The sequence below is a fragment of the Euleptes europaea genome, chromosome 17, assembly GCF_029931775.1.
Source record: "Euleptes europaea isolate rEulEur1 chromosome 17, rEulEur1.hap1, whole genome shotgun sequence".
NCBI lineage: Eukaryota > Metazoa > Chordata > Lepidosauria > Squamata > Sphaerodactylidae > Euleptes > Euleptes europaea.
Window position 1 is genome coordinate 49,879,065 of NC_079328.1, and position 117,016 is coordinate 49,996,080.

Genomic DNA, 117,016 nt, shown 5'->3' on the forward strand with positions numbered 1-117,016 from the left:
CACAGCCAATCAGGAGCTCCACCTGGCCCTGCTCACTTCCTAAAAGCACTTGGCAGGTGCCAGGGAAGGTGTTGGTAGACTCTGTGGTGTGCCCAGGCACCACGGTAGGGACCCTTGCTAAACCATTCCACCACACTGGCTGGCGTAGTGGTTAAGAGCGGTGCTTTGGAGCAGTGGACTCTGATTTGGAGAACCGGGTTTGATTCCCCACTCCTCCACATGAGTGGCGGAGGCTAATCTGGTGAACCGGGTTGGTTTCCCCTCTCCTACACATGGAGCCAGCTGGGTGACCTTGGGCTAGTCACAGCTCTCTTAGAGCTCTCTCGGTCTCACCTACCTCCCAGGGTGTCTGTTGTGGGGAGGGGAAGGGAAGGTGATTGTAAGCCGGTTTGATTCTGCCTTAAGTGGAAGAGAAAGTCGGCATATAAGAAACCAACTCTTCTTGTTCTTCTTCACAAGGAGCATCCAGCCCAGTGGAGAAAGGTCTTCCTTCCAGAAGCAGCTTCCTTTCCTGATTCTCCCCCACTCCCCGTGCAAAAAGACTTTGAGCTGCAGGCCCGCAGAGGTCCGCTTTGAGGGAAGAGCGGAGGACCCCCGTGTCAATCCGGGCTGCCATTCTGCAAGGGAACGGAGGGCTCCATCCAGCCCAGCGCAGAAAACAAACAGAGGCCGCTTGCCAAGAGTTACACGCAGCAGGGGAAAGCCAACGACCTGACCTCTCCGATGGAAAGAACTCTGCCCAAACACAGACTTCACGGGGGCCGCCGTTGCCCAGGGTGGAATGTTTATACAAACGGAGGAGGATGGAAAAAAGAAAGAGGGGAGACCCCAAACAGAAACCATTTTTTAAAAAAAGATTCCTGCTCTGCAACTCAGATGATCAGAAACCATGGGCAAACATGGGGCGTGCACAAAGGGCGGGCTCTCAGTCGAGCTCATCAGGTGACCTGCGGAGGAAAACTGAAGGAAGGTGGTCTCCTGGACAGAGCTCTTCCATGGAGAAGAGTGGGCTTCGATGGTCAGCCAGGAAAGTAGAGAGAAAAATTTAGGATGCAGAGGCGCATGCGGTCAAAACAAACAAATGCACACTTCCCCCTTGTTCCCTTCTCCAAACCCCATCAGATTTTTTTTTTAAATCTGTTTTCTGTTCCATCACAACTTTCCAAGGAAGGATTTGGTACTGCATAGTTTCCGGCTTCTTCCTGCAGCCTTGAAAAGTGACTTTTCTTTGCCTAAGAACTGTGTACAAACAGAGCCTTGGGGGCCATGAAAAGGCACCTAAATCATTCAGACCACTGAATGCAAAAAAGAGAAGTCCATAAAAAGGAGGGGCCTTGGCTCAGGGGTAGAGCCTCTGCTTGACATGCAGAAGGTCCCAGGTTCAATTCCTGGCAGCATCTCCAGTTAAAGGGACTAGGCAAGTAGGTGATGTGAAAGACCCCCTGCCTGAGACCCTGGAGAGCTGCTGCCCGTCTGAGTAGACAGTACTGACTTTGATGGACCGAGGGTCTGATTCAGTAGAAGGCAGCTTCATGTGTTCAAAATGAGATGGGCCTTGGCCAGCTAATGCAGGAGATGAAAGCAGAATGAGCCGGGGGCTCATCTGAACAGAGACAGAGCAAATCGGGACAATCCTCACGGCGTACCCATTTATAAAACAACTGGATGGCTCTGGGGACCTGAACACTCCCTCTGTCCTTTCCCCCATGAATTCAGCTACCACTGGGAACAAACCAGAGGCAAGAAACTTCCTCTTGATTGACTGAATACCTCCCTTGGCAACATAACCCTTTGCAGCACAGACTCTGCCCCCGACAACAACAGCAGCAAATACAGATTTACTCTGATGTAGAGCCCATCTAGGGTTGCCAACCTCCAGGTACTAGCTGGAGATCTCCTGCTATTAAAACTGATCTCCAGCTGATAGAGATCAGTTCCCCTGGAGAAAATGGCAGCTTTGGGAATTGGACTCTATTGCGCTGAAGTCCCTCTCCTCCTCAAACCCCGCCCTCCTCAGGCTCCACCCCAAATAGCTCCAGGTATTTCCCAACCTGGAGCTGGCAACCCTAAGCCCATCCTGTCCCAAGGGCTCAAGGCTGTTTTCTAGGATTAGACACAAACTGCTTGCCAGACTGAACCAGGCAAGCAAATACTTCAGGGATTTGTTCCCGTCTGTATCAAAGAGCACCAGAAATGGCTCTTAGGGGAGCATCCAGTGAGTAAAGCTTCTTGTGGTCAATGGTGGCCCTGACCTGGATGGCCTGATCTCATCAGTAAGCTGGGTTGGCTCTGGTTAGCACTTGGATGGGAAGTCCAAGGTTGCTCCGCAGAGGCAGGCAATGGCAAACCCCCTCTGTACACCTTGCCTTGAAAACCTTACGGGGTGCCATAAGTAGGCTGCAACTGGGCGGCACTTCCTGCCACCATCACCACCAGTCAGTGATGCCCTGACATTTCTGGCCCAGGAGCTTCTGTTCTGGGTCACGTAACTCAATCCACGCCAAGAACCCTTCCTAGGACCCACCCTGCAGGAGTCAACCAGGACTTTCCACAAGACAATTTCCCCAGCACACGCGAAGGGCTGGAAGGGGCAGAACAAGAAAACTAAGTGGAACCATGTGAATGAAGCTGGGAGAAGCAAAAAGAAACAAAAGTCCCGTGACATTTTACATTTATTTCAATAGGAGCTTGCGTGATAGACTAACCCCTCTGGGAGTAGCAAGTCCCAGCCAGCTGCCATTTTTAAAAGGAATCATAGAGTTGGAAGGGACCACCAGGGTCATCTAGTCCAACCCCCTGCACAATGCAGGAAATTCACAACTACCTCCCCCCCCACACACACACCCAGTGACCCCTACTCCATGCCCAGAAGATGGCCAAGATGCCCTCCTTCTCATGATCTGCCTAAGGTCATAGAATCAGCATTGCTGACAGGTGGCCATCTAATCTCTTCTTTAAAACCTCCAGGGAAGGAGAGCTCACCACCTCCCGAGGAAGCCTGTTCCACTGAGGAGCTCCATTAAAAATATTGATAGCAATGTGCATCTTGCACACGTCCGACGGCATGCGCTCTCCTTCTCTGGACAGGCTCACCTAGTCAGGCAAAAAGGGGTGGAGAAGGAGGGTAATCAGCTCGGCTTAAGGGACCACCCATCTGCCCCTGCTCGAACTGCAGACAGCCCCACTGAAGGTGTTAGGCACCCCCCCCCATTCCGTCTGACCAGTCCAGACCTTCCTTCTGGGAAGGAATGAGATTGGTCTCCGGTTACATTAAAAAGTAATGCAACAATCGCAGCCACGGACATCCTCCTGTGAGGACAGAAGAGTTAATTCTCCAGTCACTTTTGGAGTCTGGTTACACACCGGACAAATATAGATACATATATTAGGACTCCTCTGCAGAATTAGAAATGGGTGCAACTATGATTCTAACTGGAAGGAGCGCATCCACTTACAGAGTAATGCCACTTGGCAGCTGGAAAGAACAACAAAACGAATCAGAGAGAAGATTTTTGCCTAAGAATTCTCACGCCTGCATAATCTGAATCCAAAACAGCCTCATGCAAGCCAGAGACACAGAAGACCTCATTGGGGGTGGGGTGGGGAGACGCACGCTGGCTGGATCCTCATTGCTCAGCACCAGTTTTTTAAACAATAATGAGCCATGCTCTCCTTATTAGGGGCTGGCACCATTGAAAGTCCAAGGACACATCTGGATACTTTTGCTTGGCCTGTCGATGAGCAGAGAGTAAATTGAAGGGGGGCTGTTTGTTTTATGAACTGGATGCAGAGCATGTGTTCTGCCCCCAGAAAGAGGATTGGACCCACAAGGGTGTGTATCAGGAAGAACAACAAGAAGAAGAACAATGAGGAGGAGGTCTTCCACATCACCTCCTACTACCTGATCCTTTGAACAAGAGATGTTGGGGATTGAACCTGGGACCTTCTGCATGCCAAGCAGACGCTCTACCGCTGTGCCACATCCCCTCCCTTGCATTTGTGTACCGAGAAGACTGCCTCAATATTTGAAACAAAGAGTTAAGTCTTGGGAAAGGAGTCCTGCCCCACACCCACCATAACATTTTAATATCTGAGGCACCCATGGGGGTGTGTCAGCACCCCGGAAGACAGAGGCTGCAATGTCATAGAATCATAGAGTTGGAAGGGACCACCAGGGACATCTAGTCCAACCCCCTGCACAATGCAGTAAAGTCACAACTACCTCCCCCCCACATCAGTTCTCTATGATGTTTTGAGTAACCGTGAATTTCATCCCTTTCTTCCATAAATTTCCCCAATTTTCCAGTGGACTATTTTCTTCAAAAATTTCCATCCACTTGATTACACAAGTTTTTATCTGTTCTGCTTCTGTGTTGTATTTTAGAAGTAGTTTGTATATTTTACCCAACAGGTGCTCTTCGGATTTTATTATTATTTTCTCAAATTCTGTTTCTTCTTTCCACTTCCCTGCTATCATGCAATCACTTTTAAGTCTTGATATCAGTTGGTAATGAGAAAACCAGCTAAGTTTAGGATTTAATATTGCTACCTCTTGCCATGTTTTTATCTTTCCATTTTTGTGCAATAAATCTTGGTACCTGATATGCCCAAATTCTTTTCTTTCATTGTTATTTCCATAAGCATTGTAAGGAGCCATTAATAAAGGAGTGGGACTGAGTCTGTGTTTGTTCTTATTCCATATCCGATTTAAGCTTTCACCAATAGGATGTGGAAGATAGTGTTTCATTTCCTTTGTTACATTTTAAATCCATAATAACCGACGGAGTCCACAATTAAGCTCAGCTTGTTCCACTTTCAGATTCCTAGTATCTGGGGTTACAATCCAATCCCTGATCCAGACAAACCCTGCTGCATAACAGTAAAGTTTTAAAGTCGGGACTGCCAGTCCTCCTCTGTTTTTTTCATCCTGCATGCATTTGAATTTTATTCTTGGTTTTTTTCCTGCCCATATGTATTTGTTGATTTTTTGCTGCCAGGGTTCCTGTTGTCTTATCACTAATAGTAATAGGTATAGTTTGGAAAAGAAAGTTTATTCTGGGGAGCACGTTCATTTTAACTGTTGCTATCCTCCCCATCCAAGATGTTTGTAGTTTGGACCATCTTTGTAAATCTTTAGAAATATTTTGCCAGACTTTCTCGTAATTTAAATCAAAGGTTCCCATTTTTTCTAGGGATATATATTCCAAGGTATCTAATTGGGTCTTTGGTTATTTTACATCCTGATTTGTTTTCTACTTCTACCTCCTCGGGAGAAAGAGATTCCAGAGATATCTTCGTTTTTATTTTATTGATTCTATATCCTGACATTGATCCATAGTTCAATATCTCTTCCATTAGATATCCTAATCGTTTATGTGGCTCAAAGATTGTTAACAGTACATCGTCTGCACAACTTCGCATTTTGAACTCTTCTTCTCCTATGATCAAACCTTTAATTTTAGGGTTTTTCTGTATTTTATTAGCTAAGATTTCAAGAGCTAGATTAAAAAGTAGAGGAGAAAGAAGACACCCCTGCCTTGTACCTTTCTCGATTGTTATGTTTTCTGTTATTCTTCCATTTATTAATAATTTTGCTGTCTGGCTACTACAGATGCTAGATACCCATTTGGTAAAGTTTCCATTTCCAATAAAACTTTGGAGGACCTGAGCCATGAATTCCCATGAAATATTGTCGAACGCCTTTTCGGCATCAACAAAGATGAATGCAAATTTTTCAGCCTGGTGCCAGACCACCTCTCTTGCATTAAGTATGAATCTTATGTTCTCTCTCATGTTTCTTTTTGGCATGAAGCCGGTTTGGTCTTCATGAATCAAATTAGCTGCACAGTATTTTAGTCTATTGGTAAGGATTGAGGTGAATATTTTATAGTCTGTGTTGAAATCGGCCTGTAGGAAGATGGCAAGGTCAAATCGTTACCTTCCTTCGGGATAAGTGTAATAAATGCTTCTTGCCAGGAATCTGGGATGATTTTTAGTGGTTAGTATTTTATTCATTATTGTTTGTAATGGTGATGTAACCTGTTCTATGAAGCATTTGTAATATTTAGCTGTGATACCGTCGGGACCAGGTGCCTTCCCCGGTTTTAAATTCTTTATCGCCTGGATCACTTCTTCTTGTGTAATCTCTTGATTTAGAACATTTTCTTCATCTTCTGAGAGTTTATTTAAGTGACTTCTTTGTATATATTCTCTTATTTTACTTCTGCGTCTCTCCTGCCCCTTGGTTTTGTATAGTTTTCCAAAGTAGTCATGAAAGCACTCTAATACTTCGGATTCTTTATAGGTTAATTTTCCGTTTATTTTAGCCTTTGGGATTATTCCCTGTTGAGTTTCTTTTTTAAGTATATGAGCAAGAAATTTACCCGGTTTGTTTGCATGTTGGAAAAAATGTTGTCTTGCGAATATCAGTGTTTTTTTCCATTTCTTCTATCTGGAGCTGCTCTATTTCCTTACGAATTAGTTATTTGATGTTGTTTCTCTGATTCTCAGTTTCTGTTGAAATGCTGTCATTTTCCTTTGTTTTTTTTTTATACTTGCATTAAGGGCTATAAAAACTCCCCGCATATATGCTTTACTGCAGTCCCAAACCATTGTATTGCTTACTTCAGGTGTCTGATTTACACAAAAAATTCTTTAAGCTCTTTACGACATTTTTCAATATCCGATTGTTTATACAAAATATTTTCATTTAATCTCCATCGAAATAGACCAGTTCTTGCCCATTTCCATTTAATTTTGACTGGGTTATGATCGGCATATGTTTTTGCCAGAATCTTAATGTGTTCTAAGTTTTTATTTGAAGTTGAGGAGATCCAGCATGGATCAATCTGAGAATACGTTTTATGCCGATCTGAGTAGAAGGTATAATCTTTAACAGTAGGATTTTTAGTCCTCCATACATCTTGCAGATCCAGGTCTTTCATGAAACAATATACATTTCTAGGGAGCCTTCCCCCCTTATAGTTCTTTGAACTGTCCAATTTGGGGTCAAAGACCCCATTCATATCTCCCATAATTACGATTTCATATTCTTGAAATTCTTCTAAAACTGAGAAAAAGGAATTTAAAAATTTCTCCTTGGCATTATTAGGTGCATATATAGATGCAAGTATCACATGTGCCCCCGTTCACAATTGTATTTTAAGTATTAGGAATCTACCCTCTACGTCTGCCTGTTTTTCAACCACGATAATGTTGGGGTCCTTGATATAGATTGCAATACCTTTTGTTTTGTGACCGCTGATGACGTGTACACCTGACCAAGTTTTTTCTCTCTTAACAAATATGTATGTTTCTTTTATGGGTTTTAAATATTGGTTTCTTGAATACAAACGATATTGGCATCGTTTTTCTTAATATTATGAGAAGTCTTCTTTCTTTCCTTTACTGTGTTTAAACCATTTATATTAATTGAGATTCTTTTCAGACTGTCCATTTCTTTTCTTTTCTTTTCTTTAAAGACCAGCAGCCCCTCCTAATTTGTCTTCTTCTATACTGGGGGTAGATTGTTCAGTTGAGTTATCTTCTCCATTTTTATTTCGATCTTTAAATTCTTTAAATTCTTGTGACAATATTTTCCCCCCGAGGATTACCGCTTCTTCGATACACCTAATAATTTTTCTTCCTATAGGTAATTGTATATTGAGAATGTACGGACCACTCCACCTATAACTAATTCCTCTTTCACGTAGTAACTTTCTAAGTGAGTCATAGTCTTTTCTCTTTTTTTTCACCATAGGTGGTAGGTCTGGAAATATTGAAATCTCTTTCTCTTTGTACTTTAATGGTTTTTGCCTGGTTTGCAAAGACACGCACAGAGATGGAAACTCTTCTGATTTAATTTTAACCCGTTGGTTCTGGTCCGACCTTCTGGGGCAGGGCGCTGGTAACAATTTTGCTGCTAAACAAGCTGGGACGGAGCCAAAGCCTCTCCCTTGGCCACACAGGACAACGGGAGGTCAAGCATGTTTGTCCTGTAACACAGCAGTTCCGCTCGTGTGTTGCTGGGTGCAGCTCCTGCCCGCCAGGAAGGCCTCTTATAGCCCAACCCCCAGAGGGCAGCTGCAGTTCAAAATAGACTCTGGCCAGCTCAGTCGGGAGTCCTGCCAGGGGCTGCTAAAGACGCCGGCCTCCCCACAGGCATTCACACCGACCGGTTCCTCCCTGGGGAGCTCTGCTAGCTGCCACTGCTCTTTTACCCATCGGCTATTGGCAGGGCAACACTAAGGACACTTTCCTGGGAGTAAGAACCAGCGGATGGGCCTGAGTAGGATTCTGAGTGGATCAGCTCAGGACGGCTCCCTTGGCCACAGAGCTGGAAGCCAAAGGGCAGAGATTTGGGGTGCTGACCCACCCCACAAGCAATGTCATCCTGTCGGCCGTGGGATTTTGCTTGTCTGCTTTGATTTTTCTGCTCTCCATTCTAATCGTTAATTTCCCAAGCCAAATTGTCAGGATTGAGGAACAGGAGCCTCAAGAGGGTTAGATGGGAAACAAATTTTAAAAACTTAGAATCATAGAATCATAGAGTTGGAAGGGACCACCAGGGTCATCTCGTCCAACCTCCTGCCCAATGCAGGAAATTCACAACTACTTCTCCCACACACACACAGTGACCCCCTACTCCATGACCAGAAGATGGCCAAGATGCCCTCCCTCCCTCTCATCATCTGCCTAAAGTCCCGGGGAATCCTGGCTGCCTGCTTCCAGCACGCCAGTGTGATACGTTTTTTAAGAATCATAGAATCATAAAGTTGGAAGGGACCACCAGGGGCATCTAGTCCAACCCCCTGCACAATGCAGGAAATTCACAACTACCTCCCCCCACGCACACCCAGTGGCCCATACTTCATGCCCAGAAGATGGCCAAGGTGCCCTCCCTCTCATCATCTGCCTAAGGTCATGGATCAGCATTGCTGACAGATGGCCATCTAGCCTCTGCTTAAAAACCTCCAGGGAAGGAGAGCCCTCCACCTCCCAAGGAAGCCTGTTCCACAGAGGAACCGCTCTGTCAAAAAAATCTTCCTAATATCTAGACAGAAAGTCTTTTGATTTAATTTCAACTTAATTGGACCGGAAAGAGTTACGTCATTTTGCCCAGCTGTCCAGGAGAACTGACTAGCAGCAAAGGGTTTGGCCCAAGATTTCAGAGCCAACCCAGAGACCCATTATTTTGGGGTGGGGGAGAAGAAGGCCGGGCCTCCCAGGACAATTTGCCAGGCTTCCTCCCCACGGTGGCCGCCTTCTCACCGCAAGAACCCCAGAAGTTGCCAACCAGGTCTACCTCAAACTCTGCCCCCCTCCCCACCCATCTGCAACAAAACCCCATTGTAATGCAGAGCAGGGAAATTGGCTGCAGGGCAGAACGCAGCCATGGGATGCTTCCAATGGAGCAGACGCTGGAGGTTATCTGCCCCCTTGCCAGCCATTCAGTACCAAACCACAACACACACACACACCAGCCTTTGTGGGACTCTTGTGATTCTGACATGAACGCATGAAGTTGCCTTATAGTGAATCAGACCCTCCGACCATCAAGGTCAGTATTGTTTACTCAGACTGGCAGCGGCTCTCCAAGGTCTCAGGCAGAAGCCTTTCACATCACCTACCTGCCTAGTCCCTTTAACTGGAGATGCCGGGGACTGAACCTGGGACCTTCTGCATGCCAAGCAGATGCTCTCCCACTGAGCCACGGCCCCTCCCCAACCTTCTCAACAGAGTGCCTTTCTGTAGCACCGCAGAACTGCCCCATCGGGCAGATCTGTGGGAGGTTCCCCCTCTCCATCCAGGCCGGGTTCCTGAGCGCCACCAGACACAAGGACAGAACCAGAAAAACAGCACATTGCTGAAGCAAGAGGCGCACATGTGGAGATGGGGTGTGGGGTGGTGGTGAGGGAAAAGCTGTCACCGAAATCTGCGTTTGATCTTGTGGCAGGCCGGGCCCCACAGCTCCACTCAAGGCACAACTCAGGCAGCCACCTGTTGTGCAAGAAACCTGCCCCATGACAACCATGCTCGACATGACCTCTGTTTCGGCCGCTGGACAGTTGCCAGACCCTGAAAATCTTGAGACAGTCTGACCCCTCTTAATCCCCTTCGGTGCAAAGAGCACAACCACGGCCTCTCCCTCAGCATTGCCCAATCCAGCCAAGTCAGAGAGATGTCAAAAACCCAAGTTTAGCTGTGCAAAGACCAGCCTGTACAAATCTGGCACACTTGGGAAGCGAGGGGGCGTCAGGGAAGTCGTATTTTAACCGCAGCAAACTTGGTCCCGAATCCCGGACAATAAAAACAAGCTGGTGCTTGTTACGACGGCTCCCAAGGATGTGAGCTACACTAGAGTTGTTTCAGCAACTCCGAGCAGCCCATCCGCCTGCAGAGAAGCAGAAATTCTTTCTCCAGGTCCTGCCTCAACATCTCCACCCCCAGCCACACGACCATCCCGGTGCTGCCGAATTACACAGTGCCCCGCGCAGGTTTGTCAAGGGCAGCATGGCAGGCAGGGCACAGCAGGGGAACCACCATGGTCACGTCCATGCCAAAGAGAGCCAGCGTGGTGTAGTGGTTAAGAGCGGTGGTTTGGCGTGGTGGACTCTGATCTGGAGAACCGGGTTCGATTCCCCACTCCTCCACATGAGCAGCAGAGGCTAATCTGGTGAACTGGATTTGTTTCCCCACTCCTGCACACGAAGCCAGCTGGGTGACCTTGGGCTAGTCACACTCTCTCAGCCCCACGTATCTCACAGGGTGTCTGTTGTGGGGAGGGGAGAGTGATTGTAAGCTGGTTTGAGTCTCCCTTAAGTGGTAGAGAAAGTCGGCATATAAAAACCAACTCCTACTCCTCCTTCCTTGCCCTGGTGGAAGTTTTAATCTCCAAAGATGAACACAAATTCAAGATGGTCCTCCATCACCTCGGCCTGGAGGATCATGGCTTGATGTTATTTCTGACAAGGACTGATGACCCACATTCTCCGCTCAAGGTGGCTCAGTTTAGACAATCCTGCCAGCCACAGCTTGCCACGGCATCCGAAGCAGCAAACCACAGCGGGCGCGTGCCCTCCACGGCCACAACCTGAAACCTCCATTTGTTGAAGTGGAGCTGCAGACTGGAGGGGAGGAGGGAAAGTGGGAGTCCCAGAGCTCAGTCAGGATCCCCCAACTACCTTTTGGACAATTGTCTGAATGGAGCAAACCACAACTAAAGTCAAGGGCCATAGACTCAACCGGAAGCCGCAGCTCCAACACACGAAGCTGCGTTATTTTGAATCAGACCATCAGTACACCAAGGTCAGACTTGTCTACTCAGACTAGCAACGGCTCTCCAGGGTCTCAGGCAGAGGTCTTTCCCATCACCTACTGCCTGGTCCTTTACACTGGAGATGCTGGGGATTGCACGCCAACCAGATGCTCAATCACTGAGCCACGGCCCTTCCGGTTTGCTTGCTCCAGTGCAGGTATCCGCTGGAGTGCAAATGCACCTTGCTCCCAGAGCCTAAAAAACAAACAAACTGCTTTCTTGGAGCACTGACTGTACTGGCAAAGCAATTAAACAACCTAGAACTAAGGATCCGGGCTCAGAACACCCGGATTTGCCCTGCCGCTGAACTTTTGCACCTTCCCTCCTCGTGACGGGGCCCAACCTGGTGCTCACTGCTGCAGACAAACCAGCTGGAGGAAGCTGGAGTCAGGATTCCTTTCTTGTGCAACCACACTGCAGCCTCCGTGGATGGAGGGCCCAAATTAAACTTCACCCCTCCCCTGTCCCCTTCCCCACCCAAGCAGAAGACAGCCCTGGGCCATCGTTTCACATTGCCACACTGCTCAGAAAAAGACAGAGACACTAGCCCTGGTCGCACGTTACCATGAACTCATCCCGCATGCAGGTTTGTACATCTGTTTGTAAGAAAGAGCCAATGCACACTCGTTGTATAAAGAAAACCGAGGACCAGTTCCAGGATAAGGTAAAAGGTAAAGGTCCCCTGTGCAAGCACCGGGTCATTCCTGACCCATGAGGTGACGTCACATCCCGACGTTTACTAGGCAGACTTGGTTTACGGGGTGGTTTGCCAGTGCCTTCCCCAGTCATCTTCCCTTTACCCCCAGCAGGCTGGGTGCTCATTTTGCCGACCTTGGATGGATGGAAGGCTGAGTCAAACTTGAGCCGGCTACCTGAAACCGACTTCCGTCGGGATCGAACTCAGGTTGTGAGCAGAGCTTGGACTGCAGTACTGCAGCTTACCACTCTGCGCCATGGGGCTCCAGGATAAACATGGGGTTTAAAGCACACATTCAGGTGTACGTGTGTTAAATGTAACGTGAGAATTACTCAACACATGGATAAAGAAAAATGAAGCGCACACAGATTTGTACATGTAATCGCTGTAACTTGTAAAGTGAAGTTGGTCAGGTGGACGGGAATTCTCAGGCAGAAAGGGGACAAGTTCCCTTCTTCTTTGTGGTGGCCCCTTGGCTACAGAATGCCCTCCTCAGGATCCTTTCTCGGGATCCCAACTTACTGTCCTTCCAATGTCAAATTAAGGCCTTTTCAAATTGCTGAGCATTATTGTTCAAAGCATTTGAGTGAGGCCTTTATTCACTGGGCTCATTTATATTTTTTTAAGCTGCTATTTTTAATCATTTTTACTGCTGGTTTTCAGATTGGCTTTTACATACTGCAGTCTTAGTCCTACTTTTAGACTGTTTGCTTTTAAGGTTTTGTACTTTATTGTATTCAGCTCTTCAGGGTTTTTTTTAAATCCAGAATGCAGAAATATAAACATTTTAAACAAACAAAGATGGGCTGCTTCAGAGACACAGGATGTTAGTCGGTGTGGAGGCGCATGCCAGAATGCCCCCCTTGAGACCGATTACGCGGATCTTGTTCTCAAAAATGGCAACGGAGACGGCAAATTGGTGTCTGGGCGGCACCATCTCAGACTGCCAGTGGGGAATTGCCCCTTCATTAAAACAAAACAAAACAAAAGTTCTTCTAGAGAACTAGCACATCAGGAAGAAGGTGAGGCTACAATCTCTATCCCTGATGAATTAGACTTCTAAGTGCAGAGAAAGCGGTGGTTGTACTGAGCAACTCTCCAACACGTGTGCTCTCACATGCAGTATGAAGGGCTCCATGCTGACTCCCTCACCTGCCAGGGAGCCAGCTCTCAGGGGATCCAGGGCTTCAAGGGGCAACCTCGGGGCCTGAGGAAGCTGGCCCTTTGATCTGGTTCAGACCTACAAGATGGTAGAAACAGCTGTGCCTCATCAGGCCGTAGGGGAGGGCCTGTAGTTTGGAAGGCTCTCCTGTGTGGACGACTCCCCGCATGCAGAAAACCAGCATAGCAAGCAAAGAGAAGTAGTGGACGAAGCTTTCTCCCTGCTGTGCTAACTTTCCATTCACAGGGAGCTTTCGTGCAAAGAAGCATCCAAAACTGGAACTCACCACCTGCAGTTTATACCACCACCTGCTTTTCCTGGATACATGAACCAGGCAGATATAAGGCGGCAGTCGATCCCACGAGGCTTTTTTGGCCTCCAAATCAGAGAATCTATCACCTATGGAAGCTCACCAGATTCAGGCTCTTGGCTTTCTAAGAGGGCTTTTAAAGACTTGCTTGTTTAATCACGTTCTTTTATTAAACATTGCTATTTGCTTTTATGGCATGCTGTAAAATTTGCTTTTTCTGCTTATTGTCCCCTTCAGATATTTTGGGCTGATGTTCAAAGTTGCATCTTGGCTTCATTTTTGCTCTCTGAAAGACAGGACATTCATTCTCTAAATAAATAAACCACAGGGAGCAGCTGAAGGCCAACGGGATGAGCGGTGGCAAGAGGATGCCCTGGCCTGTTCTCTGTCATGAACTCATGAGGTGGCTGGAGGCAAGCCCCTGACGCCCCGCTGCTCCCTCCAAGCTGTAACTATGAGACTTATAACACTGTCCTACTCTGCAGGGCTGTTGCAAGAATTACCACAACAAAATGCCTGAAGCTTTCTGAACGCTGTAAGCACTACACAAATGTTAAGTATTATTATTATTTCCTATTAATGAGAGGAAGCTGGACTTCCAGTCTTGCCAGCTGGGGCAGAAAATGCCACATCTCTAAATCTGGGCTGCAGAGCCCCTGGGCAGGGGCAGACACAGCCGCTGGTGGTCTCGGCCCAATCCTGAGATGCATCAGAAAGAACGCAAGGCCACAGAGCGGGGTGGGGGTTAAAAACCACCGCTTGGGACCAGCGGTTGGAAGCGAAAGCTGGTTGATAAATTCTGCTTCAGACTTCTCAAACTGGTGTCTTCTTCTCAGATTTCCTTGTTGAAACAGGAGAAGAGAAAAGGAGAAGCCACCCAAGGGCTGTGGACTGGCTTGGCTTCAAACCACACAGCCGACTTCACTCAGCTGTTCACGAATTCCAGGCTGATCCCCGGTGCTGTTCTCCAGGAGGCCGCATGATGAGGGAAAGCCGTGCCCTAAAGGCAGACAGGGGCTTCTCCTTTGAGCGGACTGAGCAGAGAGACGGGGCAATGCCACCTCTGGTCCTGATGATCAAGGAGGAAAGAGTAAAAGTGTGATGGGCAGGAGAGCAATCCTACTGAGAAAGACCTTTTACTCTCTCTTCACATAAACACATGAAGTTGCCTTATACTGAATCAGACCCGTGGTCCATCAAAGTCAGTATTGTCTACTCAGACCGGCAGTGGCTCTCCAGGGTCTCAGGCAAGGGTCTTTCACATCACCTACTTGCCTAGTCCCTATAACTGGAAATGCCGGCGACTGAACCTGGGACCTTCTGCATGCCAAGCAGATGCTCTACAAACTGAGCCACAGCCGACCCCAGATTGTCATGCTCGAATGCAGACACACGGCTGCACTACAGGGTTGGTTCCAGGTTTGGGGTTTTTTATGGGAACACGCCGTCCTCCTGCAGGGCTGGCTGAGACACAGCGAAGGCACGGAAGGGTCCAGACTCACCACCCAGAGAGAAACGGCAGGCGACAGCCTCCAACGCAGAATCTCCCTCGTGGGTACATCAGAGTTGCAACTCCCATTTTTCAACAAGGAAATCTGAGAAGGTGTGTGAGAAGCCTGAAGCAGAATTTATCAACCAGCTTGACTGTACTAGGTTTGGCCTCATCTGGGACAAGAGACTCCTCTCCCAGGACAAGTACTAAATTACTTCAGCAAATCTACCCTGATGGTGTTTTCACCACTTGCTGTTTTGACTGGTCACGCACTTACATTGAACTTGCCACAGAGATGGCGTGCGCTTTACTGCCTCCCCCCTACCACAGCCCCCAGGGCTACACATAATACATTGGCATTTTAAGGTAACATTTGATTCATCTGATGCACAAAACCTGCAGCCACACTGAAGTGTGGCTTCCAGGATGTTTTGGCTTCCATGACAGGACCATGTTAAGGCAGGGCCTGGCCCCCTTCACCGTCCTCCTGACAAGCAAGGACCAGCCCTTCTCAAATGGGCCTTCGCCCGCAGTGTGAGCAGTCCACTCCATGGGCCAGGACAAGGGGGTGAAGTCCAGCCTTCTCCTCTTCCGCCTCCCCCAAAAGCGTGCGCCACAGAGCATTTTGCTTGCGACCACGGGACACGTCTTTCAGCCCTGCTGCTGCCTGCTTCCCTGCCATCCCCTGACCGAGAAATCTGTTTGGAGGCAGCAATGATCCAGATGAAAAACCAATTTGGTGCTAATTAAAAGAAGGAGGGAGAGCTCTGCAAAAAAAAAACCTATCCGCCCCCCCCCCCATGCCATGCCAAGCAATGTTATTAGGGAGAAGAAAGGGAAAAGGCCACTGCCTAGATTTCCGTTTACTGGGGGGGGGGGAATAATAATCACAAAGGCCATTTCACCCAGGGCATCCTGTTTTTATGGAAAATTAATTGGATTTTTGAGTTGCAGGCATCCCTTCATAGTCCCAGGGGATGAGGGAGGACTAAGAGACCCCAGAACAGGCAGGAGCCGAGGCCAGGGCCACGGGATTTTAAAGCTGAGCTGCTTGCAAAACAGGGCTGGCCACAGGAAAGCCGGCACGGCCCAGCCTGCCTCAGCAGCAGCAACAAAAAGCTCTTTCCTCTGAGGTGGAGCGGCTGCTACTATGGGGAGAAAGTGCAAAGGGGTGGAGAAGCCCAGGTGGAAGAGAGAGGCTGCATGGCCCAGTGGGTAAAGCATCAGCAGGGACTTTTAGGGGAGGGGCTGTGGCTCAGTGGTAGAGCATCTGCTTGGCATGCAGAAGGTCCCAGGTTCAATCGCCGGCATCTCCAATTAAAGGTACTAGGCAAGTAGGTGATGTGAAAGACCTCCGCCTGAGACCCTGGAGAGCCGCTGCCGGTCTGAGTAGAAAACACTGACTTTGATGGACCATTGGTTTGATTCAGTATAAGGCAGCTTCAAGTGTTCATGTGACCCAAGCAAGATTTGGAGCTTCTGGCTTGGGGTTAACTGCTGTGCCACATTAACTCTTGTTACACTAAGTTGCTTTTTGGCTCTAGAATAGCTAGCTTCATAAGCAAATGTCCCAAAAGTACAGTCACCTATGGTGTCCAAGCAGAGAAGAAAGCAATGAATGATGCTCCCCTGGCTAAGGGCCCCTTCCTTCTACCAGGGAAATGAGTCATGAACGGTCAAGAGGCAACAGAAAGGATTCAGCCATTGGGTGCAGCAGAAGAAGTCCACCAGGCAAAGAAATGCAGAATCCCGCTTAGGGGATCTTCCCCTTGTGACCCCGATCCCTTGGCTTCCGCCACTTCCTGCCCAGCCAGCCAGCGCATAGAGTAGATGTTTGCCATGCGCAGAATGTGGGGGATGGTGCAGTCCCGAAAAAAAATCTCTCTCTCGATATCATCTGCTTGCTTTTGTTTTGCTTTGTTGAGGCATCCAAGCAATAGCAGAGAAGCTGCAAAATCTGGACAAACGGAAACCCAGAAGTTGCCGCCGTCCCCACCAGAGATCACCCTGATAGATGGAATCTCAAGAGGCTGAGCAGCGAATTCACAGAAATCAGCACAGGATATAGCGAAAGTACATCCTTCGCAGTGGAAATACAAGCACCCTGCAGGCGGCCTCAAGAAGAATGCAGATCTCGAAAGCTGGCCTCGTGGGCATTTGGGATAACTTAAGCAGCCATCCTCTTGCTTGCAGTGCATTGAGGAATCACCTCTATGCTCCTCAGCTCGACAGCCGCCTCATCTGGAATGACAGAGGTGCTCTTCTTGGGGGGGGGGGAGAATACAGAAGAGGACCACGGTGTGCCAAGATTCACCCACAATGCTCAGCACAGAACACAGAGGAACAGGACACAATGCGGCAACCGCAGCCAAGGAATAAAGGTGCAGGTTAGCACTTTGATCAGCGAGCTGAGAAGGTCACACCTGGTACTGCTGGTCAGGATTTAACCCCTGGCTCGAGGATCTCTTCCCCATCTCACTAGAGAAAGCCTTGAAGCACCCGAACCATCGTTCAGGCTGCAAGTTCTAATGGGCAGATTGACCTAGGAAAGCCTTAACAGTGGGAGTAATATCCTTGCCCCTTTCTCCCAGTTATTCACTGGAGCTGAGAAAACAAAGGAAAAATCCACCGTCGCCCACTTCTCGGAATCAAGAGCCGTTTGTTCTTCTCATCTTGGAGATAATTTTGCCTTTCATGTTCAAACGGCCTCATCTTTCCCTCCAAGACTGAAGGACACAGCAGTTAACTGTCAATGGCAGCAGCATAAGAACATAAGAAAGGCCATGCTGGATCAGGCCAAGGTGCATCGAGTCCAGCAGTCTGTTCACACAGTGGCCAACCAGGGGCCTCTGGGAAGCCCACAAACAAGACGACTGCAGCAGCATCCTCCTGTCTGTGTTCCACAGCCCCTAATATATTTGGCATGCTCCTATGATCCTGGAGAAAATAGGTGTGCATCATGACTAGTAGCCATGAATAGCCCTATCCTCCATAAGAACGTAAGAAAAGCCCTGCTGGATCAGACCCAGGCCCATCAAGTCCAGCAGTCTGTTCACACAGCGGCCAACCAGGTGCCTCGAGGAAGCCACAAACAAGATGACTGCAGCAGCTTTGTCCTGCCTGTGTTCCACAGCACCTAAGATAATAGGCATGCTCCTCTGATCCTGGAGAGAATAGGGATGCATCATGACTAGTATCCATCTTTTGTACCAGGGTTCAGGACAGTACTGATGCGTCCTGAATTTGCTGGTGTTGAAAGATATTTCAGATCTGGTGCAGCAGAGACTGTTTTACCTTCCATATCTTCAAATATAATTAAAAGAAGGAAATGTCTCCTCCAAGCAATGCACGATAGCTTCTTTGCTCAATGTTGTGTTCACGCTTATAAAAAAGACTCCTCCCCCTTTTCCCTTCAGGCAGGTGAAAAAGACAGCATTTACCTACACGTGTACTTACAAACACATTTTGCCATGTTGTGCAAAAAGACCTAGGCTCAATCCCTGGCACCCCCAGTGTAAAGATTTCAGGGAGTTGGCAAAGAGCTCTGAGCAGCTGGCCAGCAGAGACTACCCTGAGCTAGAGGGACTGGTGGTCTCACTCAGCAGAGGTCCGGGGCGCTCTTAAGCCAGCTGAAGGAGATCTCCGGCACAAATCCAGCAGCAGGAGGGGTTTGAGAAAGCAGGAAGTGAAAACCCAAAACACCAGCTTTGCAGGCCAGACGTGTTGCAAGAGAGAGATAGCGAGGAAGGCAGAGGTGAGGCCTGCCCTAGAGCAATGGGGAAGGCAGGGGTGCCACCAGGCAGACGCGCGCACACACCCAGCCTGTCTGTCTCACACGCCCACGTGGATACACCCCTCCTTACAAGGTCGGAAAGTTAACTTGGACCAGGCTTGCCAGAGCTCAACTCTGGGACCTGAATCGAATGCCGTGGCTCAGGTCTCCTAAAGTCAGAGGAGACATTTTCTTGCACATGTACTCAGAGCGGCTCAACCTTTTGTCAGTCCTCGCTGCCAGCCTCCACGGCATCTCGATTTAGGGAGCAGAGAGAGGGTGAGCGCAGGCTTGCGTTCCCAGGGAAGCTGGAGGGCTGGCACCCCTCTCTTTAGAGGTTAACAGTGGCAAAAAGCGAACAAAACAAAAATACACCCACGGGGATGTGGGGAAAGATTTGAGCCACATTCACCTCTCCATTTAGGGGTCCCAGGAAGCAAGTTTAGAGGGCCAGAAACACAGCTCATTCCCTTTCACTGTGGCAGCCGTGAAAATGTGAGCACAAAGTCACTGGCCCACGGGCACACCATTTGTAGCCCATCAAGGGCCTTAAAATGACAAACCATTTTCTGCTTCAATTTACCAGGGATCCTCTGCCTGGTCTACTGGGGAGGGGAGAAGAGGAATGCTCACCTTGCCACAGGTGAGTAGGTATTTGCAACTCTGGTGTGTGAGTCACATGCCACATTGGCATGAGAGTTTGTTCCCTAGTCAAAGCCTGCAGAATTACTTAAGGGCAGATTTGAGGGGGGGGGGAAATAAGACTGGAAATTACAACATCCAGGCCCCCTGCACACCACAGCTTTGTGCTCTGAGGAGGGGCTGCAAACCCAGAGGCTGAGAAGCTGCCAGGCTGTGCAAGGTTCAAACCTAACCCGGTGGCAAGTGGTGCTTGGCACTGGCTCCGTCCCTGTTCCCGGCACCATTGTCCTTTCAATACCAGAAAAGTGGGGTGCGAACCTGAAGGAACGGCAACCCTCAGAGGCACAGTTATAATTAAACTTCTCACATCCTGCAGTGAGTCACCACGGGAAAGAGACGTGCACAAATCCGGACAAAGAAACTCAGTGCTGAGTTAAGCAAGAGGCGGCGGGGGGGGGGGGGGAATCCCTGTTTTGGCAGTCAAGGAATTAGTCTCGGGGAGGCAGTCTCTGAACCGCAGAAAAAGTCCCTCCCTGCTCACTTGCAATGTGCAAGATCTTTGCCCTAACCTAGAGGTCTACTGTGACCACAAATGCAACCACGTCACTGCCGTGAAGTCAGCTCAGGAAGCCGAACCGGCTAGAAGGGGGCAGGGAAGGAAACGGGCCCATTTGACAAGCTCCCTCATCGCGCCTGGGCAGCCAAGGAGCCCCGTGTCGGCACCAGAAGATGCTGGCCACGCGGGCAGCTCTGTCCCCAGGGTGCCGCTTGGCCACACAAACCACACTGCCTGGAGAGGCGCACAGCCACACCTCTGGCTGCTACGGCTTGTAGGCCTTCCCCTGGGAGACCGCAGAGGCCTGGCAGCTCAGGATTCCCCCTGCACACACACACACACACACACACACACACACACACACCAACGTGGCCTGACAAGACACTAGCAGACTGTCAGCCCCGGGGCCTCTGCAAACACGCCGGAGAACACAACCGGCGTCCTCACAGCTCTCGCTCAGGAGTCAAACAGGCCATCGGCTGCCAAGGGGAAGCCTTCACAAGAGCTGAGGCGCCCAAAAGAAGAAGGAGGGTTGGTTTTTATATGCCGACTTTCTCTGCCACTGAAGGAAGAATCAAACTGGCTTACAGCATGGTGTAGTGGTGAAGAACGGTGGTTTGGAGCGGTGGACTCTGATCTGGAGAACCTGGTTTGATTCCCCCACTCCTCCCCCACATGAGCAGCGGAGGCTAATTTGGTGAACTGGATGCATGAAGCCAGCTGGGTGACCTTGGGCTAGTCACACTCTCTCGGCCCCACCTACCTCACAGAGTGTCTGTTGTGGGGAGGGGAAGGTGACTGTAAGCCGGTTTGATTCTGCCTTAAGTGGTAAAGAAAGTCGGCATATAAAAACCAACTCTTCCTCTTCTTCCTCTTCCTCTTCTTCTATCACCTTCCCTTCCCCTCCTCACAACAGACACCATGTGAGGTAGGTAGGGCTGAGAGAGCTCTAGGAGAACTGTGACTAGCCCAAGGTCACCCAGCTGGCTTCATGTGTAGGAGTGGGGAAACCAACCCGGTTCACCAGATTAGCCTCCGCCGCTCATGTGGAGGAGGAGTGGGGACTCGAACCCGGTTCTCCAGATTAGAGTCCCCTGCTCCAAACCACCACTCTTAACTGCAACAACGACGCTGGCGGGTGAGGATGTGCTGTAGCTGCCCTGGCACCCGGGGGGCTTTGCCAGTCTCCTCCTGAAGCCATCCTCAAACATCTCCCTCAAAAATGCCACCCCCTCCAGGAAGCTGCTTTATCCATTTAGCCTTGCTGGAATTCAAACGCTGCGGCCAAGAGGGATTTTCAGCAGCACGGGGGCCTGACCGATGACCACATGCATATGTGGGGGGGGACCATCAACCTCCTTTTACAGACTACGCCAGAGAACACCAACTGGCAGCCCCCCTTGCCACTTCACCCAGCGCCTGGTGGCTCTAGTAGGCAGAGAGATGTCACCCTTGGGCGTCACACGCAGGCTGCGCTCTGTAAGATGCATGTGTTGGGATGTCACATGATGCTTGAGCGCACATCCGTCTTAACTGTGACACTCTCACTGGCAGGGGGGGCTAAACATATCTGGGGACTCCCAGCCCTCTTCTGGGGGTGGTACCTAGAGTGGGCATGCCCACTCTCAGCTTACGCTGACTCTCCTCTCCCCCGCAAGGCTGTACCCAGATGCCAGCCACGGGCCTCTTAGGCCTGTTTGGACACACCTGAAGCCCATTCACACACACACACACACACACAGTACCAAACTAGCTTGCTCCAGACCAGACACGCAGGGTGAGAAAACCGTCTTTGTGAACCAGCAGGGGGTCAACAAAGTGCTATCCCCTCCTACGACTTACAGGGGACAAACACGTCTCCCCCAGTAACCAGCCTGCAAGGGAGGGCAGAAAGAAAAGTGCTGTTTTCAACTCAAGCATTCAGCTAATAGCAGACCACTCAGGAAAGGCCGGGGAATCCTGGCTGCCTGGTTCCAGCATGCCAGTGTAACACATTTTTAAAGAATCATAGAATCATAAAGTTGGAAGGGACCACCAGGGTCATCTAGTCCAACCCCCTGCACAATGCAGGAAATTCACAACTACCTCCCCCCACACACACCCAGTGGCCCATACATGCCCAGAAGATGGCCAAGGTGCCCTCCCTCTCATCATCTGCCTAAGGTCATAGGATCAGCATTGCTGACAGATGGCCATCTAGCCTCTGCTTAAAAACCTCCAGGGAAAGAGAGCCCAACACCTCCCGAGGAACCCTGTTCCACTGAGGAACCGCTCTGTTAGAAAATTCTTCCTAATGTCTAGACGGAAACTCTTTTGATTTAATTTCAACCCGTTGGTTCTGGTTTCCTTGGTACAAACCAGAAAAACGCTTCCTGTGGCCACAACAAATTGGACTACCCAAAAAATCCAGAGCAAATTAACAAGACGTTCGGCGATGTCTGCCAGCAGCTGCCCCCATCTCTCCATTCTCTGCAAAGCTCCTTCATTGGTAGGACAATTTGAGAAGGACACAGACCCTCCCTTCGCCTCTCCTGACAACACCCGCCTCTCTCTTCCCCCAACGGCTGGCCATAGGAACCAAAGGCTGTGGAACAGTTTACCTTCACAACCGTCCAGGACGGGCTTGGGTTTTGCTTGTTCGTTAAATATTTGTGTAAAACTAGCCAGCTTGGTGTATACACGGAGTTTCAAACGCAGACTTCTGGGGTGAGGCAGGAGGAGGGATAACAACAGGATCTCTGGGCAAAAACTGCCTGACAGCCCCACTGATGCAAGCGGAGCCAGAACAACCCATGCAAGAAGGGGCCAGAAAGAACCCCCTTGGAACTGGTCAAACTGCAGATGATCCATGCCAAAGAACTCTGAATCAAGAAGCAGCCGAAGAAAACGTGCTCCACACCAGAAAGAATAAACCAGAGGCATAAAACATGTGCTCTTAAAACCAGCCTCTGTGGCACAGCACCAGGCCCCGATTCTTCAAGTACTCCAATGCAAAGTGCTCTCAGTGTGGCTACCCACAAAATTCAACCCTTGTTTAGTTGACCAACAAGTAGTGACAGCCAGTGTGGTGTAGTGGTTAGAACAGGGGTGTTGAACTCAATTGTTACGAGGGCCGGATATGACATAAAGGTCACTTGGTCAGCCAGCCCAGATCGACAGTGGAGGGGAGGGGCTGCCTCGGCTGCCTCGTGAGCCGGATAGGAGCTCTCAAGGGGCTGGATCTGGCCTCTGGGCCTTGTGTTTGACACCCCTGGGTTAGAATGTTGGTCTAGGGTCTGGAGGACCTGGGTGACCGGGGGCCAGCCACGACTCTCAGTCTTGCCTACCTCACTGGGTTGTTGGGAGGATAAAATGGAGGAGAGAAAAAGGATGTAAGCCTCTCTGGGTCCCCTCTGGGGAGAAAGGCAGAGTATAAATGAAGTTTTTAAAAATATCAGTTTCCACTTGAAATAGTCCAGCAGAACTTAATTCCATAAGGGAAACTCATAACGGACTTTTTATACTGCAAAATATCAGGCATAATTTTTAAAAAGTCAAAGGCTGCAACCTTAAAGAGTTTTTCCTGGGTTCAAGCCACATTTAATAACATTTAATAACTTACTTCTGAGTAGACCACATTAGGCTTTCTCACAAAAGTGTCCCCCCCCCTCTGAAGTCTGTATTGAGTGAGTCAATATTTGCATAGCACCCTCCGCGATGCCTTGGATTTCGCAAAAGAACATACACAATCTAGCTGGAGAGTAACGGAGGACGCTAACGCACCAGGCAAACTGTTGTGCAAGGGGCTGCGGTTGTACCACAAAAGCAAGACCGAAAAGGACGGCTGCACCAAACTCATCATCTGCTCATGCCTTTCTGGTTGAAAGAGAGACCCGCCCTAAGTCAAGGCTGGAAAATCTTGCAAGCTCCTACAAACCTTTTTTATTTGGGTAGGTGTCAGTGACACAGAGGGCAGATTCTTTCAAGGTTGCCCAGAGCCAGCATCAGACAACGGGGGACTGAGAAACACGCATCCCTGCTTTTTCTCTCTCTCACTGGATTCTGGGACAAGAAAGTTATTTCCCTCCTTAGGAGGCTGCCGGCTTCTACTCCGCAGGGTGGGGAATGCAAAGTCGCAACATGCTGGGTGAAGGTTGCTGGCATAATGGTGACTGTGTTCCAGCCACGCTCTCTCACACGCGCACTCAAGCCGGCCAGCAGCACAGTTCCACGTGGTTGTTATCAGACAATCTGGGATGACAGAAGCAACAGACTGAAAAATGGGTGGCATGAAGAGGCGGGGGTGGGTGGTGGGGGTGGGTGGTTGGGACAGCCCTGGGAGGAATCCGGAAGGGCTTGGCTGAAGGGAGGGGGGCTGGTGGAGATGGAGGGAAGCCCATCCCAGTGCAGGCGAACTGGCTTTTCCTCCATGCGGTACCTGGCCAAAGCAGAACAATTCCCAGGCAGTGAAAGGGCAGAAGGAGCCCAAAGGGAGCTAAGAGGCCAACCTCTGCTTAAGATGCTACCTATTCCCTCTCTCCCAAGCCTGGCTCCTTTTCGGTGGCTATTAAGGCAGCCCCCTGGCTAGCAGGACAGGTTTCCCAGGTGCTGCCAGAACTGCAGGGGTGTGTGTGTCACATGAACATCGGAAGCTGCCTTGTACCGAAATTAGCTGGAGATGCCGGAGGTTGAACCCGGGACCTTCTGCACGCCAAGCAGATGTCCTACTACTGAGCCACGACCTCTGGGTGGAGCGCCTTCTCCTAAAGTGACTCGCAGCCCCGTTCCCACGTGGGGCCCCCGTCAGTCCCGAGTGAGGGGTCGGCAGCGGTCCCCGACGCGGAGAAACCACATACAATACAAGAAAACCCCTGACAACCACCAGCACGGGGAGACCGACGGACCAGGCGCGACGCGCGGATCAGCAGGAGGGCGCCCCAGAGATCATCTAGCCCACCCCCCGTCAGACACGCCGCTGGGAGCCCCGGCGGCCCGTCGGCGTCGTCGTCTCCCCCCCTCCCCCCGCCCGCGGGACCCCTCCCAGCCGGCCGGCGGGGCGGCACTCACCGGCCAGGAGGGCGAGCGGCAGCAGCAGCCAGAAGACCCCGCACAGCACGCGGCGCTCCATGGCGGCGCTCAGGCGCAGGTGGCCCAGCCGGCCAGGGGCGTCTCCGCCGCGCTCATCGCCGCCGCCCCCCGACGGCTCGCGGACGCTCCGCGGGCGGGCGGGCGGGCGAGTGAGGCTGGCCGGCCTGCGGGGCGAGGCTGGGCGCGGCCGGCCACTCCCCGGCGGGACTGTCTTGCGCCTCCTCCGTCCCTCCCGTCGGGGAGGGGCCGAAGCCCGGCAGCGGCCGGCTGCTCTCCAGGGCCGGCCTCCGGGCGCCGCCTCCCGGCCCACCCGGCCCTGGGGGGGAAGGACCGCCCCGCCCCGCCCCAGGGGCTGCCCCGCCCGCCCTCGCCGCCCCCCGACGGCCGCTCCGCTCCGGTCCGCGCCGCACGTGCCTGCCTGCCTGCGCTCCTCCGGCTCCCCGCCGCTCCGCAGTGCCGCCCGGGCCCCTTCCCCGCGCAGGCAGCACCCCCTAGCGCCGCCCCGGCCCCACCACAGCCGCAGCGCGCCCCGCCCGGCCAGAGGCCCGCTGCCCACTCCTCTGCCCCCGTGCAGAGAGCCACAGCCAGCTCGCAGAGGCGCCGGGGACGGGCTGGGGAGAGCCGTCCGCTCAGCTCCTGGCGCTCAGGCCACGTTGCGCCAGAGGCTCACCTGAGCCCACTTTTCAGCCTCGCCTTCGGGGCCCCAGCCTGGCACCCACCGCCTGTTTGGTGGGTGACTATGCAGTGGTCTTCTCCTGCTTATGGAACTCCCTGCCACAAGATGTTGCGGTGGTGGCTACCTGAGAAATCTTTTAAAATGGGCGGACACATGCCTGCAGGAGGAGAGGTTTGTCAATGGCCACTGGCCATGGAGACTAAATGGAATCTCCATGTTCAGAGGCAATGCACCCGTGAATATCAGTTGCACGGGGGAAGAAGAAGAAGAGTTGGCTTTTATATGCCAACTTTCTCTGCCGCTTAAGGAAGACTCAGACTTCCCCTCCCCTACAACAGACACCCTGGGAGGTAGGTGGGGCTGAGAGAGCTCTAAGAGAGCTGCGACTAGCCCAAGGTCACCCAGCTGGCTTCTGTGGAGGAGTGGGGAAACAATTCCAGTTCACCAGATTAGAGTCCACCGCTCCAGACCACCGCTCTTAGCCACCACACCAGGACTGTGACAGCGAGAGGTTTGGCCAACGTCTCCTGCTTGCAGGACTTCTAAAGACATCTGGTCGGCCACTACGAGAGACACAGTGCTGAACTAGACGGACCTTCCCTCTAATCCAGCAGGGCTCTTACGTTCTCACCGGCCTACGAATACAACCTGGTGCTTCCTGTGGGCGCTTGGGGTACTGATCCAACATGTGCATTGGAAGAGGAAGAGGCACAGGGCATCCCTGACCCCTGGTGCAGGGAATCATCTTGGGAACCAAACAGCAGCTGTTTGGTTGGGTGGTGGAAAAAGAGGAATTGGCACAAATCCTGGCTCTGTCTTACAAACAGCTGTATACGTGCAGTTCAGTGTAACATGTGAACGCATGTACGCCCTACCTGTACTACGTGTGTACAGCTGTTTGTAAGAAAGAGCCAATGCACATTCGCTTAAGGAATGAAGCCCTGGTCGAGCGTGGGGTTTATATCACACCATCACCTGTGCATGAGTTGGCTGTAACATGAGAATTACTCAACTAACATACAGAGAACAACCAAGCGTACACTGTACATAAGTTCACTGTAACTCATGCATAGGGCATCTGCCAGGGGATGTTCAGCCCATCCAGGTCTTGGGTGGACGGGGAGGAAGGCACCACCCTCTGTTGCTCACTGGAACTTTAAGACCCTCCCCCCCCCCCCCCGGCTCTGCACCCACAGTTGGAGAGGGATGCTTTTAACAGGAAACAGGAAGCTTTGAAAATTCTTCAAATTCCTTGGCAGGAGGGCTGGGGCTCGCATCCTGAATAGGCTGAAACGTCATTCCGTTGTCTCCATGGATTGCATATTTCCATAGAGTCAACTCGGCTTTTTCTTTGTACAGAAAATAACAGCAGCAACAGCTAGTGGGAGGACTGGTTCCCAAACAGCCCACTGTTCTCTTCCTTCCAGAATGACAGACCGGGAGGGTTTTTGCCTAGAGGGGAGCTTTCGCACAGACGACAAACGGCCTGGCCCTCTACCGCTTCTGGGCTGCCTCCTTAAAACTGCTTTCAACATGATGCATTACCTGCGTAATAAATATTGACCTCTCCAAGAATGCACTGGCAACCTGGAATATGGGGCAATTAATTATTACGACTATTCATTATTTATACAGCAGGATCAGTGCATGTGCTGCCTTCCCCAGTCAGAGATGAAAATAAACTGCTCCCTGCCCCTAAGAAGCGTCCAATGTAAAGTATCCAGTGAGAAAAACAACAGAGAGGCCCAAAGCAGCTTACTTTGTTCTCTACGCCTCTATTTTATCCTCACAACCACCTTGTGAGGGAGGCTAGGCTGACTGGCTCAAGGTAACCCAGCAAGCTTCCATGGCATAGTAAGGATTTGAACCTGGGTCCCTAGGCTGACAATTCTAACCACTATACCACACTGGCATACACGTAGTGGAATGGCAGAGGTTTATAAAATCATGCATGGTGTGGAACGAGAACTTTTCCTCCTTCCACAACCCTAGAACACAGGGGCAACCAATTAAGTTAAAGGGCAGATGATTCAGGACAGACAGAAATGCTTCACACAGGCCGTAATTACTTTATGGAACCCAGTGCTATAAGATGTAGTGGTAGCTGCTGGCTTTAAAAACGGACTAAACACACTTTAGGTCTATCAAAAGCTACACCGAAACTCATGTTCAGAAATGATGCTCTCCTGAATAATGAAGAAGAGTTGGTTTTTATATGCCGACTTTCTCTACCACTTAAGGCAGAATCAAACTGGCTTACAATCACCTCTCCAGATCAGAGTCCACTGTTCTTAACCACTACACCATGCTGGCGGGGGTATTGCCTCTGCACAGGCTTCCTGGAGGCAACTAATTGTGATGGGAAACAGGATTTGTAAAACATTCCTGCAGTTTGTGCCAACTGTGTGTGTGTGTGTGTGGGGGTGATTTGCATGCTGCCCCAGAAAGACGTCTTTCGAAAGCTCCCCCCACTCCATGCAAACAAGCCACGCCCCCCTTGCGGCCACCCCGACAGCCACCAGCCGGCAAGTCTCGCCCCCCAGCCCCAAGAGATGCAGCCAGAGTTCATCTCAATCTTATCAGCAGGAGCAATCTCCTTTACCCACACCGGCCTGCCCGTCTTCTGGCTGAGAGTCAGGCTCAATAAGAGCATCTGTCACGATTTGGACAGGCATCGATCTCAGAAATTAATTCCAGCGGATTCATTATAACACCCCCCTGGCTTGTGGGAGTCTTCCCCTGGCAATTCTGGGCTGCTCATTTCAGAGACCGGGGGCAGAGCTGCAACTGGCATGGTGCCACCCTACAGTGGCTGAGTGGCAGTGCCAGTGTAAACCAGACACAACATGTGATGGAACGTTTCCCCACATGAAGCTGCCTTATACTGAACCAGTATAATACAGAATACTTTGGTCCATCAAAGTCAGCATTGTCTACTAAGACCGGCAGCGGCTCTCCAGGGTCTCAGGCAGAGGTCTTACGCATCACCTACTTGCCTGGCTCCTTTAGCTGGAGATGCCGGGGATTGAACCTGGGACCTTCTGCATGCCAACCAGATGCTCTACCACTGAGCCCCAGCCCCTCTCCATGGCTCTCCAGGGTCTCAGGCAGAGGTCTTTCACATCACCTACTTGCCTGGTCCCGGTAACTGGAGATGCCTAGTCCCTCATTTGCCCAAAGCAACCATGGAAGCCCAGTGGTACTGGGGGGGGGGGTCCCACACCTGTTTCTGCCACAACTTTCCTTGGGGGCCTTTGGGAAAGCTCCTTTCTTTCAGCCTCCCAGCTGCAGTATGGGGTTAATCCAGGTCCACCTTGCAGGGCTGGCGCAGCGTCAGTAGTAAGCCTTTGGAAGGGGGATGCAGGCACCCACTAATCTCTCCTTGCGGGGTGGCGGGGGGGGTGCAACTTACCACAAGAACAGGAGAAGAGGTGGTTCAGCCAAACGGCCCATCTCGTCCAGCATCTTGCCTCACGCAGGGGCCAAGCAGTTCCCTTGAAGGGTCCGCAAACAGGGCGTAGAGGCCGAGGCCTGCTCTGATGCTGCTTCCTAGCACTGGTGAGGTGGACTGCCTCTGGACATGGAGGTTCCCTTTAACGACCATGGCTGAAGCCACTTCCCCTCTTGGGCTTCTAGTGCAACCTCACCGTACCTGGCCTGAAGGCGGCGACGGGTCCCCCCGGGTCGGCGAGTGCAAATCCCGGGCTGCCTGCGGCCCCTTCCTCCCTCCAGCCCTTTTCTCCCGGCCTGCCCCCTTTGGAGGCTCCCCCTAGACGCCTCTCTCTGCAGCCGGCTGCTCGGGGCAGGGGAGCCGCTGCAGGCTTCTGTCCAGCGAGGCTGCCGGCGCGCGAGGGGCTCTCCCCCCCGACGGCTCCCGGCGGGCTGCGAGGTCGCGGCGCCTTTAAGGAGGCGGGGCCGGCGCCGCGGCCCTCCTCGAGAAGGGGGCGGGGCCCGAGCGGTTCCCGCGAAAGCTGGATACATTCCGCGCCGGATGGAACGTTGAGTGGCGGCGGCGGCCTTTGAAGTGGGGGGCGGTCCGCGCGGCGCCACGAGGTCGCTCCGGGCCGGCCATGGCGCAGCTGCGGGTGACCGACTTCTTCGCCCGGAGCAAGAAGGGGCCGGCGGGCGGCAAGCGCAGGAAAGTCCGCGGCGCCCCGGCAGAGGCCCAGGAGGCCTCGGCCAGGCCCAGCCCCGAGCCGCAGCGGCCGGCCTGGCTGGCCTCCCCCCGCACGCCGGCCGGGCCCGGCGGCCCGCAGAGCCCGGCCACGCCCGGCAGCAGGAAGAGGCGCCGGTCGAGCTCCGGGCTGGAGCGGGAGGCGGAGCGGGAGCCCTCGGGCCTCGTCCCCGCGCGGCGCGGCCACAAGGGGACGGCCCGGAAGAAGCTGGCGATGCCCCGGGAGGCGGTGAGTGGAGCTGGGCGTCCCCCGGAGAGCGAGGCCGCGGCCCCTGACGCCGGGTCAGGAGCCAGGGGTAACACTGGCTGCTCAGGGAGGCGCCCCGTTTTCTCACGACAGCCCTGCGAGGTAGGCTGGGTTGATCGAGCAGCTGCCCGAGGGGCATTCGAACCCTGCTCTCCTTGGTCGCCGGCCGGCCGGCCTTCTTTATGTGGAGAGGGGCTGGTCGGGCCGCCCACCGGGAGAGAAGCAGCCCCGAGATTATCAGGATCTTACTAGATATGGCCAGCCCGGTTAGAGGCTTCTGGGAAACTCCCCCTCCTCGTTTAGCCTCTAGTATTTTGGAAGCCAGAGGCAGACTTCCTCTGAATGTGGAGGATCCACTGAAGTATTTTGATTTAATGGTTTTTGATAGCCTCTTTTCCTTCTCTGTGAATGTGTCTACATTCTCCCCCCCCCAAAAAAAACCCCATGCTTTGTGCAAACCCAACCAAGCCTGGTCTTGACCCTAACCAAGGTGGGCTGCAGACTAAGGCAGTGCTTCCCTTGCAGGTCCCGGGCCCCTCTTCCCCCACCCCCTCCAGCCTGGACAAGAAGGTGAAGGATCTGGTGAACGTGAGCCTCTCGCCAGGCCAGAAGCAGGAGACTGGGGAGCAGACCAGCCTGGCCACGCCAGAGGAGAAGGTAAACAGTGCCAGGGCAGGAAGCCCTGTTGCCCGTGCCACCACCCTGCTATGGTTCAGGCCAAAACATGCTGGAGGTGCCACAGGACCCTGGGTGCCAGGGCTTGTTTAATGCCAGCGCCTCCTCAAAGCGGAGAGAAGGGGCAGAGGAGAATGCCTGGCCCTAGAATTCTTCCCAGCTTTGGGTTTCTCGACTCACTGGAGATGGGCCTGGTGCAGCTTTCCATGCTAAGGTTTTCTGCCCTCCTTTCAAGCTGCGTTCCTCCTGGTTTTCTGAAATGGGGCACTGTTGATCGCCTGACTAGCAGACGGCAGCGGCGTTCCTTGCTGGAGCTGCATGGCTATCTTCCACCTTTCTTTTGCTGAACAGGATTTGGCCAGAGACACACTTGCACAGCTGAGATGCCGGCTGGAGAAAGTTCAGGCGCTGACCCAGAAAGGCCGAGTGCCGGCCGGTGCCTCCGAAGCCAAAGGAGATGTAAAGAGCACGTTGCAGCGGGCACGGCAGCTGGAGTCCAAGATCCGTGCAAGGAAAACAGCCAAGGAGGAAAAGGAAAGTCTCTCCCGGCTCCAGTTGGCCACACGGGATCCCAAGCCGGAAGCAGAAGAAAGGTGAGAAAATCATCTTTGTGGAGAACTGACCAGCTGGTGAAATGGGTGGCTTGTGGGCTTTCTAGGTGGACACCTGTTGACTAGCAGGATCCGATGCAGAAGAAGAGCAGGTTTTTATATGCCAACTTTCTCTACCATTTAAGGAAGTCTCAAACAGGCTTACAATCCCCTTCCCCTCCCCACAACAGGCACCTTGTGGGGTAGGTGGGGCTGAGAGAGCTGTGACTAGCCCAAGGTAACCCAGCTGGGTTCATGTGGAGTGGGGAATCAAACCCGGTTCTCCAGGTCAGAGACCACCGCTCTTAACCACTACACTATGCTGGCTCTCTGTGCAGGGCTGGGAATATCTCCAGGTCTACCAGGTTTCCTGGCGAGTGCCTGTGAATGCATATTTATATATGCATATTGATCATGTTGATTATTTTGAGATAACAAAAAAGGCTTTTACTGGGCATAGAATGAGTTACTCTTGACCGCACATTTCCATAGAGGTGTTTTGCCAATATTTGCTCACCTTCCCACTGAACCCCGTTCCTGATCTTCCTGCCCGCCTGCGTGCTTTTCCAGTGAAAAAACGCCAGCCTACCAGCGATTCCACACCCTCGCCCGGGATGTGCCCCCCGGGCTCACGCTACCCTACAAGTACAGGCTGCTGGCCGAGATGTTCCGCAGCATGGACACCATCGTTGGGATGCTTTTCAACCGCTCGGAGGTGGTGACCTTCTCCAAGGTCAAGCAGGGCGTCCAGGACATGATGCGCAGGTGAGTTTGTCTCTTTGTTGTGGGCAAAGGTCTGTCCGCTGTCAGGCTCTTGAGAGCAGGACTGGGGGGGGACCCAGATTCAAATTCTTATCCAGCATGAAAGTCAGTAGGTGACCTTGGGCCAGTTAGTATCTTGGGGAGGGGCTGTAGCTCTCTGGAAGAGCATCTGCTTGGCATACAGAAGGTCACTTCTGTGAGGGTCGTTCTTGGACTAAAGCATCTTCCTCTCTTCTCCTTCAGGCAGTTTGAAGAACAGAATGTGGGCCAGATCAAGGCGGTGTACCCAGCCGCCTACACGTTGCGCCAGGAGAAGAACATCCCCACCTTCAGCAGCGGAGGCCTGAAGCGAAGCGACTACCACCTTACCATTGAACCTGTGGTGGGAGGAGGTGTGTCCCTGCCACCCTCCTTGTAGCAGTGCCCCCAGAGACGCCGTTGGGAGGGTGGGCTTAGATGAACTTGTGAATGGTGCGCTTCTTCCAGCCAAGAGGGTTGGAGTGCACCTAGATCTCATGGAGGTCTCTGGATGGTAAGAAACAAACCCCTCTTCTTGGTTGCAGGAGAGAAGCTGTCGGCATCACGTCTGCTGGAACGCCAAAAAGTGTTCCACAGGAACCTGGTGAACATTGTCAAAGAGCATCACAAGGTGAGTCTTTCTGCCCTGTCAGAATCTCTTTAGCAGCTATTTATTTGCTTCATTTATCCCCCACCTTTCTCCCCAGTGGGAACCCAAAGCAGCTTACATTGTTCTCCTCTCCTCCATTTTATCTTCACAACAACCCTATGAGGCAAGTTGGGGAGGGACTGTGGCTCAGTGGTCGAGCCTCTGCTTGGCATGCAGAAGGTCCCAGGTTCAATCCCCGGCATCTCCAGTTAAAGGGACTAGGCGAGCAGGTGATATGAAAGACCTCTGCCTGAGACCCTGGAGAGCTGCTGCTGTTCTTCTGAGTAGGCAGTACTGACTTTGATGGACCGTGGGGGGTCTGATTCAGTATAAGGCAGCTTCATGTGTTCAGGTTAGGCGGAGAATGCCACAGGCCCAAAGTCACTCAGTAAGGTTCCATGGCAGAAGCGGGGATTTAAACCTGGGAAGGTGTCTTTCCTTGCTGGGAAACTCCCTTAGACCAAAGGTTGCTGGGGGGGGGGGAGGCACCCTTATAACTGGCTTATCACTGACTTAGGGTTCTCCTGAGGACATCTAAACTGACCCGTTGACTGTTGAGCTAGTAGAGATTGGGATAGCCCTTATTTGCTGCTGCAGTTCAGGGGTGGCTGGAGGTGGGGTGTGCTTAGCAACAGGCAGGGCCCTCATTCTAACATCCTGTGTCTCCCTGCAGGCTTTCCTGGCATCCCTCAACCCTCCAATGATGGTCCCGGATGACAAGCTTGCCAGATGGCACCCTCGGTTCAAGGTCGACGAAGTGCCCAACATTGTGCCAGATGAGCTGCCTAAGCCCCCCCAGGTGGATAAGCTCACCACAGCCCAGGAAGTGCTGGCGAAGGCGCGCACCATGCTGACCCCCAAGGTGAGGGTGTTCGGCTCGCTTCGAGACACACGGATGCTGTCTTGCAGTCTTCTTCCTCCCTGCCGCAAGATGCGGGAGCCCTTCTGGCTGCAGAGGAAGAGTGAGGTGGCTGCCGCAAAGCTGACTCTGCTTTGCTGTGTTCCCAGTCTCTGGCAACACACCTCCTCTTCAGGGAAACAGGCTTTTGGGTGCCAAGGTTGGAAACCTGCTGGTGAAAAGAGGCCCATGCTGCTCCAGTAGCCTGCCAGAGATGAGCAGCCACCATGTGCCATGGAGAAACTGTGCCGCGCTAAAGTGGCTGCGTGACTCTGCCTTCTGGCAGCTGGATGCCAAATGGCAGTAACAGCTGTGATGGGGAGGGGGGCAGGAAGCCTTTCTAAGCAGCGCAAGAGTCCTCTTTGTTTGTACTGACTGCAAGATGCTTCCTCTGCAAACAGATGGAGAAGGCGTTGGCCAATCTGGCCCTGAAGACGGCCGAAGCCAGCCCCTCCGCGCCGGAGACCCCGAGGCCTGCCCCGCTCTCTCCTGCTACCACCCCCAGCAGCCTGAAGGGGGTATCACAGTCCCTGTTGGAGCGGGTGAGTAGCTTACCCTGCTTCAGAGGGGCTGCAGGGGCAACAGAGGATATGGGGGGCTGCTGGCAGCAGCAGCCTGGCTGTGTAAATGGGCAGGTGTGCTGTAGTGTGACTGTCCTAAGGAAGATGGAGCTCCCCTTGAGCGCTTTTGGGGGGCTCCTGAAAGAGGCCAACCATAGCAAATAAGCTTCCTTGAAAGGAAGCAACAGGTGAGGCAAGATAGCCTGCCCAAGAAGAGTTGGTTTTTATATGCCAACTTTCTCTGCCACTTAAGGGAGACTCAGACCAGCTTACAACCGCCTTCCCTTCCCCTCCCAACAGACACCCTGTGAGGTAGGTGGGGCTGAGAGAGCTCTAAGAGAACTGTGACTAGCGCAAGGTCACCCACCAGGCTTCATGTGGAGGAGTGGGGAAACCAACCCCGTTCACATGGGGAATCATACCCTGTTCTCCAGATCAGAGTCCACTGCTCTTAACCACTACCCACGCTGGCTCTCAACAATCTGGTCTTGCCTCCCAGAACCAGCCCTGGTCTCCCCTGCAGCTCGCAGGCATTCCCCTTGCAGAGAAGGACCCTTGAAAGATCTGAGGACCTCCAGGAGAGAAGGGCAGGCACCACAGCACGGGAGGGGACTGGGTGGGTGGCCAGGGGAGGAGGAGCAGGGCCGGGCTTCTGCTCTTTCACGTTGCCTACCTGCCGGCCCCTCCCCAGGTCAGAGCCAAGGAAGCTCAGAAGCTGCAGGCCCTGATGACGAGAGACCCCCTGCAAGAGCAGCGCCTGGACAGGCTGGGGCGGCTGCCCGAGATGGCGCGGGTCCTGCGCAACGTGTTTGTGGCCGAGAAGAAGCAAGCCCTCCCCATGGAGGTGGTGTGCCAGCGGATGACGGAGAGCTACCGGGGCCTCCTGATGCCTGGTAAGAGGGGGAGAGAGAAGGAAGGGCGCTGCTGTTTTATCAGACAAAACGCCCACCAGGAATGGGCAGCTGCCTCTGCTGTGATAACAGCTGCTTATTGTGGGTGTTGAACCTGGACTCATGCTGCTCTTCCAGAGTCACTCTGTCAGGTTCCTCTTTTCTCCTTCCCTCTGCAATAAAACCCACTGCACTCCTCTTGCTTCTGAATTTTCCTGAGTGGGAAGATAATGTATTTTCCAGTAAAATACAAAATCTAGAAACATAGCCACTTATCACAGTAAATGACCGTTTCAGTTCAGCCTGAGCTGCTGCTTGGCCAGAGAAACTGCCTCCGATCATTTCTCTCTGGGGTGACTTACTGCAGATGAACCACCAGCCCCACCACGGGCCCTGCCTAGGAATTAAGACCAATACAGGGAGAGGCCCTCCTGCCTGTCCTGTCAATCAAAGAAGCTGGCTTTGGTGGATACATGAGAGAGGGTCTTTTTGGTGGCAGCCTCACAATTATGGAATAGCCTCCCCAGGGAGGTACACCTGGCCCCCCCTCACTGTTGATCTTCAGGAGGCCACTGAAGACAGTTGATTTAGGACTTCATTTGATTAAAGGAGTCCTAAATTGTGACCTTAAAATTTTGGTTTTTTGTTTCTCTATATTGTAATCCACTTTGAGCTCTGTAAAGAAGAAAGGTGGTTACTAAGTATTTTAAATAAATAAAATGCGGAGCTGTTGAAGACTGCCCTCTCTTGTGGAGGTGTAGGGTTGCTGGTGTTTGCCGTAGCCAAGCAGGATTGATGGCTGTCGAGTAGGGTGATACGGCAGGCCCAGCGGCCGGTCGTTCAAGCCAGAATCTTTGTCCTTGCAGGAGAGATGGAGAAGCACCTTCGCCTCTTCTCGGAGCTGCTGCCGGACTGGCTGAGCGTCCTGCCCGTTCGGACCGAGACCTACATCAAGCTGGACAAAAGCCTCGACCTCAACGTCATCACGGAGCGCCTGATCGCCCGGGCCAAGGAAGAGGAGAAGCTCTGACCCGTCTTGCTGGCCAGAGATGTTCACAAGGACTCCCACGAACTCTGCCTGGGCACAAGGACGTCAGCAGAGGGATTTCAGGCAGTGACCTCTGCTTCTCTTGGTCCCTTGCAGAAGACTGAAACTATACATTCAAGCAACATCTGTAGTATAGAAGCCCCCCCCCCCCATATTCTGTTTCCAAGTTGCAAATTCCAGGGAAGGCACTTCTCGAGCTTGCTTGCTTCAGCAAGGCCAGGACCACTGGATGGATCACAGTAACTTTGAAAGTGCCATGCTTTATTCTCTTGTAAGCTTGGAGTAAGACCACATAATCCTTTTTATGATGCAAAAGTTTCCATTGACCGAGCCATGGGAGCAGGGCTGGGCTGCTCTTTCCACTGGAAGGCCTAGTAACCACTGCCTCTTGTTTTTAAAATGTTTGCTAGTTAAGGGGGAAAGTACTTTTCCTCAACTGGTTCTGCCTTTTTGGACTGAAAGTTGCAGTCAGACTTTAGTATTAAACTTGAACCGAGTGGCAAGAGCTAAAATGACTTTTTTTCAGGGAGATAAATCTAAGCCAGTTATTTCTCTTTTGGGTGCAAAAGATCCTAGGCGAACTGTATGAAAATAAAAAGTGCTCACCTCACCCTCCTGTGTGTGCCAAGCAGTTGTGGCTTCCAGTAGAGGCTAATTTAAAGCTGGAAACGCGGGGTTTGGGGGTACCTCTCCTGCTACTGCTGGAGTCAGAGCTTACATACAAGGCTTTTTAGTGGGAGGGGGGATATTCTTTCTGGATTCACATCTACTCTGCTTCTCTCTTATGGCTTAGCTGGGATTTTATTTCAACATCTGCCAGAATTCAAAATAATCTTCATATGCACACGGGGTGCAGAGTACCAGCTGTCTGTGTTTTCAAAACGGTGTGTGTGTTAAGTGCCGTCAAGTCGCTTCCGACTCATGGCGACCCTATGAATCAAAGTCCTCCAAAATGTCCTATCTTTGACAGCCTTGCTCAGATCTTGCAAACTGAGGGCTGTGGCTTCCTTTATTGAGTCCATCCATCTCTTGTTGGGTCTTCCTCTTTTTCTGCTGCCCTCAACTTTTCCTAGCACACAACATCACTAGGGACTTCATTAGCCCTCCGTTTTAGCTGATTTTTCAGGCCTTGGCCCCAAATCCAGGAAGCAAAAAAAAGTCAGGTACATAGCAAGTCTGTATAATGTATTCTAATTGCAGGTGGGGGCGGATTACATAACATTGATACAGATGAAACATTTCCTCTTGGTATGACCGTTGGGCTGGCAGGAAGGGCTGTCACACACAACACCAATTTTTTTTTTAAGAAAACCTTCCCTGCAAGGCCAGTGTGTGATCAGCCAGTAACCACTTCCAGTTACAGGCAAGCACTTCCTGAGCAAGGCAGCCCCTCGCCCCAAGTTCTGAAATCGGATGTCTCTCAAAAAGCTGCTGATAGTGTCCAAATAGAGGAATCCCTAGCTTGTCACAAGATGTTACCAATCGTGTGTGTGTGGGGGGGGGGGCTCACCATAATTAACGCAACAGCTTAAGTTGCAAAATAAAAAGGTGTGTGTCTGTGAGCAGGGCACCTAAATCAAAACCACAGCAAACCCCCCCCCCCCCGGAAACTATGGAGGCGGCTGCAGCTCAGAGTGCCTCCCACTACGCCTCAGTCGTACTGCAGCACTGAATGCAGCGGGAAGAGCTTGAGCACGTCTGCCCCTTTGAGGAATTTTAGCTCTATGAGCACCACACAGTCCAGGATCTCGGCCTTCAGCTTGGACATCAGTTCGCAGGCCGCTCGCATCGTCCCTGGGCAAAAGAAGAGAGCGTGGATCAGGCAGCTGCAACGCAAGTGCAAAACATTCCAGGCAGGCTGCTGCTGTTGCTCTCAAGAGACCGGGCTCTGGGGCTTGGTTAGCTGTGCAGAATTTTCTGTCCTGAGAAAGTACACTGAAGAATAAAAAGTTCACTGGAACCTCTGCCCACCCCCCTTTGAGCTTGGAAATGTGTGCAATGTCTGGCGAAAGCAGAGGAGCACCAGAAAAGGTGACTATCACGCAGCAGAATCATAGAGTTGAAAGGGACCACCAGGGTCATCTAGTCCAACCCCCTACACAATGCAGGAAATTCACAACTACCTCCAGCCCTCCTACACTCCCAGTGACCCATACTTCATGCCCAGAAGATGGCCAAGATGCCCTCCCTCTCATCATCTGCCTAAGGACATAGAATCAGCATTGCTGACAGATGGCCATCTAACCTCTGCTTAAAAACCTCCAGGGAAGGAGAGCTCACCACCTCCCAAGGAAGCCTGTTCCACTGAGGAACAGCTCTGACTGTTAGAAAATTCTTCCTAATGTCTAGATGGAAACTTTTTTGATTCAATTTCAACCCATTGGTTCTGGTCCGACCTCTTGGGGCACCAGAAAAGAGTTTCTGTCTAGACATTAGAAAGAAGGAGGGGGCCATCTCTTTATCTGCGTTGGGCGTTAAGCTTGCAGCTTGTTTATTCGTTCTTTTAGGGGAATTGGGGGGGGGTTTCAACACCCTGCCACCCACACGCTGGCAACCTTTTTCACCACAAAAGAAGAAGAGTGGATTTTTATATGCTGACTTTCTCTACCATTTAAGGAAGAATTAAACCGGCTTACAATCACTTTCCTTCCTCTACCCAAAACAGACACCTTGAGAGGTAGGTGGGGCTGAGAGAACTCTAGAGAGAGCTGTGACTAGCCCAAGTTCACCCAGCTGGCTTCATGTGGAGGAGGGAAGAAACCAACCCGGTTCACCAGATCAGTATCCGCCGCTCATTCGGAGGAGTGGGGAATCAAACCCAGAAAGGGCTTACGGAAATCAAAGTAAGTTGAACCTCTCAGGGTGATGTGGATTTCTAAGCAAGATACAGCCGTGGAGTCATAAAAGCACAAGCCAGGGACAGCTAATTCTTACAACGCCAGCCAGCCATTCTCACCTCCTGTGGCAAGCAAGTCGTCGATTAAGATTATTTTCTGGCCCGGGTTCACCGCGTCGCTCTGAACTTCGAGCTCTGCCTGCAGGTTAGGAAATGAGGCTTGCTTAATTGTGCTCCTCCTGGATCAGGTAAATAACAGCTGGCCAAGTGGGGGAGGGGAGACCCACAAGCCCAGCCAACCCGAGCTCACCAAACCACAGGAGGTGTCTCCGCCAGAACTGGGCCAGATGCCGTGTCTGAGCGCTGCTGGGGCCTGCAAAATAAACCCATTACCTTGCCATATTCAAGAGTGTAGGAGACAGACTCCGTACGGCCCGGGAGCTTCCCCTTTTTGCGGATCGGCACAAACCCGACGCCCAGTCGCTGAGCCAGAACTGGTCCAAAGAGGAAGCCTCGCGAATCCAGACCTGCCAAAAGCGGAAGTGGAGTGAAGAAGGAGCAGTATACTTCACCAGCTCTCTCGGTTAGCTCGTGACTCTGCCATCAGAGGGGGCAGCGGCAGGGTAGAGACCAGACCACCGGCGGGAAACGCTCCCCCATATGAAACGAAAAACCCCTCCCGGTACAGAACTACCATGTTGGAGAAGGCTGGGCTAGCACCCTTCTCCCTTCCAGATGCAAAGAATTTCTGCAGGTGGCACCTTCAGCCAGGTGAGACTCCTGTGCAGATTTACATTTGCACCAACGTTTCTCCTCCTGCGTGGGTTGGCTCCCAACTCACCTGCAATGAAATCCACCTGGGAATGCTTGCCCTTCACGTGAGCTTCCAGGATATCGATTGCAGTCCTGAACGCCTCTGGGTCCTTCAGCAGTGGGCTGATATCCCTAGAGGAAAGAGAGGGACACCGTCCCCATGGTAGGGAGTTCCTGAGGCCTGCAGCAGGCTTGCCAGCCTCCAGGTGGGGCCTGGAGATCTGGAATTTCCAGTGATCTCTGACGACAAATGTCAGTTCCCCTGAAGAAAAGGCTGTTTGGAGGGTGGACTCTATGGCATTATACCCCACTGAGGTCCCTGCTCTCCCCAGGCTCCACTCCAGAATCTCCTGCCATTTCCCAGCCTGGAGTTGGCAACCCCACTCTGAAGGCAGAGGAACTCTTCACACACACTGCAATATCCTGTTTCTCTGTGGGGTAACCACGCCAAGGTTTTTGTGCTCACGGGGCAAATCCCACAGAAAATCACCCCGGCAAAAGCTACACTTGAGGAGCAGAACGGCACCCGTGCTTCCAGTATCTGAATCCCAGCCATCCGCAGTGCAGCTCCCGGTAGTGCTCACAGCCCCCTCCCCCAGGAACGACGCTGTGGGGTAGGCAAGGCTAAGCGATAGCGAGGGTCTTTTGTAGGTTTCCACGAAAGGCAGTGGGACAAGAATGAAGGACTTTGCACCTGTGTTCGGATACAAATCAGGAAGTCCTGGGCTCAAATGTCACTTTCCTCGCACACTTGCCAGGCGCTGAAGCAAGCCATTCTCAGCCCCTCTTCTGCACTACGGGGAGGGGAAATTGCTGCTCTACCTTACAGGGTTATAGAATAATAGAATCATAGAGTTGGAAGGGACCACCAGGGTCATCTAGTCCAACCCCTGGTAAGGGTTGCGGAGGGCGTGGGGCATTCCACGGTGCTACTTTATCCTCGTTGTCTTTTTTTAAACGGTGCTTTACACAGATCTCCATTTTCAGCTATTGCCCTAATTTGGGGAAAAGACAGCAAGTGCACTAAGTCAGCGCGCCTCTGCGCCCTCCTCTTTGCACTCCGGACCCGCCTCGGCCGCAGGCGCGCCCAGAGCCGCGGTTTCGCCCAGAGAAAAACGTCATCGCCAAGAGCACCTCTGACCATGCACAAACTACACCCGCCCCAGTCGGCAATCAGCCCCCCCCCCCGTCCCCTGAAGAGCCGGCTCCGGTGCACGCGCCCTTCCGCCCAGCCTTCTCGCCCGAATTGCAAAGGCCCTCTGCACATGCACAGAGGCGCCCTCTTCGTCGCCCTGGAGCACGTGGCCCCGCTTACCGGAACAGCACCCCCGCCGCGGGGAAGTCCGGGAAATCCCGGATCCGCTCCCGCAACAGCCGCAGCTGCTCCGCGCTCATTGTCCCAACGCCGGCCGGTTGCCGGAGCAGCGCGCACGCGCGAGCGCGGATTCGGCACAGACCATCGAGGCTGGAGAAGGGGAGGGATAAAAGGTAGGGAAGGAACCATTCTGCAGCAGCGGGGGGGGAGAGGCTCTCGAGGAGCGCGCGTGCGCACGAGCAGGTGGTTCCAAAGGGTGGGTGCTTGGCCGGGGGACAGCGGAGCGCTAGCAATGCATCTATGGACTGCGTTGATACCCCATCGGGGATCCCACAGCTGCTGCCTACGTGACGGGCCCAAGGCCATCCAGCCAGTTTCCATGGCAGGGTGGGGGATCTGAACCTGGGTCTCCCAGATCCGACACTGTCATTCCTGCTCCAGGCTGGCTCTCAAAAAGCCTCCCAACAAGGTTAGGATGTTGTATCTACTACTAGGGGGATTTCCCAGGTAGGCAGAAAGAAACTTTGTAAATTAACCAAAAGACAGCCCCCCCCCCCCAAAAAAAAAGTTAAAGGGGGAAATTTAGGGAGATGGGGAAACTGGTCTGTTCAAACCCTTGAATTTGGGTGGTTGAAATTTACAAACTGGATTTTGTTTCCCTCTCCCCCTATGATTCCTCACCTTGTTTCCATCTGAACTCACAACCATTAAAGGGTTTCATGCCTGCAGCCTCTCCTGCCCCATCAGCTCTTTGGACAACCCTAACAATAATAGTGCGGCCAAGTCACCACCCACTTATGGTGACTCCTCAGGGGGCTTTCAAGGCAAGAGATCAGCAGAGGGGCTTTGCCATTGCCTGCCTCTGCACAGCCACACACCCTCCCCCCCGTCTTTCTTGGCGCAGTCTCCCATCCAAGGGCAAACTGCAGGGCCAGCCCTGCTTAGTTTCCAAGCCCAAACAAGCTTGGGCTGGCCTGGGCTATTCAGACTGCTGCAGACAACTGCAACCTTTCCCTTTCCACAGATTAAAGCAATAGTTTAGGTGATCTGCAAAACTGCTTTACCCTCTTCACTAGATTTGTTTTCATGACAATGCTGTGAGGTAGGCCACTCTTTGTACAGAGTGTGGGTGAGTTGTTCCGAAGCCACGTCATGAATACCCAGCAGAGGACGGTCTTTGACCACGCAGGTCCTGTCCCAGCTTCAGCCAGACCTTTTGGGTCCACCCCCACTGGCTAGACAGGTGTCAGAGCAGTGGCTGTCCCTGGCCTTTCCCAGCTTCTCTAGTGTTAAAAATTCTGCACTCCTGAGCCTGCTTTTAAAACAGTCTCTTCCACAGTCCCACTCCACAAACAATCCTGGAAAATGAACACAGCCCATAAAGATCAAATGCTGTATTAGTCTTCATTCCTTACAATCATCAACAGTATAAAGTTACCAATCTGACGCACATATTTCTTGAAAGTCGGCATTCTAACAAAGATACAAAATGAGACCACGGTCACACAGCCCGGATAGCCTACAAGAAACGACGAATGACAATACAGAATGAGGTTGCATGAGCCACAATCATGGGAATTTTTTTTAAAAGTAGAAGGTCCTTCATATTAATCTTTGGTACTTCATAAACACAATTGGAACCCAAGTCCTGAAAGGAATGCCTGTAATGGCAGTGGGCTGTTGTTTGAGCAGCATAAGAACCCAAACAGTTCTTCCCAGTGAGAGATTCCTTTTTCCAGCCTGGTGCCCTTGGAAAACCCACAAGCAGAAAATGCAGCAACAGCCCTCCCCACCAGCAACTAGTGCTTCAGCGGTATACTGCCCCTAAACATGGAGGTTCCAATTAACAAGTAATAGCTATGGGCAGCCCTGTCCTCCATGACAGAGCCACAAGCACTGCATACAGCAAGCCTCTGCAAACTTCCAAACACTGTGAATTCAGCAACTCTACACAGACAGGCACCGCTTAATACTGGCCGTGTGAGCCCAAAGAGGCTCTCTTTCATCAGACTGGCAAGGGCTGAAGCCTATCTCTTCGAAGACAGAGAGGCCCCATTTACAAGCCCCCCTCCCCAATTACTGCCATAATAACCCTGAGAAAGGAAATACAAGGGAGGCCTTCCGGCCCTCTTTCTGGACACAAAAGATCAGAAGCAACCACGTCTCCAGCAGGCCGAGCATGCAGACAGGCAGAGGATCAGTGGGGCCAGAAGCACTTCTGTGGGTCTGAAGGGGGAGTCTTCAAGCACTTTCCCAGCTTCTCACAGCCTGGAGGGGCCCAGTTCTGTTGCAAGAGAAAGAGAACCAGTCACCTCTGAGCAGTTCCAAGCACTTCACCATTGGGGGGGGGGGGCTGGAGAAAGACCCGTGTGCCCTCAAAGTGCCAGCCAGCCGGCCTGCAAAGGGCCAGAATGAAGGTTGGGAACAATGGAAATGTATTAATTCATTTACAGTCTGCCTTTCTCGTTGCTACTAGAGGTGGATTACAGAAAAGGAGCCCACGGGAACTTTAAAAAAGCTTGTTTCTTCTTCCAATAAAAAGTTGACCAAGCCTCTCTTCCCGCGCTTACTGATTAGTTGCCATAGTTATGGCTTGTCAGAGCCCAGGGGAAGAAGACCCTCCTTGCCAAGGGGCACAGAGGCAGTCATGTGCTGGCAGAACATGGCCTTCTGCCACCTGATGCCTTGAGGGGTCCTTGGCTTGGCCAGTGTAGGAGGCTTTGAGAAGACTCCGCCAGCTCTTCTGATGCAAGTAGGTGATGTGAAAGACCTCTGCCTGAGACCCTGGAGAGCAGCTGCCAGTCTGAATAGACAATATTGATTTTGATGGACCAGGGGTCTGATTCAGTATAAGGCAGCTTCATGTGTTCATGTGTCCACTTCTGGAATAACCTCTCAATAACGCAACGTTGTCCTTGTGGCTAGTTGCTTTATTCCTTGCCCTGGACAAAACCCAGGAGTATTCAGAACCTTGGGGCCCAATGCAAGTATGGACACATCATCGGGCCACCTTCCACCCTATAGTGCACATGTGCGTTCCGTTTCTGTGGGTACATGATAGGAACATGGGGCTTCATGAGGACACTGGGAAGAAGGCAAAAATGGAGAGCCGCAGCCATTGGGGGCAGCAGGCAGAAGAGTTGGTTTTTATATGCCGACTTTCTCTACCACTTAAGGAAGAATCAAAGTGACTTACAATCACCTTCCCCTCCATACAACAGACACCCTGTGAGGTAGGTGGGGCTGAGTGTGACTAGCCCAAGGTCACCCAGCTGCCTTCACGTGGAGGAGTGAGGAAACCAACCCAGTTCACCAGCTTAGCTTCCGCCGCTCATGTGGAGGAGTGGGGAATCAAACCCGGTTTTCCAGATCAAAGCCCACCGCTCCAAACCACCGCTCTTCACCACTACACCACAGTGGAGATGAAGATGGAGAAATTCACACTGTCCATGCTTGGAAGCCTTCAATAAAGGCACAAGGCTCTAGAGCAGGGGTGCCAAACGTAAGGCTCGGGGGCTGGATATGGCCCCTTGAGAGCGCTTATCCAGCCCGCAAGCCAACCGAGGCAGCCCCCCCACACACACACCCAGCTCCCGAGACGTCAATTATCAAAGACTGTTAAATGAAAGAAAATATTGTAAGGGTATTATTGTTTTAAGAATGTTTGTATTTTAAGTAAAACTAATATCATTAATTGGCTTTGCCTGTGTCTTCTATCAAGTTTGTATCTCAGGTACCTAGCATTAAATTTTACAGTACACATGGCCCGGCCAAGTGACATTTATGTTATATCCGGCCCTCGTAACTCTAGAGGGAGGGCGGGGTCCTATCCCTCTCCCCCCTCCCAAAGCTATTACAGAATTTAAAGCCCCATTATCACTTGGCTTCATTACATATTTCTGTTAGAAGAGGCGCCAAGAACCAAGCGGCCAAATTCTCATGCCAGCAGCCCGGGCAGCCCTGTCTTCTTGGCAACAGGGTTGCTCTTCGCCCGCCCTCCCCCGGCATGCCACCGTTCCTGGATTGTCTGGATTCCTCCTTCTGGCATCGTGATAAGTGAGCAAACCTTTGTGTCGCTGACAGGAAGAAAGAACCAGTCCGAGACTCTGAAAGGCTCTATAATTATTTTGCACAGACGTATTTGCAGAGATTACCCAAAGAGCTCAGGAGAAGGCGACCATCTCCGAAGGCCAAGGGTGAGACAGATAAGAACGTTTGCGTTTTAATGAGCAGTTTGATGGATTAGCCTGCCAAGTGATGGATTAGGAGGCATTTACATGGCGACACTGAAGCGGGGGAATTGAGCCCACGTGCCGTAGTCAGCAGGAATTCTCTTGCCCTAGTTTGAGCTTCGTAGAGGAGAGCCAATGTCAGGGAGGAAGAATGGCCGTCTGACACTCGCCGCAGAGGAAGCCCGTGCCGGGTGTCAAAAGCAGGGCTCAGCCGGACCAAGGGGATCGATAATTCCCACCCAACCGGGTGACTTTCACTGTGGTTGGGCCCCAGGAAAGTGTGGGGAAGAAGACCCCCAAAGCCTCTCCTGATGCCCGTGGGTCACAGCAGAGGCTGCGGCAAGGTGCCTTTTCATACGTGATCCGGCTGCCCCTTGAATATGCCAAGGGTCCTGGCACCCACCGCCCTCTCTGTCTCAAGCTAACCCCTGTGCTGGACGGCCACTCCTCCCTTTCAGACAACACTCTGGCCTCTCAGTCTGGGGAAACGCAGAAAGGGAAGCTACATGCAGTAGCATCCCTGGAGCAAGCGGGTGCAAACTGACCATGCATAGCCAAATCCCACCCCCACCCCCCGTCTGGTTAGTGAAGACAAATCCAGAGTCCCGGCAGAGAGCAAGGATAGAGCCTGCTGCGGAAGTGCATTCGATCCCCAGAAAGGATGCTCTGCAAATACCACCCCCATCCGGTCTCTTCGCTGGTCTCTTGCTGTCCTAAGAAGAGTAGCTGAGCTGGATCAGCCCAGCATCCTGTTCCCAACAGGGGCCGGCCAGACACCACAGTGAAGCCCCTGAGCAGTCCTCCCCTGCTGATGGCTCTTCGGCACCCGGCCTGGAGAGCTCACAACCAACAGCCCCAGCAGGAGACCTTTCCTCCGGCAATCTGTCCCACCCTCTTTGAAACCCACCTACGCCAGCAGCCACTGACCACGTATTGTGGCAGTGAGTTCCGTGGGTCAGCTGCCCATTGTGTGAAGGAGCACTTCCTTTTCACTGCCAATCAAGTTTCAGAGGGTGCCCCTGAGTTCAATCATCACGGAAAGGGCCAGTTTCTTTCTGTCCAGTTTTTTCCACATGTTGTGGATTGATGTCACCTCTCAGTTGCCTTCCCCCCGCTCAACTGACCTCCCCCCAAGTGCTTCAGCCTTGCTTCACAGGGATGGTGCGCCAACCCTGTGACACCTCTGGGTGACCCTTTTCTGCACTTTTTGAGATGCAACCACCAGACCTGCGGGCAGCCCCCTCCCTCCCCTCGCCGCAGTTCATGAGCCGATCCTGCCCCAACCTCCCTTTTCCTTCTCTCGTCCCTCTACAGCAAGGTCTCTGGGTCAGGGATTGCATCGCTTTAATATTCTGTACAGCACCTAGCACATACCCTCTTGGCACAACATCAATCTCCTCCTAAAATGAGCAGCCAAGCAAATCCCACCCACCCCCCCAATCCATGGGAGAATCCTGCTGTCAGTTATTAAAGGTCATTCGTGCCCCGTCCACTCAGTCTGCGCTATTTATATCCGCTTTGTTTGGCGTGAGATCCCTGCAGGAAAAGAGAGGGGGGTTTTGCGTTCTGCGCTGCTCACGCTAGGTGGAGCTGGCGGTCCAGCAATGAGAAGAAGAGGCACCTCACAAGCTCAGAGCGGAGGGAACCGAGGGCTCCACTCAACAGAGAGGACCATTCGCAGGGCTTTCATAATCTGGTTCAGGCTTTCCAAATGCCATGGAAAGGACAAGAGAAACCAAGCCCTTCAAGGCAGGCAAAGGGGAGCCTCTCTGTCTAAAATCTCTTGGCTGGGTGGTTCAGAATCAGAATGACCTGGATTTTTAACAGGGGCCAGATTTCAGACTCTTTCCATGCAATTATGGAGCCATGAACGGAAGATCCAGGCTTGGGTGGAGGCATTTTTCAAAAACAAACGTCTACCCTGAAGTGCCGCTTGCTCCATGCAAACTCCCAAAGGAGTGGCGCTCTCAGTCCTATTTTACTCTTGACCTCTCCGTGCTAAACAGCCCTGCCACCCACAGAGGCTTTGCCCCCTCCTTGGAACTCGGCACGTTCTTCTAACACATTCCTGTGGCAGCAAATCCCACAGTCTCGGTGTGTGAAACGAGTGCCGGCTAGTTCCTTCCATGGGCTTTTGGTTTCTTTTAGCTGTTCCCTGCCCTCACGTGCAAGGCAGCCTTGGCACGCAGCAGAAGGGGATGCAAGCAGGCTGCCCTGAGGAAGGACAATGCCACCAAAGAGCCCTGTGGCCAGTTTGGCACGGTGAACGGGATTAATAGCAGAACCTCCCTGACCGGCTAAATCTCTGTTCTGCAGAAGGTCCTTGTCCAGCATTTGAAGAAGAAGAGTGGTTTTAATATGCCGACTTTCTCTACCACTTAAGGAAGAATCAGACCGGCTTACAACCACCTTCCCTTCCCCTCCTCACAACAGACACCCTGTGAGGTAGGTGGGGCTGAGAGAGCTCTACAAGAGCTGTGACTAACCCAAGGTCACCCAGCTGGCTTCATTTGGAGGAGTGGGGAAACAAATCCAGTTTACCAGATTAGCTTCCGCTGCTCATGTGGAGGAGTGGGGAATCGAACCCGGTTCTCCAGATTAGAGTCTGTTGCTCTTAGAAGAAGAGTTGGTTTTTATATGCTGACTTTCTCTACCACTTAAGGGAGAATCAAACCGGCTTACAATCACCTTCCCCCCAACAGACACCCTGTGAGGTAGGTGAGGCTGAGAGAGCTCTAAGAGAGCTGCGACTAGCCAAAGGACACCCAGCTGGCCTTATGTGTAGGAGTGGGGAAACCAACCCAGTTCACCAGATTGGAGTCCGCCGCTCATGTGGAGGAGTGGGGAATCAAACCCTGTTCTCGAGATCAGAGTCCACGGCTCCAGACCACCACTCTTAACCACTACACCACACTGGCTCTCTTTGCTCAAGTCAGTAGCCCTCCCCGTTACCCCAAACGGTCCTCACTTTCTGAATGTACAAATCTCAGCACCATCAACGCAGCTCTGCTGGGCTGAGTGACGGCCTTTCCTTTGCTAAGCAGAAACAGCCACAGAAGATTCAGGGGCAATTCTGAGAGGTGGGAAAACACACCAGGGAAGCATTCCTGGCAAAAGAGGATTCCACCCATCGTAGCCTCTATACACCGCTGGACCCCTCTCCTCTGCTTAGCATCACCCTATGCCATTTTCATCATGCCTGGGTAAAGCGGTTCGTAGGATGGTGCTGCTGCAGTTGTCTTCCTTGTGGACTTCCTGGAGGCACCTGGTTGGCCACTGTGTGAACAGACTGCTGGACTTGATGGGCCTTGGTCTGATCCAGCAGGGCTTTTCTTATGTTTTTATGTTTCAAAGGCCCAAGCTGCCACATTCGGTCATGTACCGGAGTGAAAGCTCTCTTCTCCAAAAGGGACACAGGTGCTCAGCTGAGGCATAAGGCAGACTGAAAGTCAGCACAGGGCGACTCTGGAAGAGGCGGCCATGAGAAGGCCAGCGCATCGGACCAGAGCTGCCCAACAGCAGCACGTGAAGCTTCTGCCTTCTACTGAGTCACAGTCCATGCCCCTCTGGCTGAATACTCTGACTGACAGAGGCTCTCCCGGGTCTCAGGCACAGAAAAGGGTTTTCCCAACACGGGCTGACCGAAATTCGGTTTAAGTAGAAATGCCGGGGACTGGACTTGGGAAATTGTGTCTGCGTTCTGCCACTGAGCCAGGTCCCCTCTCCAAACAATAGCCCTGCAGGGTCTCTTAACAGTGCCGCCCTAAGGAGAGTCGCAGTCTTACAAGTCCACTGACCTCAATAGATTTTCAAGGGTGTCGCTCCGTTTGGGACTGCACTGTCACTCAAGAGTTCACTTTTGAGTTGGCACTCTCTCTCTCACACACACACAGTTTCTCCAGAGGAGAGCCAAACATCAGAGGGTGCCTTAGACCACTGGTCCACCCCGTCCACTCTCGTCTGTTCTGACTGGCAGGGCCTCTCCGGTCCTGCCTCCTGACATCCTTCTAGCAGGAGATCCTGGGGACTGAACCGGGGCCCTTCTGCAAAGAAGTCTGGGAGCTATGCACTCTCTCCCCTTTCTATTTATTGTGCACCCCTTTGAAATGGCATTTGAGAAGGGCTGTGATAAATTAAAAAGGAGGAGGAAGCCTCCAGGTGGTGGATGGCGATTTCCCAGGCCCATTTCCGTGTGCTTCGCCCTGGTCTTTTAGCGCCTCTGCACACCTCAGATAACAGGTTTCTGGGAATTCTGTTGAGTAGCCTCAACTCCCATCAAAAAGAAGAACGACCGTTTCCTTTTTCTAATAATAAAGGGAGATTTTAAGCTGTACAAAAGGCACGGTCGTCCAAGGATTTTAAGGTTTAGTTACGTTTTAATCCCTTACCATGACTGCCTTGTCACAGACGTTTAGCTGAGGCTGCCCAGGTAGCAACGTCTGCTGGTGCTGCTGGACGACTGGAAAGATTCTTTCCATGATGGTTTGGTACTCGGTGCTAGAAAAACTGGAAGGGCAGAAAAACAGAGCACAGCAATTACAGAGATGTCAGTGCAGGAACATGCCTGGGTGGGCGGGGTTCCGTCAGGGGACACAAATTGAGCCGAGTTATTCTGTTAAAACATGGAGTGGTAGCTGCAGAGATCAACACCTTCTATTCATTCTCAACTTGAAAATAACACCATTGGCTGTATGACAAACTCATGTTACGAGCTGCATGACAGTTTTGTCAATCGCAGTAGCTGTGATGGGAGTTTTGCACATGCCGAAGGGTATCCCTACGACACTGGGAGTAGCTGAAGAATGCAAGACTCGTCCTCCTGGGTCCACCACTGTAAGTAACACTCTACCCTCTGGTGGAGTTCAGGTCTGGATGCTTAAGGAGGCATAGGAATAGAGTACTAAGGCGGCGCCCACCTTGATCCACACTTGCTGAATGCACCATCCTCCTTGCGCCACAAGCAACGCCACCTGAGTGTGCACTGCTCCAGACTGCTGGTCCTGTCTGTGGACTACATGCCGTAGGCCAAGGCCTGCCAGCATAGGAACACCACTGACCCTGTAATGTCCCTCTATCCATTTAAACAGCCAGAAATCTCACCACCAGCAGTCATACCAGAGGGAGAAAAAGTGTGGCAATGAACATTGATACGTTTTATTTATTTGCTGGGTTGGTGTTTTTTTAAATCCTACCCAGTTCCCAAACAGCTCAGGGCAGGAGCCACCCAAAGCCAAGAGACAGAGAAGACCCTTTTGAACTACTCAGCAGGTTATATGGATTGTGATTTGCTGTATTGTGGTTCTGGGAGGAAAATAACATCTGAGAGACCTGTGCTCAACACAGCAAAAGACACTGAAAATATCAACCTCGCTTGACTTCCGTCTGTACACAAATCTTCAAGGCCAAGCTAGTGCCCACAAACAGTTCCACAAAACAGGACTTTAGTTTGACTCTCTCCCATGCGTGTTGAGGAGGAGCTGGAAACTGCCCCCCCCACGAACTCCCTAACAATCCACCCCTTACTCTTATCAGGATTATAACTTTAGCAGGTATTTGTTTAAGTGGCTTAACACTCCCTTTCACTGCGGTATTACTTCAAGTACTTCTTAAATGGAGGATTAATACCCAGTGATCTCATTTTGTCCATCATATTAAGAGTCACTTAGGAAACAAAGAGCAGCAAATTGCTTCTGGAGATAAAATGGAAACACTAGTGCTCAGTCCTGACCCCAGTCCCCTCCGCTCACGGTCCGAGCCGGACGCTGGCCCCGGGGCTCGGGCTCGCTTCCAAAATAAATCACAGCCGAAGCCCTGGGACGCGCCAACACTTTCCAGTAAGTCCTATAAATACCATATCTGCTTGGCAGCCTCCCAGTGACAGAGAGGGAGCATGGGCCTAAGCACGCCTGGTAGTGGAGCCCAACCGAGCATGGGGCTCAGGGCAAAATGGAAGGGCAATTGGGAGGAGGAGGGGAGCCCTGTGGACTGCGCTGGGTTTTCATCCAACTTGCTGCATTCTGGAGAGCTGCGGAAAAGTTGCCATAAGAGATGGTCACAGCATCACAGTAGACTCCTGAAGGGCGTCACCACTTCCTACTCACAACAGGCTTTACCTGTGGATTGCAGCACCCCATAATAATAAGCATTTCTGCAACTCTTTAGAGGCTCCATGCTCTTTGTACACACTGTTTCCATCCTGTTAAAACCCCGCAAGATAAAGGTAAAGGTCCCCTGTGCAAGCACCGGGTCATTCCTGACCCATGGGGTGATGTCATATCCCGACGTTTACTAGGCAGACTTTGTTTACAGGGTGGTTTGCCAGTGCCTTCCCCAGTCATCTTCCCTTTACCCCCAGCAAGCTGGGTCCTCATTTTACCGACCTCGGAAGGATGGAAGGCTGAGTCAACCTTGAGACGGCTACCTGAAACCGACTTCCGTTGGGATCGAACTTAGGTTGTGAGCAGAGCTTGGACTGCAGTACTGCAGCTTACCACTCTGCGCCACGGGGCTCTTACCTCGCAAGATAGGTCAATATTATTATGCCCATATTGCAAACGGGAAGACTGAGGTGACAAACTGACAGGGATAATCAATACTCACTTAGCATTTTCATATTGGGGCCTCCCATCAAGGTTCACAGCAGTATCCAGGCAGATGGAGACTGGGATCAGTGCTGGGTGCCCATTTGCAGAATTCTTGAGTATCCACGTTTTAGCCCAGTTGGGCCACCAAGTCCCTTAGATTTTTCCAGCCCTTAGAGTAAAGTTCCATGTCTAATACTAATGAAAAGTATTAGTTCTACAACACACTGAGCTCTGTACAAAATTATCATAACCTCAGAACACCTAAACAGTAGATACCTTGCTAAAGATGAAGGAGTTCCTAATTATCCAATAGGCCACTGCTGGCATCAATAAACAAAACACTACATGTTCAGGGAGGTCATGGATGGCTATAAACAGTACTATGGATGGTTGTAAAAGCACCTAGCAAAGTGATCTGTACAAGGGCAGCCATAGGGCAAGGGGGTGGGGAGGATGGACAACCAGAATCTACAGCCATTTTCATTCTGGGGATCATGCAATACACGCACAGGTGTTTTGGACGCCGTCGCCTAAGGAAGCTGACAGCCCGCGCTGCCCTCCGGCTGCCCCAAATTTGTATTCCGTCTCTTCAAGCCTGCCAAAGGGAAGATGGGAATTGCAGTGGAAGAATGAGAGGGAGCAGCGCACCAGGGTGAGCAGGTGGTGTTGTGAGGAGTCGGCTCGGAGAGATTCCCCCTGTGTATGCGGAATTATTCCACGCTCGGGATGAAGGAGCAGAGTGGACAGAGTCCAGGGTCATTACACTAATTGACACTTTACCTCCAGGAAGTCCCAGGAGAGCCAATCAGGGATGGATTGGAGGAGCCAGGTCCCAGGCACAGGTGTGGTGGGTGTTTAGTTCATTTAGTGTAATTGTGCTTCTGCAATCTGTTCTCCTCGCCCTCCCACTCCGAGCAAATCCACATGTCACTTGCTCCATTGTTAACCCCGCCGTAGCCTGCAGTGAAAGCCCAGCTCTGGGCTGGGAGGAAGGAGCAGGCGCTAATATATTGCCTTCCTCCCGTGGCTATTATGGCCTTAATCTTTGGACCCTTAGCGTTCCTTTCTCGGGCTCACCCAGACGTCCCTCCGTGGTTGTCAGACTCAAGTGACGAGGAGACAAGCGGTAAAACAGCTTCTCTCTCGCTAAACATCCGTCGTGCATCCAAATGACTGCAAAGCCAGGTGGTGCCGGTTTTCCTGCCGGCAAAGGGTTATCTTGCCTGCGGCTGCCAAATTGGACCCTCGAGTCAGAACGAGACAGAACAGCCAAGGCAGCCTCTGTAATGGAGAAACCACTCCCCCTAATCACTAAACTTTCAGATTCACACCAATTCAAGTTTGCATCATCTATAAAGACATCTCATCTACCATTAGTCACTGCTTGATATGCCAACAAAGCCTGGCGCACTGTCCACAGGGAAGACTTCAAGAGCAAGCTGTTCTCCTAAGCAGAGGGCACAAGCAGGCAGCCGTGCGGCCCCAGTATGGGGGGGGGGCAACTTTTGCACCTTCTCTTAGGGTGCCGTAAAGTAATGGGTGCTGCTCTCAGGGCAGGAAATGGGAAGCCTTTTGGTGGCAACTGAAAAGACGAAGGCCTCTGAAACCATCAGGCATGTCTTCGCGACAGTGCCTGAAGAGACAGAAGGCAGAACAGGATGGATCTGGAACCAGGCTGCCCTCCCAGTGGAAACAAGCCGCCTAGACATGCCAAAGCCTCTGCCTTTCTTCCTGTGCAGGAAAGGAAAGCCAGGCACGGTAATGAATATGCGTGGAAGGAGTGAATGATGATGGGCCCCCAGAGAAGAGCAGAGGGGCCACAGTTCTGAGGTGCAGCATGACTTGGCCTGCAGAAGGTCCTCGGCTCAAACCCCGGCTCAGCATCCAGTGAAAGAAGCTTCTCTGCCAATCAGATTAGACAACAGTGGGATAAACAGACCCAAAGGCCCAACTCACGGGAAGGAAGCTTTCAATGCAACGGCCACCTGCTTGGCACGGACCCAAACAGGCAGGGGAGCCATCCGCTGTGCCAATATGGACGTTATTCTTGTTTGGTGGCTGTTTAGTTTTTAAGAATTTGGATTGTGGTTTAATGACTTTTGAAGCCGCTTTATTGCATTATGAAGTTTTGTTTTACTTTGAGCAGAAGCAGGAGACGCAGACAGATGCAAAAGCAAGCTCCCGCTGCATGCACAGAGGGGGCTCTAATTCCTGTCCAGTCTCCTGCACTGTAAGACCTCCCAGGGATTCCCAGCTCTCAGAGCAGCTAATAAGCCACACTGTTCCCCTAGAGCAGGCTCCAGGATATTTGGCAAAGGCTGGAACCTCCTCAGGGCCATCCCCAATCACGCTTTTGTGCTCTCTTGATCTGCAGCGAGGCCAGCTGCCCCTGACACCGCAGCCAACATAAACACCCTCACCCAGGCCTCCGCTGACAGACCCACAAGGCTGGTGCCTCTCTGTGCCTCCCCACGGCAATCACAGGCAACCATCTGCTAGTTGCACAAGCCCGGGAAACGGTAAACCCTCTCCCGATACTGCCAGCCACCCTCAAGCACCCAGCTGTCCTTTCTCTCCTGAGCAGCACCTTCGTGTACCTCTGACAAGGCGGCAAGAGGGGAGAACCCGGAAGGTCGCAGAGAAGCTCCAGAGGCTGGCGAGGGGGCCGCGAGCTCAGACAGACGCCCACGTCCTCCCCGTGTTAGGAGGGGGGGCAGCCCATTTCCGTTCCCGTGCTTGCAGGCGATCCGGGCCCTTGCTGGGACCCAGCACTGAGCTAAATTATCTCCGGGCCAAAAAAGAAAAAAATTGCTCCCTCTCCTTCTGAGAAGCACTAATGTGGGGACTCCCCACAGGCAGCCTGCCAAGGGGGATAATTAAGCTAAATCAAAATACGCACCAGCCACACTAAGAACATCCCCTGTAAATGAGGATAATTTAATTACCACAAAGGAGAGGAGTCCTACTTTCCAGGAGGCTCCCAGTGTGACCAGAGATGCGAGGGGATAGAAACACCACCAAGCCCCACAAAGGAAGTTTCATTCGGTTTATTGTTTTAAAAGTTGGGCAGGGGGGACTTTCTGTTAAGGCCTGAATATTAAAACATTGCTGCTTTCCATAATTGTGTCGTAATCTTACCATAAAATTAAAACAAGGCAACAGCTTGCCTGCATTCAGAAAGGGCAAGGGAACCAGATGAGAAACAACTGCAGATGGAGCGTAGGGGCGCTGCTCAAGCCAGGAAAGGCACTTTTCAAAAGGGACGATTAAGAGAGCAAGGCCAGGGGCGCCCTGTGAAGCGAGAGCTCCCCAACGTGGATCCCAAGAGCCGGGATTGAAAACACACGGGCCCAATCCCTCCACCACCACAAAAACCCACACTACAGGACACTGCGCTCCTGCAACTGCAACGTACACGCGTTCAGAATTCCAGCATTTGGTCAGCGTCATCTTTTTCTCTTCTAAAGTTAAGTTTCTGACCGTTATAACTTGCCAATATAAACTTGAAGGCATCTGGGCAACATCTGGCGATGCCTGAGAAACCAACGTGAGGCCACACAGGTGTCACAGAGGGCTTCAGATGGGGCTCTGATGCTCCACAGGGAGAACAGGTGTGGTTTAGTGGTTAGAAGGTTGGACTAGAACCAGGGACACCGGGATTCAAAGGCCAACTCAGCCACAGAGCTTACTGGGTGCCCCTGGACCAGTCGCATACTCTCAGCCTACCCTACAGGGGTGTTGTGAGGATAAAATGGCAAACGGAAGACCCACAAAAGCTGCCCTGAATGTCTTGGAGGAAGGTCAAGATAAAATTATGACAGAGAGGCTGCTTGCTGATCATCAGGGATATGGGAATTATGCACATCAGTCTACTTATGCAGTTCTGTTCAACTGGTATAATGTATTCAGGACTCCCCTGATCTGTATAGCCCAGGCTAGCCCAAGGTCTCAGATCTTGGAAGCTAACCAGGGTTGGCTCTGGTCAGTATTTAGAAGGGAGACCACCAAGGAATTTCAGGGTCGTGACCCGGAGGCAGGCAATGGCAAACCACCTCTGAACGTCTCTTGCCTTGAAAACTCTATGGGGTCACCGTAAGTCAGCTTTGGTGGAGTTCTCGGTTGCTTCATCCGGCAAGACAAGACTTGTCCACAGCCCATGTTATGGCATCTCCTTCAGCGCTTCAGATTTTGGGTACATCACGGGCACTTGAAATCTACAGATCAGCCAAAGCTCATAATCTGTCCACACGCTGACTGCCCCTCCACCCAAGCCAGCCGGCTGATCCACGCTCAAGCTGGAGAACCAAAACCTGTCGCTTGGGATAGTTCCTTACTGCTAAAACCAGAAAGTGCATCTTGGGGGTGGCCACTCACTATGGGAGAGAAACACCGTCTCCACCTCCTCTTTCCCCACTGCTATGAATATGTGGCGGGCAGTGCATGGGTACACACATCAGTGGAGAGCAGTGGAGCACCTGGGCGGCGGGATGTGTGTGGAGAAGCTGGGAATGCTTTTGAGCATCACTGAGATTCCAGGGAGATGCTCAGCAACCTGGTACAGACTGATTGAAAAAAGTAAGAGCCTTCTTATGCCCAACTGTAAGGATCTCCCCACCACCACCAAGGCCCCGGAAACACAGAGACCGGTCTCCATTGAGGATCTATCTTGAGGACAACGGCCAGGCCTGTCTGTAGGCACTCCAAGCCCTCACGGGTGTAGAGGGAATACACCCACTTGCCCTGTTCTCGCCTCGTGCCCCTCAGGGCTTGCCCAGAACTCCACAGTGGGCCAGATCCGACTCCCACTCTGCCCCCATGAAGGGGCAGTCCCAGGCCTGCTTAGCTGCCGCGCAGCTGAAGCCACCTCCTCCTTCTGCAGCCCTGAAAAGCCAGTTCAAGGGTATTCAGCTTGACGGTACCTCTGCTGTTTTCCCGTGGCTGTGCGCTTCCATACGGCGCGCCTCTTTTCCCGCCCTTATTCTGAGCTTCCCAGGACCCTAGTTTATTCAGAGTATCTACACCGTTAAGCAGGTTTGGCCTTGCGACGCTTAAGATCTTGCGTTTGCTCCAGCAGACAAAGGCCAAGCCAGTAAAAAAGGCCTCTGCGGTTAACGCTCTTGTGAGATTAGTACTCACCTCCGGGACTGTTTCCAACAATGCACCTTTCTCACCTGATTGGGTACTTTTCTCCAGGGTCCCTTCCTAAGTGGAACAACAGTGGAAGCTTGGTGTGCTCTTCTTGGGTGTGGGTGGTCACTCCGGAAACATTCTGCCCGGGGCAAAAATCAATGCCCTGCATTGAAAAGAGGGAAATCATTTGCAAAGATCAGCGACAATGACCGCTCAACGGGGAAGCGTCTCCCTGCGGAAGCAACCAAAGGTGGGGGCTGAAAGTGCTTCAGAAAAGATAGAACAGCGAGAGCAACTGAGACTCAGTTCAAGGAAAATGGGGAGGGGGGTAGAGAAGCCGGCCTGCTCAAATTTCTGAGAGTCAGTGTGGTGTAGTGGTTAAGAGAGGTGGTTTGGAGCAGTGGACTCTGATCTGGTGAACCGGGATGGTTTCCCCACTGCTTCACATGAAACCAGCTGGGTGTCCTTGGGCTAGTCACAATCTCTCAGCCCCACCTACCTCACAGGGTGTCTGTTGTGGGGAGGGGAAGGGAAGGTGGTTGTAAGCCGCTTTGATTCTTCCTTAAGTGGTAGAGAAAGTAGGCTTATAAAAACCAACTCCTCTTCTTTGAGAATCCTGGGGGGAGGGATTTTATGGGGAGACATTTCCAAACTATTTTCTCTCTCAGTTCCTCACAGGTCCCTAGCTCACCACCTCCCGAGGAAGCCTGTTCCACTGAGGAATCGCTTTGACTGTTAGAAAATTCTTCCTAATGTCTAGATGGAAACTCTCTTGATTTAATTTCATCCTGTTGGTTCTGGTCCGACCTTCTGGGGCAACAAAAAACAACTTGGCACCCTCCTCTCTATGACAGCCCTTCAAGCACTTGAAGATGGTTATCATACCACCTCTCAATCTTCTCCTCTCCAGGCTAAACATACCCAGCTCCTTCAACCTTTCCACATAGAACTTGGTCTCCAGACCCCTCACCATGTTTGTTGCCCTCTTCTGGACACGTTCCAGCTTGTCTACATCTTTCTTAAATTGCGGTGCCCAAAACTGAACACAGTATTCTAGGTGAGGTCTAACCAGAGCAGAGTAGAGCAACCTCTTCACACCAAAAGAGGTGTGTGAGGCTCCCTTTCTCACTTCCTTTAGGTGCCTCCTCAAAAGCCTTTGGCATAAACTTTGGTTCCTTTCTCCGACTCCAATTGAGCCTAATCCCAGTGATCTGGAATGAATCCAGATTCTCCTCCATGTCTGGCACCTCCAGTTCCTTTGCTGTCTCCCTGGTGGCATCTTTAGACTGTATGCTTTTCAGGCAGGAGTCTCTTGGTGCTCTGTGAAACGATGTGAACTCTGATGGTCCTGATGAGAGTGGACATTCATGTGCTCTTGCACGTGACAGGCCTGGATCCAAAGAAACCACTTCAACCACCCAAACCTTCATTAAACATCGCATAATGCAAGGCCCTGAAGGAATTTTCAAGGAATTTTCAACCTTCTGTTAAACACACCAACACACAGCGTATACACCACGGCACCGCTGGAATCAATGCCGAGAGACAGTCAGCTCTCTATCTGCATGATTTAAAAAAAATAAATCAAAGCTCATCCTTATAAAACATTCATTACAAAAAGCAGAGGCCATTTAATCACGACACCTGTTAGCTGCTTTGACTGCTGTTTGGAGGCAGTTCAGAGAGCTTCATCCACATGTTTTGACAGGCTGGCAACACCCTTGTAAAGATCGAAGCAAATTTCATAAAGCCTAGAAAGGCCGGATCCTGAAAAGCCTCCGTCGGTACCTGCTTGTTTCCCTGGCAGAAGAGCAGCTCGTCCGGCAAGAGGAGTCCGTACATCTCGGCAGTTTCTAGCTGCACGTTGTTCCCTTACACTTTGGCACAGCAGCCTTTGCAAAGACTAGCGTTCTTGCACCAACCTGGACCTGTTACCAGGTTTGGAACAACTAGAAATGTCCATTCCGTTCTGTACAGAGAACCTTCAAGTCCTCTAGTTGGATGCATTTAAAAGAAGACAGTGAAGGATCAACCAATGAGGCGGCTCAGGTCAAAGGGGCCTGCTTACCCCATCACCAAAACATCTCTCCCTCCTCTACCTGCTAGAAATAAACCTGCTGTCTACCTTTACCTTGGCCTCTCCCCCCTCTTTCTCCCCCTAGCATTTCTGCCTGGGGAGGGGAGAGCTGAAATACAACCCCCTCCCGTCCTTTGTGGAAATCCTAGCTCTGGTAAGAGAGGACGCTGCAGCTACTCCTGGGCCACGCAGGGCTTTCTACCAGGTTGCCGCTGGGCTCGAAGCCACCCTCTGCCACAGACCACTCAGGCCAGCACCCGACTCCTTTTAAACTGGGGTGGGGGAGGGGGGCAGTTGGGCTGTTTGCACACAGGACGAGCACGAAGCTGGAAGGCTCTGCAGACACTGGAGGGGATTTGATTGGCAAACAATTTTCTAAAAATATCCCGTGTGTCTTTAATGGACAGGTTGGTCAGTGGAGCAGTTAATAATCTGCTTTTCAATAAAGCAAGAGAGGTTAGAAGCCCATGAAATCCCATTTACCTGCACAGAGTTACAGATTCCCGAATCAGCGGCTAGAAAAATAAAAAGCGCGAGAAAGAGAGAGGCTTGATAAGGTGCAGCAGACACCCCGGAATGGCTTTTAAATGGCCGCAAAGGTGACTGACCCTTCAACCTTCTGGGCTTCCGAGTAGCAAGGCATGTGATAGTGCAAAGAGGAATTTCAGAAAAAGGGGGGAGATAAAAAGACAAAAGCTATTCAAAGCCAAAGCATAACAGAGAAGCTGTAATTTGGACACCAATCAAAAAGGCTATTTAATTAAGAGCCCACTAACTTCCCTCGTGCAAATATTTTGGTTTGAGGTAAGCATTTACTCTCTTGGAATTGACTTCCACGCTGCTTGGTGCTGAAGATAAAGCCTGAGCAGCCTTGGAACTAGGCCTGAGGTCCCCAATGTGGTGCCTCTGGGCATCATGGTGCCTACCAACACCTTATCAGGCGCCTACTAAGTTCTTTCAGAAAGTAGGTGGAGCCAGGTGCCAAGTTGTTTTCTTTTGCTCCAGAAGGTTGGACCAGAACCAACGGGTTGAAATTAAATCAAAAACGTTTCTGCCTAGACATTAGGAAGAATTTTCTAATGAGCGGTTCCTCAGTGGAACAGGCTTCCTTGGGAGGTGGTAAGTGCTCCTTCTCTGGAAGTTTTTAAGCAGAGGCTAGATGGCCATCTGTCAGCAATGCTGATTCTATGACCTTAGGCAGATGATGAGAGGGAGGGCACCTTGACCATCTTCTGGGCATGGAGCAAGGGTCATTGGGGGTGTTGGGAGGGGGAGGTAGTTGTGAATTTCCTGCATTGGGTAGGGGTTGGACTAGATGACCCTGGTGGTCCCTTCCAACTCTATGATTCTAAGGTGATGCTCTGAGACTCTCCAAATAGAAAGCGGACCTCTGGATTTCTTCAGGGGTCGGAAGGGCCACTGCTGCCCTGTCCTGCAACCTGAGAAGCGACCTTTGCCTCAGCCCTGACCTTGGCCACACTCCCCGGCAGCTGCCCTGCCTGAGCATCAATTTCCAAAGCAAACGGGCCACAGATGCTCAGTCAATATAAACATGAGGCGAAACAGCAGGCAGTTGCCAGTTGGGCTCTCTGCCAAGCAGCGGAACCACCGTGTGTGTTAATAAAAGGCCTCTGGCAATCCATCATCTGGGCGCTCTCCCAGATTGTTCTGACCTGATAAGCGACTACAAATGACAGTAACTGCCCAGACAGACGCAGGGACCCCTGATCTCTCCAGGAGGCACCCGCATTCCGACACACAAAACGGAGCACAACAAAGGGACAGAGCTACTAGAAAGCAGGCTGCTTGACCCAGGAATCCCCAGTGTGGCAGCGATCTTGGCTTGTCAGCTACAGTCACTGAACAGGAAGAGAGGTTATTTGCAGTCTCACAGACCCAAAGCAACCCCCCTCAACCCTCCCGCCCCTGCTATTCCTTCTTGATGCTAGGTGCTTCGGCCCTGTTGAACAAAAACCTCCTCTTACATGTTAACTGTCTGCAAGGGACCGGAGGCAAAGGGCTGATCAGAAAGTCTCCATCCGCTCTCAAGCAGAAGCGATCAATGGCTAATCCACATGCTCAGAGGACTACAATCACATGCCATTATTGGCGAGGTTCCACTTGACTTCACAGAAATCCCCCCACCCCCAAACAGAAAAGGTATCATCGATCGATCACTTCATTCACTTCATGTCCGCAAGAAGGACAATCGGAGACGGCTGCAGCATGAAAAAACCCCGTGACATTTGTACATTAAAACAATAAGAGTCTTAGTGTAAAACACAGACACAAAAACCTTTTAAAAATACAGTGGCCTTTATGATAAAAAAATAAATAAATCTCTGCTAGCTAACAAGATAGGAAGCTGACAGCACCGAAGAGAGGCTGGAGTTATCAGCTAATATGCCATCTACCCAACCCAGGGGATTTGAAAAACACCTCTTTTTCCTGAGACCAGAGTCAGGGGCCTGGCATAGACCGAACCCAGACTCTGTAAAAAAGAAGCCCCCAGGTTTGGAGGGGTAGAAACAAGGACTGCCCCCTCCTTGTCTTCTGTGACTATCGGGAAGGCACAAGGAGGAGAGCTAACATGCCCTGGCACTTCTTCCTGCCTCCCCCCACTCACCCACAGGCAACCAGCAGCACAAGTCCCTTCCGCAAGGCAGGCAACATCTGGAAACAGGAGGCAAAGAGGCGGGGCCACTCCTAAGCCCTGGTGCTCTGTCCAAAGGGAAGTGGGAGGAAGGGCTACCTTCGGCTGCCCAGGTCTGCTTCAAACACGACAGACTGCTTACACATGTCGGACATGAGGACGGAGCATGTGTCAGTTGGACTGCACATCTCTGTCATGGGAAAGTGAGCCAAGCACAGTCCACGCTGGGCCCCAGCGGTGCCTCTTTCCAAGTATGACAGGTAAGAGAAGGGGCTTCTGACTCTGCTACAGCAGATGTGTATGCATAACCAAGGGCCCCTTCCCCTTTTCAAATCTGCAAGAGCCTCCCACGCCCCTCTCTGACGGTTGCTCCAGTGCAGGCCCGGTTTGGGTATGTCTGTGTATACTATTCTGGCCCAGACCATAAATGCACCTCCCAAACAGTAACATCACACAACTATTCACCAGCATTTCCTTCCAATAAACTTTGCTTCTGCTCAATGCAACCCATTCATCAGCTCCTGAGTGTTATTACAATTTGAAACCGCATAGACAAGAGCGACTCGTAAATCACAAACGGCTCTTTTACAGCCCCTGGATGGCAACTCAGTAAATATTCCTCCTACAACCATTCCGGGCAACTGACAGCTGCAAAGCCCACCCCCCACCCAGCAAAGTTTTCTTTAGCTACCCGGGCTTTCTGTTGAGTGAGCTTCTCTTTCTTCCTTTGGCATTTGGGAAAATAGGCAGTTGCTAAAGGACACAGACATTCACAGCCAAGCAAGAGGGAAACAGCAAGGTGCTCTAGCTAGAAGACTTTGGCTAGAAACAGGAAAGCTCAAATCAGAGGAGCTAGAGAGAGCAGAAGAAGCAAGCCATTTTTTCTCTTTGTTTCTAGAGGCGCAAGTCTTCATTGGAGACCATGAGGATGAGGGAGACCACCAAGGAAAGACTAATATCACAAGAATTCAAGGTGGCCAAGACAACCTGTGTTCCAGAGCTCTCATTGCTGTTCCCAGAAGCACAAAAACTTAAAACAATCAAGGGTGAATTCAGAAGTAGGGGAGGGATTTCATGGGCACAGAAGAGTAACTCAAATAATGCCAAGGATGGAGAACCCAAAAGCACCGGAATAATGGGCAGATGGTGGACTAGGCACATACCTCACATGACTGCCTGTGCTGGGAGCATTAACTCAGCTGAGGCAACGTCAAGAAGAAAACTGGGGTGCCAGGGACCGCCACAAGGCCCTGAACACTCTCTGCCACTCTCGTTGCAACAACCGAGACCCCCCCCCTTTGTGGAAACTGATTCATTTATCACTGGCCTAGAGGGAAGAACCAAGAGATACCCACCAGCCTTGCCCACAAATGATTGTTTTTAACTAAAACTCCAGAAGCTGTTTAGACACACCTGACCAGCCTCGGTCCATCTAGGGCACACACACGTTCAACCCCACTGATGACTAGATAAGAGATGAGCCGAGTTCACTGCCACACCTTTCAATTGGGAGCACACCGGCCCCACGGGTGAATGCTTTGGGGAGCCTGTTCTGGCTCAAAGGAAGTTAGTTTAGCGGCACAGCCCGCGTTCCCCTGGGCCTAGTACAGCCAGACGTTACAGGCCACGGAGGAAACCCGACAATTACCCATGACAAAAGCGGTGCTCATTAGCCGGAGCTCCAGTGGACGGCAATTCGATGTCTGTTTTTGCTGACGGCTGGAATTTCCAATGTTACTTAAAATGTACGCATTAAAGCCCCGGTTCTGCAAGGAAACCGGCACAAAGTCACTCTGGCTTCCGTAGTTCCCAACCCCAGTATCAATAATATCGATAAGAAAACTGGAGGCTATGAAAAGGAGATGGTGTAGCCATTAAACCTTGGGAATGTTTCTAGCATCTGCAATAAAAAGTGTAACGATATTCAGCGTCCTCGTTATTAAAAAAAACAAAAACAAACAAACAGACAAACAAAGCAATAGCCGGGGTTATAATTAACGTCTTAACATCAGAAGAAGAATTTGAACAAATTTCAACCCCTGCCCCCTCTGCGTGCTGTTAATGACTATTCTGTCCACTAATTCCGTGCTCCAATTTTACCAACATCAACCACATACGACACCAGTGGCAGGAAAGCAAATGAATTTTTAATCATCCCTCTGATGTACAGTGTAATTGCTGACTTTTATCAGCCAGCAGTTAAACAAAGACTTAGAAAGGAATAAACATTCCTTAATTGCATGACTGCCACCGTTCACAAGAGGACAACCTTGGAAATGAGCGACCAGCCCCCATTATCACAGTTTCCCCACCCAGGCAGATGTGGAAGGAAGAGGCTGGGGGCAAATATAGGTGCTAAGGCTCTTCTTCCCAATGGAGGGAGGGAGGGTGTGTGTGTGTGTGTGTGTGTGTGTGAGAGAGAGAGAGAGAGAGAATGTTAAATGCTTCAAAGCAGAACGATGCACCATTATCAGACTTCTCCTCTTTGTGTTAACGATGACCAAGTGCATGGGGCAGAAGAGAGGCTGCCCTAGTCGACAAGAACCCCCTTTTCTCTTGTGAATGGGAGAAGTGGGCCCCCAAGACATAACATGAGGGAGAGAAGCAGAAACAATTGCCAGGAAAGATCAGAAGTGCTGGCAGGATGAGCGCCAACACCAGATTCACAAATGCAGAATCCCACTGCTGCAGAAATAAAACAAAAAACCACTTGAAGAAAGCTCATGACTGGATTAAGGTTGCAGGCACACACAAAAAAGGAAAGGAAGGGAAAGGCTTGAATAACAATGGGGGAGAAGCATAGCAGCGGAGCTTGGGGGAAGAGCAGAGCTGAAGCTACCTCCTGACGTCCCTCCTAAAGATAGATCAGGCTGCCTTTGTTTGGGATATGCCTCTGCAGGGCCCAGAAGAGAAAAGAAGGGGTCTCCCTGAGCCCCACGGGGTTCCTCCTGACACCTGAGATACCAAACAACTAGAGGAGGAATGGGGGGATCAAACGTGCATCACTATAACTACTCTGCAGTTTGTTGTTGGGATGAATGACCTTGCACCAGAAGTGGGGGACAGGGTAATGGGAGCCCCCAGGTATCACTCCCTCTTGACGTAAAACAGATTCAGGCTTGGGAGAACCATGACTATTCATCACGAGGGCACCAGGGACTCTGCCCAATACACAGCAAAGCACACAAGATCAAGTTGGATGGACACCAGGCAGCCCCCAGTGGTGCACCAGAAGGATGTGGGAGGGACATGCGCCGGCACGGTGCTCTTCCCTCTGGGAAGCCGAGCACTGAATTGGGCGCTTGGTAAATCTGGTTCACCCCCAAATTAATCTTGTGTTCCTGGAAGAGTAAAGCTGCTGTTGAAAACATGTCTTCCTGATTTGAGTCTTCCCTGTTCTTAACTAAAGCTCTAAACTCTTGGGCACTCTGCGAGTGGTAATGCCCGTAGTCTAGCAGGCTGATTATACTTTTCAAAGTGAAGCGGGTTTACGGTTCTGCCAGGAGGGCAAAGAGGCAATTCCGGTGATATTATTTTGCCTGCCGCAGGCTTTCCAGGAACAGCTGCTGACGGCGTTGGAAGATGCTTGAATACATGCAGAGTTTTCCAGTCTTGGGGGCAGAGAGGAAAGTGTCGCGTTTGCTGGGATCAGATCTGTAGCCGTGGCTACAGTTTGTACACACAATGCCAGCAAGGATCAAGGCACTTTTACGAGGGTCATGCTGAATTAGAAGATGCTTCGCATTCCCCCCTTTATATTCCTAGTCACTGGACCAGACACCGGGTTCTACTTCTCTCCACTGAATTAAAGCATGGCACTATCTCAAGTGTTGGAGGAAGGCTTTGCCCGGTCCCTCCGCTGGCACAGCACAAGCGTTGTTAAGGGAAGTCAGGCAGGAGGGTCGAAATCAGCCTGGGGAAATCAGTCTGGGGCCTGGGGAAATCAGTCTGGGGCCGGGGAAATCGCCACCCAACACCACCGAGCTACAGTCCCTCCCCAGAAAAAGCGTGCTCAGGTGAGCACCGGGTCTGAAGGTGGGCTGCCCCTGCCCCCACTGTTGACTGTGGCTTGAATTCAAACTGTCCAAGAGTGGAGCATTGTGATGACCGGGATTTCACTCGTGGGGGAGCGGTGGGCACGCTGCCACAGGAGTGTGCCGAAGGGAAGGGCAGAAAAGGTTTTCAATTACCTGGCTGAATTGCTCCCAGGAGTTACTCCAGGTCCAGTAATGGGCCTTGTAAAGCCCAATCCGCACCGCCATCATCTCGTTGCCACGGTAATAAAATATTGGCCTGATTGAGAGAAGGGGAGGAGGGAGGGGTGGGGGAGGGAGGGAGGGACAAAGAGAGATGTACAGCCACATGAGAAATGCAATGTGTCCAAACAAGCGGCTTTTTTGGCAGCCACACTGATAAGGGAGACAAACACTTCCAGGGAGCCCGGCTGGCAACTCGGCTATCAGTCAGGAGCAGGCGGCCTTCTAATAGCCTCCGCGGCAAGGTTTTCAATTAGCATTTTTTAAAGCGTCCATCAAGGAGAGAGAGAGAGAGCCTGCCTTGTGTGAGCAAGAATGAAATGTTATGCAAGTCATCTTGCCGGGGATTGTTAATCCTTGAACTACCAGACCGTATAATTTCCCACAGAGCCTGATGACTTGAAAGACTCCAGAAAGCAGCGCACCTGTGTGATGGAGATGCCAAGGATTCAGGGGGCCGGATCTCCAACACTCCAGGCTGTGCCAGTTTACCCTGAGCACAAGCAGGCTGGCACCAGAATGGGGGGCAGGGGGCGAACAGGGCAAACAGTTACTGTCCCGTTTGCCCTCAAGCACACTGGTGTGGTTTTCCCAAAATGCAGAAAGGCAGAATTTCAGCCTGCAGGCTTGTGCGCAAAAAGGGCAAAAAGAGTTTCCTTATCGCTGCCTACCCAGATTTCCCTGTGTTCTCGACACAAGCAGCGCAGACCAGGCGCTGATGAAAAGACGGCTCACAGGGTAGCGAGAGCAGAGCAGACGCTGCGAAGGGGAAATCTGCATCGGCTCCATCCTGCAGGAGGGCCAAATGACACACGATACAGGAAATCCATAGCTGGAGCTTCCGATCGACACAAATGCAGCAACATGTATGCAGGCATCAATTTCTTCAGAGTGATCCCAATCAAAATTTCTACCTCCTACCTTTGTGGGAAAACAAGAATGGTGCTTTTGCCCCAAGGGGCAGACGGCAAGCTGGGAGGGAGTAGAAATCTGATGAAGAAAACACTGGGGTGGGGGGAGAGTTAAACGTCTCTCCTCCTGCTGCTGCTTTGAAGAAAATGAACCCCCAAACAGAGAGCTGAATTTCACTTAAACACATGACACCCCCCCAACCAGTACATTGTCAGATCTAATCATGGATCTCCCATGTAATGTGTGGTTTGATCCTGGAGATCCCCTGAAAATACATGAGGAGCTGGTGCAGTTTGCTCTTCATCCCCTGCCCTATTGAACATATATGAAGCTGCTTTTTACTGAAACAGACAGTTGGTCCATCAAGGTCCGTATTGTGTACTCAGACTGGCAGCGGCTCTCCAGGGTCTCAGATGGAGGTCTTGCACATTATCCTGCCTGGTCCTGGGGATCGAACTTTCTGCATGCAAAGCAGAGGCTCCACCACTGAGCCACAGCCCTTCCCCTGACTCTCCTTCATCACCTGGGACCACTTCCTGTTATTTTTTAAAGAAAATCAGGAACAGTCCTTCTCATACTGCCCCTTGCTTGTTTTTAAGTAAACATCCTGCAAGCCCTCTCATTTCAGCCGCTGTCCTGCCCCCGTCCTGCTTTTTCTTCTCTTGTTTCAGCTGAATTTGCCCACATCCCTCCAGCCACTCATGGTTTCTCTCTTGCTGATTTCCATGAGGAAGAGATGGGCCGTTGTTTCAAACTCTGGTTGTTCTTGCTAAAAGAATACAGGCATTCTCTCCCACGCACCCACTTTTTGTTGCACACTGCCTCAAAGTGATTTGGGATGCGCACTTAGGTGTGCATTCACCTAATGTTAAGCTTTACTTTAAAATATCCCATCCAGAAGGCCAACTGACGGAAGCTCATATCTATGGACAACACACCAAGATTAAACAGGATTTTTAAAAGCCATCTGACTGACAAGGGCCACAGGAATAAAGGCAGCAGTAACTGGGACCAATCCTGAATGAAATCGAACCAGGGAATTCCCTGCACAAAACCCATCATTCTCTCCCAACAGCATTCTGTCAAAAAGAATTCAACAAAGGCAAAGCAGAATATGGCACAATTCTCTAGCTCAGAGAGAAGAGTTCATCACTGGAACTGCTTGCTAAGATCGTGAATATTGTATTGCTTTGCAAATATTGTAGTAAAGTTAGTAGGCTGACTCAGGGGAAAATGTTGGTCCCACAATACTGGACTCCTATCCTCAGCATGCCTTTGCCTAATTTCCTCCATGAAGTAGAAGCAGGCAGAGGCCTCTAAATTGCAGTGCTCTTCAATTGCAGGGCTCTGTTGAAATCAAGAACTGCTTTGCCCATCTGAATGTTCTCCCACCACCCCAACTCATTTACTGAATGGAACAAAAAACGTACACGTGCTGAACACGTGAAGATGACTCACGCTGAGTCAAAGAATTGGTCCAGGTAGGCTCCATGCCAGGCCTCCCGCAGAGATGGGGGAAGAGCTCTCTGCCAGCTGAGCAAGAGATCCTGGGGACTGACCCTGGGACTTTCTGCAGGCAAGCCATGCCTTCGAGTGTCGAGCCATTTCCATCCCCCCAAATCACCCCCCCGGCAACATGCTGCACTTCACACGTTGCAAGAGGCATTCCCGGGGCACAAATACATATGTGCTTCAAACTTGTTCGATTGCCATGGCTTCCATTTAAGGAGCCTGGGAATAGGATGACTGCAAAAGAGCCAGGCTGATCAGTGTCCCCACAGAGCAGCAAAGCACCCTATTTGATGAGCTGAGCTCTAAAAATAGCCAGTTGTTCCTGCTCCACACCAATGCACAGAGGAGCCAGGGGGTGGGGAGGGAGAGGCAACGAGTGCCCGAGTTCATAACTCACCTGTCAATTAACTCGCCCTGCAGGATGACAGGTAAAAGGTCGATGCCGTCGATCTGTCTGTCACTGGGAGGCTGCAGTCCTGCCAGTGCTAGGCCGGTGGTGAAGAGATCCATCACACTTGCCAGCTGATGACTCACCTGCAATTGACAAGACAAAAAGGAGCGCTGGCGAAAACCCGAGCCCAAGTCCATAAGCCGAGGGAGCGTCTGCTCCCAATGAGGCCTTATTGATAGGCCTGCCACCTTTCAAGAGAGACGCTCCGGGCTTTGACTCAGGACTCTATTCCTGTCAGAGTCAGTGACAAGCTCATGCCTGCCTTTTCTCAGCCGGATCGAGGGCGTGGGGCCCTTGAGCCTCCTGCCTTGACAGAGTCAACCCCTGCTACCCCCGGGGCTTCTACACGCCGTTTGGGGCTTTTTACCAACTCCCTACAATGGAGGAGGAGGAAGAATTGGCAGCAGCATGGCGAGAGCTAAAGAAGTCTGGGATGCTGCTGCCCAGTCCATCAGCTGGAGGAAAACAGGGAGATTCTCTGCAGCAGCAATGGGACTGGAGAACTGCGGGATGGAAGATGGTAGGCAAAGACTGGAATTTATACTGTGGACCGCACATGAGGCACAGAACCACCAGAAAGACTCCAAGATGCTATAGAGTTTGCTGTGGGGGAGCACAGAAAGGGTTGTGGGTCAGGTCTAACAACTGGTGGATAACTGATAGAATCATAGAATTGGAAGGGACCACCAGGGTTAGCAAGTCCAACCCCCTGCACAATGCAGGAAATTCACAACTACCTCCCCCCCCCACACACACCCAGTGACCCCTACTCCATGCCCAGAAGATGGCCAAGATGCCCTCCCTCTCATGAACTGCCTACGGTCATAGAATCAGCATTGCTGACAGATGGCCATCTAGCCTCTAAATGCTTGTAGGGAACAGGATCAGGCCACTGAAGGGGGCTGCCCAGTGAATTCTTGGACCTGGCCGTCATTATGAAACAGGGCCCAGGGTAGAGGGCCTATTACATCCTTAGCCTCGTATGACTTTCTCTCTGAAAGGGTGCAAAAACTTCTCCAAGAAATTAATCGCCAGTGCTACAGCCACTTGGATTTATCTGCAGCACCATATTGGAGAGGAGAACCAGGGGGCGGGGGGGGGGGGGAGTTACTATTTATATAAACTTTGAAGTATTTTCAGAGGAGAACCGGGAGGGGGGGATTTAGCATTTTCTCATGTCAACGGATTTCTTTCATTCTACTTGCCATTCCCATAACAAAACAGAAAAAAATATATTCCAGAGAGTAACAGACCAGTGAAAAATAAATAATGAAAAACAGAAGAGCAAGATCAGATATTCCTCATATCAGCAAGGAACAGCCGGTACTACGCACGTTAAGAAGAGGGCTTTTTTTATTTTTATAAACTCTCGGCATACACAGAACGTCTTTAAGAAAATGAAATCCTTTTTGCTCTGGGCCACATCGCGAGAAGAAATAGCCACTGCTGGCGTTATCAGCGCTTTCAAGCTCTAACTCTGAATCAAAGGCGACAATTAATAAAGTTGCCCCCGCCAGGAATGGAAAGGAGGAAAGCTAAATATTTGAAACTGGGTGAACAAATGTCAGGGTGTTTTTAAATAAAATCCTTTTACATTTATCACAGCAAGCAGACCTGATATCCCTGTCTAATTCAATTTCAATTTGTGCCCTGTGGGAGATAGTGGAGAAAAGGTTGCAACGCTGTCTTTGGGTTGATATGTTCTTTTCTCCTTCAGGGAGCAGAACCAGGGAGGTGGGAAGGCAGCGGGGGGGGGGGGGAGCAGAGGAGAAGGAAAAGGAAAAGGGGGGGGGCGTAAAGAGAAAGCAGGCCTCGGAGCTGCAGAATACAAATTCCTGCCAGTTGGATCCTTCTAGAAAGCAGATGCAGTGTAGCAGGAAATAGGTGGAAACTTTGTTTACTGCTTATGAATTCACCTGGAATTTTCAGCCAAAAAGTGGGGGGGGGGAAGGGGAGAGAAGAACTGCAGAAAGGGTATCTGATAAGCTTCGTGCCCTAAACTGCAACAGAAAAGGGAATCATAACACCTATGATTCAGAAAATGCTACTACAGGAGTGACACAAAAGTGAGATCCACACACTCAAATCAATCCTGTTGTATTATTGTTCAAATACTTCAAGTAAATTTCCTGGGCATGCTCTGTGTCTCTACGTCAGGGCATGCAGTCAAGAATCCTGCCGTGTAAGGGCTTTCTGAGAACCCCAGTCTTCTTTGGAAGGAGAAGCAAAGCTCCTGCTCCTTATGGCAGAAGGTTTATGGCCAGCGCCTTCAAAAAGCTCAATGATGCCCCGTGCCCTCTTGCACAGAGCTTTCTACGGCTGCCGGGGGCAGGGCTGCGACTGCCTGGTGACCCCCCCAATGGCAGGCATCCAGTCCTGTTTTGCTGTTTACCAGCCCAGAAGTTGCCAATGCGTTCTAAATACTGTACACAGGCAAAAAAAAAAAAAAAAGCCAAATGTGCAATTTGAATAAACATCTTGTATAAACTGGGCTTTCTTTGGTGCAGTGAACACCCAGCTCCATCTATACTAGATTATATGGAAGAGGGGCATAAGTAGGATGTGCTTTTCTGTCAACCTCATCTGGCAATACACTTACTCGGAAGCCATAGTTAAAATGAACATACTTCCAAGATTCAACTTCTTATTTCAAACGATTCCCATTAAAATTCCAGACAAGACTCTAAAATTCTGGCGACAAAAAATCAATAGATTTGTATGGGACAAAAAACGTCCCCGAATAAAGTTTAAAATTATGACTGATGAAAAGAAAAGAGGGGGCATGTCACTTCCAAATCTAACTATATACCACCAAGCGGCAACCCTGGTATGGATTAAAGATTGGATCATGCAGACTAACGACAGGACTACTAAACTAGAGCTGGCAAATTTACAAGGTGGAGTGCATCATCTACTGTGGGGGAAGAATTGGAGGAAAAGTTTAGTAGGAATGGAAGGACATCCAACTGTAGAAAATATGGTGGCAGTTTGGCGGAAAACAAAATCAAGATTGAGGAGTCATTACTGACGGCGCCCTTTAATGCTTATGGTTCTATAACAGACAGGAAAAAATATGGGACAATACAATATCAGGACTTGGTAAAAACAGACAGCACTCTCAAGACTCTATTAGAGATGCAAGTTAACTACCCGCGAATGCCCTGGCTAACATACCACCAACTAATTTCAAGATGTAAGGAGGACTGCTGGACTCGGGGAGTACTAAAAGGAAAAACAGAGTTTGAGCAGATGATAAGTAAGCCAACAGAACATCTACTAGGTAAAATATATAAGCTATTGAAATACGATACAGAAGATGAACAAATAGTCATGTCAAATCAAATGGATGGAAAATTTTAATGAGATTATAACAACAGACGAGTGGGAACAGCTATTTCGTAGAAATCTTGAATTTACCCTCTGCCAAGGGATTCAGGAAAATTGGTTGAAAATGCTACATAGGTCGTACATCACGCCAAGCGATATTCAGAATATGAATAGTTCGACATCTGGTTTGTGCTGGAAGTGCGGTAAAGTTAGAGGCACCTTTTATCACTGTTGGTGGACATGTACATCAGTCCAAACATTTTGGAAGAAAATACATAAGGACATAGAAGTCATCATCGGTCAATCTATAACATATGATCCTAAACTATTCCTCCTGAGTAAAACACCAGACGAATGCAGTAAAGATCAACAGGTCATACTAAAATATTTAATCACAGCGGCAAGAACAGTTTTAGCATCACTGTGGAAAACAGATAAAACACCAAAAATTGAAACCTGGGTAGATAAAGCCTACGAATATGTAACAATGGCACACCTAACAGAAATATTACAAAAAGATATTCAAAGACCAAATAAAGACAAATGGAGTTCCTTCTATGAATATATTAAAATTTAAAAAAATAAAAAATAAAATAACAACAAAATTTTATAAGATATATGATATATGAAAGCTAAGTTGACGGTCAAATGTATTATGTTTATAAATGATCATAATTTTGAACCTTACAAGGAGGTAGAACCATGTATTTTTCTTCTTTGTTAATGTTAAATATTGTTTAACCGAGGGTTTTTCCTTTCCCTTTTCTTTTTCCCTGTATCCCCATTTAATACCGAAAACTAATAAAATTATTTATATATATATATAAAAAGTCATTATTTTCTACAAGAAGGAGTTAAACACAAAGGCCACAATGCAGTGAGCCTAAGGCCTAGTTGCATGCTGGACTCCACTGCAACTACAGAAAAGGAGGAAAAAAATAAGGCAGAACAGGTTTTTTGGATGGAAAAGGAAGAAGAAGAGTTGGTTTTTATATGCCGACTTTCTCTACCAATTAAGGAAGAATCAAACCGGTTTACAATCACCTTCCCTCCCCTCTCCACAACAGACACCCTGTGAGATAGGTGGGGCTGAGAGAGCTGTGACTAGCCCAAGGTCACCCAGCTGGCTTCATGTGTAGGAATGGGGAAACAAATCCAGTTCACCAGATTAGCCTCCGCCACTCATGTGGAGGAGTGGGGAATCAAACCTGGTTCTCCAGATCTGAGTCCACCGCTCCAAACCACTGCTCTTGACCACTACACCACACTGGCTCTCTGCTCTTAACCACTGGAGAACAAACATTTTGTTTCAGGCCATGCAGAAAAGGCAGCCAACCTGGGGGATTCAGTGCCCTTCTCCAGAGAGAAAAACGGAGCCACTGAAACACCCACCAATCCCCGGGTGCTTTCAAGATCAATCATGCACATCGACTGTAAGCGACATCAACGAGGCATTGGCTCACCACAAAGCAGGGGCTAAATAATGCTGTTCAGAAGACAAGCAGCTAAAACTTCTAAATGTGTTTCACATAAACAGGAGGGGGGGGGGAGAGAGAAATCTTTACAACACCTTCACAACTGGTTCTTAAAAGAGACGGGGTGACAGAAAAGCACTATGGCAATCATGCATGTGCCGCAAGCAAAGACAGGGCTGACCTGCCAAAGTGGCCCCTCCCCTCTCACCTGCCTCTGGAACACTGTGGGGCTTCAGAGCACAGAAGTCTTGGATGCAAGGGAGCAAAGAGGAAAGAGCTGTCGATATCCGTGGCTCTGGGTTCGTTTGGAAAGAGGGCTGCCACCACAGTCCCACACAACAGATAACAGGTTACAAATTTTAAGTTAAAAAATAATGAGCGGGGATCTCATGGCCCTTTAAAGATTAAAGAGTTTTTATTCTAGCCAAAGCTTCTGTGGGCTAGCAGTGCCTGTTGCAAAGAGCTGGCTCCCGAGGGCTGATCACAGCATCCCTCACAAGAACAAAGGAACAAGGTGTTGGCAGGACAAGCAGAGAGGCTTGGTAGATTTGAGGGGCCCTGGCAGAACTTTGTGGCTTCTGGAAATCTTTCATTGGTCCTGGCAATTATGGGCGCATCAAGGGAATACGCAGCACCGCTTTCATGCTCCACCAAGAGGCCGGCCACTTCACCCTTGCTTGCCAAGAATTCCTCCGGAGGGGGTCTTAACAGACACCAAAAGACTTCTAAAGGAATCCTCTTGTGCGACTGACTGTGTGCAACACTTGTTAAAAAGGACAAGCCAAAACCATCCCTCCGTTTGATATGCTGGGCCCATCCCTATCTGGCTGCCTCCCTTTAAGTCAACGTGTCATTTCTACAATGCCTTCTTCCGATTTAATTAAAAACCTTGAAAGGAGATGTAAATTAGAAACTAAATGTTTTCTTTGTCCGCGAGCACAAAGGACGTAGAAGGAGTCCAGTTTGTGAATAGTCCCTTCTCTCTGGAATTAAGACATCCTCAAAGGAGAGAAAACTCCCATTATTTGCAAAGGCCTCCTGCAGACTTGATTGCGTTGGCATTTAAAGAGGACTGGAATAATGGTATGGCCACCTGAGGATAGCTACCTGCTGGTTATTTCAGAGCTCAGAGTCACTCTCTTCTGCAAGCAGACAGACAGGCAGGCAGGCGAAGCAGCCTGGCCTGGTACAGAGAGAACGTAAAATGTTTGGCTCAAATGGTTCGATTCCAAGGGGTAGCCTAAGTGTCCCCAAAAGCAAGCCAAATCACTGACGCAGAGCAGAATTAGTTAAATGCATGCAGCGTATTACTAGACACACGGCCTTCGACCCAGGGGTCAAGACCCTCACAGAGATTGCAAAGCTCTATCAGCTCGGTCTTCATTTTCTGCTGCTGCTTTTGAACCGTGCTGGTCATGGTAAAAGGTAAAGGCAGTCCCCAGTGCAAGCACCGGGTCATTAATGATCCATGGGGTGACCTCACATCCCGACATTTACTAGGGGGACTATGTTTACAGGGTGGTTTGCCAGTGCCTTCCCCAGTCGTTACTCCCAGCTAGCTCATTTTGCCAACCCCAGAACGATCGAAGGCTGAGTCAACCTTGAGTCTGTTACCTGAAACCGACCTCTGTTGGGATCGAACTCAGGTTGTGAGCAGAGCTTTTGACTGCAGTGCTGCAGCTTACCACTCTGCGCCACAGGGCTGGTCACAACCAACCTATAAATCCTGCCCTCTCCTGGTAGACTGTATTGAACTTGGTAGACCAAGGGTCTGGCTCAGGATAAGGCAGCTTCACATGTCCATGATCTCTTCCAGGCCTTTCTCCAAGAGACCCATTGCTAGAGACAGAGAAGGGCTCTGGATTTTTTGGAGGGAGAATCCTCTTTGGCTAACTTGGCAAAGGATTGATGGAGCCCTGGGGCAAGATACGGCACTGGAGTTCATGGACTAAGGGACACAGAATAAGAGGAAGGCAGGAGTGGGAAGATGTGACTCTCAGTCTCCCTTAAATCCCCCCTTTAAAATGCACTGATCACATGTATGCAATTTAAACACCGCAGTGCTATACTGCAGTTGGCTCACCTGCATCAGGGAGACCAGCCAATCCATACATGAAAGTTCTGACCCCAACACAGCCCGCTGACAGAAGGCGCGCCTCCCAGGCACTCACCTGCCCAGCAGGGATATGCCCAGGCCACCAGGCAATTGCCGGTTCCCGCATGCCGCCTTCAAAGGTTGTTTCTTTGCCACACAGAAAGGGGCCGTTGCTACCTCCTGGAGAAAGAGAAAACAAGAACGACAAAATCAGGTAACCAGTGGCTAAACAAAATAAAGAAGCTGGATGAAATACAAGCTCAGAAGAGATTGTCATCCTGAGTTTTGCCTAAGCCCTTTAAAACAAAGTCAGTTTCTAAAAGTTACACAAGCCATTTCCATCCTGGCTCTAGACAACTGCCTTCCTACAGAGATCTGTGAGACTGGTGTGATGTCACTGGTGCGCCATCAGACACCTTCAGTTTTAGGGTTCACCGAGCATCCGCCCCGAAAGCTGGACTCTTCGGCTACAGAGTGACTGCCGTACGATCCTCTCAAGCCTGACCATGGTGGAAGACAGACCATTGCAGGAGACCAAGAAACACAGCCACACTGAGGGCATAAGGGGAGGGGGAGGCATAAGGCAAAGCCAGGCCTGGCTCCCCAGACAGTGGGGAAGGCAACCAATGTCCAAACCAATTTTCCAGGAATACGTTAAGCTCCGTCAATTTGCATCATCACGAAATGGTACTTAGGTCACAGAGGTTTAGCAACAGCATGCAAATTCCTTAGTGAAAGATCTCACTGGAGACACGCCTGGCAGCATGAGGTAGCCACTGGCCTGCAGAGGCCTTGGCCTCACCGCTGAAGGCACCGGCCAGGAAGACGGGGCTTGCCCACCGTCACAAAGAGAGGCAGAGGCTTCACCTGCATTAGCACTTCTCTCACTCCTGTGCTCTGCCAACTCCTGAGTTTCCTGGCCCCGAGACTTTGTGTGCGTGTTGGGGGGGGGGGGGGACTTGTGAACAAAATGCAAGGGGCTAATTCACAGTGACTCTGCCTGAAGGAAATAAAAAGCAAGAACCTGTGAAATACAGCAAAAGAGAAAATGCAAGAGAATTGTCTTCTTAGCTGTTTTTCAGAAAAGTTCAAAAGAAGTGTTTTTGAGACCCTTTACATCCATTGAGATGTGGTATGGATAAATCACCGGGGGGGGGGGGGGAGAAGGCCTTGTGTCTACTAGATAGGGTTGCCAACCTCCATATGGGGCCTGGAGGTCTCCCAGGATTACAACAGACCGGCAGGCTACAGAAATCAGCTTCACTGGAGGAAAAGGCAGCTCCACAGGGCAGACTCTATAACATCACATCCCCTTGAGCTCCCTCCCCTCCCCTCCTCAGGCACCCTCCACTCCAAACCCCAGGAATTTACTAAGCCAGTTGCCAACCCCACTACTAGGTCAGCAAGCTACTTTTTCCCTTCAGTGCTTAGGAATAAACAGTGCCTTTACTATCATCAAATGGAGCCTCTATACTGCACATTAGCTGAAGCCTCCAATTCACTAGCTCTGAAATGATCCAAGATTGTTTTGCTAGATTCAAGCCCAGTAGCACTTTAAAGACCTAAGGCGCTATGGGACTTGAATCAAGACCTAAGGTGCTGCTGGACTTGTATCTAGCTGTTCTACTGCAGACCAAAATGGCTACCCTCTGAAACTGACCTTCTTTAGGAGCAGAAATAAGCGCAGCTCCATTGTCAGAGGTGAAAAAGACAAAGGTGTTCTCGCTGATACCCAGCTTTTGAAGGTGACTCAGTATTTTCCCCACGCTGCTGTCAATCTCTCGAACTGCATCACCATACCTGAGGCAGGGAAAGGAAGCACAAGGAGGTCAAGAGATGTGGGGAGAGCATTTTGTGCTCCTGGGCTCTTTCAAGGCTTACATGCATGAACATAAAGCTGCCTTATACAGAACTGGAACATCAAAGTCAGTATTGTCTACTCAGACTGGCAGCAGCTCTCCAGGGTCTCAGGCAGAGGCCTTTCCCATCACCTGTTACCATATCTTTTAACTGGAGATGCTGGGGATTGAACCTGAGACCTTCTGCATGCCAACCAGTTACTCTACCACTGAACCACAGCCCCTCCCCAACAGGCACATGCACCGCTCCTTTGCCATATACTCTTTCAGGTGTGTGCCCATAAACTACAATCCCGACGTGACAAAGTGACAACTGACGAGTCTGTTTACATGTCACCAAGGACTGAGCTTTTTGAAACGTCACAAGCTTTTGGTCACGGACTTCCAGGGAGGGGTGTGATTAATGTTGAATGAGTATTGTTGAATTTTCTGTATTTTGTGTCTGTTGTGGTATGTATCATGTTATTGGATATTTAGCATTAGGGTTAGAATAGTTATTTCTGTCTGTGCTGTACGTTGACAATATATGACGTTATATATTTTGAGCTACGTGCTGTACTTTATTTTTGAGCCATTCCCCAGAGGAGGCGCCTCACACCTCTTCCTCTACAAATGGCCAGCCCCCGCTTCTTTACAGACTTTTTAAAAGCCAGAGTCCAATTAAGCTGGGCCCTTCTGCCTTGGCAAACAGCCTCTCGTATTCATAGCACTCCAGAAGGGTCATCTGCCATTGACACAAGGTTGTCCCTGCTTTCATCAGAGAGAAAAGGTCGGGAGCACGGGGGTAAGTGGTGTCAAGGGCAAAACGTGAAACGGTCCTGGAAGATGTAAGGGAGAGCTTTGGAGCTGCCTGGCCCGTGCAGAGAGGAAGGGAGGAGACTTCCACATAAATGGCCACATAAATGGCTACTAGGTAATATTCTAGTAGTTATCAGGTTGATTCTACTTACTGTCATTCCCCTCAATCTAAAAACATTTAGGAGTGTTATCAGATTTCTGTTTGGGCACAACCCAGAATCTGGGGCTTTTTGTTTCCTTTTTAAAACTGTTAACATAGTTGTTTCTTTGTATTTAAGTAACTTTCTCATATTTCGATCCACTGCCTTATGCTGGTAATGTCTGTTAACAAACTGTAATAAATACAGCATCAAAAAGCTGGCGAGGGACAGCGCCGAAAGGCGCCCTTTTCTTTACTGGGGGGCTAATCCCAGATCACGGAAGTGCATTTCCAGAGCTAAACCCAATTAAGTCCTGGCTCAGATTAATTCCTACAAACAAAAGAGCCAAGATGCAAAAGAGAGGGTTGCCAACTGACCAGGGGAGGGGGGAGCTTTGAGGATTTGGGCTGGGGGTGGGGCTTGCACATTTGGCCCAGCTGCCAGAAAGCCAAGAAGTCTGCTCCCCTCCCCCCCACCATTTCTGGAACAGCCAGGATCCGACTTGGAGCCCTCAAAACTGTTGGGAGACCCGGATGCGGCCTTCATCCTGAAAGACATGCCCACCCCTCTATTGAAGGGGCGAGATATTTTCTCCAGGCCTGCTGAGAACCCTGTTGGCCCAAGGGTTGGCAATCCTGTTAATTCCTAATGGTCAGGTCTTTATTTCAGAGGATAAGAGACATGTTCCACCTATAGGACAAGTCCTTTCTTGCTGCACTCTAGCCCGAAGCTCACCACAGTGGCCTCTCTGCCTCCAGACACAGGTGGTTCCTCTTCTGGGCTCTGCTCCGGTACCAGAATATTTTGTTCCAAGGGTACGGGTTGCCAACAGGCCTGGAGAAAAATGTCCTGTCCCTTCAACATCCCTTAATGGGATGTTATTTACCAGGTAATGCTAGCTACCTCCACACCATGAAAAAGCATCTCCTGACCATTTCCACACACTGAATCCCCATTAAAGGTAAAGGTCCCCTGTGCAAGCACCAGGTCATTACTGACTCATGGGGTGACCTCACATCCCAACATTTATTAGGCAGACTATATTTATGGGGTGGTTTGCCAGTGCCTTCCCCAGTCGTCTACACTTTACCCCCAGCATTTTACTGACCTCGGAAGGATGGAAGGTTGAGTCAACCTTGAGCCAGCTACCTGAACCCGACTTCCGTCGGGATCGAACTCAGGTCGTGAGCAGAGCTTGGACGGCAGTACTGCAGCTTACCACTCTGTGCCACGGGGCTCCTTAAGACTATTAAAGGGGCGAGATATTTTCTCCAGGCCTGCTGATAACCCTGTTGGCCCAAGGGTTGGCAATCCTATTAATTCCTGCTGTCAGATCTTTATTTCAGAGGGTAAGAGACATGTTCCACCTAGGACGAGTCCTCTTCAGGCACCTGCTGCTATTTTATGCTGATCACACAAACTCATACTTCAAGTGGGGTGACCTGTATGATTCCAGGCTGAGCATTAAGGCTCTGTTTTTCTTCTGGTGCCACGGGGGGATCTTCAACTCAAAAAAGGGACTCACAGGCCTCGTTGGCTGGTGCCCAAGAATTTCCTGGAGGCATACACAGGGGCATGAGTGGCATCGATGGCCCAGTACAGGAAGAACGGCTGCTGGCCAGCTTGCTGCATGCTGATGAAATCCAGGGCCTCCTGTAAGTGACAAGAGAACCGACCAACTCAGAGGTGGCTGCTTGGGCCACACTGGTACAAGAAGCTGCAGAAAGGAGCAGTAAGTTTTTAAAGGGCAAACGCTACCTGCAAGTAGATTTGAGTCAGGTTTGCCTCCCCTGTCTTCCGATCAATTTGGAAATCTTCGTAATACCTAAAAGACAAACACAACCATGAAAAACATTCCACAAGTTTTCAGTATCAGGCAATGACTTTCACTCTGCTGAACAAGAACTGCGTTCCATGGGACAGCGGCAAAAAGTAGAAAGACCACAGATATTTGTGGCCTCAAATACCTTTGCTCAGAGCCATCCACTTTCCTTTTTCCTATACCAAGCTTCAAGCATGTGAACATACAGGGTTTCCTTCTACCATATTTATTTTATTAATAATGCACCCAGGCCAGGCAAAGCCACACTTCATGCATTATGATTATCACATTTTTATGCTAACCTTAGTCCAAGGGGCTTCTCCATTTTATCTTTACAACAACCGCGTGAAGTAGGTGGGGCTAAAAGCCCCTGACCGGCCCTAGGTCACCCAAGAAGCTTCCATAGCACAGAGGGGATCTGTACTCAAGTCTCCCACATCACATTCGGACATTCCATGCTCTACGTCACACGGGCTCTCCCTGCAACAGACTCACTCCTTCCCACGCTAAGATCCACCAGAAGTCATTAAGGGCGTTTATGTGACGTTGCAATAGATTTCTATATGGGGAAAAGGAAATTGTGAAGTGCCACTCAGAAGTAATCTTAAGAGTAAAATTGGCTGGTGGATCTTAGCCAGTTACAGTTGTAAGAGACAGCAAACTGGGACTGGGGCCTTCCTAACTTCCAAGCGATTAATTTTGCCAATCGGTGTTGCTAATGGAGTTCTTGTGCATCATGAACTGCACACGGCAGCTCTGTGGCGGGGGGGCTGAAAACCCCTTGGGTGTGTGCTTCAGGCAGCGCCTGCATCGGTCCATCTCCGGGGCCTGGAACGTCTCTGCAAGTGTGGACAGGGAGTGGAGTTTCTGGGAAAGCCCTGCACTGTTACCTCATCCAGAAGCCAAACGCTTCCTGGCCATTTACTGGAAAGGAAGGCAAACGCAAGCGTGTCATACTCTGCTGGCAGGAGGGGCAGCAGGGCGGAGCCTGAGGCCCTTTCCCACAGGGCGGCATCTCAGCAAACAGTGAAACCAGGAAGGAAGCACAGCCACGAAGGCAGCCACGCCACCGAAAAGCAGCTACCTGCCAATCATCTCGCAGTCCCTGTAAACGGGGATATTTGGAGCGGCTTTGTTATCATAAGGCCCAAAGTGACAGTTGGGGGATCCAAACCACTCATCAAATCCATGCTTCAGGGGATGGAACTCGGGTCGGTGGCCAAGATGCCTAGAAAAAGAAAGAACAGAAGACTGTCTGGGATCCGTAGGAGAGGGTCTGTCCACCGCACTGGCCCTTTAGGGAAATTGGATAAAAAGGCAGCCTCTGGAAGAACCGACCCAGCACTGATCCACTTAAGCCCAGCAGCCGAAGGTTTGGAAACTGGGTTCAGGCCCAAGTGTGCAGTTCAGACCCTGCTCAGGTCTGCCCTTCTTGACCTTCCCCGCCCCACAGAGGCGCCTTTGCTTGCCTACTTTCCCCCTCCCCCAGACAACATCCCCCAGCAGCTGGAAATAAGCCACTGCTCAGAAGAAGAAGAGTTGGTTTTTATATGCCGACTTTCTCTACCACTTAAGGAAGAATCAAACCGGCTTACAATCACCTTCCCTTCCCATCCCCACAACAGACACCCTGTGAGGTAGGTGAGGCTGAGAGAGTGTGACTCGCACAAGGTCACCCAGCTGGCTTCATGTGGAGGAGTGGGGAAACCAACCCGGTTCATCAGATTAGAGTCCGTCACTCATGTGGAGAAGTGGGGAATCAAACCCACTTCTCCAGATCAGAGTCCACCGCTCCAAACCACCGCTCTTAACGTTGGCTCAAAGCATGAAGAGGAGATAATGGCCTGTGAGGATTCCAGAATTACACTTGGAGGGCACGGAATTCACCTTTTGGGGTGCAGTATCAGGATGGGCTCCGCAGAGAAGAGCGCACACAGCCCCGAGAACGCCTCGGTCCACACCCTGCCCCAGCCATTGCTGTGGCCAGAGATATACGAGCAGGACGCCCTTGTCTTCCCCCTTGCCCTGAGGTTCAGAGTCTGGCCCTAGAAACAGGCTGACGCGACGGGCCAGGGGTCCAGCCAATCTGGAGCCTCCTGAGCTCGCGCGTGCAGAACTGTGCTTCGAGCTCAGACTTAATTAGCTTTCCGCTCTGCCGCTGAGGTTGTTCAGGGCTCGCTGCCTGCCAGATTGCTCCCTGGAACCAATCTGTATCTGTGCCGTTGCCTCCCTTTCCCCAGGTGTATGAATTTACATTTATTAGCACTCAGCTGCAACCCATTGCCTGCAGCCCACTGATCCGGTTTTGTCGGAGGGAGTCTGATGGCTGGATTTGCGGCAATAAATAATTCACTGCTCTGGGTGAGCTCCCTCCCATCCTGGGCTTCTGATGATAAACAATTGGATCGTGAGTCAACGTTCGCCGGCTTGCGCACGAGCCCTGTCAAATGCACCCACCAACCCTCTTTCTGATGCTCCTGAAAACAGAAGGGAGTCTCACGGCACCCAAAAGACTAACACCTCGACAGTGGCATTCAGGGACCAGGAGTTGGAGTCCCGTCCAGAAAAGTTTCTGCCATAACCAGTCACCTGGGCTTTAGGGTTTCACAAGACTCCTTTTTGACGGTGGTTTCAGAGAGCAGGCCATGTTGGTCTGCCGTAGAACAGCTAGATTTGAGTCCAGTAACACCTTCGAGATCAATAAAATAGAAGCTGTCTAGAGTCAAAGCTCCTGAGAGTATCTGACAAAGGGAGCTTCGACTCTAGAAAGCTTTGTTCCCTGAAAACCCCGTTGGTCTCTAATATGCTTCTGGACTCAAATCGAGCTGTTTTTGATTTTGCTGCAGCTGACCCTCTGGAATTTGGCCTAATTTATCTATTACATTTTTATTCCCCCCTTCCTCTGAGGACCCTCACAGTTTAGTCTCTGAACAACCCTGTGAAGTAGAGAAACAGCAACTGCCTCAAGGTCACCTTGTGATCCTCCTGGCTGAGTGAGAAGGGTCTGAACCCCGGTCAAGCTGGTCAAATCCCAGCCTGTTCGCCACTCCACCACCCTGGCGCTTAGATTCTGTTCTCCAAATTAAAGGCAAAGCTATTCATGGATCGTCTGCATTCAGGATCTTCTTTACACCAGGCTGTCCTCTTTACCCCTAGACAGATTCAGCTACCGAGTCAGTCAAGTGACAGGTAATTTTAGATTACACTAAAATGGCTACCAACTTAACTGGCATTATTTCTTCATGCCGGCTCATAATGCATCTGGATACAGCAATTCCAAAATCATCAGGTGCTCATTAAGTTTCAGGAGTTTTTTATAGGTGAATGTCAAGAAGAATTCGGGAGGGAGATGCAGTGTCAAGGGCAGAAGATGGGGGGGGGGGGCTCACTACGGGCCCTGCGCTGAAATTTTCTTCCCGGCAACAAATCCAAACATTTCACCACAGGCAACAGACAGGAGATCAGCAGGAAGAGACGCGGACATCTCTGCACCTGCTCTTTCTACCTTTTTCTTCCGCAGCAGCTCAGAAATCACGCTTCCTTTTGCAGCTGCCACAAGCTTTTTCTTAACAACCATGATTTATATAAAAGAACTGTTTTCAGAGGCCTGGCAATTTCCTTTGTTAACACCTGCGCCAGCACCGCGGAGGGTCTGCCATCAATTTCAATGATCCAACTCTTAGCTCTTTTAAAGGAGCTTGTAGGATACGGCACGGGCAGATTGCGGGTCAATATTTGTTCACGAGCTCTCCATTTGCCCTCTGCTCACCTAGATTACGCCCTGACTCTTCAGAACAACTGCAGCATCAGTCCGTTCGCCTTTTGGGGAGGGAACGAAACGCTGAAGTCGCCCAAAGAACCCTACTATTCAAGCAGAATCAAAAAATGAGAAGCTTACAGTTTTGGAGACGGACGCCACACCTGCCGAGATCAGCATCCGGCAGGGGCCAAAGATAAAAGATTTGAAGGCGGCCGTGACGTGCTCCAGCAGAGCGGCTTTGTAATTTGTGATGAAAATAAGTGCAACATGCCGCATCTAAGATAGCACTCTCTCTCTCTATAGATGACAGTCCTCAGCTCTGAAATTAATCACAGCAGGTGGCTGGGGAGATACCCTGTCTGGTGCTCTGAAGACAGGAATCACAGAATGAACCAACTGGCTCAGACTCGGATTCCTCCATATATCAAGGAAGCCACACACAAGGGAGGCAGTCAAAGAGAACTTTTACCATTTGCCAATGATCTTGTTGACGTAGCCGGCTTTCTTCAGCAGCTCTGGAAGGAGCAGTTCAGAATCTGGGATGCCCCCGACTACCTCCTGGGGTGTATAGGCTGCATGAAGGCAAGAACATTGCAGTCAAATTAGTAGACAGAAGTTTCTCAGAGGGAACAAGGGATTAACAGGGCTCTACACTGGGCCAGCCTGAGGGTATTTCGAAATCTGGATGGGGTTTTGGAGCTGCAGATGAAAAGCTTGGGAAGACAGGGGAGGAGTGTGGATGGAGCAGCAGGGCAGAGGCCACAGTCCACCACCGAGCCCTAGAATACATTTCAAGGAAACCCCTTAAAAGCTTCCGTTCAGTTCGTGCACAGTTCTCTGGTTAGTAAGTTCTCTGGTTAGTTCAGTTCTCTGGTTAGTAAGCAGGCCTCATTCATTCACAGGACCTGAAAAAGAAGACAATCCGCCAGTTGCTTTTTTAAAAAGTAGGTACATAAAGAAAGCAAAGGGAAAGGACATGAGCAAAGGGAAAGGACATCCTCAAACTCACTTGCCTGTGTTGCAAATTTGCCCTCCGGCTTCATCACAAACAAGCAGAGGAGAGCTGCATTTAGCCCTGGCTGGTTGGAGACCGACCTGAAATGTGAACTGTGGGAATACAGGGGGATGGGGACAAAGGGAGTCAAAAGTGTGATGGGAAATGGGGAATTCCAGAAGATGTTTCCTACCAAAGTCAGAGAAGAGGCAATAAATCAGGCTCTGGGTTGGGAAGGAGCTGTGGCTCAGTGGTAGAGCATCTGCTTGGCACGCAGAAGGTCCCCGGCTCAATCCCTGGCATCTCCAGTTAAAGGGAGTAGTCAAGTAGGCGATGTGAAAGACTCCTGCCTGAGACCCTGGAGAGTGGCTGCCGGTCTGAGTAGACAATACTGAATTTGATGGACCATGGGTCTGATTCAGCATAAGGAAGCTTCATGTGTGTTTAACGAGCTTTCACATCACCTATTACCTGACACTTTACGTTGGAGATGCCGGGGACTGAACCCGGGACCTGCTGCATGCTAAGCAGATGCTCTGCCACTGAGCCTGATGATTTCTGAGGGCAGCTTCATTTATTCCATCCTTGCCCTTCCTCCAAAGAGTTCAGGGTGACATACAAGGCCCACCACCACCACCACCTCCCTGGGCTGCCTCTATCCTCAGAACATCCTCTGTGAAGAACGTTACGTTAGCCTGAGAGATTGTGACTGGTCATACAGTAATCTACGCAGCTCAGTGGGTCCCAAGCTAAGAGAATCCCAGGTGTGGAAAGGCTGAAGCCTGCTGACATAAAGGACAGGGGGATCCGGTTAGAGGCCACCAGCTGGTTTAAATCTCTGGACTATTCCTCTGTAGTAAACGTGTTTCTAATGCACGAGCAACCCTCCTCTGTCAGATAAGAAATGAACACCCACGCTTGCCAAGACGCAGCGTGCATCAATCCGTAGCTGCAAATGCATGCTCCAAAACATATGGTCTCCTACAGCATCTGCCATTTTGGAACAAGGCACACTAACACCGACCAGATCGGCCTCCAATCAGCTCAAGTTGGCATCTCCCAACAGGAGTGCTGGAGTGGAGCTCTCTTTGCGGACAGCTTGGTGGTGCCCTCCAGATGCCCTTGCCTGGCGTAGCAGAAAGAACATATTTCTCAAGGACTGGGTTTCAAACAGATTGTTAACCTACGTTATTAACATGCAATTCCTTCCACCATCCCTTTTGCTGAATGTTAATTAACCCAGCCAGGAAAACAACTTCTTTTATCAGAAGGCACAAGAGCGAATTAACAACTCGAACACTGGCATTTGTACTATAGCATGAACATTTGGAGACATTCTCTTTTTGCACGTGTGGGAAGACAGAAGCCTCACACTTGTCCCCGCAAACAGGGCCAGGGGCACCCGGCCAATCTGTCTGCACAAACCACCGCTCAGAAGCCTTCATTGGGAAGCAGCTTTCAGATTTTAGTAAAACTTGCTCCCAAGTAAGTATGCTTAGTACCAAAGCCTAGAACATATGGAGCTGCCTCCCACTGAATCAGGCCCTTGGTCCATCACAGCCACTATCACCTACTCAGACTGGTAGGAGGTCTCCAGGGCCTCGGGCAGAAGTCTTTCCCGTCATCTGCTACCTGATCCTTTTAACTGGAGATGCCAGGGATTGAACCTGGGACATTTTGCATGCCAAGCAGATGCTCTACCACTGATCGACAGCCCTTCCCGTTACGAAGTCTGTGCTTAAAAGGAGGGCTTGGATGAAGAGCCCAGCCAACATAGTTAGCAGTTTGCCAAAACTCAAGGGTGATTTGTAGGAGAAGAAGCACGTACCATTTCTGGCATGGGCATTTGTGGTGTAGAAGCCATTCCGGATAGGGAGGCGACCTGTTAGTAACGCTGCCCTGGCTGCAGGAAGAAATTACAAAAAAAATACAGTGGTTTTACTGTCCTTGGAACACTTCTGGCCCGTTCTGTTCTATCACAACAGTTCTGATGTATGGGTGTTTCACTGTTCCTGCCCCCCAACTGGCCTAATAGCGCTGATAATCCATGTGGCTGGAGGAGAGCTTGGGGGGAACTATTGGATGCCAAACTGTGGTGACAAACATGCACTTCCTGATGCGCCATCTGGGAGCTCTGCCACGTTTCAGCCATGATCTCGGTAAACATCTTTCTCTAGCACTCAAGGACTGCGCTGCTACTGCGCTGGATGGCACGTCTAACGTGCAAAGCACTTCATAACCTTGGTGCTTAATAACGAAGACAGTTGTTCCCCACAGCCGCACAGCGACCCCATGACAGATTCAAACCAAGTACCACTCTTCTAATGGGTGTGGAGTTTTACTCACATGGAGAACAGAGAGGATTGGCAGCATAGAAGCTTGGGAAAAGCATTCCTTCGGAGGCCATCCGGTCTAAATTTGGGGTTTCTTTGGAAGGATGCCCAAACACACCTAAGTCACCCCATCCCATCTGCAGAAAGAATCCACACACGTGAGAAATAAAAGGTGATTAATCAGTCTGTAGCATAACCGACATACAGCGCAGCCTGGAGAATAGGCAGGCATTTTTCTCATTTGGCTACCTAAAAGTTTTGCTGCAGGATTCCTCAAAGTAGGAACTAAGCAACACACACACCCTCCACAAATTACTTCCAGCGCTCCAGGCTTAAGAGAGGAGCAACTGCTGTCAACTCCACTAGTGGGAAGGCAATGCCGTTTAAGGGGGAGGGCCTCCAGAAGGGAAAGAAGCTTGCCAAGAAAACATAACTGAGTCATCCCTGGCAAGAGAACGTCAACACAAGGAGCTGGGAGTGAGAGAGTCCTGTTCAGTACCAGCAGGAGGAGGTCAGTGGACACCCTGTCTCCTGCTAATCAAACCCACTACAAAAGGGCCAGGGAGACCTGCTCCGAGCAACAATCCTCTGCCACATCGGGCCCAAAGGTCCACCCAGCCCAGTCTCCACCATAAGAACCTGAGGAGGTCCAGACGGAGACAGCCAAAGCGCCACCCACTAGTTTGCAGCATCTGTTGATCAGAAGACACCCTGCTTCAGAGCGTGGAAGTTCCGTTTCTCGCGGAAAGGGCAAATTCTTCTAATCCTTTTTAAAAGCAACTTAGGCAGCGGCCATCGCTCCATCCTGGGCAAATTAATTCTAAAGGCAAATTACGCACTGTGTGTAGCCACGCCAGTCGTTTTGTGGCGGTTGCGTGAATCCCCCCTTCGCGGGGCAAAGTCAAGGGAACGTCCAACCGTTTGGGAACTGCCACCTGCCGCTAAACCACTCCTGACCCCGACTCCACCTCAACTTTTTCTGACACCTCTATACTGAACATAAAAAGAAAGCACAAGGGAACAAGAGAGAGAGAACCTTTTTGTAGTATAGAAAACGCTTATATCAACGGGAGCTCTTTTTAAAAAAAAAATTACACCAACAATTTCAGGCAGCTAAAAATGGGGGTGCAAGAAGTAATGGCCTGAAACTAAAAAACAGGAAATTCAAGAGAGACATTAGGAATCATTTTTCTAACAGTTTAGGTTAGCTGAGCGCTGGAATAATTTGCTTAAAATGGCTGATGAATCACAATTGCCACAAGTGCCCAGGAACAGACCAAGGCCTCAGCCAGACCTGGATACAGGCAGCGACTCGGCACTGCTAAATCTTAGGCCTGCACAAAATGTTATCCAACGCAGAGCACCTTCATACCGTCAACAGGAATACACAGAGCAGAAGAGTTGGTTTTTATATGCCGACTTTCTCTACCACTTAAAGGAGACTCAAACTGGCTTACAATCACCTGCCCTTCTCCTCCCCACAACAGACACCCTGTGAGGTGGGTGGGGCTGAGAGAGTGTGACTAGCCTAAGGTCACCCAGCTGGCTTCATGTGGAGGAGTGGGGAAACAAATCCAGTTCACCAGATTAGCCTCCGCCACTCATGTGCAGGAGTGGGGAGTCAAACCCGGTTCTCCATATCAGACTCCACTGCTCCAAACCACCGCTCTTAACCACTACACCACATACGGGAGATGGCTGGGAGAACATTTCCTGAAGCCTGAGATAATACTATTTAGTGCTTATGTGGCACTTTCGAGCATTCAAAGTGCTTGACAAACATCCCTTTGCTGTAAACCTTACAACAGCCTTTTAATGTCCGTCAGCTTTATTCTCCCTGTAATGGGGGGTGGGGGAGAGAATGGGCTGTGACCCGGTGTTTGCTTATGTGGTGTTTCACTAAGTAAATATTTTGCGTGTGCTTTATTTCTGTGATTTAATGTGGGGTTTTAAACGTATGTTGCTGAGATTTAAAACGCAGGCCTCTACAGTACGAAAGAGAGGGGCTGGATGTGTGCGTTATGATTGGACAGTAGCTGTACCCCAGGGGGGCAGAACTGACTGGTTTGGAGAGAGAAAGTGTGTTCCTTGTGTGTGAGAAAACATAGAAACATATAGTTGGAAGGGACCTTATGCGTCATCTAGTCCAACCCCCTGCACAATGCAGGAAATTCACGACTCCTCCAGTGACCCCTGCTCTATGCCCAGAGGACAGGATCCCTGGCCAATCTGGCCTGGAGGAAAATTGCTTCCTGACCCTAAAGTGGCGATCGGCATTTCCCTGGGCATGCAAGAAAGGGCCAGGAGAACTGAGCACTGACTCATTCGTTCCTGCCCTCCCTCTCATGATCAGTTCACAGAAGAGAGCAGAGTGGGTGAAGAGTGTGGAGTGCGAGAGAAATCTGTGTTCTTTGTGGAGGTTATGAGCCTAAGTGGCAAGTGAGGAAAATAAGCCTTTGTGGTTAGGTCTATTTATAAACCTCTATCGTGTCTCCCTTCATCCATTTTTTTTGCTAGGATGTAAAGTTCCAGGCTCCCAGGCCTTACCTCATAGGAAAGGTGCTCTAACCCCTTAATAGTCTTGGTCATCCTCTCCTGTACTTTTTCCAGCTCTGCAATATCCTATCTGTGATACGGTGACCAGAACTGCAAAGAGAACAGGGTACAGGCCTCTAAATGAGGCCTCACCATAGTTCTATACAGGAGCATTACCATAATTAGCCATTTTATTTTCAACTCCTTTCCTAATCATTCCCACAGCTGAGACTGAGGGGCATCCTGAACAACCAACACATCAGGCCCCAGAGCCTGTCCTTCTGTGCAACTTCCAATCCCAAAGGTGAACAGTCTCCGTGCCACTGCATCCTTCTGTTCCCATCACAGAATCATAGAGTTGGAAGGGACCACCAGGGTCATCTAGTCCAACCCCCTGCACAATGCAGGAAATTCACAACTACCTCTCCACCCCACACCCCCAGTGACCCCCACTCCATGCCCAGAAGATGGCCAAGAGGCCCTCCCTCTCATGAACTGCCTAAGGTCATAGAATCAGCATTGCTGACAGATGGCCATCTAGCCTCTTCTTAAAAACCTCCAGGGAAGGAGAGCTTACCACCTCCCGAGGAAGCCGGTTCCACTGAGGAACCACTCTAACTGTTAGAAAATTCTTCCTAATGTCTAGATGGAAACTCTTTTGATTTAATTTCAACCTGTTGTTTCTGGTCCAACCTTCTGGAGCAACAGAAAACAACTCGGCACCCTCCTCTCTATGACAGCCTTTCAAGTACTTGAAGATGGTTATCATGTCCCCTCTCAGTGTTCTCCTCTTCAGGCTAAACATACCCAGCTCCTTCAACCTTTCCTAATAGGACTTGGTCTCCAGCCCCCTCACCATCTTGGTTGCCCTCCTCTGGACATGTTCCAGCTTGTCTACATTTTTCTTAAATTGCAGTGCCCAACCTCTCTCCGCCCCTAAATTCTTTGACAAAGCACAGACCAAATCTTCAACCAAAGGGGTTCCATTCCCTGGCAGCTTTTCTGTATTGAATCAAAGCTCCAGTAATTCCAAATATCCATCCAGTACCTGGAAACACATGAGCCCCCAAACACAGTCTCCTGACCACAATTAGCAGCCAGCCAGCCACTCAAGCAAAACGCTTCCAATCTTCACCAACTCCAGGGGCAGGGCCGGTAACTTGAGAAAAGCCCCCTGGAGCCGTCAGCCCAGGGCTAGACCCCAGAGCCAGAGGTCATCCTTGAACAACGGTGTGCAGTGATCGCAAGAGTGCTTCTCTCCTGCGACAAGCAGTTACATGGGCCTGTGAGTAAGGAGCAAGACCTCCAGACAACAGGGACCAGTATCCGTTTCCAGGCATTTTAGAAGTTAAGAAGTGCCCTCATTTCTAAAGAAAAGCCCCTTCCCCACCACACGGGAGCCAAAGCCTATTCCAAAGCCTGGGCTCCACGCCTTAGCCCCTGCAGTCCAGCGGTCTCCACCCTCTCCGAGTTCACACAAGCACCTCAACCACAAGGTGATGTCAATTCCAAGGAAACTCACATGTGCAAATCAGCAACCACATCTGAAGCCCCCGCTGGGCTGTCGTGCCGCTCACTCGACATCACCACACACACACACTTTTCAAGGGAGAGGCGATTCATACATGCAGCAGCAAGCGGAGTGCTCAAGTGAGGAGGATGCAGGAGAAATCAGCCCTGGGTTCCAAGACATGGACTCTCTCTCTCTCTTTTTTGCAGAAAAGCCGATTCCCAGCTCTTCCTCGCATGGCAGCATGGCCAGGAGGAAAAAGAGACAGAAGTGGGCTAAATTCTCAATGGGGTGGAGAGAAAGCAGGTGCGGTGTCCCCCAAGTTTGCCCTTCACTTTCTCCCATCAAAAAGAATGAGATTAGTTTCCCATTTGGGCAAAAGGAAAAATGCTGCACCGCACACTCCAGTGATATCTAGTCGGAAACATCTGATGCCGCCACCTGAGACCTGTGGTGACAGATGTTTAGGGTCCTTGTATTGTACAGTACTGGCTATTTGGTGTGACTTTTATGCACCTTGAGTGCCTCTTTGCAGGAGAAAAGCATTTGAAAATAAAATAAAGAAGAATGCTGCTGAACGTGTCTGAGATAGCTTTTCTAAACCATGGTTTAGCTTTTCTATACCATGATTAGCTGTTGACAGCACTTTGGTTCCTCCAAAAAAGGGGGCCTTACCAAGAAGCGCAAAACACAGTGAGGAGAAAGGGCCTTTTGCTCTGTGAACTACTGGAGGGTTATGCTGCACATGAGTCGCTTGTTGGAGTGAGGGTGAACACATGAGGCTGCCTCATACTGAATCAGACCCCTCTTGGTCCATCAAAGTCAGTCTTGTCTGCTTAGACCGGCAGCGGCTCTCCAGGGTCTCAGGCAGAAAACGGTCTTTCCCATCACCTACCTGCCTGCAAGAGGACAGCCGCCTATATCAGCTTATATTATCTATATCATCTTACAGGCCTCCCCCCCTTCTCCCCCTTGAGTGGGAACAACACAAGCGAAGGGTTGCCACCTGTATCGTCCGTACAGTTTTAAACCTGGTGCGCCATCATGTTAGGCTTTAGAATTTTATTGTCGGTTTTATCATGGATGTTTATATTGGTTGTTGTGTTTTAAAATTATGTTATGTTAGGTTATCAATCTAATAAATAAATAAATATAGTTCCCTTTAACTGGAGATGCCGGGGATTGAACCTGGGACCTTCTGCATGCCAAGCAGAGGCTCTCCCACTGAGCCACGGCCCCTCCCCTACAGTGCGACTGACTTGTGGAACTCACTGCCACAGTGTCTGCCACCAGCTCAGTCAGTTTTACAAAGGGGGACCGTTTTACTCGCTCTTCACTGTCAAAGGGAGCCTCCACCTTCAGGGGCAGTCTACCTCTGATTGCCAACTGCAGCCTCCATGCCTTCAGGGCCAGCCCCTCCCGCCCGCCTCCCTCCCTCCCCACGGGGCTCACGTCGTCCATCAGCAACACGACCAGGTTGGGGGGGCCCCGAGTGGCGTTGGCGGCCCCCGCCAGGCTCGGCCCCCAGACCAGGCCGCACAGAGCCAGCAGCCACCGCGGCCACCGCCCCGTCGCCATGGCAACCGCGCCAGGCCGGGCGCGAGACCCCCGGGCGGCCCACGGCAGGGGGGGAAGACGGGCCAGGAAGAGGGAAAGGCCTCCGCAGAGCTGCTCGGTACCGCCAACTTCCGGCTCTCATTCGAACGTGCGGGGCAGTCCGTGTAAAGAGGCCGGAACGGGGCACCCTATAGGGATTCGGAAACGGGGAAGAGAAGACGGAAAGGAAGAAGTGGGCGGGGTGAAGATAAAGAACAGATAAAGAAATCCCCTCATTTAGCTGCGCTGATCCCCGGCCCCGCATATGACAGCGGTCGAATGGGAACCGGAAGTCTTTGAAATACGGCCAACTTTTCCCTCTGGGAACAAAACGAGCTGGAGCGCGCCCAGAAAAGCGGCTTCGCGTCACGTGAGCCGGCCGTTCGATCACGTGGCTATAATACGGGGGCCGAACGCGCCTGCGCGACAAGGGGGAAAGAGAGCCCGCTTGCCAGGATCCAAGATGGCGGTTTGCATCGCGGTAATCGCCAAGGAGGTGGGGGCGGGGCCCGAGTGGGTCTCCAGGAGGGGGAGGAGGGTATTTGGGTTGGGGGCCGACAGGGGAACTGGGGGTTCACTTGGGGGGAGGGGGGGAGAGGAGATACAGAAAGACCTGGGCGGCCCTGAGGAGGGGCCGTGGCTCGGTGGTAGAGGATCTGCTTGGCATGCAGAAGGTCCCCATTTAGACCTAATTGGATCGTGTGGAGGTTTGCAGCGGCCAACCCTCATTAAAAGCAGGTGCCTGTGATGCAAATGGTTCAGGATTTGAACCAAGGCTGGATATTGTTTCATTGTGTACACCTCTTTGAGTTGGAGGAAGGTGGCATGTAGATATTTCAAATAAACGATCCCTTTACAATGGGAGGGGGAGCTAATGTTTAGGATTTAAAATGTTTTTCCAGCTCGGATTTTAGCTATGGAGACTGTAAAATCCTGCATTGCCGTTAGCCAGCCTATGGTGGCTTGATCAGATAGGGGATCTGTATTAAGGTTAGTCTGAGATGCTGCTGCTTCTAACTTTATCTCAAAGGCATCCTGTTGTTGTGGGTTGGCGAAGGGGGGGGCAAGACTTGGATCACCTGCCAGATCCCTTTCGCAATTCAGTGCCTTCTCATTTCTCTCTCTAGAACTACCCTCTGTACATTAAGAGCACCCCAACCGAAAATGAACTCAAGTTCCACTACACAGTGCACACCTCCCTCGATGTTGTGGACGAGAAAATCTCATCTATGGGGAAGGCTCTCGTGGACCAGAGAGAGCTCTACCTGGGGCTGCTGTACCCAACAGAAGACTACAAAGTGTATCTTACACACCTGTCCCATGTGGGCAGGAAGATCCTTTTTAAAAAAAATTCCTTGAGAATGATAGTTGCGGAGGGCAGCCATGTTAGCCTGCAGTAGAACAGCCAGACTCAAGTCCAGTAGCACCTCAGAGAGCAGCAAGATTTTGGGTGTATAAGATTTGAGAGTCCAAGTAGAGGTATCTGATGAGGGGAGCTTTGACTCACAAGAGCTTATACCCTGAAAATCTCTAAGGTGCTCCTGGACAAATCTACCCTTAGAATGAGTTAAGACTAAATTTAAATATTCACTTCATGGCCAGCAAGACAAAACCCTCAGAACTATGCCACAGCCATGCATCTTTCAGCTGCCCTCCTGTCCAGTTCAAAAGAAATTCTGTCCCCTGTTGAATTGAACCTGGGACTAAACAGGGGTCCTGCCAGCATTCAACTGTTCCAGGGGCTTAACAGATGCAACTGTGTGCAGCTTCTTCTGCCAGCGAGTTGAAGTGCCTGAAATTTAGCACCACTGAAGCCCAGGAATTAAAATCAGCAGACATCTAAGTATTTGGGCCAGTGAGAAAGCGGAAAGAGAGGCTCCCCCCTCCGCTTCATCTAAATCCAGCTTCACCTGGATGAGCAAAGGCATAAAAAATATTGGCTTCCTACAGCAGGCTGCAGATATATTTCTTGACCAGCTGAGCAGATACGGCTACGTGACCAACTCTAAGGTGAAGTTTGTTATGGTGGTGGATTCTTCCAACACGGCGCTCCGAGACAATGAAATCCGGAGTGTAAGTGGGGGGGGGGGAAGAGAAAGCACAAAGCCTGTGGGATCAGGACTGCCACTTCTACTTGCCCAAGGCCAAGAAGCTCCTGTGTGATTGTAACAACCCAAATCTCTTTCCCCTTTTAGATGTTCAGAAAGCTGCATAATTCTTACACAGATGTAATCTGTAACCCTTTTTACAACCCTGGGGATCAAATCCAGTCCAGGTAAGCAAGGGGGAAGGGGGCTCCCACCCCTCTGAATCTTCCTTGGTCTCTTGCATCTGTCAAAGTCTTGGTTCTTGACCCAAGGCAGACAACTGGATTTATACTAAGGGGATTCGGCAACATGCTTATAAAGCTCTGCTGATCCCATGGGCCACCTCTGGCCCTGCGAAGAGCATCATCTGTCCTCACCGTACCAGATACATGATACAGAAACACGCCAGCGAAAGAGGGGTGCATGGAGCAAGCAATGGCCTCTTTTGCCACACGCTGTTCTGAGCATCTCTGGTATCAAATCTTCCTGCAGAGCACGTTGCTGCAGTGCCCATGAAGCAGGAGTGTCCATGGAAGAAACGCCTCTTTTTGCTTGTGTGTGTGTGTCTCGTCTAAGTTCCTGCTGCTTTAACATTGCCTATTCTTCTTTCAAGGGCCTTTGACAACATGGTGACATCCATGATGGTGCAGGTTTGTTGAAGCTCTTGCACCTTCTCATACCTCTTCTGCCCAAAAAGACGAGCCCCTGTACAGTATTGTTTGGTTATGTTCTGCTTTCTCAAGCCCTGCTATGCTATGTAAAAATAAACTTCTTGAAAGCAAAAGATGGTAAGGTAGTAACCAGACTCATGCTCTACCAGGACAGCTTTTCTATACATTAACATGCTTCAGACTAGCCCATATCATTCACATCATAGTGTTACCAAATGTGCTCAGGACAACACATGTGAATTTCCCCATCAATGTGAATTTCCCCATCAATGTGAATAAGATTCCTCTCCAGGCTCAGAGGGAAATAAATACTGCACGCCCAGAGGTTTGGGATCTAAATAAAGAGACAGAACTCCAAAGCAGACTTCAAAAGGGAAACCGAGGCTGTAATAAATTGGAATGATCAGAGTTTATTTGCACTACAGCAGCAATTCACTGATCCAAAAATACATCTTTGTGGAGGTAGGTAACTCAGGAGTAAGGGAAAGTGGAACCTCAGTAGAAGAAGACCTGGAATGGCCACAGATCTTTCCAAACTCTCACGTGGACAGAAATTGTGACTTGCAAGCAGTGTTTCCCCACACCTTTCAGAACAGTGTAGCACTGTTTTGATACTCGAATACTCTTTTCCCTCTACCAGCTTGTCTTCAGTCGTCCAGGAGAATATGAGGAAGGGCTGTGGCTCAGCAGAAGAGCTTCTGCTTGGCATGCGGAGGTCTCAGGTTCAGTCTCCGGCATCTCCAGTTGAAAGGACCAGGTAGGGGATGTAAAAGACCTTTTTCTGCCTGAGACCCTGAAGAGCTGCTGCCAGTCTGAGTAGGTAGTACTGACCTTGATGGACTGATGGTCTGATTCAATATAAAACAGCTTCACATGTGTGAAGGTTTGCACGCACATGTATGCAGAAGCCTTTATATATGTACACACCTATTGTGCATGCGTGCTGTGTCTCCATGTATGGTGAGCCTTGCAAAATGTAAACTCAGTCTTAAAAGGTACAATCCAGCAGATGCTGCATCTAATAATTCTGCTTTTCATAGAGGTTTGCATTATGGGAGCGTTTGAAGTGGGCAGCTCAATGGAGAGACAGACAGAATTGCATTGTGGGTTTTGTTTAAGCAGCAGAATAATTTATTTTGATAAAAATATTGACATCTTACAAAGACAGCTTTCACAGAAACCGCATTCTCTGTTCAGAGAGGCCCAGAACACAGATGCTTAAAACTCTCCACTCTGTTTGAACCTCTTTCTACTCATGAAGGGCACTGTCCTTTGCACTGTTCTCCTGCGCAAGCCCCGGTGAAATTAACAGCGCTTCCTGGTCACTCATTTCCACGGGGTTTGCGCCAGGAGAACAACCCAGCCCTTAACTTTTTTCCCCCCAGTGACTTAGGGATAAATTACAATTTTTTTAGCTAGTCAAAAAAAAGGTCATTTTTCATCCTGCCCATGAAGCCATCACCCAGACACACACACCCCGGTCCTGCAATTCTAGAGTTTGAGCAAAGGAGCCCTAGAGAAATTAGAATTTGACAGACATTTCAGTTCATTGGCAGGAAGAACAAAACGTGAAAGAAAATTAAAATTATCGGGAAAAGTGCAGTTCACAAGGCAAGGTGATAATGGTCTTTCCCCCCCTTTTACAAGCCATTATTAATGGGCTTCAAGAGACAATTTTTTTTGACCTGTTAGGGATGCACAAAGATGCATTTGCATTAACTGTTCTGATAAGTTTGGGTTGATGGAAAATCTGAACAGAAACGTAGTCGATGAATGTAACAAATAAAAACTCGCATTTCACTTGAGGCAACTTTTTTTAAAAAGGGGGGGTTTACGACGGGAACATTGATCAAGCATGCATAAAGGGGACCAGACAATGAGATTCTCCCCTCGGTGGCTCTCCTCCTCACAGCTTCTTCTCTGCTGGCCCCACCTAACCTATAAAAGCCCCTTAATTCCTTGGTCCTTCACAGCCCTTTCCGAGCTGCCAAGGTGACCAGGATAAAAATGCTAAGATTGTGACTCCAGAAGGGGGCGCTCCAAGAGGAGAGGGAAGAAGCTCACCGTCCCTGCGGGCCACCAGTTGCCAGAGACACCCCCCCATGCCATGGCAAAAAGGGGGACAGCCAGGCTCCATGGGATGCAGGCAGATATTAAAACATATTACCCCAAATGTCGGAGAGGTGCAGAGCTGATCTCTATGCAGTTCTCCGGACCTCTATGCTGTAAACTTCATCTGGGTTTTCCAATTTAACTCTCATGTTCTGGGCTTATGAGTAAGTCTGAGAGCCCCCCCCCCCCCCCAACAGCATAATGGATCTCCAATGGTCTTACTGAACAAAAAAATCCACTAAGGGCCTGGACCGTTAAAGGGGGTTGACAATTCAGAGCAATGCCCGTGCCCTTATGCACAACTGGCAACAGGAATAAGGGAGGAGGATCCAAGGCATTTTCACCCCTAAAATGCCCAGCATCCATTTCTCTACTCAGAATTGGAGCAGACAGCATTCATGGGAACCAAATCCAAGAAAGGGTTTCGTCTGATCACCTCTTACCAGAAGGCTGCCTTCCCTGTGTCTCAAGCCCTCCATAATGGCCCTGACCCATTGAGCATTGCCCGTGCCAACTGGATCCCAGCAGTGAGGCTGCAAATGGAAGCCATTGTGTAAGGCATGCCTGGATCACAGAGTGGGGAATCCAGGCTCTGGCGGGGCCTGCTTCTCCTTCCACTGTCGAGAGAATTCAAACAGATCTCCCTTAAAATGTGACATCTTGGCGAAGAAGAGAGTCAGAAAGGTTATTTCTGCCCCCACCAGGAAATCCAGGAGAACCTGCGATACCAAGTACAATGCCCCCCTCCCCCCTCCCCGTAGGACTTCTTTGCTGAAGTGGCCCATCTTTGTGGCAGGCCAAGGAGCAGAGATCCTTTCTCTTTTGTAGGAGATCAGCTCACCAGCCGCACCATGAATCTCCCCCAACTATGGATTAAAATATCATCTTTGCTTAGGTTGGTTCTCAGGTTTTCCCATTTTTTTGCAAGTCCTGTCCCGTTAGCAGTTCCTGGGCCACCTCGTTCTACCACCTAGTAGGGTGTGTACCAGTTAGCTATCCTTCCGCGGCCCCTGGAGAGGAAGAAAACCCACAGGAGGTATACTATCAGAACATGTGCACATACTCTCACCTTTGCAGTAAGCTCCTGGCAAGAGCCCACCCACCCACCCAATTCCTTACCAACATGCATAATTTATACCTTTGTCACAGAGTGTTCAAGACTTTGGGGGTTACCGCACTTTGTATTCCCAGCGATGTATTAAGAGTTCGAAAATGTTATAAAAAATACAGTTCACACTTTCTATATTCCCACCAATGTATTAAGAGTTTGAAAACGTTATAAAAAATACTGTTCGCACTTTGTTTGGCCCCTTTAGCTATGAAGACGTCTTCCAACCATTTATTAGCCGTGGTATCCAAAAACCCTTTTAAGGGGTTACCGCACTTTGTATTCCCAGCGATGTATTAAGAGTTTGAAAATGTTATAAAAAACATCGCTTTAAAAGGGTTTTTGGATACCACGGCTTATAAATGGTTGGAAGACGTCTTCACAGCTAAAGGGGCCAAACAAAGTGCAAACAGTATTTTTTATAACGTTTTCAAACTCTTAATACATTGGTGGGAATACATAGAAAGTGCGAACAGTATTTTTTATAACATTTTCACTCATAATACATCGCTGGGAATACAAGTGCGGTAACCCCCTTAAAGCGATGTATTTTATAACATTTTCAAACCCTTAATACATTGCTGGGAATACAAAGTGCAGTAACCCTCTACGTCTATTCCATATGTGATCCAAGGGCACAAGCATGGATGGGATTTGTTCTCCAGCACACAGTACAGCATCCTGGAATATCATTGCTGTTTCTACCTCACTCCTGCCCGCCCCAAATAAACAACATTCAAGTTCTTAGGGGTGGTTATAAGCGCAAGCCATGCCTGGCAATTTCTCAGTAGCCAAGGAGAGGTCAGAAGGCAGGAGATTGCCCTAGACCTCTTTAGAAGGCGAGCACTATGCAATTACCCTTAATTCTCACAGTTCATCCTGACTGCAGAATCTATAGCTGTGGATTCCCAGGTTCAGCGCAGGCCTTGGATCTGGCTGAACACATAAGAGGGGGAAGTGGTTTTCAGCTATTCTGGGGCACGGCCGTCTGATCAAAAGAGCAACGGGTGCAGAAGTTGCAGCCCAGCTACCCACTTGCTGCCAGGGACATTCAGAGCCAGATCTCTGAGCCAATGAGGTGATGCGCTCTCAGGTGGCGGCCGCTCCTGGACAGCTGCTTCCTTTGGGGGCAAGTCATTGCTCATTTTGGTCCCTGTTGAGATGCAAAAGTCGCTGCCCACCAGCAAAAGCAAGGTGTCCAGTTTCTTGCCAGCCTGTGTGCCAGAGAGCCTGCTGGCCAAACAGAGGCCCAGGTGACGCTAACACAGCCTGACAGCGGCAGAAGCCAGAAGTGGAATGTGCTTGCGGTGGCACTTTTGTTCTCCATCCCACCGCCCTAAAGTTCCTCCAGACGACAGTACAGCAGGAGACGATCTCCCCCCACCCCTTGTGATATGCCTGCCTTCCAAGTGTCCACGCAAGGATGTGCTCTGAGGATTTCTAGCAACACAGGCAGAGCTCTTGCCAGCCCTCGAAGTGACTCCGGAACAGCCCTGCAGTAACTGGAGCTGAAGCGTTACCTTCATCTTAAAGTCTGGGGGGAAAGGAGGGCCGCAGATCCAAAGTGAAAGGTTGTCAGGATCCCCCACCCACCCCCAGGCCTGCCTTCCCAAGCCCTCTGACCATTAGGCAGCGCTGGCAAGTTGTACTAGGTGTTTTTAAAAATCCATCTCTGCCAATGTGGCTCATGCATTGCCTTGGGTTTGCATGTTCTGTTCCGTGCCTGCCCCGGACTGCAGGAGATTCCAACGACATTTCGAAGGTGGCAAAAACTGGCACGACAGGGAAGTTAATCCTGCATGACAGGAGCTCTGCCCCTCTCAGAGGTGTTCCCGATTGCGGCACCTTCCATAAAGCGAACAGAGGGGAAGGGGCTGCAAGTGGGGAAATCATGGGAGGACTGGACACACCCCCCCCCAATCCTGTGCTACTAAGTCAGGAGAGGTATGCCGTCTCTGGGGTTCCCCAGAGAGCTCAGCAGTTCTTGAACTAGCCCCCAGCCACAGTCCAGACCACTTGTGGGGTACACAGCCATGCCCTGCTCTTCGTTCCTTTTTCTGGAAGCATTATGGTATACCTAAAGTTCTAGCCATCTTCTAGAGAGGGAGAGAGAAGCTGTCTTACAAATGAAGTAGTAACAGGGAGGCACAAACAGTCTCACACTTTTTGTAGAGCACACACCTCTCCAGTTTGTTGTTTAGCTAAACCTTTACATATTGGAGGTTGTCAGTATGGGGTGCCAACTCTAAGTTGGGAAATTCCTGGAGATTTGGGAGGTGGAGTCTGGGGAGGGACCTTAGTGGTGTATAATGCCATAGAGTCCACCCTCAAAAGTAGCCATTTTCTCCAGGGGAACTGATTTATGTTGCCTGGAGATCAGCTGTAATTCCAGCAGATCTCCAGGCCCCACCTGGAGGTTGGCAACCCTAGTTGGCAGCTGCCAGTCAATTATGGATTTCCCAAAAGTGGGGAAGGATGAAGCCAAGCCTCTTTGATGTTACATCTCCTGCCCAAGGCCACCTCAGGCCACTCACCTGTACACCCTTCCATGTGGTCTTGAACGCGGTCCTCTGCAGAATCCGGCCCGTTGGGGCAGACCCCCTCGGCTGTGGAAACGGCCCCGGGAGCCTCCACGGTCAGTGGTGCTGATACCGGGCATGTTAGTCCTTTTGGGAAGCACCTGGGCGAAGCAAGGCCGGAAAAGAATCAGGCTAACAAAGCGGCTTACAGTACAAGGCCCGGTGGAACTCCCTGCCCCAAGAGGTGGTGGTGGTGTGCCTTCCTTGCCTCGTTTCAGAGACAGGTGAAATCCACCTTTTCCTTTGAGCATTTCAGGACATGGAGATGGATGGTTCAGTTCATGGTTTCATTGGCTTTAGTTTGCTATTTCATTGCTTTAATCTTGTTCTATAAACCACTCTGAAGACATTTAAAGTTATCAAGTGGTGTAGGGGGAGGGGGGAACTATTCTAACTCTGTATAATGTCAGTTTGGAACAGACAGACTCATGTTTATTGTGCTATAAATGTATGTTGATCAAATAAAGCTGCCTTATACTGAATCAGACCCTTGGTCATCAAGGTCAGAATTGTCTCCGTAGACTGGCACCTGCTCTCCAGGGTCTCAGGCTGAGGTCTTTCACGTCACCTGCTACTCTGGAGTAACTGAAGATGCTGCTGGGGATTGAACCTATGACCCTCTGCGTGCCAAGCAGATGCTCTACCACTGAGCCATGACCCCTCCTTTTGGTTTTATGTCAATTTAACTGTCATGGTATGTCCTCAACAACCCTGGGAACAGTAGTTTGGCAAAGGTGCCAGGAACCTATGAGAGACTCTGTGGCGTACCTGGTCCCTCACAGGAGCACATCCCTAAAGGTTCAAGGGAAGACGTAATGGCAGTTGTCTGCTTAAATCTGTGGTGTTGGGTTTGCCCCAAGTATCAGAAGTGTGCCAAAAATAGAAGCGAGACCAGGTTCCAGTGCCAGCCCTTTCCTTCCCTCCATCCCTACCTTTATTACTCTTCCTCGGAAGGTGGTCTCATCTAGTTCCACGGCTGCCTGCACAGAGATCTTGTCAGCAAATTCAATGTAGGCATACCTTCAGAAGAAGAAAAAAATCACGCTTCCTTAGGGGAGCGGAGCTGGATGCAGGAAACGGGATTCCCAAGCCTGGGATGAGAAGAAGCGGCCCAGGCAGGTTGGTGGTGGAAAGTGCTGTGAAACTGCAGCCAATTTATGGTGACCCCAAAGGGGTTTCAAGGCAAGAGATGCACAGAGGTGGTTTGCCATTGCCTGCCTCTGCTTAGAGACCCTGGGCTTCCTTGGTGGTCTCCCATCCAAGTCCTGACCAGGGCCAACCCTGCTTAACTTTTAAGCCAAGATAGGGCTAGCCTGCACCACTCAGGTTACCACAATGTATTTAGTATTTGTGTTGTGGTCAGAGTAATAGAGAGAGGAAAGGCAGAGAATGCCCACAAGAGTCTGCGCAGTCTGTATCAGCCATGCAAAACAAGGAAAGGGTTCAGACACAGGAGTAGCAGCCGGACACCTTTGAGCCTGCTTCCCCTCTCCTTTTGAAAGCAGATTGGCTCCATACTCTCAGCCCCCTTCCTGGAGCTCACCAGGACCCCTTTCCCCAGGTCTGTTTGGAAACAGATGCTCTCAGGGTGTAGATACAGCATCCTGCCAGGTGGATTAGTAGCTCTTCCTTAATACTCTCAGTCAGGATGTGGAAGCGGTAGGGAAAAGATTGCCTAAAACTACATTTCCAGGGTGGGAACACAGTCAGCATCACCAGCTCTGCCTCTGGAAACCTGGGCTGGCAGAGAGTTGGGGGTGTCATTAATTAGGGTTGCCAGCTGTGGGTTGGAGGTGAAGCCTGGGAGGGCAGGGTTTGGGGAGGTGAGGGACCTCAGCAGGGCATAATGCCATAGAGTCCACCTTCCAAAGGAGTCGTTTTCTCCAGGAGAACTGGTCTTGGCCATCTGGAGATCAACTGTAATAGTGGGAGATCTCCAGATGCCACATGGCACCTCTATGTCAGACCTTTTCAAAGCCACAGAGGCTATGCTACATCTGGCACTTTGTTCCTCCAGCAAAGGCTCTGTGCCCTTAAGAGAATACAAGGCAGAATTCACCTGCAGAGCAACTGTTCAAAGCACAGCGTAGCCTTTTTCAGAGGAAACCGTCCGATACCCAGCATGGTGCTCGCAGGAAACCCCCCAGATCCAGGCAGGCTGCTGAAGCAGAGTTTTGCTGGGGCCCCTGGACTATCTGTCCCCGCCCTGCCCACCTGCTGCACCCCCTGGCCCAAGGCGAGCCTCCCCGTTCCCAAGCCTCCAGCCCCTCACTCACCCTTTGGGGTGGCCAGAGAACTTATCACACAGGATGGTGACTCGGTTGATCTCCCCACAGTTGTTGAAATGGGCCTCCAGCTCCTCTGCCGTTCCGCCGTAATCCACCTGTGAAGGCCACACAAACGATGCAGAGTTGTGTGTATTGCAAACACAAAGCAACTGCTGCATTTGCAAAAGAGCCTGCAACCCCCTGAGATGCGGTCTCCTTTCGAGGATGTGTCAGTCTGCAACACTCCCTCTTACCGTGTTCTCCCAGCTTAAAACCAGCTTTTCTTATGGTGACAGTTTTGTTTTTTTAAAAAGCACAGGAGCTTTGGTTTTGTGCTGAAGCTGGTATTGGATTGAAAATACATGCAGGCCAGCTTGGGTTACCTAATAGTGTGTGGTGGTGGTGGGGAGCTCTGCACATGCTCAGAAGCAGTCTTTACTGAGCACAATCAATGGTTGATCCCAAGCACGCAAAGCCGGTTCTGGCTCAAATCCATCCCCGTCTCACTTACATTTCCCACATAGACGGAGCGTTGGTCAGCTTCAACTTTTTCGTCTGTCAGGCTAAGGAAAGGAAGACCTGCAGGGGGGTGGGGTCAAGCACAGAGTCATTCCTGCAGGGCAGCACATCCGTTACCCCCACATCAGATTCCCCAGAGGGAGAGATCCTGCCATCCCCGCAAGTGGCTCACAGGCCCGTCTGTTTCTCTCTTATGCACTCACCTGCCCTCAGCTGGGTGGATGACCTCCCCCAGACTCTGACAAGCCCTCCAGCCGAGCCAGCCCCTCCCTGTTTTCACACCCATGTAGGAAACATCCACAGTTGTTAAGGAACCTTTGCGTTCTTTTGCCATAGAGTCTTCGGACCCCACCAAGTGTGAGACTTCAGGCCGATCCAATAGACCCAGTCACTGTCTCCAGACCCCCTGCGGTGCTATAATATCTGCATCCCTATAGTCTGCTTTGGGTCTCATAGACCCGTTACTTGCTGATAGGTAATGGCTACCTACCAAATCAAAGGTGTCCCACCTTATGACCACACATGATCCAATAATTATTGACTCGGGGGCAAGTTCTTTTTAGCTTGTAATTAGAGAACGTGATTGTTACTCTGCACCATATAACGGTTAACTCAGGACTGAATAACCAAGTAACCAATCTAGTGGGATTTGTATGTTCTTATAAAAATGATCTTATAGTAAACTTTTCTCGTATGATATCTCCATGCCTTTATATCATGATTTTACAGTAAACTTCACTGTACAATTTCCCTTTTAATGTCAACAAAGGCTTTCATATTTGTAGTCTGCTTTGGCGTTCTGAGCAGAAGAGTCTCCACAAAACTTTGTGCGCCCACGAGGGCTAGAAAACTCTTCTTTGTTAATGCAGCTGGAATCTCATTAGCAAGATTTGTAGTTTCACAGTTGCATTCAATTCCCAGAACAAAAGGATGCCCATATTTATTTTCAACTTCATTTATACCCTACCTTTCTCCCAAAGGGCCCCCCCAAAGCAGCATACATCATTCTCCTCTCCTCCGTTTCCCCCCCGCCTCACAACAACCCTGTGCTGAGAGCGTGTGACTGGCCCAAGGTCACCCAGCAAGCTTCCATGGCAGAGAGGGGAATTGAATCTGGGTCATCCAGATCCTAGTCCGACACTCTAACCACTACACCACGCTGGCTCAGGGGAGTGAAGCACCCAGACACATGGATAACCGCACTCCCTAACATTTTGTGATTGGCTCCACCTCCTGTTGCAGCCATTCTGTGGTTATGCCTGCTGATTGCGACAGAATTCCAAAGGTGCCTGCAGGTTCAAAAAGGTTGGGGACCCAGGACATAGCTCATGCCTTTGACCACAACTCCAGTGCTTTCTTTCATGGCTGTACAGGAATCCAGCAAGCACTGGAGTTAGGGTCCCCCCCCTTACTGCCCTCGAGGCAAAGACCTTGGCTCTCAGAAAACTAGCTGGAAGCAATGCTATGTTTCCCTGCATTTGGAACAAGCTACAACATCTGGAGACACCAATCAGCATTCCTGAAAATCCCTTCGGAACAGGAACAGCAGCATCTGGAAACAAATGCTTCCTTTGGTGCAGAGGGAGGGAGGGAGAGGGGCGCGTAATATTAATCCCGGTTTGCACATTCGAGGCCTCAGCAATGGTTGAAAGCCTATTCCTGGCTAAAGATGAGCAGTCAACACCTCCTTTTCCAAATCAGCCCACCACAGCGCTAGCAAACGGCCAGTTTTTACTAGGACAGAGCCATGTTTGTGAGCACAGTTTTGAATTTGCCAGAACTGTCCCATCAGAGGGTAGGGGAGGGAAATGTTTGGGGGCATGATAACGCCCAAAGCCTTAACGAAATGGAGACCAGGATTAGATGTAGGGTTGCCAGGTCCCTCTTGGCCACTGGTGGGAGGTTTTTGGGGCGGAGCCTGAGGAGGGCGGGGCTTGGGGAGGGACTTCAATGCCACAGAGTCCAATTGCCAAAGTGGCCATTTTCTCCAGGGGAACTGATATCTGTCACCTGGAGACCAGTTGTAATAGCAGGAGATCTCCAGCTAGGACCTGGAGGTTGGCAACCCTAATTAGATGGTACTTTCCTTTTATTACACTCCTCTGACCAAAGGTCTTGAGCAAAGTCAAAACAAAGACAAGATAAAATACATAACAGTAAACATTAAAATACAGCCTGGGGCATTAAACCCATCTCTGGGGTGTTAGAATACGCATTCTTTTAAAGTGCACAGAATTCTCCACTATTCTGTCTAGCACAACTTAAAAAAAAAAAGTGAATGTTGTTATGTCAATAGAATTTGTTTATCCCATTAAAGAGACAACCTTAATTGATTTTATCCCTTTGGAGGCTGCTTCCAGATGTGGGATTAGATGGTACTTGGTGCAAGACTCACATTTGAAGATATACTGGAAGCTACCGGGACGGAACAGCAAAACCCCTGGGAATCAGGTTCCTTCCCAGCTACAATGCAGACACAAGCCAATACAAGCGGTGTCCTGCAACTGCTTTTTTTCCAGGGATGACAAAGCAGCATGTACTCCACCGGACGGCGTCCAGCATCCATGTCAATATAGTCATTGGAAAGTGCTTCTGCCTGCAATATGAGACTTGCAGCCTAATATTGTGGGAGATGGAGAGAGGGTTGCCAGCATCCAGCTGGGGCCAGGCCCTCTCCTGGAATTACAACTGGGAGCTTTGGGGGACAGGGATAGGTGTTGTATAACCAGAAGCAGCAGCATGCATCACTGTGACACTAGCAATCCCCCCCCAAACTCTATGGTAAATGCCCCAATGTTCCTTTCTCCCCCCAGTTTCTCCTGCTGTTGCATTAGGAAGCAGGAGGAGACTGGAGGCGTGGAGGACTTGGCGGGGGGCCTCCTGTACAGCCAGAGACCTGGTCCCCCTAATTACATCTGCAGGCTACAGGGATCAGCTTCCCGGCAGGAAATGGCAGCTTCAGAGGGCAGCCTCTATGGCATCACATCCCTGCTGAGCTCCTTCCCATCACGCAGCCCCCAAATCTCCAAGAATTTCCCAAGCTAGAGTTGGCAGCCCTATAAAGTCTCCATTCACGTGCAGACCATGTTTGCTGCTGAATTTGCAAGGGATTCTGGGTTGTGAACTGCAGATCACATGGTGCAGCATCCTAGTGAGATCCATACCTGCCTCCGGGCCCAGGATGAACTGCTTTGCACCTGTCTGCAGGCCTTGGAATCGCTCGTCCTCCCTCTCCATCTCTTGAATCTTGGCCTTGATAGCCTCAAGCTCCTGCACACCACGAGATGCAAAATATGACACCGTCATGCTCAGAGGGGTGCTACAGCAGAGCAATGGGAGGGGGCCTCCTCTGCGACCCCCCTGGGTATCGCCTGGCTTGACTCTAAGAGGAGAAGATCCCGACAGCTCTCCTCTTTGCTAACTTTGAAGGTCAATACTAGGCAGGTGGGGGCAACCATAAGTCATCCTGGAAGGACCCATAAATGTGATTCTGGGGAGAGGAACGGCAAACGTTTCACCCATTCGATGCATTCATCTTGGACGCACGCACACTCATCCCAAGCACACAAAGAACCTCACAGCAATATTTTTCAGGGTGCCACACGTGGCAGCCAGAAAGGAAGTGCCCACCTGGTCCCCCTAATTACAGCTGATCTACAGGGTACAGAGATCAGCTTCCCAGATTGAATTTTGCCGTTCAGCCACTTCCACAGCAAGATGTCTTGGGCTGACTTTGAGGGCACAAAGTTTGGCTGCAGTGGATTTAAGTGTGGGTTTGAGTGTGGATTGAGGGGGGTTCATTTGCACACAAACATCTGTGCTCAGTATCCTATGAAGGTCAGCCCCCTCCCCTAGGGTTGCCAATCGGGACCTGGAGAGCTCCTGAAATTACAGCTGATTCCCACGCTACAGAGATCTGTTCCTCTGGAGAACATGGCTACTCTATGGCATTTATACCCTGCTAAGGTCCCTCCCCTCCCTAAACTCTGCCCTCCCCAGACTCTACCCCAGATCTCCAGGAATTTCCCAACACAGACTTGGCAACCCTTTTTGCCTAGGTTTTGTCAGGTTTTGGGGGCGGAGCCTGAGAAGGGCAGAGTTTGGGGAGGGGAGGGGCTTCAATGCCATAGAGTCCAATGGCCAAAGCTGCCATTTTCTCCAGGTGAACTGATCTCTATTGGCTGGAGAGCAGTTGTAATAGTAGGAGGTCTCCAGGTAGTACCTGGAAGTTGGCAACACTATTTTTTGTCCTACCCCTTTCAAATGCAGTTTAAAGCTGCTGCCCAGCTTCTTTGAAGCACCGAGACCCAGGGGCAGGGCAGCCCCTTCCCAAATGCTGTCAAGTTCTCCAGTGCCACACTTTCCCTGCCCAAACAGGGGCACAGACTCACAGGGTCCTCTCCTTCCAGGAGTTCGGTGCTGTCTCCTTCCAAGGGACTCAGCTCCCTCTCCTCTTCCAGATGCTTCTGCCAAGCAGCTATTTCAGCCACGTTCCAGGGGGAATCTGCTGAGGCCAGAGGCGGGGGGTCACGCCACCAGGATCCGGCATCGGGGAAAAGGGGACTTGGGGGAAAACAAGCACCAGAATCAAGAGACTGAAACAAGCAGGGAGTCAATGAATGAGACACGAACGGGGTAGGATTTATTATATACTCCATTTATTCCCCACTTTTCCTCCCAATGAGGACCCAAAGGGGCTTACATCATTCTCGACTCCTCCGTTTTATCCTCACAACAACCCTGTGAGGTAGGTGAGACCGAGAACATGTGACTGGCCTAAGGTCACCCAGCAAACTTCCATGGGAAAGTAGGGATTTGAACCTGGTTCTCCCAAGTCCTACTCCATCACTGTAACCACCACACCACGTTGGCTCTCATTATGGGATATTGGGGGGGGGGGTTGGGTCGCCAGCTTTGGGTTTGGAAATACCTGGAGATTTTAGGGGTGGAGCCTGAGGTGGGGTTTGGGGAGGGTTTTCCATGGAGTATAATGCCATACAGTCCACCTTCCAAAAGCCCAAAGGCTGCCTATGATGACTGCTCTACTGCAGAAGCAAAGGTGCTTTGTACATGCTCAGAGGAGGTTTTTGTGGCTACTCCTAGACCTGAGCCTGTCTGAAATGGGAAGGCAAGGGAGAAGCTCTTCCAAGACCTTTAGAGTTTTCATCCCAAGAAACCAGCTGCCCCCACAAGCACAAAGACAGCAGTTTTATAGCCTCACAAAGGTGCAAAATCCCAAAAGGCTATCTTTATTGACTTCGTTTATATCCTACCATTCTCCCCAATGGGACCCAGAGCAGTTTTACATCATTTCCCCTTGCCATCATTTTATCCTCACAGCAACCCTGTGAGGTAGGTGAGTCTGAGAGTGTATGACCAGCTCAAGGTCACACAGCAAGCATCCATGGCAGAGGGGATTTGAACCCGGGTCTCCCAGCTCCTAGTCTGACACCCTAACCACTATGCAATGCTGGCTCTCTCCTGCAACAGTGCAGAGACGCCCCACAGATCACACCCCCACACCGTTCTGGCTACTGTGAGCCACACCCATAGAGAACGTGCCGTCCTACAGGGACACAAGCAGGGGGCGCATGGATTTCACACAAGCCAAGCAACCCATGAGGGAGGCACCTTGGAGTACCCTAACTGACCAAATCCCTCTAAAAATTCCCCACTGCCTCCAAAAATGCATTGTTTGCAGCATTTTCTTTATTCCAGTGCCTTTCTAATTTTGCAATCTGCTTTGAGTCTTGTAAAAAAAGGCAGACTGTTATTATGGTGTGGTACATGTGGATACACAAGGCCCACTCTGGGATATATCTAAGGTTAAATTGCAACAAACACCTCCACCCATTATTTTAAGAACATTTGTTGCCGTTGTTCAGACAGGCAAATAGGGTTGCCATCTTCAAAGTCGGACCTGGAGATCTCCTGGAATTGCAACTGATCTCCAGACAACAGAGTTCAGTTCCCTGGGAGAAAATGACTGTAGTAAAGAGTGGACCAGATGGCATTATACTTTGCTAAGGTCCCTCCCGTCCCCAAAACCCGCCCTCCCCAGACTCCACCCCAAAAATCTCCAGGAATTTCCCCTCTACAACATCCCTAAGCAAAATAATAGCAGAGGGTTAGCACGGGGTTCCACTTTTGCTTAGAACGCAAAGAGTTTGTTTTAGGCTTAGGGCAGAGAGCTCATACATTCATACGTTACGACCCCTTGAAGCCAAGGCAGTGGGCCCCGAGCAAGCAAACGCTCTTGAGAAATAAAGAAATGTGGTCTGAAACAGCGGGGGGTGGGAGAGAAAGGCTCCCTCTTCCTATGGGGTTCCTATTTGTAAAAAAAGAAAAAGGGAAAAAATTATGTGTACAACACAGAAAAGAGGGAGGCATTTGATTTCAGAAAGGCTCAGGCAGAAAGGCTCCAGGGAGACGCTAACCAGGAAGACACAGGTATGCAAAAAAGCCTCCCCGTCTGGAGTACCTGGCTAACAGGTGCAGCTTCTCTTGCTTCTAGCCCCTAACGCTGCTTCCAGGTGGGACTACTCAGCCACCAGCTTCTAGCCCCAGAGAACAGCCTGGGCAGACCTGCGCATCCCTGGTGCGCGTCTCAGCAAGGCTGAAAGGGCTCCCAACAGACTCCCACAAGCCTTACCTGGCCCCAAGCCCAAACATGGCAGCTCACGCCTCCTTTTCACTAAGCAACCAACTTTTCCTTCTCCCCAGCGAGGGGATGAAGTCTGCGACCTGGTGGAGGAAGCAACAGGTGAGCCAACCAGCAGGTGCTCTATTTGATAGATCAGTAGCCAATCGGGTGCAGAGTTGGTCTCTCCCAGGGGGCGGGAGCTGGGCAACAACGGAAAGACTAGCCATTTGTTACGCCAGCAGGAACTTTTGTGGTCTTCATCTTCTGTATATGAAATGAATGCACGAAATTTATGCCTCCTCACGCAGCTGAAGAAATGGGCTCTGGTACGTGAAAGCATCTGTTCAGCTGAAAAGTGCCACAAGATTCCTGTTTATTTTTGCGGCAACAGACTAACACGGCTCTTGCTTTGGAATTATTTTCCTGGAATGTGTATGTGCTCCTGAGCATGTGCAGAGTGCTTTTCCTGCTTCATGGCATGACAGCATTCCTCCTGTATATCTGGCTGTCAGAAATCCCTAACAATGAACAACCTTGACCAGGTGTCCCAAGGGGTAGTGGGAGCACAGATACACGCAGCCCACTGAACAAGCACAAACAGTTGCTATGGTGAGCCTTTAGGGGTCTGGAGAAGGTCGGGCAGCTACTCTGTATGGGGAGGGGCTGTGGCTCAGCGGTAGAGCATCTGCTTGGCATGCGGAAGGTCCCCGGTCCAATCCCCAGCATCCCCAGTTAAAAAGGAACAGGCAGGTAGGTGATGTGAAAGACCTCTGTCTGAAACTCTGGAGAGCTGCTGCCGGTCTGAGCAGAAACTACTGGCCTTGATGGACCAAGAGTCTGATTCAGTAGCAGGCAGCTTCATGTGTGTGTTCAGGTGTATGCTTTGAAGTGCCAGAGGAGCTCGGGCACCCCTAGAGTCAGTGATGGGGGCTTCTCTGCATGTCTGAGGATCATAAACGGTGGGCTGGTTAATGGGTAGAGAAATGCCCCTTCCTCGAGCCTGAGTAGGCATTTCTGGGGACCCTGGACACAATTCATCCCAGCAGGGAGGTCCATGCTCTGCTCTGTGGCTTGTACTCTGTGGTAGTAAGTCGCTTGGTAATTCCATAACTCCTTGAACACATGAAGCTGCCTTATACTGATCCAGACCCTTGGTCCATCAAAGTCAGTATTGTCTACTCAGACCGGCAGCGGCTCTCCAGGGTCTCAGGCAGAGGACTTTCACATCACCTACTTGTCTAGTCCCTTTAACTGGAGATGCCGGGGATTGAACCTGGGACCTTCTGCATGCCAAGCAGATGCTCTACCACTGAGCCACAGCCCCTCCCTTCATATCAACCCATCAATATAAAAGATATTTAGCATTGAAAGTGCTCAAAGCACTTAAAATACATTATCTCGTTGTAATCTTTACAACAGCCCCATAAGGTTGGGCAGGACCAGTATTCCCATATTACCAATGAGAGGTAGAAAGGAAAGGCTTGCTAGTGAGTTAGGGACAGAGGTAAAATTTGAACCAGGGACTTCATGGTGTGGGGCTGTGGCTCAGTGGTCGAGCATCTGCTTGGCATGCAGAAGGTCCCAGCCGCTGCCGATCTGAGTAGACAATACTGACTTGGATGGACCAAGGGGAGTATGGTTCAGTAGAAGGCAGCTCCATGTGTTCATGTCTTCTCTCACCAGCCCCTTTTGTAATGGCCTTGAATGGAGGCCTTCCTTAAGAAAACCAGGATAGGCATATTTTAATAATGAAATAAAAGTAGCCACATCTTTAGTTGCTGAGAAATAACAGACCTGGGTCCTTTGGGGGATACACTTTCTCTTGAAAATGATGGAGCCTTTTTTGGCATCTGATGCTACCTTCTGCTGAGCCAGACCTTTGGGCCACCTAGCTCAGCATTGTCTGCTCAGTCTGGCAGCAGCCCTCAAAGATGACTGCTTCTACAGGAGATTGAACCTGTAGTCTTCTGCATGCCTACCAAGCAGCTGCTGGGTCCCTTCCTTTGAAGATGCCCTCACCCAAAGCTACCTTAGACCAGCCATGGTTCCAGTTAGCTCAGCTTTGCCTGCTCTGACTGGCAGCAGCTTAAGAAGAAGAAGAAGAAGAGTTGGTTTTTTATATGCCAACTTTCTCTACCACTTGAGGAAGAATCAAACCGGCTTACAATCACTTTCCCCTCCCCACAACAGACACCCTGGGAGATAGGTGAGGCTGAGAGAGTGTGACTAACCCAAGGTCACCCAGCTGGCTTCTTGTGGAGAAGTGGGGAAACAAATCCAGTTCACCAGATTAGCCTCCGCTGCTCATGTGGAGGAGCGGGGAATCAAACCCGGTTCTCCAGATCAGAGTCCTCCGCTCCAAACCACCACTCTTAACCACTACACCACGCTGGCTCTTAGAACATAAGAACATAAGAAAAGCCCTGCTGGATCAGACCCAGGCCCATCAAGTCCAGCACTCTGTTCACACAGCGGCCAACCAGGTGCCTCCAGGAAGCCCACAAACAAGACAACTGCAGCAGCACCATCCTGCCTGTGTTCCACAGCACCGAATATAATAGGTATGCTCCTCTGATCCTGGAGAGGATAGGTATGCATCATGACTAGTATTCCAGGGGTTTAAGACAGAGGACAATCTCTCCCACCACCTTGCAACTGGCAATCCTATCACCTAAACCCAGGACCTTCTGCATAGAAAGCAGAGGATCTGTGGAGCCGTGGCCCCTTCCCATGTTCTGGCTGTCTTCTAGACAGCTGGGTGTCAATCCAGCACCAAAGCGCCATCATTCTTGCGTTTGTGCAAACAGATGGACATGGCAGAAGGACGAGGAAGCCAAGGAAATGAATTCTGTTGGGTGATATTAAATTTTCTTTATTACACAGATACAGAGTTAAGAACAGACGTAACCTGAATCATAATGTTTACATCTTTCACAGGTCAAACATACAGTACATTTAGAGAAAGCAGGAAACAGTGAGGGAGAGGGGACAGCATGCCGAAAGAAAACCAAAGGGGGGAAAAACAACCCTCCTACCACATCGCCATTTCTCTGGAATGGCCACAGAAACCCACAAACACTGGGGGACGGGGGTGGAGGGAGGGGTTGTGGGGGGGGTTATGGTTCTTTTTTGTTTAAATTTCTATTATTCTCCTCTCTGTAAAACATCTTTGCAAACACAGGCACGCCCCGTTCTGTACAATCCCCATCCGCCCCGCCTTACTCTTCACAACCCCCCCTCCGATTCAAGTATTGCACAGTTCTAAGCGTTGCCCACCTCCCGAAACCCTGAGAACAGTGCGCTCCTCCACCCGGGGCTTCGGATGCTGCACAGTGCCGGCAGCATGGGAGTCTTTGGGCCAGGAGCGGGCCACCTCCCGTCCAGATGCAGCCTCCCTTCCCACTGGGCACAGAGCTGGCCTCAAGGCCCCCCAAAGCCAAAGAGGGATGCTCTTTGTGCCCCCAGAACTGCTTTGATTAGGTCATAGCCACAAGAGTGAGGTTGAGCGGAGGCTGCTTGTTGGTTTTTAAAGGATGTGGACTCTCCATCCCTGGTCCTGAGCCTTTCTATTTTGTTTTGTCTTCTACCTATAGAACTGTTGACACTGGAATGGGTGCCAGAATTTGGCTGTCTGGTGAGGTTCAGCACAAAGTCTTTAAAGCTAGACCGGCCTTCCGTTTCTGTCCACGGGCTCCGCCGTGCCTCTTGGTTTCAAGTCTTAGATCAAAGGCTTTCTTTCCCCTGCAAGAGACAGAGAGCCACATCTGATAAAAATGATGCATCCGTCCCTTCTTGTGCATGGAAACATAACTGGGGAAGAGCATCTGTCTCAAAGAGAGCGCTGCCTTCCAGAGTCTCGCCCCGCTCAGAATACTGACACACGACTGGCTCTTTCCCTATTTCGTTTTCACACAAGCTACGGAGGTGGGAAATTTTGCCCCCACACCATTCTAATGGCAGGTCTCCCTTAGCACTGCTCCAGCATGGACCTCTCTTGAATCAGCTGCAAAGGAAGCACCGAAGGGTTTACTTGGACTGAGCTGTGCTGGAACCACTGCACAGAAGGCAGGCTTGTTCTCAAGAGGAGTCTCGGCTTGCCTAAGAAACAAGTAAAGCTGGGAAAGGAGAGACAGCAGTTCAGTGAGGGTTGCCAACTCCCGGTTGGGAAATTCCTGGAGATTTGGGGATGGAGCCTGGGGAGAGAGGATTTGGGGACAGGAGGGACTTCAGCAGGGTATGATGACGTAGAATTCACCCCCACCCCAAAGCAGCCATTTTCCCCAGGGGAACTGATATCTGTAGTCTGAAGATAAGTTGTAACTCCGGGAGAACTCCAGGCGCCACCTGGAGGATGGCAACCCTAAACTGGGTGGAGCTTCCTGGAGCAATGGATGAAGGAGAAAGGAAGTCAGAGATGGCAGGGGAGCGGGAGGTGAGAAATGTTGGCGGTTTCCCAGCAGCCAGGCCTCCACATTTTGCAAGGAGAGCCAAGAGTGAGAAAGAGAAGAGGGAAAGAACTAATGTTGCCAAAGGAGAGCACACGGTAAGGATCAGAAATGAGCCTGGGAGGGGTTGCCATCTTGGCCAGAGGACAGGAGCAGGCTGGGAGGCCAGAACAGTAGGGTTGCCAGGTCCCTCTTTGCCACCGGCAGGAGGTTTTTGGGGTGGAGCCTGATGAGGGCGGGGTTTGGGGAGGGGAGGGACTTCAATGCCATAGAGTCCAGTTGCCAACGTGGCCATTTTCTCCAGGTGAACTGATCTCTATTGGCTGAAGATCAGTTGTAATAGCAGGAGATCTCCAGCTAGTACCTGGAGGTTGGCAACCCTACATAACAGCCATGAAGCAAGCGGCATCAAGCCACCCCGCAGTGGCCAGTTGGCCCAGACCTGGGCTGTGGAAATGAATGAGGGCGGTGGGTAAACCTCCCCCCACCTCTGTTGTCACTGTCACTGAAACCCAAGTCAGAGCTGAACATCAGCAGCAGGTCCACCTACACTGCAGGGGTGCTTGCCTCATCTTGCTCCCAGCCACTAGGAGCCCTGCAGAGCAGCACCCCCCGGGGAACTTTCCCGGTCAGCTCAAGGGTCAGCCTGTCCTGGCCAGAGTTGGAACGGGACCAGCGGCTTCTAGAGGCAGAAGTCAGAAGGCTGCGCAGATTATCGTTTCTCTGCAAGTTCTTTCCTTTCCATGGGGTTTGATGCATTATTACACATCTTATGAATTACACAAACCCAGATCCAGATGAACAAAACGGTGTTAATTCAACCCATTTTTCAAAGGCCTGAAAACACAATCTGCGCTGGGGGCCCACACTGAGACATCTGCATGATCAATTCAGGATGCCGAAAGCTACCTGTCTGAAAATAGCTCTTGCCTGCTCAAAAGGCCGTATCCAGTACGGACACGTGGCCCTTTCACACTCCACAGTTTATTCATCTAGTAACGTTGGTCAGGAACCAGTCAAGCACACAGAAGGGACAGAACTTGGCTGATGAAGACCAGAATGGAACTGAAATGACAAAGCTTTTTTGCAAGTGACTCAGGGGGCAGAATGTTTGCAAATCGACCTTTCTGCTTTAATACGTCTCTTTTGGTGTGGCGTTGAACTCTTATTTGAAGTGCTACTTTGAGACTGGGAAAATCTTAGCCTGCACATGGACTTGGGAGTAGGTCCCACTAAACTCAGTGTGGCTTACATCTGAGTAAATCAGGTTCTTAGCATCGTTTTTGTGCACATCCAGGGAAGACAGCCCGGCGAGAGAAACAATTTCACCTCGTCTGCAAAAGGAGGAAGGGCAAAACACACCACCTG

At 50.5% G+C, this 117,016-nt stretch overlaps 6 protein-coding genes across 7 annotated transcripts; 3 read left to right on the forward strand and 3 right to left on the reverse strand.

Moving 5' to 3' along the window:
• The first annotated feature begins 15,429 nt into the window (after positions 1-15,429).
• LOC130488757 (basic proline-rich protein-like) lies at positions 15,430-29,714 on the forward strand. Its single transcript, XM_056862396.1, has 4 exons — positions 15,430-15,512; positions 24,647-25,744; positions 28,207-28,324; positions 29,328-29,714. Exons 1-4 carry the CDS (start codon positions 15,430-15,432, stop codon positions 29,712-29,714), a joined length of 1,686 nt encoding a protein of 561 aa, XP_056718374.1.
• A 43-nt stretch (positions 29,715-29,757) lies between these two features.
• CDT1 (chromatin licensing and DNA replication factor 1) lies at positions 29,758-36,184 on the forward strand. The gene is made up of 10 exons (XM_056862739.1): positions 29,758-30,094; positions 30,638-30,769; positions 31,139-31,380; positions 31,948-32,142; positions 32,383-32,531; positions 32,703-32,788; positions 33,480-33,668; positions 34,106-34,246; positions 34,956-35,157; positions 36,021-36,184. Exons 1-10 carry the CDS (start codon positions 29,762-29,764, stop codon positions 36,182-36,184), a joined length of 1,833 nt encoding a protein of 610 aa, XP_056718717.1. The 5' UTR covers positions 29,758-29,761.
• Positions 36,185-37,840: 1,656 nt separating this feature from the next.
• On the reverse strand, positions 37,841-41,246 carry APRT (adenine phosphoribosyltransferase). Its single transcript, XM_056862830.1, has 5 exons — positions 41,167-41,246; positions 39,880-39,983; positions 39,432-39,565; positions 39,159-39,237; positions 37,841-37,996 (listed from the first exon to the last, which is right to left on the reverse strand). The coding sequence occupies exons 1-5, from the start codon at positions 41,244-41,246 to the stop codon at positions 37,854-37,856; spliced, it is 540 nt and encodes a 179-aa protein (XP_056718808.1). The 3' UTR covers positions 37,841-37,853.
• A 2,113-nt stretch (positions 41,247-43,359) lies between these two features.
• GALNS (galactosamine (N-acetyl)-6-sulfatase) lies at positions 43,360-93,205 on the reverse strand. Its single transcript, XM_056862550.1, has 14 exons — positions 93,074-93,205; positions 87,590-87,713; positions 87,072-87,146; positions 84,719-84,821; positions 81,574-81,717; positions 80,426-80,492; positions 80,193-80,320; positions 77,531-77,670; positions 75,947-76,050; positions 68,920-69,056; positions 66,033-66,135; positions 57,154-57,275; positions 49,787-49,904; positions 43,360-43,450 (listed from the first exon to the last, which is right to left on the reverse strand). Exons 1-14 carry the CDS (start codon positions 93,197-93,199, stop codon positions 43,364-43,366), a joined length of 1,578 nt encoding a protein of 525 aa, XP_056718528.1. The 5' UTR covers positions 93,200-93,205; the 3' UTR covers positions 43,360-43,363.
• Positions 93,206-93,659: 454 nt separating this feature from the next.
• Positions 93,660-96,026, forward strand: TRAPPC2L (trafficking protein particle complex subunit 2L). 2 transcript variants are annotated; one of them, XM_056862682.1, is made up of 5 exons: positions 93,660-93,713; positions 94,345-94,521; positions 95,207-95,290; positions 95,413-95,492; positions 95,918-96,026. In XM_056862682.1, the coding sequence occupies exons 1-5, from the start codon at positions 93,681-93,683 to the stop codon at positions 95,961-95,963; spliced, it is 420 nt and encodes a 139-aa protein (XP_056718660.1). In that variant the 5' UTR covers positions 93,660-93,680; the 3' UTR covers positions 95,964-96,026. The 2 variants fall into 2 exon arrangements, with proteins under 2 accessions (XP_056718660.1, XP_056718659.1); XM_056862681.1 differs by having other exon boundaries at positions 94,345-94,517; positions 95,203-95,290.
• A 3,024-nt stretch (positions 96,027-99,050) lies between these two features.
• Positions 99,051-111,248, reverse strand: PABPN1L (PABPN1 like, cytoplasmic). Its single transcript, XM_056862895.1, has 8 exons — positions 111,213-111,248; positions 108,952-109,123; positions 107,725-107,830; positions 104,553-104,620; positions 104,051-104,157; positions 102,707-102,794; positions 101,730-101,875; positions 99,051-99,097 (listed from the first exon to the last, which is right to left on the reverse strand). The coding sequence occupies exons 1-8, from the start codon at positions 111,230-111,232 to the stop codon at positions 99,058-99,060; spliced, it is 747 nt and encodes a 248-aa protein (XP_056718873.1). The 5' UTR covers positions 111,233-111,248; the 3' UTR covers positions 99,051-99,057.
• Between the last annotated feature and the right edge of the window lie 5,768 nt (positions 111,249-117,016).

Excerpts from the sequence above, each read along its gene's own strand:
- LOC130488757 (XM_056862396.1), top strand. The coding sequence starts at position 15,430 with ATGTTAAGGCAGGGCCTGGCCCCCTTCACCGTCCTCCTGACAAGCAAG. Across the intron at positions 15,513-24,646 it reads AATGGGCCTTCGCCCGCAGT|ATGTCCTACTACTGAGCCAC; the intron begins GTGAGCAGTCCA and ends CACGCCAAGCAG. Across the intron at positions 28,325-29,327 it reads TGCCCGTCTTCTGGCTGAGA|TGCAACCTCACCGTACCTGG; the intron begins GTCAGGCTCAAT and ends TTGGGCTTCTAG.
- CDT1 (XM_056862739.1), top strand. The coding sequence starts at position 29,762 with ATGGCGCAGCTGCGGGTGACCGACTTCTTCGCCCGGAGCAAGAAGGGG. Across the intron at positions 30,095-30,637 it reads TGGCGATGCCCCGGGAGGCG|GTCCCGGGCCCCTCTTCCCC; the intron begins GTGAGTGGAGCT and ends CTTCCCTTGCAG. Across the intron at positions 33,669-34,105 it reads GCACCATGCTGACCCCCAAG|ATGGAGAAGGCGTTGGCCAA; the intron begins GTGAGGGTGTTC and ends CTCTGCAAACAG.
- APRT (XM_056862830.1), bottom strand. The coding sequence starts at position 41,246 with ATGAGCGCGGAGCAGCTGCGGCTGTTGCGGGAGCGGATCCGGGATTTC. Across the intron at positions 39,566-39,879 it reads CCAGGTGGATTTCATTGCAG|GTCTGGATTCGCGAGGCTTC; the intron begins GTGAGTTGGGAG and ends CGCTTTTGGCAG. Across the intron at positions 39,238-39,431 it reads ACACTCTTGAATATGGCAAG|GCAGAGCTCGAAGTTCAGAG; the intron begins GTAATGGGTTTA and ends CCTAACCTGCAG.
- GALNS (XM_056862550.1), bottom strand. The coding sequence starts at position 93,199 with ATGGCGACGGGGCGGTGGCCGCGGTGGCTGCTGGCTCTGTGCGGCCTG. Across the intron at positions 87,147-87,589 it reads CAATCCTCTCTGTTCTCCAT|CCAGGGCAGCGTTACTAACA; the intron begins GTGAGTAAAACT and ends TTCTTCCTGCAG. Across the intron at positions 81,718-84,718 it reads AACAAGATCATTGGCAAATG|GCATCTTGGCCACCGACCCG; the intron begins GTAAAAGTTCTC and ends TTCTTTTTCTAG.
- TRAPPC2L (XM_056862682.1), top strand. The coding sequence starts at position 93,681 with ATGGCGGTTTGCATCGCGGTAATCGCCAAGGAG. Across the intron at positions 93,714-94,344 it reads TCGCGGTAATCGCCAAGGAG|AACTACCCTCTGTACATTAA; the intron begins GTGGGGGCGGGG and ends TTCTCTCTCTAG. Across the intron at positions 95,493-95,917 it reads GGGGATCAAATCCAGTCCAG|GGCCTTTGACAACATGGTGA; the intron begins GTAAGCAAGGGG and ends TCTTCTTTCAAG.
- PABPN1L (XM_056862895.1), bottom strand. The coding sequence starts at position 111,232 with ATGTTTGGGCTTGGGGCCAG. Across the intron at positions 101,876-102,706 it reads TCCGAGGAAGAGTAATAAAG|GTGCTTCCCAAAAGGACTAA; the intron begins GTAGGGATGGAG and ends TGCTTCGCCCAG. Across the intron at positions 99,098-101,729 it reads CCACATGGAAGGGTGTACAG|GGGCCGCGGAAGGATAGCTA; the intron begins GTGAGTGGCCTG and ends CTTCCTCTCCAG.